This window comes from Manis pentadactyla, chromosome 1, assembly GCF_030020395.1.
Source record: "Manis pentadactyla isolate mManPen7 chromosome 1, mManPen7.hap1, whole genome shotgun sequence".
NCBI lineage: Eukaryota > Metazoa > Chordata > Mammalia > Pholidota > Manidae > Manis > Manis pentadactyla.
Window position 1 is genome coordinate 9,307,619 of NC_080019.1, and position 144,179 is coordinate 9,451,797.

The 144,179-nt window shown below is 39.5% G+C and overlaps 1 protein-coding gene and 1 long non-coding RNA gene across 11 annotated transcripts; one reads left to right on the top strand and one right to left on the bottom strand.

Moving 5' to 3' along the window:
* Positions 1–443: 443 nt before the first annotated feature.
* On the bottom strand, positions 444–85,831 carry PPP2R2A (protein phosphatase 2 regulatory subunit Balpha). Of its 10 annotated transcripts, none has more exons than XM_036888810.2 (11): positions 85,556–85,831; positions 83,608–83,682; positions 75,016–75,066; positions 32,251–32,348; positions 15,328–15,493; positions 9,504–9,616; positions 8,821–8,998; positions 7,616–7,780; positions 6,530–6,699; positions 4,207–4,298; positions 444–1,436 (listed from the first exon to the last, which is right to left on the bottom strand). In XM_036888810.2, exons 1-11 carry the CDS (start codon positions 85,560–85,562, stop codon positions 1,157–1,159), a joined length of 1,395 nt encoding a protein of 464 aa, XP_036744705.1. In that variant the 5' UTR covers positions 85,563–85,831; the 3' UTR covers positions 444–1,156. The 10 variants fall into 10 exon arrangements, with proteins under 10 accessions (XP_036744705.1, XP_057364351.1, XP_057364384.1 ...); XM_057508368.1 differs by lacking the exons at positions 75,016–75,066; positions 85,556–85,831 and adding exons at positions 50,310–50,448; positions 85,052–85,233; XM_057508401.1 differs by lacking the exons at positions 75,016–75,066; positions 85,556–85,831 and adding exons at positions 31,265–31,335; positions 85,052–85,229.
* LOC130678924 (uncharacterized) lies at positions 84,276–84,684 on the top strand. Its single transcript, XR_008991882.1, has 2 exons — positions 84,276–84,439; positions 84,572–84,684. It is a non-coding gene; the product is annotated as an uncharacterized LOC130678924 (long non-coding RNA).
* Positions 85,832–144,179: the final 58,348 nt, after the last annotated feature.

Here is a 144,179-nt window from a genome sequence, read left to right on the forward strand (position 1 = left end):
TTTGTGTTTTATGATCGAATGACAAAAAGATTTTAACTTGTTAAAAAAGTTTAAGTCTTTGACTTAGTATTTATACTTAGTTAAGGCAAATATCAAATTAAGCACTGTAAAAAGTCTAAAAATGAAGTTCTACAAATCTGGTTCTCATTTACAACAATTTCATTTAACAGATAATGAGTTGTGTAGATACAATGTATCCAATACCCTTGTAACTACAGTAAAAAAAAAACCTCTAGTAGCATTTGTAGATTGTGAAATCCTTAGTAATACCAATATATATTCAAAACATGTTCATACAGAACCAATACCTCTCCCTCCATGTAAAAAATAATTAACAAAAATACCAACAAAACAATGGAAACTCATTTCATTTCACTGCATCCAAAGGTATGACACAAAATATTGGCTTAAAGAGGTAGATGAAAAAGAAAAAGAAAACCAGATTCTCCATTCTTTGTCACTTTTATTCAGTAGTAGTTTTTTCCCCCTTATTTTCAGTGCCAGACACGGCAAGGAGTGATTACAGCCAACTGTTATGAAAACATTTGTTCACGACACACCCCCTTTACCACTGACCCCAGACCCACTCACTTTGTGTGCTTTCATTTTTTCTTGTTTAATATACCACCACCAGGACCGGGTGGAGGGGTGAGGGCGAGAGAGATGAGGGGGCAGTCCAGGAGGCCAGGAGAGGAGGAATGCTACAAGCCACAGTAAGAATGAGCTGTATTTAATTTAAAAAGGGGAAGGGGTGTACCCCACAAATGATACAGTAATGAGGATACACAATTAAATCCCATAAGCATGACTGAAGGCTTTCACTGTGTTTGACGTCATCACAATGGAAGGCATAAAGAGTGGAGTAAATCAATGTTGACACAGTCCAATCTAGTCCATTAGGCAAGATGGTGCAAGAAGTCATTTAAATTAAAAGTGCCCTACCCTTACCTACATGGCTAGCAGACATGGAGACCACCACAGTGATGAATCCACAGAGATCCCTCCATGTAGCTATAAAAAATGTGTTGTCAAATGGCACATTGTCAAACACTGGAAAGGGGCGCCACAATGGACCGCTCTCTTTTTTAGGTACGAATGCTAGATTCAACTATCTCAACTAAGCAAGAAGTGGGCTCTTCTGCTAGGAATGCCAACCCTAATTCACTCTGTCTTGAAATATATACAGATTGTTTGTAGTAGCTACAGCAATGATGTTCTCCTTGGGGTGCCAGGCTGTATGAAGTATTTTCTTGTTGAAGTCTAGGCTGTCAACACTTATTTCATCCTTCTTTCTCTTGCCACTTGCACAGACTTTGCGGGGCTTCAGAACTGTGCGAGGTTTATTGTTTTCCCTTGATGCTTCTAGGGTTATGTCTCGCTTTGTGTTCCTGTCAAACATTCTGAAGAAATTATTGTAGGATCCGGTCATGACAACACTGTGAATGCAGACAGAGCTCAGTCAAATAAGTGAACAAGAGTTTGTTTTCAGTACAATGATGCAGTCATGAAACCTAGGTCTAGTACTCTGCAGGGAACGGCTCCCTCAAGCAGACTGAGATTAAGGGAAGGGGCTGCTGACACCAGCCCAGGGACCAATCATCGGAATAAACTAGAAACACGGTATGAGTTAACTTGGTTTTCTATCGACTCGTCCTCATGACTACCAGAACTATCACCAAGTTGAAAGCAATCTCAAGTAAAGCTTCTTGGTAAGTAGTATTTATCTTTATTAAATATTTTTGCAACCACAGGCTATGCCATCAATTAGACCATCCAGCTTCTTGAAGTACTAACCAACTGTGGGGACTCAGAGGTTCTACAACAAAATTAAAATGCATGGTATACAGCTATTCAAAAGAAACCAAAGTCATTTAATTTGTTCCCAGGATGTTGTTTTATGAATCACATCTTATGAATACTTGTAAGAAATCTGCTTCTGAGATTATTAAGAAAATAGCATACACAATTTTTATTAACAGATGTCATTTTATCTATAACATTTAAGCACAATTTTTTGACAAACATTTTCAATACTATCTGTTTAAAAGGGGTGCCCAATTTTGACCCCTGCGCAAGACACTTTGCCAGTCCTACTGCCACCCATCGCTGCTCAATGTTTACTATGTAGCCCATTACGCAACACTGCACAGGCCGGGAACTGTTAACATCTGGGAAGTGGCTGGTGCTGTGACTGACCACAGGCTTTCTACTGGGTTTACATTATTACTGCAAATGAGACTATAATACCAAGGAACTGCGGAAAGTAATGCTTGAAAACACTCTGAGCATTTACAAATACTACACATCGTACAGGTCACAAATTTGATACAAATGATTACCACCTATTCAGTAATATCAGTTCCCCCACAGGGAACTTGACAACATTTTAATTAAACTCAAGTTGGTGCACTACTTGAAGGTAGTGCAATTGTATTTCTTTTAAAATGCTTTATGTAATTTAGACTGGCATCCCATATTTCCAGATTTGTGAGGTTTTGACAGAACATCTAGCCTATGGATCTTTGTAACAAAAGGTGGTTTTAGGCCAGCATTTCTGTGGTATTCCTGCCCAAAATTACAACCTGATAATCTAATCACAAGGAGACATTAGACATCCATCAAATTAAGGAACATTATGCAAAATAACTGGCCTGTGTTTTTCAAAAATGCCAAGGTCATGAAGGCAAGGAAAGAATGAAGAACTGTTTCAGCTTGAAGGGGAAGAAGACCTGGTAACTAACTATAACATGTATCTCCTGACTGGAGGCTGGGCTGGTTTTTTTTTCTGCCAGAAAGGTTGATTGAAAGAATGGATCTGTGGGTCAGATGGCAGCACTGCACCAATGGGCATTTTTCTGCTTTAAATGTCTGCACTGCCATTAGGTAGGAGAGCGTCTTTTAGGAAACTTGAAGAATTTAGGGGCAATGGACATCACATTTGGAGTTTATTCCCAACTGGTTCTCAGAGAATAGTATGTGTTTCTCTCTCTGCATGTTTATACAGACAGCTATAAACACAGAAAGCAACTGACACAGCAAACACCAATGGGGAACCTGTTGTGTTATTCTTGAACACCTTGTTTGAAATTATTTTAAAAATTGTTTTAAATGTTAAGGAAAATCACTTCTTTCTGCTACTGAAACATAACTTAAGCTGCTAACAATGTTTAAACAGTGAGAGGGGAGCTGCCTGCAGCAGTGAGCGCGCCGCGCTCGCTATCCTGCATGTTCTTCCCCTTCAACCTGCAGACGCCTCCCCCCTTCCTCTTCCTCCCTTCCTCCTTTCCTTCTTGGTTACGGAGGTTTAGCAGTGGCTTTCAAAGGCAAAGCTTGCTTATTCCCAGTCTAGATTTGCGCTGGCCAGCAAATTACTGGGCCTCAGGTTATAATCAGATAAAAATAATTTAAAAAGTAAGACAAGATAAACGATCTAATTTCTGTTACCTTTTGTAACATACAACACTGTGAAACCCAAATCGTATCAAGCTTCAGTGATGAAACTACTGTTTGCTGAAAAGCACCTCTAATTACACCTTGAAGGCAACTCAAAATAATTCCCCAATTACTTTTTCTTTTACTATTTTCTGTTCTACTGGAACATAATAAATTGTGTAACTAATGACAACTAAAAATTGACGGATTATGATTTATTTATCCTCAGAAATTATGATACACTTTTGATGACCCAGTAAAAAGGAACCACACATGGCAAAGTTGCAGATTATAAAAAAGCCCAATCACTCATGGCACCATGGTTAAGATGACACAATCATTCCCACGCTACAAGTTACGGTCATTATCAAGGAAAATGGGTGCTCAACATTCCAAATGAAGTACATGCTGCCTCAATACTTCTAAAAACAGTTTCACAGTAGAGAAACTATCAAATGGAAATTTCAGCATTTTTAACTGCTTGCACGTCCATAATGTGATCCAACTGGTTCACAAGAAGGAAAAATATAAAGATATTTAAATCATAATGTATGATATCTAGAATTGTTGTGTATTTTCACATTTACTAGTGAAACACAACGTTTTAATTTTTATCTGCCAGTGGTGATGTAAAATTACTAAATTTATTTCAAAGAAATCCTGGGGGAAATGAAGTTACTCTAAAACAAATGAACCCTAAGAAGACTGAAATAGTAAATTTTTTCCCTCTAAAGAAATTCATTTGAATGAGACATTTAAATTAAAATCAATTACCTGTCAGATCCATTCCAACAACACTCGAATTTGTCAAATATGCAATCATTTTCATACAGTGAACAAAGTTTACTTCTGAGGTATTCGTGCACCTGGGGAGAGACATAAACATACATATAGTTTACACCTCAAGATCTACCAACTGAAGTTAGGAAAACAATTTAACAGTCCTTATATTAAAAGAAAAAAAAGCATAGCCATATACGTATAACTTTTAAGCTTATTAAAACCTAATTCTCTTAATAATAACAATAGCAGCATGTTATCCTTTTACAGACATGAGCCCCCCTCTGTGAACACACATTTGCCTATTGTACAAAGAGAAAAATACCCTTCTGAGCACAGCACATGGACTCTTTATAAGCTTGACTGAAATATTTAAACCAGAAAACATTTGAAAATGGCAGAGACTAATTGATGAAAATTATAACAATATTTGAATATGCTAACAACAATTGGCTTTCAGTCCATTAATTGCTTATAAAAAACACTATACTGTGCTTTACTACTTCCTTTTAAGTACAATTTTCTGGGCATAAATAACTGAAGCCTATTTCTTATTATGTGCACATGCTATGTACAGCATGACCATGCCCTGGTTTGGAGATAAACTGTACAGTTACTCTAGGCATGCATCACTGAAAAATTCGTTATCACTTACACAACATCAAAACTAATGAAAATGTACCTCTTTTTGAAATATGATTCTAAATTTATGTACTAGTATTTCACAAAAGGGTAAACCAGAAAGTAAATAAATCTGGTATTTAGAAAGTGTTCTGAGAAATGGTACTTTTAAATATTAATATTTTAAATGACAAAGGAAAGTTTCAAAAGTTTTATTTATTGTGATTTAAAAAGTCTCTCTCACTGGTCTTTTTTACTTAAAAGAGAACCTGAAAAAAACGGAAAAGTAGGTACCTTCTAAATGCTTAGAATTTTATACTTATGAAACAACCTATAATCCACTTTAAGTGTCCATCTCAACTTTAAGTATGGTAGAATGACTCAGGTCATGTCTAAGTGACTTTGAGTGACCATTTGTTAACAGAGAGGAATTGCAATTCATGTGGGGTTAGACTCTAAAGTGAGCATGTAAGGCAAAACATTAGTAAGACCGAAATACCCTTTAACCACACACAGCTTAGGAGAATGCTTGTACAAATTCAACAGTAGTTGAGTCTGCATATGTACATTTGAGTATGATGTGCCTAGTCTCAATCACTAATTTCATTTAGCACAGGCAGAAAAACTGCCACCAGGTTTAGGTGAACTCTGATCAGCCAAGTTTCAGAATGCATGTACACGGCCTTTCGCCGAAGAATTTAGCAGCACAAAATTAAGGTTCAAGTTAAGTATTATTTTCTAAGGGAATGGGGTGGTGGCAGCAGTGGTAAGGCTCACTAGGAGAAAGATCAGAATCTTGGCAGTTACATAAATGAAATCTGAAAAACAAGTCAGTAGTACTGTATCCCTTTGCTTTTGTTTCAGCATTGCATCTACTTTGAAATTTTAAATACCATTAAAGAGAATCTTAAGTGGTTTATGTTTGTCAAAGAGGATAAAAACATTCTCATTTTATTGAGAACATGCAATATAACGCAGGTACCATCTGTAAATTCTGTATGCCTAGAGCAAGCAGGGTTAGGTGTTCTCTACACTGTAGCCTAGGGCCTGACTTAAGTTTTTGCTTGCCCCCAACCCTGCTCCCAGCTGTGCGCATCTTCACTCTCTTCTTCCCAAGAAAGGGATAGGAGACGAATGGTAGCAGCTGGCTGACAAGAAGAGAACCCAGAACTAACATCCTACGATGGACACTCAAATCTTAAAACCTGTCCTCTGAGCTTTTAAGTCCTTCTCCTTAAGCTCAAAACAACAGTTATCAGCCAAAAGACAGAACGCCAGTCCATGTGTCTGGGCACACCAAAGTTAGGCTCCAGTTAAACTGCCAGACGTCCGACCGCGACACCTCTCCCAGGACCGGCCATTCCCCCAGATCCTCTCGCTGCCCTCCCTGAGACCTAGCATGCTCTTCCCTCCTCACTTTCAATGTAGACAGCCGCAGGAAAAAAAGCTGTCCAAATTGAACCAAACTGGTAAGAAAATCACACTTCAACTGCAAAACTGCAAAGACAGTATAACCTATAAAAGTATATTTAAACTTATCATAAGGAAAAGCAACAGACTCATAGATCTCTGAAGAAAAAAGCCTAATGGTGAACAAATACTGTATCAGGATTAATACAAAGCACAAAATCCTTCTCTGTAAACACTTAAAAGTAAATAGAGTAATACGCTCATTGAAAGAAAAAACTATAAATACCTGGTATGTTTCCACAGGCCTGTTTTCCATATTTAAGTCCCAAATTTTGACTGATAAATAGTCTCTAGTCATCATATACCGACCACTATGGCTGAATTTTACATCAGAAATAGAGGAGATGATTTCAGAAAAGAAAGACCTGTTACTGGGATCTTCAGGTTCTTCAAACACTAAAAACAAGCAAAAATTAAAAGGGCAATTTGTATAATATTCTGGCTTGGACAAAGCCATTTGTTGAAATAACCATTCACAAACTTCCTCAGAGTAAGCTAAAAATTGACAGGCTAGTCGAGACCTGAAAAACACCTCTCTGGCTCTAACAACACAGTCTCCCTGCAAGTTAAGAGAATGTAATACTGAGGTTGAAGATGCAAAAGCAGACAGTACCCTCCCAGAAGCACGTGGCTGATTCAGCAGTCCCAGACTTCCCCAGGACTTCTGACTTCAGCACAGCACGTTTGTAATTCTGTATACACCCCACTGCCTGCCTGTACCAGACCCCAGGAGAAACACTCTCCTCACCACCCAAACGCATGCCAGCAGGGTGTATTTTAGTGGCCACATAAATTTATTTTGATAACAGGCATGTACTAATTCTCATGAGTTTGAAAATATTCAGCAACATGAATAATAATGCAACCCCTTAATTTTTTAAACCAGTGCTTTTCATACTTTGTTTAACCCAAGGAAAACTCTTCTCAAAAGAAATCTTTCTAGTAAGCCCGAAACGGAAAGGGAGGCAGGGCAGTGGGTGGGGGGAAGGAAGGAAGTGAAGGAAGGAAGTGAAGAAAGGAACTGTCTTGCTTGAATACAGGGTTGCAGAGCCAACCCCATGTTCCCAGAGGACAGCACTGATGTAAAACATGTCCAGGGGGAGGCGAACAGGCCTGCCCCTAGAGAGCTTTCCATGTCCTTCAGCAGAGTACTCTACAATGGGGGGCAGGCAGCTGACCAGAAAGACACAGGAGGTCCTGGGCACTCAGGTTTAACTTGTCAACCTATGTAAATGTAGTTAACACATCTCACATTAGTTTCAGAAAACAAGAAACATTTATGTCACTTGAAAAAAAGACGCAATCAACTTACATTTCGAATGCCTATCGCAGAGGGCAGATGTCCTCATGTCACATAACCGAATAGTTCCTTTACTGCTGCTATACACAAACGTGTTACAGCTGTTTGGGTGGAACTCTGCTGCCGTGATCACCTCTGTCAACTCTTCCATATTGGCAGGCTTGATATCCACAATATCTGGATAGCATTTTATTAAGGAATTTCCACTTAAAAAAAGGGCAAGTATAAATTTCCATTTCTCAAATCTGAAATTCATTCAGATTTACAAGTATTAATTCTGAATTGCATTCTATTCATCAGGAGTATAAATCCCAGAAGGATCCAAACTTTTAATGGTTGAAAAAAAAAATTTTAGGAGAAAGAAGGGATGAATTTGAAATCATTTGAGAATAAAGCAATCTTTTTTCTAAGCATGATACAAATCACAGAAGCTAAAGGAAGATACTGATAAGTTAATCTTCCTAGATATTTCCTAGGTATTAAGTTATTATTCATTCTAAACAAAACAAAATAAAAGGAAAAACCCTCCAGGGGGGCATAAAAAGGGGAAACTATCTGCACCACAAACAGTGTTCAAGTCTATTCAGGATGAAAGAAATGCAAATCAAAACAACCAAAGAGGATCTCTAACAGTCTAGAAGAGTTAAGGCACAGGAGACAGGCTCTTTCATATACTGCCGGTAGAGTATGAGTTACAGTTAAGTGCTAATTTTTAAATGGTATCTATTTGGAAATAAATACATTAACAGTAGTAGCAACTGCAAACATTTATCAAGAACTTTAAAAAATACAAATATATTTACGTACATTTCTCTGTATACTCTGTAAGTGCCAGCTATACACACATCACACTTGTATACGCACAGAAATATTTCAGGAGTATAATATTAACAATGAAAATGGGGTTAGGTAAGTATTTCTATTGACTTTATGTCATCATGTATCATGACCTGTACCTTTCTGAAACCTTAATGAGAATGCTTTTATGATACTACACAATGTCTTTAAGAAAACTCATTTAAAAAATTAAATTTTTCATAGAATTCTTTAAGAGTCCAAGAATCCAATCTTTAAATCAAAAACATTATATATAGCCTTTATCAAATAACATTCCCAAGGGTTTTATCACTTACACACAAAAAGTGGTACAAAATAAGGTGACATTATAAAGAGAAGAAATCAAAATACACTAAGGAGAAATGAAAATAAGTGGATACTAAAACTCCTGTCTGTAATTTCCAGATGCCAAAGATTAATCCGCAAATCATCTGCTGATAAGTATGTTTCATAATCACTATTAATAGAAATTGAGTTGATATGGTATGTATGAGCATTGGCAAATATTCTTCGTGGACTGGCCTCAACCATTAGATCCATGGGCCTAAAGACTGGCACCTGTCAATAAGATACATGAAAAGCAGTCATTACAAAATGGTCATTGTTTATACTGTCATTATTAAGGCTCAGAACACTTCACTACTACACTTTTCGAGGGGGCATCAACCAGTATGTTTAGATTTAGTTTTTACTATGTTTTAGTACATTCAGATTTAGTTTTGACCAAGCAACTGATGTTGAACCTTTCAAGTACTGAAGTGTGGAGACATGAACAACCTGGACAATTAATTTACTTTCTTGCACAGAGAGCAATGCTATTAGAATGTGCAGCTCTTCCTAGTTCCCATCGTTTATGGAGACATTTGCTAAGCAAATAATGTTCATGGTTTAAATTAAAGCGGCTAAAAGGAAATAAGCCCAAACATCCAATTCTTGGAATTAAAATTTTTAGCTGTATCTAAGGATAATTACTCCTGTTCAAGTTCTGCTCAGTTCTAGAACATGTAGTATAAATACAGAATACTACTCATCAGAATTAGGTTCATTTTTCTTAAGGACTTACTCGTAGTGTAGTGACTGTAGTAGGATCTCTATACCTTCCATCTTCTTCTTTCAAGTTATACCCTTCTGGCCTTTTGTCCCTTTCACTGATTTTCCATAACTTTATTGTTTTATCTGGGGAGAAAATGAAGAAAGTCCTCAAAAAAAAGAGTAATGCTGAAGAAAGATATTTTAAGATATAGTTAAACATGCCATTTCATATTTCATCTAAAAGGATCCTAAGAATAAAATCCCTTATTTTACTAGTGAGACCAATGAAGCCCAGTTTTTCTGATGTCAACATCTTATGCAATGACGGTACACTGTTAAAACTGAGAAGTTAACATTGTATATTACTAATGAAGTCTCACTAGTGAGAAACAAGTTTCCTTCAGGTGAATAAACACATATACACACAGAAGTACAGTACAGAAATAGCAAATGTATTCACTAATAAATGGTACTTACATAATTGTACTTGATATTAAAACCAAGTCACAGGGAGGTCCTTATCCTTTAAAAATAAAGCTAGAGGGGGGAAAACTGTGTGTACACACACACACACACACACACACACACACACACACATGCTTAATATTCAACTTTTAGAAGAAAACAAGCAACTGTGTTAAGATAGCCTGAATATTATTTAGAATAAAAATGATGAGATATGTCTATCTCCATTGGTCCTGTATTTCCTAGAACAGCCTATCAAAGACTCCACGAATTCCTTCACAGGTTTGGATGCCTCTATTTAAATCTATTCTTTTCCCTGTTGTATTACGGATTCAATTCAAGTAGGTAGCGACAGGGCCTTAAAAAAAAAAAATCCAACCAATTAAAAGCGTATGTCTCCAAGTTCTTCAAGACCAAAGTCTCTGGTATCAAGAATATATAAAATAGTATTTTTTGAAATTTGCTTTTATTCTGGAGTAAGTTCAGAGTTAAGAGAAGTTGCGAAGACAGCACAGAGCATTTCCATACACTCTTCGCCCAGTTTTTCTGATGTCAATGTCTTACGCAGCAATGATGGTACACTGTTAAAACTGAGACGTTAACTTTGTATACTACTATTAACCAAACGCCAGACTACTCAGATTTCCCCAGGTTTTCTATTAATACCCCCTTTCTGTTCCAGGATCTAAATAAGAATGCATCTAGCTGTCAAGTCTCCTTAGTCTGTCTGACTTTGCAGGTTTCCAGACTTTCCTTCTTTCGCCATCCGTGCAGTTCTGAGAAGCAGTGGTGAGGTACTGTATAGAGCCTATGCCAACTGGATATGTCTGCTGTTTCCTCCTGGCCAGTCAGGGGTCACATACATCTGTAGGAGGGGTAGGAGGGGTCGCAGAGGTGAAGTGAGGGCGTATGTGGCACCAACATGTCCTTTCCACTGGTGATGCAAGCTTGGATCACAGTTAAGTAACTGCCAGGTTCTCCACTGCCTAGTACTGTTTCCCCCCTTGCCATACTTTGGAACTGAGTCACTTAAGTCTAGTCCCCACATAAAGGGAGACTGAAGTCCCTGTAGTGAGGAGTAGCCATCCACGTATTAACGGGAATTCTCCTGTAAGCAGCGTCTCTTCTCCCCAAGTAATTTATCAATCATTTATTTATATCACTATGGACTCATGCATGTTCATTTAATATTTTGTGTTATAATCTTAAAATTGCATTTCTATGAAAGTATCACATTCTCAATGGTCCTTTCACAAGAAAACGGGTATAGTATATAAAGTTACACAGTTAACTTGTCACCTAGAGAGGCAGATGGGACTCCTCTGGCCTGACCACGTCTTAGCCCAGTGGAGACAGGACATGAGAGCTGTCCCTGTGGATGCCCTTTGCAAAGGTGTAACTCCAGGGGAAAGTCCTGGGGCAAAATACCTTTGAAACCGAAATCAGTCAAAGGGAGGAATAAAGTAGGAGAAACCTGTTTATTGCTTACAAACAGTCGCCTATTTCTGCTCACCCGTGTCTCTCCTCACCTGGCTGCAGAAGAATAAAAGGGCCCCACTCAACCTCTCTGGTCCAGATATGCTCTCGCATCCCCCTGGTAATTACCTATTAATATGGAGATGGTTCTCTCCACCCCTTGGAAACGCCTACTGAAATGGCGATTATGGAAATGTTGCAATTTTACACACGAAAGGTAAGTGTAAACAGAGAAAAACAACTGATTTTGCTAATTTGTAATCCCGTATTTATCCAAGCCCTATGTAATCTTACTTTATAGCTACCTTGCAGTTCAGTTACATGTTTTCTATGTGTTATTTAGTTTTATACATTCATATAATTTAGGCAAAGAATTATGTATTTTAGAGTATTTTACGGGTTCCAAAATCTGTAAGACGAAGGAGTCTAGCCCAAATGTGGGAGAAATTATCACCTAAAAATAAGGATGGAAAGCCCTCTGCCACCGCAACTGTTTTACGGCCAGTCAAATTCATCATTCTCAGTAAAGATCCAGATAAAGAAATCACAATATACTTAGTTAACTTTTCAAATGAGATGTAATTAGTTTGTGCTTCCTACAAGTGTTATAGGAAAAAAATTAGAGAAGAAAAAGAAACATTGGGTAGATTGGTTTTTAAAACAAACTAAACTTTAAAACAATAATTTTAAAGTGATAAAATTGTGACTTACAAGGTCAAAAAAATTTTTTTCATGGCATAACAAGATACAGTAGTACTACATAATTCCTTGAGAACAAATGTTCCCACAGAAAATGTGAGTGCTTGGGAAAAGGCAGGCCGAAAGTATTTTTGTAAGTATGACAAATTATTTTAAAAACTCAAAACTCTTAGGCTCTATATTGGTTACTTTTTTATCTGGAGCCCATGGATGGAGGTGCCTGAGAAAAAAACTGCATGCAAAGTTATGTAAATATACATACTTTTCTGGGAAGGCGATTGATATTCCTCAAAGAGCTGTCAGTTCCAAAAGGTTAAGAACCACACTCCATGGTGTTTCCGTACATTAACACTAATAACTACAGAAGTGCTCCAGAAGTCCAAAAATCCTAGAGCTCCTGTAATCACAGCAGAGGACTGGGACACGGAAAAACCACACTACCAAGTGTCCTGTGTGGGAATGCAGCTTTATGGAAGACCCAAGCAGCTTCATTATTAACAAGCTGTTAAAACACAACCTATTTACCAGTGAACTTTGTATTAGGTATGTATTTAAGACCCACGTTCAACAGGAATGGAGTTGGACTTTTTGTAAGGTAGAATAACTCAGAGAAAGACAACAGATTATAAAAAGAAAGAATAAAATCACTTGAAGAAACATCAAATGAACTAAAGTTCTAAGAAGGTGACTATTATAAAGTTATTTAAGTAAAAATGATTTCAGAAGCACTGAAGACATTGATGATGATCACAGACAGCCAATGCAAAGAGGGAAGATTAATCTTGGCTGACCAAAACCAAACCATTTGGTCCTATTTTCCACCATTCTCCCACAGTGGTTTCCAAGCTTTTTTATGAGCATAAAGTCCCATTACACTGGGGGTGGGGAGAAGTATTTTTAGATAAAACTATATCAAATAATATAGAGATAGTAGTCATATTTTAATATGTTGACATTTTCCCATAATTGCTTTCTCTCCCAGTCTTCCCAGGCCTTTTCTTACCACACCACACCCAGACCTGGCAGTTTGTAAAATTCCTTCATCTGTTCTATCCTTCCACATTGGACTCTATTTTAGCACAAAAGAATAATGAAGCCCTCACGTAACTCTATTTTATTTAATATTCATTAATAACAAAAAGACAAAAACCTACAATGTACTGTGTATTGCCCTATAAAATAATTTGTTTTATTAATCATTGATTTTTCAAATCTACACAGTAAACCTATTTGGGAGGCACTGTTGAGTCTGACTATAGTAAAAGACTACGCAGACTAGCACCCTTCTGACCAACCACCGGAATTCCCAGTTGTATCTCCCGCCACTGAGCCTTTGTAGTTTATTGTCTAGAAAGGCTCCTCTGGTTACAGGCGGTCTTGCTTATTTCAAATCACAGAGGAACACATGGACACTCGCATGGAAGATACATGTACATATAAACTGAGAACTGAAAGATATTTAAGATTTCATCTATAAATGAATCAAAATGGGATTTGCTTCTGAATAATACTGAGAAAGAAAGGCACAAGTACCTGGGGAAACAGAACTGGCCATGACCTGTAGCTGTTAAAGCTGGGTGACAGCTATGTAGGGATTCCTATCTACTCTACTCCAGCCTGTATTTTTAAAACTCCCCCTTATATAAAGTAAATGATTTAGCTTACAAGAAGTGAAATGTCAAAGTTATTAAGAACAGATATTCCAACACATGAAATGTATAACAATACACTTCCTTATGGTATTTTCTTCCAAAAGTAGGAACTATTTAAATGGTATAATTATGTATTATGTGATGTCACAGAGCAGTATCTTAAGTGCCAATTTTGAAATAACTTAGTTTACTGTATAAACTAAAACTGAACCTTTCTGGATTAGAAGCCAAAAAGGGAAATAAACACACACAGTTCTTCCATCTACGATACTGTTAAGTTATAAGCTTTATTATTTCTATTTTTCTTTTAATAAGGAAAAGAGAGGGGAATGTACTTTATGTGAAGAAAGATGACAGGTACAAATGTCAATGGGCTGATTGGTGAGAGCTTTGATGATCAGAGAAATGGGTATCTAAGAGGAAGCAAGCACGTGTGGTTGTCAGCTAGCAGTATCACTTTGTGCAATACATTTTCAAGAACTCAATACAGTGGATGAGGAGGCCTAAAGGGCACTCAGTATTTTCCATCGTGTCACCCCAGAAGTCACTTTAGTTTACACTCTGCAAATGGTAAAGAATGGTAAGGTCTAGGTGCTAAAATTGCTTTTATTAATAGTGCCTTATGCCAGTCTCAAAAAAGTTTTTCTCTAAATCGTTGCAGACCATGGCCACCCAAAGCCTGAAGAAGCCTCTCTATCACTCTAATGACTCTCTTCAAACCCAAGCCCCTAAGAATAGACTGAGTCACGACAGCTCATAAAAAAATTTTTAGAATGACCAAAAAAGAAATGAACCAATTCTTAAAACTTGTCAATAAGAACTTTAACTTCTGGCAGAATCATTACACAACTCTAATCCTACTTAGTAACTTTTCCTGAGCCCAAAAAACAGTATAAGGAGAATCTCCTTCCAGCCCTGAGTCTGTGCTGGGAAGAGGCACAGTATGTCAATTGTTTTGTGTCCTTATGGGGTGAGGATCAAGTAAGAAGAGTGCTCCCCTAGAGTTTCCTGGATTAGAGACCACCAGTTGACGGAGTAATTTGTATGTATAGTTTCAAATACTCTTTGGAGAGTTTAGGCTTGCTTGAAAAGAAGAAAGGAAATTAACATTTATTGACATTCACTATGTACACTAGGAGTTATCACATTTACCACTCACAGTAACACTATATAGTCCTACTTCCAGTTTTGCCTCTTGCAGATGAGAAAAATTCAACTCAGTTTTAGTAACCTGCCCAGGGCTACAAAGCCAAGAAGTGGCAGAAATAGGATCTGCCTAAACCCAACAGTTCTAGAAAGCCCTTTCTTCCTTTCCACTAGAAACTGTGTGTGTATGAAAAGAAAACTGACACCTGAGGATGTTCTTTGAAGAATACGAAAACTTTTAAAAAAGAATAAAACAGGGGAGACAAAAAAGAAAGTTGACATTCTGTATGGGAAAGAAATATTTCCAAATGTCTGTCTGTGGAGAGCTCTTAACAACTATTGCTCTTTGAGAAGGGGAAAGTCTCCTACGGGATATGTATACACAGTGGCAGATGAAAAGAAAAGATCTACACTTACCATTGGTAGACAATAAAAACTGAGCAGCATTTTTCTGGGGTAACCACCTAATTTTGTTGATCTTTTCTTCTATTTCTAAACTTTTCAAGTAGTCAAACTCTGGTTCATGGCTCTGAAAGGTGCTGTAAACATTATATTCTCCTCTGCTATGAGACTGGATTTTGTTCTAAAATGGAAACAAAAATATTTAGACCACTGTTGAGAAATATTTCAAAATAATCAAACGTAATCTTTCCAACATACATCACAAATTCTGGTTAATAAATTACTTACATCTTATATACAATTGTATTCTGTTTTATATTTAAATGCTTTCAATGAATTAAAAAGAAAAGTTAAATAAAGCCTAATAGTTAAGCCCGATTCAATAGGAAAAGTTACATTAAAATATGGAACATTCTGATTACTAATTTACCATTATATATGAAACAGTAAGATAGCAGACTACTGGTAATACTGAGCATCCATAATAAGGGTTCTCATCTAAGAAGTAAAAGATTAAATAAGAAAAGTTTGTCAGAAACAGCTGGCTAAGGTACACACTTTTTCTCTGCCCACTTTGGGATGTTATTTAGCATGTACTGTCCTCATCCTTCCCCCTTCTCATGCCTGCCTTTTGGTCATTTCACTAATGAAAAACTCTTTAAGATGAGCCTTCATAAATGTAATGGCACCATCTGACCTAGACCCCCAGCCCCAGCCCCCGCCAACCACAGCTGGAAGCTCTGTTACGCATGAACCCCGTTTATTTCAGCGTTACCCAGCAGACCTCCCCACGGCCCCTCACAGCTGCTTCCCCTTCTTAAATTAGCCTCCTCAGAGTAAGAGCCTAGCACACGTCGATGGTTTGTTTCATTTTGGTATCAGTGGAAGTGAATACAGCTCATGCTACTGGCTAAAGAGACTACCCGTGAACTTCTTCAGTTAACACTACTGCCTTAGCAAAGCTGAGAGCCATAACCATGGTCAGAATTTCATCTCTTATTATCACATGATAAAAAATCTTTCCATCAAAAACATTAGTTGTTTAGTTTACAGAAGAACCTTTGGAAAAACAGTTCAAAGTAAATATATTATTGATAGTTATTTTCAGTAAAAGTGAATTACCAAATGAAATGTTTAGCATTACTTGATAGTAAGAATAGCCCATTAGTTATTACTATTCTCCATATAAAAAGAAAACCTTACTGACTCATCAGCTTGAAAGCTTACGTTTTGGGTGGTTTTTTCCAGTAGCCTAAGTATCTGATTGATCGTGGTTAGGTAAATCTGACCCTCTGGTAACAGTATCAATTATTATTGAGTGGGTTTGCCAATATTAAGAACAGAACATATCCACACTGGGGGCATGGAAGGGGTAAAAATCAAATTCTCACTTGTTTTATTACCAAACTCTTACACTCTTACACCAAATGAGATAACCCAACCATTAAACATGTACACACTAATACCTCTTTAGAAGAAATTCCACAACTCTTCCACCTAAGATTACTCACTCAGTCCCAAGAGTTGTCATGTTACTCTCCAAGGACACTACAATGAACAGCAACAAACGACACTGTTACGTGCATCAGGTCCTAGAGGTAGAGAGACTTAATAAACAGAATCTTTACCTTCAAGTAACTTGTGTATGTGAACCTTTAATCCAAAGTATAAATTAAGGTTCATATAACTAAGATAAACAATATAAAGAGTAAAGGGCAAGCACACACCATTCTATATGGGTAGCCATGCTTTATATAAGAAAAGCACAAACATGAAAAATGAAAATATTTTTTACAAGAGAAAAGATCATCCTAAATAATCAAGAATAACTACATGGATCTAAATGATCTACTACTGAATCAAAAAACAGTCATAAAAGTGTCTGTAACAAGAAAAAAAGGTATGTTTTAAAAAACAGAGATGCCAGGCTGGGTTCAGGTCTTAGTGCACTCTCTCCTGAAACCCCATCAAAATTACAGTGAAAGAATTTTTAAAGACAAATCAACGAGAACAAAGAATAACAGCAGAGATGACAGCAGCAGTAACAAATGGAAGAGGCCATTAAACAGATGCAAGGGGGTAACTGACAGAGTGGACTGCAGAGAGCTGGACCACGAGCCCACAGTGGCATCTTCCTGAAAACTTGGGAGGGATGTTTACATAATCATCAAAAGCACAGCTCTCCACAGTAACTAAGTACACTGAGCAAAGATAAAGGAAAGGGAACAGAATCCATGTCCTCAACACTGTGCCACTCAAAAAGAATGCATGAAGTTAAAGAAGGCTTTTTTTGTTTCAAAAACTCTTATAGAGAATTGTGATACATTACAGAATGCCTCGTATTTGGGTTTTTCTTGCACAGCTTTTCACACCTACTTCTGTTTTTCTTAGCTTGCTATGCTCATTAGGAGAGAATCTATTTCTTAACCACACAGTATTATTTATGTGAAATTTTCTAAAATAAATTTAGAAGTACTTTATCTGAATACCTGTAATAGGGCCTGGCATATTAACAGACACTCAACAAAGATTTTGTAATTGAACAAAAATAGCAGCAAAAAGAATGAGCAAGAGGTATGATAAAGGGCAGCTAGACTTAACCCAGCAAACGGAAGAGCATGGTGCAGAAACTGGAAAGAACAGGCTGGATGCACAAATAGCAAAACAGAAGGACACTGAAAGCAGCTCTCAGGAAAAAAAGCAGGACAAGAATGAAATGTGATATAGTATTCTTCACATACATTAAAAACAAAGTCACAAAAACAAAGTTACACATTTCAACACAGACACAGCATAATCCATAAACATATAAAGAGGATACTGTATCATGACCAAGTTTTAAAGCAAAGTATGAAGACAGTGTGGTACTCACACCAGGACTGACAAATATACCAATGGACTAGAATAGATGTCCCAGAACACAGGCCTGATTTAAGACAAAGGTGGCATTGCTGAGCCAGGATGGTCTTTTCACTAAATGGTTTTTGGCCAACTGACTATTCATATATAATCAAATGAACCTTGACACCACTTGATCTCAAACCACTCATGGAGTTGATTCCAGTATTATCAGACATAAAAAGTGGATGTTCAATTAGGCTTGAGGACAACACTGTCCACGAGACCTTTCTGCAATGATGGATATACTCTGTATCTGCGCTGTCCAGTATGACCACCACTAGCCACATGTGGTTCCTGAGTGCCGGAAATGTTGCTGTGTGACCAAAGAAGTGAAATTTAAATTTTATTTAATTTTAATTAAAATTTAAATAGCTATAGAGAAATAGTGACTACAGTAGTATACAACACAGATATAGAAGATAATGGTAATACATATCCTTCCTGAACCTTGAGGTAGAAAAGCATTTCTTAAGCAGGACAGAAAAGGCAGTTAGCTTAAGGAAAATACTGATAAACTGGACTGTACTAACATTAATAACCTCTATTTGTCAAAATACACCATTGGAAAAAATAGTAAGTCACAGAATGGAACTTACTTCCAATAACTATAACTGACAAAGGGTTCAAACAATGTAAAAAAGCCTACAAATAAGAAAAATGACCAGGACAACCCAGTAGGAAACATGTACAAGACCCTCTAGTGTCACTTGCAGCAGATGATACCCAAATAGTCAATGAACACATAAAAAGAGGCTCAATTTCAGTGTTAAGAAAGACAAATTAAAAACAATACGATACAGTCATAACCTCCAAAATGTTTGAAATTTTACAAGACTGAAAATACAAAGCAATGGCAAAAATATAGAACAGCTAGAACTTTCACATATTATTCATGAGAATAAAATTGGCAAAATCACTTTTTACTGTACAGGCTACTAAAACTAAATGTCTAACCCATGACATAACAATATCATGCATGACTACATGCACAAGAAAACATGATCAAGAATGTTCATGGCAGCTTAACAGCCACCGATTGAAATAACCAACACGCATGTATCTACAACATAAATGATAAATTGTGGTACAGTAGTAATACAGAACATATATACCAATGAAAGTGAGCAAATTTTATCTATATAAACATAACATTGAGCATAGAGGCCATGATTCCCTTTATAAAAGGTTCTGAACTATAGGCTATACCAAGTATTAGAAAACAACCTTATGCGAGGCTTTTAAGGGGAGAAATCAGTGAGTGGGAAGTTCTGTCTTGACCAAGATGTTTGCTGTGTGATAATCTACTAATGTTCTGTGAACTTCTCTGTGTATTTCAATAAAATTAAAAAAAAAAAACAGCACATAAGTGGTGCAGCCACTTTTTGAAAAGAGTACGGAGTTCCTTAAAAAAAAATTAAAACTAGAACTACTATGATTTAGCAATCCCACTTCCAGGTATAGTTCTGAAAGGTATTATTCATAATAGACAAGTGGTAGAAGCAACCTGAACGTCCACTGACAGATAAATAAAATGTAGTGTGTGTAACATAAAACAACATTAGTGAGCCTTAAAAAGAAAGAACTCCTATCACATGCTACAACATGGATACATCTTGATGACATCACGGTAAGTGAAATAAGCCAGTGGTCAAAGGGCAAATTCTGCATGATTCCACTTATATGGAATATCTCTCAAGTAATCAACCTCACAGAAACGAAAAACAGAATGGGGGCTTACCAGGGACTGGGGGGTGGGGGGAGGGAGGAGGTAGGAAGTTGTTCAGTGGGTATAGTTTCAGTCACGCAGGACTTGGGGGTTCTGGGATCTGTTGTACAGAAATGTGTATGTGATTAGCAATGTTGAACTGTCCACTTGGAAATTGTTGGGAGGTTAATTATATGAGATATTTTGCCACAATTAAATAAAAAGACAGGATTCAAAAACAAAATATGTATTACAAGAACACTTTCAAATGGTTATCCATGTAGGGAGAGGTGGCTGGGAGCACTGTATCTGAATGAAAGGTATTAGCTGAGGGAGAGGTCCTTGCCCTTACCTGTAATGGTGACGTCATGAACTTAAGTAAGCCCCTGAGGTTCAAACAAATCAAAACAAAACATAAAACAAGAGTAATATCCAATGATGTTGGAACTAACCAACCAGCGATTTGGAAAGAGAACTGGAACTTCATTTTCTTACACACAAGTGAATTTCAGAGGGAATAATTAGATGTTTAAAAATATAAGCTGCAAAACAAGTACAACCACGAATGGCTCTGTAATTCTGAAAAAGAGCTTCTAGTATAAAAATGAAAGCAAAGAGCAGAGAACAGATGACATCTGAACATGTAAGAAAGAAAATATTTAAAGGTTCAAAGAAATATACTGGAAAGAAAACTGCATCTTAAGACGGCAGATTACAATCTTTGCTATATGAAAGGTCCTTAAAAATCACTAGGAAAAAAAGTAACACCTTTCTTTCAAAGATAATAGAGGTCAAAAGTTGGTAATTTACATTAAAAAATGGTCATACATATTAGCATTAGTAATTTAAGGAATGACTGCTTTGCCTTAAAATGATGAACAAAAAAACATGATAATGACCACTGTCCTAAAGATGAGAATATGGACAAATTCATATACTTCTGGAAGAAGTATTTATACAGCTGATCCCTAAACAACAAGGGTTAGTGAACTCTGCAGATCCACTTATATTTGGTTATTTTTCAATAAACATACTGGAAAAATTTTTAGAAATTTGTGACAATTTAAAGAAACATTTTTTTCTCTCTATTGTGAATGCAGCACATGATACATGTAACATACAAAGAAATACATGTTAGTTGACTGTTTATGTTACTGGTAAGGTAAGGCTTCCAGTCAACAGTAGGCTATTAGTAGTTAAATTTTGGGGGAGTCATAAGTTATATGCAGATTTTTGACTGCATGGGGGTGGTCAGTGCCTCTAACTCCCATGTTGTTCAAAGATCAACTGTATAGCTTTTCTGGAGAATATGTTGTCAATAGTTATTGAAAGCCTTAAAAAATGTACACAAAGATGTATGAACAAATTAATGCATAAACAACCTAAATGTCTACCAAATCCAGTAAATTATGAAATGCTATGCAGCCAATTAAATTCATATGGCTGATCAATGTTTTTCAGCCTAAATTCAATGCTTCCTACTACTATTACCTCCTGCAGCTCTCACAAGCTACCTATATTTATTAAACTTTGTCACTTAAGTTATAAAACAGACTGGATATGTTCTTCCCAAACTATACACGCACTCCTTTCCACTTAGTGGTTCCAACAGTCTCTTCACTTCCCAGATTAAGACAGATTAACATGAGAAAACATCAACAGAGAGAGAACTAATACAGAGTGATATGTGCAACACGGTTCTAATTTTGCAAAACAAAACAAAAACACCTAAAATACACAGACACACACAAATCAGTCTTTATTTTTAATGATGGGATGATTTTCATTTTTAGCTTACTTTCTGTGGAAAAGATACACACTTTTCATAATTTCCATGATAAACTATTAACAAGTTTAAAATGACTTCTGAATATCATCACTTGACAGTCTAGAAAAGTTAATGCTGAATATAAACTGCACTGTGCCTTTGCCAATTTCCTCCTCCTTTAAATGAAAACTGTGTGAAAATGTAGGAAATAATTTTCCTCTTTGAGCAATATAAAATTTAGAAGACATTAAATGAATTTGGCTTGATTATTCATATAATTAGAATAAACGGGTTTATTTTTTAAGCCTCCAAATAGTACACTACTAAAACTTAGTTATTGCTCATTAATGCTCCTTTAATCTTTTGTTACAGCAGTCATTTTTTAATATTTTAAAGTAGTTTAAGGAGCATCAGAGTCTTATGAAATGACCATTCATAACAGTGACAGAGATGACACAAAACAAAATTAGTCCATATCTGATAAAGTGCATTCAAGGAAACACAGGGCACTTTCTAGAATACAGTAAAATACAACACAATCAATGATATAAGCAGGAAAAAAGATCTTTTAAATGTGTCAGTGATGATAGCAGAATACTTCAAGATTCTGCAGATCTTACTAAGTTATTCAATAACAAGCTAATACTCATTTAGTGCCTACTGTGTACTATACTGAGGAATACACAATTCAGAAGACTTATCAGTCATAATTTTCTATCCGTAAAACTACTAGACAGTGGGAGAGAGAGAAAGGATAACTGGTGGAAACAACTAGAAAAATCAAGTCAAGCATTATTATATTTTGCCTCTAATATTCAAATAAAACTTACAGGAAATTTTAATTTACAACTAATAAAATGCTTTAAAATGTTATAAAATCTGTAATTTGTTAGTGTGCTATTATTTAGAACACATAACTACCCAGAATATTTTAGTTCTAAACCATGCTATGGAACATGGGATAGTCACAGGGGAAGAATGCTTACGTACTCTAGGTTTTGCATGCTGATGAACTACAACAAACCACAGAGACACACACAGTGTTTGCCTTCTTCAGACCAAAGCTTTCTCCCAGGTATAGATCACTAAGAGAAGGAGGCTCTCTACCCATGTTTATGTCACACAGGAATTTCCTCTTAGACCCTTAAGGAGTTGGTTTCTCTCTGATACAAAATTCACCAGATGGACTCTACCTGGTACTGTAACATTAAAAAAAAAGAAGAAATTATTTTTACTAATTTTGTCTGTTTTTACCTTGTAGGTTCGTAACAATAATCCTCTGGACCCCGATTTCCTCATGTTCTAGAATTTTTCCTCTCTACCTTTGGAGTGACAGGGCAGTTTTGAGAATTAAATGAGAAAGTTGGAAATGTTCAATTATTAGTTCCTCTTCTAGATAGGGCCCAAGTCCAGTCAATCCACATCATGCCCCTTAGAGACAACATGACGCAGCCTGATACACAAGGGGCTGGAATTCAAGGAGCCTGGTTACAGTTTCTCGAATTAGGAAACCTGCAACCTCTATCCTGATCATGTATTTACTTTGAAAGCACATAAAGAGATATTTGAGAAATAACCCAATTTCAGTAAATTCCAAGACCTAGTGTACACAAAAAAAAGTCTACACAACTCTAACACAATATGAAAAAAGAAAACCAGAAAAGGCTAGTAGTTCAATATCCTTAAGGCACTGAAAAAGTAAACTACAGTAAAGACTAGATAACAATCCTATTTCTGTCTGATAAAGATGCATTTTAAAAATCGTTGTGAATCTGAAGGGCAGTGACTGCAATGGGGTATGGGGGGACACGATAACAGGGGTGAAGGTAGTAACCACATTGTTTTTTCATGTGAAACCTTCATAAGAGTGCATATCAATAATACCTTAATAAATAAATAAATAAATAAATAAAAATAAAATGCATACAGGACTTCAAGGTGTGGTACCAAAAAATTTACATTGACTACATGTTGACATGGTAACCCTAAGTTAAATAAAACATTAAGATGAAAAAAAAATCAGTGTGAAAAGATTTTCAAAAAATCGAATCATAATAACCTGCCTGACAATTTGGGAGGTAGGCGAAGGACATGTGAGTAGGGGAGGAGCAGATCTCCATACCATGTAAATTTGGGTAATAAATTCCAATTAGATAATGAATTGAAAATGAGAACAAATATATGGTAAATGTTTAAATAATCTGGAGACAGGAAACTGACAAAGAAAAAAGTAAGCAAAACTTACAGGCAGCCAATCTACAAAACTGAAAAACATACTGCCTCGTGAGAGAAAGAACTGACACCCTGGCACAATACACAGCCTCTACAAATCGATTTCATGAATACAGTGACTACGAGAAAAACCGGGTATAGAGCAGTTTTCATTAATTGGTATACTAAGAAGTAAAGTAAAACTGAAACCCAGTAAAATACTATCTTTTAACCACCAATTTGTCACTTTGTTTTTTCTATATTTACAGAAAACACAACTGAAGAGGAAGGGAGCAATTTCAAAATTTTAAGCTTTAAGTATAAATTGGTAAAGCTTTCTGGAAGGGATTTGGCCAAAGTAAGACTTAAAAATGTTCATACCCTTTGACCCCAGCTACTACTCATTTAGTAGTAGCTTTCTTAGGAAAGTCCTAAGAAACCTTTAGTAGACCTTTCTTAGGAAGGTCCTAAGAAAATAATAGGTGCTTCTCAGTTAGGATGGTCACCATCCAAAAGACAAACAACAAATGTTGGCGAGGTTGTGGAGAAAGGGGAACCCTCCTACACTGCTGGTGGGAATGTAAATTAGTTCAACCATTGTGGAAAGCAGTATGGAGGTTCCTCAAAAAACCCAAAATAGAAATACCATTTGACACAGGAATTCCACTCCTAGGAATTTACCCTAAGAATGCAGAAGCCCAGTTTGAAAAAGAGAGATGCACCCCTATGTTTATTGCAGCACTACTTCCAATAGCCAAGAAATGGAAGCAACCTAAATGTCCACAGTAGATGAATGGATAAAGAAGAGGTGGTACATATACACAACGGAATATTATTCAGCCATAAGAAAACAAATCCTACCATTTGCAACAACATGGATGGAGCTAGAGGGTATTATGCTCAGTGAAATAAGCCAGGCAGAGAAAGAAAAGTACCAAATATTTTCACTCATCTGTGAAGTGTAAGAACAAAGAAAAAACTGAAGGAACAAAACAGCAGCAGACTCAGAACCCAAGAATGGACTAAGTTACCAAAGGAAAAGGGACTGGGGAGGATGGGTGGGAAGGGAGGGAGAAGGGGGAAAAGGGGGCATTATGATTAGCACATGAATGTAGGTGGGGGGGGGCACGAGGAGGGCTGTACAACACAGAGAAAAGAAGTAGTGATTCCATAGCATCTTACTATGCTGATGGACAGTGACTGTAATGGGATATGTGGGGGGGACTTGATAATGGGAGGAGTCTAGTAACCATAATGTTGCTCATGTAATTGCACATTAACGATACCCCCCCAAAAAATAATAGGCGCTTCTAAGATTCAACTATAAGAATGTTTACACAGTGTTATTTATGATAGTTTAAAAAAGGGGCCGAAAACAAGGAACAATCTGGGTATCTAACAACAGACACTACATTAAATAAACTTCAGTACATCTGTGTAATGGAATATCAATGTAAGCATTAAGTATGATTTAGAATCTTTATTGACATAAAAGGTCTTCACATATAGTATGTGAGGAAAAAACAAGACAACCTTAAATATACCCTCATTTTAGAAAGATAGGCTTTTGATATACACCAAATGTGTTTGTTTTGTTTGATGGAGTGATAGGTATTTTCTTTGCTCCTGTCCCCATTTCCTAAATTGTCTACAACATATGAGTATTTACTTGAGGGAAAAATACATCATAAAAGGAATACACAATAAAGTGTTTTATGTGTGAGGTTGGGGAGAAGATGGCACAGAAAAAAGTAAACAAATTCTAAGAATTCATGGCTTATTACTAGTTTTATACACTTGAACCTGTCTTTTGTTGTTAGAAATTTTGGGAGACAATATAAGAAATACGGTTAATTCAAATTTCTGAGCAACAGAACAGTGAGTGGCAATTTGTAAAGTGAGAAAATACTTTTACTTCAGTATGTCAAAGGCATCCTTTAATAAAGATCTAATTTCTGGCTTTAGGAAAAATTATGTTTAAAATAATCCTATTTTATCTAACACTGTTAAGGAGGATTCATACTGATGCGTTCAGCAATCAGCAAAAGTACTTTTATTCCCCCCCAGCAAAGGTACTTTAAATGATATTCTAGTTCTGGAAAATATACTAATGAACTGGAAACTTAAAAGACCAGGAGGTAGCTTATAAAAATATGGATAGCTGTTTGGATATAAACCTGGACAAGAGATGGCTGAACAAGCTGAGAATCATGCATTTTCCTCTTTAGTATAAAGCAATGAAACTGATTCTCCCATGTGATTTATATCACTTAGGCTCATTACTTAAGAGAAGTATAAGATGCTTTTCATTTGTTAAACAATATCCAGCATTGTGGAGAGTCATCTCAACTTATAAAGAAGTAGCTTTTACCCACTTGACTAGCTATGTGATCTCGGAATGATTTTTCTCTAAATCTTATTTTAAACTTGTAGTACTGTCATGACAGACAGTAAGTGTCCATACATCTTTGTTCTTTAGCTGGTTAAGATTAAATAAGATGGAGGGGTCCTGGTAGATGGTCTGGCACATAAACGGTTGTTGTTATACTACATTCAGATCAGAAAGGGACAAGCTATATAGGTAGGGTATCAGGATTATGTGGGTTCTAAAGGGTTCACTTCTTTATTGGCTGCTTGACTTTCAATAAGTAAACCCGTTGTCTGGGAGGTCAGTTTCTTTTATTGGTAAAAGGAGACTACATTATTAGAGGATGGAAATTTGGGGCCCACAGATTATGTGACTCCCAAGGTCCCCAGACAGAACTCAGGGATTCTATGAACTTGGATGTGGTGGAAATTTACATATTTTCACTGATCTCTAGCTGAAATTCAGCATTTCTTTCAATTCACTGAATTGGCAGTATTTGTGTCTTTGTCACTACAGAAATTTTTTCAAATCCCACAGTTTTTTCTGTTACCCACAAAAAATCACTTTATTCAACATTGTTTTAATACTCTGAAAAAGATATTTCAGTAGTTTCCTTCATAATCCTGTGTATTTTATACAATTAAAACATTCTGAGAAGCCCACAGAATTTGCTGGCTGTTGAAGGAATCCATGGAAACAAAAAAGATTAAGAACCCTTGCAAAAATCCAATACATTTTAGTTTTTGATTTCTATCAATGTACCATATACATATAAAATTCAAAACAGGCAGAACAAATTTCACAGCTTTGAGGAAGAGGGTGGTAGTGACAGAAAGGACAGAAAGGCTTCTGGACTGCCAGTAATAACTCACTTCTTGACGTAGGGGATACTTACACAAATGTATTTGTTTCATAAAAATTCACAGAACTGTATGCTTATGATTCTAATGCATTTTTCTAATATGCATGATCTGTCTTGGAAAAACTGTTTAAATGCATGTTTAGATAATATAAAACTGAAACTGTACTTTGGATTTTTATCATTATCCTGGTATTGGAATGAAGATAGTTTTATAATTTTACATCAGTTGAAGTCCCCAGAGGACTTTAAAAAAGCAACTGACAGAATCTCAGACCACCAGAAATTTTGATTCAGTGGTTTTGAGGTGCAACCTAGGAACCTGCATTTTAAATACATGACCCAGGTGATTCTAACATTTTTACTCTGAAAGCACAACCTTAGATCAAAGAATGAAAGGAAATGACAAAAGCTATGGCCTGGTAGCTTAGAAAAGAAATCTCATTTTATAGATACTTTAAGATTTGGAAGAAACCATAGTGGTATTTTCTTGAACTTCTTGTGTATTCTTTCTGTAATTTTACTGACAAATGGGCATCTAGCTCTTGTGTATCTATTTCCACATACAAAATTAAGTAATCTTATCTTCTACATGAATCCCCAAGTACTGAGGGAGGCCTTTGTAGTCTCTTTTTCTCCTGGCTATCTAAGCCTGGATCCCTTCAACCATTCCTCACGGACAATTCTCAGTGTGCTATTCTCATTGGCACACAGTAAGTACCATGGTAAGTGAATGCTGCCACATTACCTGGGACAGAAGGTTCTGTTCCTTCACTTAAATAAACATCAAACTTTATCAAGCCCTTGTATAAATGACACTGATTTATTAAACCACATCTTATTGATTTTGAGCCTTATTCTAGTCTTTCCAAATAATTTAGAATGACAATAAAATCATATTAACAATACTATCCATCTTTTGTGATAAGCAGGCTTTCTAAGGTTTCTTCTAAATCCTGTAAAGAGTTTGGGGAATACCACAATAAGAACAAAAAGAGAAAGAAATACTAGAAAGTTACCAGCAGTCCTGGAAAACAGAAAACAAAGGCTGCTCAACAATCTAGAAAGAAATGAAAAGAGAAACAATCTCCCTTCTCCTTAACTGTCTCTTAAAATCTCACACCCCACTTTAAGCTTATTGTGTACATCAGAGAGCCTCAGAGAAAACTCAAGAAAGTCCAAGTAATCCAAAGTCAATGGAAAACCAGCTACTTCAACAACTGAACCCCATATTTTAGCACCCATGGAAACAAAGATCCCCTAAAAACTGTACAGAAGATCACAATCAATTTTAACAGCTGCTTGGAGTCCCCCGAGAAAAAGTGTATTAATATTTTCATCATCAACAAGAACATATCCTACCACCTACTTTGTTGTCAAAGCAATTACACATAAGCAGTCAAAGTAAGTCAGTAAGATCAGTCACCTATTTCAGAACACGCTATAACGAACACTAGATTAGACAGCAAACTTTTGGACCCTTACTGACCACATGATAGGCACGATGCCTCACAAAAATCACTTTATTCCTGTGCCTCAATTTCCCTACATGCCCTGCTATCACAGAGATTCTGTGAAACCAAGAACTATTCAAACATATCAGCTATTAAAATAGTATTAAGTGAAAGCAAAAAAAGTTACAGATCACCCAGCTGAAATATATTCAAACTGAATGAAGACTACCCAGTTTCTGACTGGGGAACAGAAAGACAGGCAGTTAAGAGGTAACCAATAGGATTACAGGAGGGGCCCTGCCATGACTTAAGGGTAAAAGCGATACAGAAAGGTGGTTTAAAGGTGTCAAAGTTTGATGTGACATGGTTAACTGCTGCTGTACGACTCTTTCTTAATTAAGGACAATGCAAAGAGTGAGTGGAAATATTTTGGTCTCCAACCAAGCGAAGTTTTAGCAATGACCTCTGCCAATAGGTGAGAGGATAAAGTCACAATAGTGCAAATGCCACTGTGTTCTGCAAACAGAGCTAACTAGCATCATTATCAGAGACTAAGAAATGCTCACCAGACAGGTATCAGATTACACATACATACTCTGGAATGTATGTGTAATCTCAGTGGTTGTTAAAGAAGCTGGACTGAAATTTACAGAGATTCAAGCTCTAATCCCAGAGCTCTGCTATCAAACTAAGTAATATAACCTTGTTATATAAATTTCTCCTAGGATTTACCTAAAACTTAGGAAAATACCACCTTTAAGTTCTTTCAATTTTCAAGCTGTAACAGTTTTACAGATGTATAGATGTGAATTCATAAAATCTAATATAAACATGTTAGGTACCGAAATAAAGGTGCCTCTAGGTGTCAGGCACATATATTTATAATCAGTGATGGACACAATAACTGTTCTGAAGACAATACTATGTTAGAAGCTCCAGCATAAGATGTGGCTTAAAATGTGGAAAACAAATTAGGTAAAATGCACCCAAATAATACTAATAAGATCAAGTTCTGAGGAAGGGGGAAAGTCAATTATTAAAACATCACTGTTATTTAACCTATCAATTAAAAAACACATTGATATTTACACTAAGCAATTCTCAAAAGACACACTAATCTAAGGTTCTAGATAATGAACCTCTGTCTTGAATTCTTAAATGCAGTAAAGAATGAAAGATACAAGAAAAGGAAGCCCTTTTTCCCTACCAGTAGCCCATCTCAAGTCAGCCATTTGCTAATTACTTCTATAAGGGTATGTATTTTAAGTATTAGGTCTTTAGAATCTTCAATAGAATTTCTGAAAAGACAGTAAATGATTACTCTTTAAATTCTGTGGCTTTATTTTCTGATACAAGTAAAATGTTTGAACAGTTTCAGTAACTCCATGTTAGGCCTTTAATTCCAATTATATTACTGACAGCCTTTAGGAAAATACTAAACTACAGCTCTGGCTACATTTATCAAACCCCTGTCAAGGCCAAGATCTCCTTCCATTAAACTGGAGTCATTTTTTCTCACATTTGGTTTTGACTTAAATAACAAACCATCACCTACAGAAGGTGAAAATGCCCTCACTCTCATGCAAAGTACTTCTAAATTAGCTTTTAATCAAAACTTACTGTTAGGCTGGAGGAAGGAAAAACAAGGACATGCAAACAGAACAGAGAGATGCCATAGGGGGAGAACAGACCAGACCCCAAGGTCCATGCCTTATGTGGAAAGGGGACAGCTCTTCCTGAATTCCCTCCTGATGTGCCAACTAAGACCTGGATGTCAGCCTCCTCCCTCTTGGAAGGAAAAAAAGTTTCTAGTTTTCTATTATGTCACTTTTAGCCAATCATACTTCTCCATGCCCCCTAGGCTAGCTTGCCCACTCCTCCCCCTTCTAATCCCTTATAAGCCCCCACCTCCCTGACCAGGTGTGACTTCCCGGGCCTGTAGTACCCAGACCTGTAGTACCCAGACCGCGGAACATCACCCGGGAGTGGCATTCAAATAAACTACCTGGCCCTTTGTTGCCTCTCTTCGCCTGCTTATTTCAGCTAAAATTTATCTTACACTTAGATATTTCAAAACAACATAAAGCCCTCATTAAAAAGGTGGATTCTCTCAGAAGCTCTATGTAATAGGCTCATGTATTAGCTAAGATGGAATTGTTTAGTAAACAAAATTAATCATTAAATGATTTTCTCCGAACACCCTTCTTTAAAACAAAAGCAAAGTGTAGAAAGCCACTTTCAGTAAAAATACACATTCAAGAGCAGATAATGCTTATGGAAAAGCCAGCTCTAAATTCTGGATAACAAAATTAACATTCACATTTTGAATATCACACATGATAGACATCAAGAACACTGAAAGGGCAAACCTGTCAGAAGTTTGGGGCTATAGCTGTTAGTGCTACCACTAAAGGAGTCAAGGGACCTCTTCACATCTTGACCTTCTCATTTGTAAATAAAGGGAAACTGTGAAGATCTGTATTTTTAGTGCTTGAAAACAGTAACAGAAAACTTATTTTACACCCTCCCCCACAAAAATATTCTTTGTCAAAAATAGCTTGATTCTTACTTTCATGTATTTTCTTCCAACCACAAAAATAGTAAATAAAAGGAGACACATATTTAGTGTTTGTGCATCTTCTAATCAGACACTATTAATCATTTCTTTTAAAATTAAATTACCTACCTCACTGGGGTGTTGTGAGGATTAATTCATTAGTGTTTGTAAAGCACTTTGAGATCCTCAGGTCAAAGGCGCTATAGAAGTGCAAAGTAGTAGTATTATTACTAGATTCTTTGCTTATTTAAGGCACTTCACAATACTTTAAAACCTAACTCTGTGTTATGATTTAGACATCTACTTGTAAAACCCTGCAATTTATTCACATTACTTTTAACTCTTTTTGGATATACTATAGATGGGCAGGATGTTTCAAAACAAATGATTTTATCTACAAATGGAGGGAGAGAATAAGGGAAAATCTAGTGTGACAAATTTTGTTTACCACAAAATTTTAGTGAGAAATCTTGTTTATCAGTTTTTTAAGTGTGCCTAAGTTGTACCCAAAGCAAAGCAAAGCCCACTTCATCACAGATAGAAGAAATTCTTTTCTTCAAACAGAAAAGGGAACAATTTGGAAATCAACTCCACTTTAAAAGGGTACTGAGCGTGTAAATTAATTACATGCATATACATGCAACTGTCATTTAAAACTTTTGTATTTAAATCACAGTACCAGGATTAGTATGAAGTTACGTCAAAATAATTGAGCAGCTTTTTTTTCTTGAAACTAGCCTCCCACCCCAGTTATACAAAACAAACTAAGCATTGAGAAGAAGTCAAAGCAATTTTGCTTTATGGAGTTTTAAGAGAAAAAAATGAGGGTCCAGGCTCCAAAAACAGTTAAAATCTTGAATCATTCCACCACTTCCCACCCCTTTTCTAATGAAATCTTTTTACAATTAAAGTGTTTTAAAATCAGCACACACACACACACACACACACAGAGAGCTAACGGAACCAAAGCTACCTATACACAGAATAGTCTGCTTGATAAGAAGACACTTATTAAAATGAAAATGCCAACCGCCTCTGATCAGATTCTCCAGTGCAACAAAGCTCCGGTCCCAAGAGCTAACTGAAACTTTGATAGTAATACTTTAAACACTTACCTCCTGCTCCTGTTGAAAGATGACGACTCTACCACCTTTATCTCCTGTTGCTAGCAATTCTCCAGAATGATTAAATTCTACTGTAGAAATTATGTCTGCTGTATAATTGAAACAAAAACAAACCGAAGACTTTAGTTTTTCTTTTCCAACTCACTATGATTCAGTATGTTTTTCCTAATACATTCCAAATCTATGTATCAATCTACCATCATAAATAAAGCAAATTTCAAGTTTTTTCATGGATATTTTAGCTTACCAAAAAAAATTCTCTCAAGAATAAGCCAAACTGACACTATTTTAACCAATAAGAACACAACAAATAATAATTACTAGTGGTTTATTAATATTTCACCAAATTATCAAGAAATAATAATTTGTTCAACATCCTAGTTCATCACTAAACATTAACAATTACTTTGTTAGTTTCCTTTCGTACATACTTTTAATAAGCCTCTTTATGCAAGCCCAAAGATGGCCTATAAAATTAAGGCAGATATAACTAAAATCGGGGGTGGGGGGAGGGGGACTTTACATGTAAAAACAATTTCAGATAGAACTTTATCAGTCCTAAGTCAAATTATGGTCTCTCAAACAAACAGAACAACACTCGTACCACAAATGCTTTGGGTTATGCACCTTTGAAATGCACAGCTCTCTTTGTGGCTCCCAAATACTACAGGGGGCTAGCTACTAGAATCAGTCATGTTACCCTCAAAGTCAGTGCTAACTTCACAGTCAAGCTCAAATATAATTACAGGGATTTTCCTCTTAACTTTTTGACACCAGAGGCACTATTTTCCTAAGGAAAACTCTTAAGTAACAGAGCGGGCAGTAAGATAAAGCAATTATACCACAATAGTTCTTCATTATGAAACATTATGTGAAATTAGGGAAAGTGCATTTTAAATAAGTGATTATTTCTGTAAAAGAATTTTTTTGGATATTAACTCACTGTAAGAATGTGATTTTATGTAATAAAGAACGCTATATCTTAAATTTAGGAATTCACTGACCAATTTATCTTATCCAGCACTGCATCTTATTATTTTTTTTTAGTGATTTTTCCAAGTGCATCTTGATCTTGAAAAGCTTTCTTTGCTTCCTTCACTGTCTAGATCAAAGGCAACTTCCCTTTTTGGAACATTATGAGAACTTACTCAAAATTACGCACACTATGCCAAGACACTGCAACATACGTAGCTGCACACAAAATTACATATAATTTCAGAGTGTTTGGACAGCACACCACCTCCAGGTTAAAAACCTGAGCCCCAAACAGCCCACTATGGTTGGCAGTATCATGAGGAAAGAACACATTTAGTTTATACAGGTAACATAAAGGTGTAAAACTGAATCTACTAGACTACCCTGTACAGCCAAACATCAGTAAGTACTTAAAACCATTCTGTACTTGCTTCTGTTGTGAATATATTAAAATATTAAAAACATACACAGTCCCTGCACTTAAAACACATTAGAATAAGCTGGAGAGAAAATTAGGAGCTAACACTATCAGACAGAATATTCGGAGTCACATCTTATTGGAAGTTTGGAATCTAAAATCAGGGAATAAAGGCAGAAATCATATACAGTAAAAATTATCTTTAAATTCAAATCCCTCAGACAGGAATCATTTGGGGAGATAATCTTTGTTTAAGTCCAACTCAACTGATCCTCCGTACAGCACTGACAGTTTGTGGTTTCTTTGGCTTACCCACCAAACGAACTAGTTAGTTTGCATATAAAGTCATGCTGGACCAAAAATAACCTATCTTTGAACTCTGGAATATGCTTTTGGCTTGGTGAATGCTCACACCTGACACCAGCAACAGATCAACTCTCCTGTTCTCCCAATGGGATAATAAAGCAGAGCTGGTTCAGTATTTAAGTTTTTCCCCAGGTCCAAACTGTTACATTCCTCTAAATTAAAGAAATTACAACTCCACATTGGGCAGATGAGCTGTCAGACTGGAAACTAAGTAAAGGACAGGTCGGTGCTTGTGGTGTGACTAACCTCTCTGCTGGGCAGCAGTGAAAAGCAGAGGGGATGGGTTTGCTGCAAGACGGGCTCAATTTCTAATGGGGGAGAAACCTGCATCAACCTTAAGTAAACTGGACAGGAAAAAATCTGGAGGTAACTCAGCCAATTATGAGATCATTATTTTTAAAAAGTACTGAAGAGACCTGGGATGGGGTGGGGGTGGGCATGGGGGGAATTCTACACCTATATTATTCTTAGAAGACAGAACAAGAATAAAGTGATAAAGCAGTAGGCTTTAGTACCCCAGAGAGAGTACTGACTCACACAGTGAGTTAAAATGCAGTCACTGCACATGTGACAGGGCGGGAAAGAAAGGGTAAGTGTATGTATATGTGCCTGTGTACACCTGACATGGGGAGAGGGAAGGAAAAGACGACGACCAATAATGTATTGCAAGATGCAAAAAGAATAGTTAAGACATCTGCTCTTAAAATGCTCACTTCTTATCCCAGGAATTGGTTATTTTACAACAAGAGTTCCAGAAGTAAGGTGACGTTTTAAGTGTTTAGTACTGAACCAGCTTCGTAGCAAGCGCACAAAACTTTAAGAGGCACGCCTGAGACGGACTGAGGAATCCCAGGAACTGGCCTAAATATCAAAAGAAGCTAAATGTTAGGAAAGGACAAGAACCAAAGATTTATACCATGCAAGTTAACTTAGTTTAAATCCTTGAGGAAGGGAAATATTGGGTGAAAGGCAACAATTTTCTCCATTTATAGATATTCTTAAGACACTGGTGTTTGTTATTATATAGATCTTGCCAAAAGCCAATGAACATGAGAAAATTTTAGAAATAGCCAACTAAGCTCCAGCTTAAACAGTACAGAGGAATTTTACTTGTGAAAGGGGTGGGCAGATTTGTGGTCTCTTTGCTGTCATTTTTATACTGCATATATTTAATACTGCTATATTTCAGGCAGGTAAATTTTCCTGGTTTGTACTGTGGAATTTAAATAGGCACTGTCATGGTGTGCCTTCATTCCTTCCCACCACCAAAAAAGAGAAGGGGAAAAAAACCCTGTCTGAATGCTCTGCACAAGTGTGAGGGCTGCCATATACATAACTACCTTTTCAATCTCCAAGTTTATTGATGATACTTTTAAAGTTTTTCTGAGTTGTGAAACACCAAGAACTCAGAGGGGAACTCATTGAGAATAATATGACATGCAAGGATGAATAGAAAGGAGAATAAAATCAAATTCTGCTTACAGACTAAAAAAAACATCCAGGAATCAATTGTGGACAACACCATAAAACTGAGATTCCAACGGCTTGTACCACTGCACACTGGTGTGCCAAGAATGGGTTACAGGCTTGACTGGACAGTGCAGAGTAGCCAATCTGTAACCTCCAGCTGTGAGCAACCAGTTATCTCAGTGTGCCATGATATGCAAAGGCGAGGAAGCGTGGATCTAAAAACAGTGCTCCCATATGTTTTACCCATACAAGGCCTGCCAAATATTGGTACCTATGTTTCTGGAAAATAATAAGACTATTCACAGAAAACGTTCTTCTAATGTTCCGATTCCTGTACCATTAAAAAGAATTACCAGGTAGATGACTGCAGTCTTCAATAGCACTGTTTAACAGAACTTTCCATTATCATGGAAGTGTCCTCTATCTGCACTGTTCAGTACAGTCATCGCTAGCCACATGTGGCTCCTGTATTTTAGCTTTAGGCATTTGTGGCTAATGGCTACCATACCATATAGCCCAGACCTAAAACATTACTAAGTGGACATTTTTATTGCAAGGCCAACAAAGCTGGAACTAAGAAGATTTTGAACATTTAAACAAAGCATTCTGGGTAAAATAAGACAACTATCTTATACACATGCACACACAATTGCCCCAAGGAACTGGCTGAAAATATAAATGTACTTCACAAAAATTTAGATTCCTGGATACTAGTTTTAAAACAAACTATTAAACGGAATCTTGAGAACACTTTACTCTTGAGATTAAATTGTTTTTAAAAAGTAAAGACATTAACTTCACTGTTAGAGCTGTAATACTACTGAACGTGAGTCACGGCCCAATAAAATGCATCAACTGGGCCATGTTCTCACAAACCAACAATGAACAAAAACATCCTCTTTGAAGGAGAAAAGTAAGATTCTTTCCTATGACCAACAAAAATGTTATTTCACAATGGAAAAAAAATGTGTTAATCTTTTAAAAGAACACTCTGATATAGGTAATAAAAAGGACTTCCTTTTTTTATACACTACTTATAAAAAGCAAGGATTTATACAATATGTCACATAAAATGCAGTTGTTTCTTCCTACCCTTTCTTTCTAAACCATCAGCACCTAGGTTTCATCCTAAAAAGGTCAAAAAAACTTCTCTCTTCTGAGGGTGGAATGCTCATTAGTGGTGATGGTGAAAATGACAAGGACAGCATTACGGGTCCACTTTCACTGTATGAGGCACACTGCTTCCTACATTCTCTATCTCTTATGTGCTTATAATAAACAGAATAGGACAAAAACAGACAGTCAAAGGTTGATAAACATAACACTCACAGAATAAAATTCAGACAAGGGAAACTTAATAGACAGTATACATAAATGTCAGTAATTAACAACGATTACCATATGTTAAGTGACCAAATTGTTATTAGCTCTGACATTCTCTAAATACTTCAGTTCTTGCATTGTGAGGCACTTAATGGGTTTTGGTTACCCACTGCTTTTATAATTCCATTTGAAGACTATGGCCCAAATAATCTGAAAGGAACCAATTAAAATTAGTACATAATTAGGGCTGTATTATCTATACAAAGAAAAAGCTGAACATATTTCAGACATCCAATAATTAGGAAATATAAAAATATCCTCCAGTACACAGGTTGGAAAACGATGGCCCACAAGCTATTTTTGTAAATAATGTGTTACTGGAATCCAGCCAGGCCATTTGTTTATGTATTGTCTTTGGCCACTTTCACTTGACAACAGCAGAGTCGTGAATAGTTGTAACACACTGAAAATATTTACTATCTGGCCCTTCACAAAAAAATGCTGTCAACCCCTGCTCTAGTATATTAACATAATCAGATATTAACATTAAAATAATACAGCTTACATGGATACAAAGACATGACTAATGTCAAAGTTCACACAGTACAGAGGTATAACCATAATGGGCCAAGCACTGTGCTAAGTTGGCAATTACATATATATAGTCCAATTTACTCCTTATAGTACCACTAAGATATAACGATTTTTAATACAGAGAATAATAAAAGGTAGCACAGATCGAGTTGCTTGCCTTTCACACCACTGTAAAGTGTCAGGGCCAGGATTCAAATTTAGCAGATGTGAGCAATCATAAAGATAAGGTGGTAGCACAGAATTCTGTAAACCCGTGGAAGATGACTAAAGGAATAATGTAGAAGCATTCAGTTTACTTCCTCTTTTTCATTGCCAGACGCCTGTGTTCAATGAAGCATTCAGTCAATGTACGTGAACTTTATACTATTTACCAGTCACCATATTATAATTACTGCCTGATTCATACAGTAAAACCCTCAGGTATTTTTTCAGCACCTGCTACATTAAGGCACTGGGTGATCCACATTCTAAATTCAACTCCCCAAAGAGGCTTATAAGACAGGTGAATGTAATCACAACGGATGAACAGTTAGCCAAGAAAGGATTCAGTAAATGTTTAAGAGAATCAAAGAAGGAATACTGTTAATGCAAAATGAACTATCACAAAACGAATTATAAGACATAAAAACCGAGTAAATATGTAAAGATACACTCTCCTTTTAAAAATAACAACAAAGGAGGAGGGATCAACTGGGAGGAATTGCTTGTCTACTTTCAACAATCTGGATTGTAGATTCCCAAGAGTTCCACTTGAAACAGTTAACATAGCAGCTACTGGATGCTGACAACCCTGGTTGTTATTTTTCTCAATATGATGAGATTTTTAAAGCTAAGAAACAAAGAAAGTTTTAAAGGTTGAAACTCATGTAAAATACCATAAACATGGTTGCTGCAAATAAACCCCTCTAAAAGCTCCAGACAGAGGACTCTCGGCAGCAATGCCCCGGAGAACGAGGGGCCGCTGCTTCCCCGGGACCCTACCCCGAGGCCCAGAAGAAATAAGGTAGTAGGAATTACATTCCAGTTTTAAATGAGTGGAAAAGATACACAGTATAGCTCGTTATTGTTCATATTTGTAAAGTGCCTAAGAGCACTGAGAAAACAATAGTGCCTTAAAAGACAGTGAAAGGCAATGGAATATTATTCAGCCACAAGAAGAAAACAAATCCTACCATTTGCAACAACATGGATGGAGCTAGAGGGTATTATGCTCAGTGAAATAAGCCAGGTGGAGAAAGACAAGTACCAAATGATTTCACTCATCTGTGGAGCATAACAACAAAGCAAAAACCGAAGGAACAAAATAACAGCAGATTCACAGACTCCAAGAAGGGACTGACAGTTATGAAAGGGAAAGGACTGGGGAGAGTGGGGGAGCAAAGGGAAGGATAAGGGGGTTAAGGGGCATTATGATTAGCACACAAAATGTAGTGGGGAGCATGGGGAAGGCAGTATAGCACAGAGAAGACAAGTAGTGACTCTACAGTATCTTACTATGCTGATGGACAGTGACTGTAATGGGGTATGTGGTGGGGACTTGATAACCACAATGTTGCTCATGTGATTGTATATTAATACCTAATAAAAAAAAACAAAAATAAAAAAATAAAAACCTAGAGAAAAAAAAGAAAACAGTGAAAGGTAGATTTTAACTTAAATTTGTTTGTGATTTGTTCTCTCATTAAGGAAGGTAAAGGTTGGTTTGAGGATGTAACTATTATGAGCCAGTAGTAACCGTGGTTAACCCTGGTTTTAGGTACTATATTGCTAATATTTAATTGAAAACTCACTGAGTAACTTAAGCTAACAGAGTAACCTAAGCTAACAGATGTTATACAAAATTGAAAGCCTTCACAGACTGAATCCCCCAACATTTTTCTTACGGCTGTTAGAAAATAATGGAGATAAAATTAATATAATTATATTTTCCTTTATACTTCAAAAAAGTGTCCTAATACTGTTTGTACCTTGAAGGAATTTCCACCAGGCTTTTTTCTTGAGCCAAGAAGGAAATTTTTGTTTTAGAATCTTTTACTCACTCTTTAAATCAGAAAATCATTTTAAGTTTTGAGACAGCAGATGTGACCAGTGTAAATTCAGAAAAATCTAAGGATTTTTGGTTGATCAGATTATTACAGATTTTTAGTGATGATTGCCCTGGTTAGAGATTGTACTTTCTCTCTTTCTTTCTCCTTCTCTACTAACCTTTCTTAGTTTTAACCCTGTAGTATATAATAAGCATGCATCACAGTTTTTTCCTTTAGTTTTCTTATGAAGTCCTAGGTTTTTTTATTTTAGAGGGGATTTCTCCCCTGCCTTTGACACACTGGATTAGTTCAGAGGCTAAACTAGTTCAAAATGAGCTTTTGCTTTTTGTCTAGGTCATGAAGGTATTTTGTTTTAGTTTCTTTAGCCTACAGAGGCTAAAGTTTAGCACTTGGTTTCAATATTTTTTAGTGGGAAATGAAAAGTTGCTTTGGTCCATTTCATAAGCCCAAATTCCCAGCATTTAGATAATTATATTAAAGGTTCTTAAAGTGAATATTTACTGTTTCTTTGTACTTGCTGGCACAGCTAAAGTTTGTTTTACTTGCACAGTTCTACATACACCTAATGTTTTAAAAGTGTCGTAACTGCTTAAAAATCTCTGGCTTCAGAGTTTTTTGGGAAAAGATAGGCTTACCTCATATTTTTGTGTTTTCATTAGTAATATTACAGAACACTCACAAAAAAAATTTATTATGGTGCCATGGCTATTAGTTTTTAGTGAGTGCTATAAGACAAAAGATTTATTTGAAAATATATAGAATTTCCATTCCTTCCAAAGTGACAAAAACAGCTATAATGGTGTAACTGTCACTTATCTAGATATGAATACATTGCTGCACATTAATGTCAACAAATACACAGCATTTCTGTGAAAATGTAGCTGATGAAGCCTCTCATCTGTAATTCTGAATACTGCTTTAACAACAAAATTATGACATGAAATTAGATTTTGCAAGAATAGCTCTTATAGCAGAAATCGTGGCCTTTTCTGCCTTTCTTTTAGCAATTTAGTATCTTGAGCCAGTAATAACTCTGGGGTTTTAAAAAACCCAGATGGTATACAGAAACCTTTTCAGATTTTTCATCTGATTTGTTCATGCAGATGTAGCTCTAACAAAACACATTATTTTACCTTACAGATATTGCTGCACAAGCAGACACTGCCAGATTTAGAAATTTGTATTTCAGTTCATGAAAAACTGTAAAACCAATCTTTATCATGTTTATTGGAAAAATAAAAATGTCAAGGTATACCTACCTTACACAACACAAGACAGCATAAATCGTAAGATAATCACTAAAGACTCCACTCCAAAACTACTAGAACTAATATCGGAAATTCAGCAAAGTTGCAGAATACAAAATTAACACACAGAAATCTGTGGCTTTCCTATACACTAACAATGAACTAATAGAAAGAGAAATAAGGAAAACAATTCCATTCACAGTAACATCAAAAAGAATAAAATACCTAGGAATAAACCAAACCAAGGAAGTGAAAGACCTATACCCTGAAAACTATAAGACACTCTACACTCTTAAGAGAAATTAAAGAGGACACTAACAAATGGAAACTCATCCCATGCTCCTGGCTATGAAGAATTAATATTGTCAAAATGGTCATCCTGTCCAAAACAATATACAGATTCGATGCAATCCCTATCAAATTATGAACAGCATTCTTCAATGAACTGGAACAAATAGTTCAAAAATTCATATGGAAACACCAAAAGCCCCGAATAGCTAAAGCAATCCTGAGAAGGAAGAATAAAGTGGGAGGGATCTCACCCCCCAACTTCAAGCTCTACTACAAAGCCACAGTAATCAAGACAATTTGGTACTGGCACAAGAACAGAGCCACAGACCAATGGAACAGAATAGAGACTCCAAACATTAACCCAAACATATATAGTCAATTAATATTTGATAAAGGAGCCATGGACATACAATGGGGAAATGACAGTCTCATCAACAGATGGTGCTGACAAAACTGGACAGCTACATGTAAGAGAATGAAATTGGATCACTGTCTAACCCCATACACAAAAGTAAATTCGAAATGGATCAAAGACTTGAACGTAAGTCATGAAACCATGAAACTCTTAGAAAAAAACATAGGCGAAAATCTCTTGGATATAAACATGAGTGACTTCTTCATGAACGTATCTCCCAGGGCAAGGGAAACAAAAGCAAAAATGAACAAGTGGGACTATATCAAGCTGAAAAGCTTCTGTATAGCAAAGAACACCATAAATAGAACAAAAAAGTATCCTATAGTATATGGGAGAATATATTCATAAATGACAGATTCGATAAAGGGTTGACATCCAAAATATATAAAGAGCTCACACACCTTAACAAACAAAAAGCAAATAATCCAATTAAAAAATGGGCAGAGGAGCTGAATAGACGGTTCTCTAAAGAAGAAATTCAGATGGCCGACAGACACATGAAAAGATGCTCCACATCGCTTGTCATCAGAGAAATGCAAATTAAAACCACAATGAGATATCCCTCACACCAGTAAGGATGGCTGCCATCCAAAAGACAAACAACAACAAATGTTAGCAAGGTTGTGGAGAAAGGAGAACCTTCCTACACTGCTGGTGGGAATGTAAATTAGTTCAGCCATTGTGGAAAGCAGTATGGAGGTTCCTCAAAATGCTCAAAATAGAAATACCATTTGACCCAGGAATTCCACTTCTAGGAATTTACCCTAAGAATGCAGCAGCCCAGTTTGAAAAAGACAGATGCACCCCTATGTTTATCACAGCACTATTTACAATAGCCAAGATATGGAAGCAACCTAAATGTTCATCAGTAGATGAATGGATAAAGAAGATGTGGTACATATACACAATGGAATATTATTCAGCCATAAGAAGAAAACAAATCCTACCATTTGCAACAACATGAATGGAGCTAGAGGGTATTATGCTCAGTGAAATAAGTCAGGCAGAGAAAGACAAGTACCAAATGAATTCACTCATATGTAGAGTATAAGAACAAAGAAAAACTGAAGGAACAAAACAGCAGCAGAATCACAGAACCCAAGATGGACTAACAGTTACCAAAGGGAAAGGGACTGGGGATGATGGGTGGGAAGGGAGGAATAAGGGTGGGGAAAAAGAAAGGGGGCATTACGATTAGCATGAATAGTGTTGTGGAGAGGTACGGGGAGGGCTGTACAAAACAGAGAAGACAAGTAGTGATTCTACAGCATCTTGCTACGCTGATGGACAGTGACTGTAGTGGGGTGGGGGTGGGGACTTGGTGAGGGGGGAGACTGGTAAACATAGTGTTCTTCATGTAATTGTAGATTAACAGTAGCAAAAAAAAAAAAAAAAGAAAATCTTAAGATATTCATGAGGTTCCCCAAAATTCTATGAGTAGCCATTGTTTCTTAAAATTTTTCATTCTGAATATTATCTCAGAAAGGACTGTTCTGGGGAAAAGAACGAGTGTTTACAAAGACTTGCTACAAAAGCAGTTGCCAGTGTGGTGTGCTAGATATGAAATGAAACTTTCAGACCTGAAGAAGTGACCTCATCAAGTTGGCTATACAATCTCATCTTTTTACAAATAATATCTGATTGCCCACAAAACTACCAGGTCATCAGTCTCCTCTCCTTTTTGTTGCATTTCAGTAAAACCAAAGATCAACAAAGTATACTACAACAAACTGCATATACAAGTTATCCAAAAATATATCCAGTAAAAATGTTCAGTAACTTAGCACTTTTAACAGGCTAAAGAGAAGAAGAAAAGTCAAAATTTTAAATCTGTAATTGGTCTTATGCTTCTGGCCATGAGGGAGTAAGACGAACTGATTCATCCTCTTGCTGTGAACGAGTAAAAAATTGGAACAAAATACATTGTTTTCAGACAATGGACACTGAATGCAGGACTGTGAACCCTTACAAAAGAAAAGAAAGTGAGCCATTTATTTCTCCCAGCTTACCGCCTGGACAGCACCAGTCAGAAAGAATCCATACACATACCAGCAATCTCATTGAGTTTTTGAGACAGGGAAAGCTGAAGCAGCTAGAATTTGTGGGCAGAAAGAGAGAAAGCTCAAGGCATCTACAGAAGTATCACTTAGAATCTTTAGTTGGCTACTGTTAGAGCGTTTGTGCTGTGATACTCCACAAGGCCTAAAACAACCACCAAAAAAGCTTACAAGGGCTCCGAATAGTTAGGGCTCTCACCAGCCAGAGTAGAGAAACCTCCTAATTAATGAGGCACCAAAGAGAGTCCTGAGAAGAGTATCACCTTAGTAGTGGGTGAATCAGTACTAAAGACTCAATTTGCCCTAACAAAGCTTAAAAGTAAACTTTAAATGATCAAACTGATCTCAAGTAACTCAAGTAAATGAGCTAAACAGAATCCAACACTCAACAATCAATGTAAATTCTCAATGTCTGATATCCAACCCAAAATCATTAGGAACATGAAGCAGGAAAATATGACCTATAACCAAAACAATACAATCAACAAGCAGAATCAGAAATGACAAAAATAGTGATGAAAGGTCCTAGCAGACAAGAATCTGAAAACAGCTGTTGTAAATAACCTCCATATGCTCAAGAACATATACAAAACCTCAACATGATGAGAAATGGAAGAGACAAAGACAATCTAAAAATGAAAAATACACTATGTGAAAGTAAAGATATATGGATGGGGTTAACAGTTTAGATCCTGCAGTAGGAAAGATTAAGAATTTGAAGGCCTCCCAACAAAATTTTTTTAAAAAGGAGGGAAAAAAGGAAAAAAGGCCTGACTTGTAGAACAATATCAAGTGTTCTACCATATGCATCACTGTAATCCCAGGGGAAAAGGTGGGTAACATCAGTAAATTGACCAGTACTTAAATGCTCAAACATGATGACCCTATGTGTATTGTCTATATTATATCACTGAGTTAAAAATAAAAAGTTACAAAGCATGGTTGATCCTATTTGTGCAATGTAAGTAAAACAATCACAGCATTATGGAATTAGGTGCCAGAGTTTGGACAGGGATACAAGGTAACAAATACATGACAGCCATTAGCCTAACAGTAACATGCAAACTGACAAGAGATGAATCTCTACAAACAAGGTAAAGAAAGTAAAGAGAGACCACTAGAGACCACCCAAATGACTAAAAAAACAAAGCAAAACAACCCAGTGCTGCTGCTGAGCAATAGAAACACTCACATATAGCTGGTGGGAATGCACCACGGCATACCCACTTTGGGGAAAAAAGTTTGGGTAGTTTCTTACAAACTTAAAACAAATACCATGTGACCCAAGAATCTTATTATTAGATATCTACCCAAGTGAAATGAAAATTTACACTCACACAGAAATCCGGATGCAAATGTTCATGGCATCATGGCAGCTTTATTTGTAATTGCCAAAAATCAGACCCAACCTCAAATGATCATTAATTGGGGAATGAACAAAAGGTGGTATATCCATACAATGAAATACCATTGAGCAATAAAAAGAGACAAACTACTGATACAAGCAATAACTCAGACAAAACTCAAACCGCATTGTTAAGCAAGCTAAGCAAGCCAGATTTAAAGAGTACATACTTTATGATTCCACTTATCTGACATTCTGGAAACTAGAGTGACAGAAAACAGATCAGTGTTTGCTAGGGGATAGGGGTGGGGTAGAGGCTGACTAACAAAAAGACATGGAACTTTTGGAATAATGGAGCTGCTTTTTATCTTGACTGTTTTTTTTACCAAAGCTTGAACACTGTTTGCTAAAAAGGGTGTTACTTCACTGTACGTAAATTGTACCATAAGAAAACAACATGATCCAGATACTGAAATCTGATCCTAGACATTCCCAAATCCCCATCTGCATATTTTACTTACTGGTTAAAAAATACTTTCCCCCTCTAAAACCTTCAAGTGTCTTCTAAAGATTACTGCAGGATTTCTGAAGTTTGGCCTGGTGTTCAATTTCCTCCATAATAGGAATACATCCCTTAAGTACACCATCTTACTTTATAGTACCATAGCATTCACCCAATTCTCAAGTAAGGCTAGTGTTTTACACCTCCCACATATATACTTATACCCATATATACATTATACCCATCCCCATACCGCCTCCTTTAGCAAGGGTGTATTGTTTGCCTTGCCTGAAATACCTCTTTTCTTCTCCCCATTCCTTGAGCCCTTCTGTAGGTGGCCCATCAGAAAAAAATAAATCCACATTAGATCTTTGGAGAGGAAGAAATACACAAGAAGGATAATATTTATAGATGTAGTAAAAGAAAAATGTGATTTTTTACACAAAAAATTAAAACAAGATGACTAGGAAAAATACTGTATTTCTATAAACAATTCATACAACACAGGAAAACAGTTCACAAAAGAGGTAAAACATAAGGAAATATCCGGTAGAATCAAATTAAGTAGACTTTTAAATTAGATACCATTTTCTGTCTCTTCAATGAGAGGAAAAATATAAACTGTTCAGAAGACTGGTATTTGCCTACACTGTAGATAGAAGTATATATTATTACTTAGGAAAACTATTTCACAATTTATATCAAAAGCTACAAAACATTCACTCTCTTGAAACCTAATGTCAGTTCCAGAAGTCACCCTACTGAAATAATTTTAAAAAAAAATTAAAATGTATAAAGAGGCTAATATCTTTATTATTAAAGTGTTAGAGAATACAGAGAAAGATCAAATTTCTTATTCTGCCAATATTCTTTTACATTTGCTCTAATTTTTCTTGAAATCCTTCCCACCCCCCTTTCCCTACAAGCCTTGGCTCTTCATTAACCATCAGGCAAGAGCAACAGGACATGTCAGGGCGCAGTCTCAGCTCTGCTATTAATAATTTGACCATGAGTAAATCAATCTTTATGAACTTCAAATTTCCCATCTGAAAAGAAACATGGGAGGATAATCTCTCTCTTCAGAGGATTTATCTTTCACATATACAGCATGTATTCAGATACTTAAGTTCAACACATCTGGAGAGGAAGAGAGCAGAATGGCTGGAGAAAAAGAACATACTTTTATTTAACTTTTAATATGGAAAATTAAAGACCCCAAATGACAATACATTGGCAAAGGCTGCTAACTCTGCCCATGACCGTGATCTCTGCTAGAGATCTCATTCTTACAAAAAAGGACCCCAGATTTATCTCTTCTTAACCTGGAATTCATCAACAAAACTGATTTAACCAAAGTTACTTTCAGTAAGATATAAGCCAATTTATGGTGAAAACAGAATGGAACCGAGACAATCATCATGGTACCTTCTGCTCTGCTCTGCTCACCTCACCCCACAGCTCCCTTCAGCGGTGAGCCACGACACTACAGTCCCTGTCATCTCTCATTACTCAGGCCCTCACCCAGTTTCTCCCATTGCTTAAACCTTCTATTACTATGGCTTATTTGTCACAACAAATAAGGAACCAATACTTGAATATTAACTGAACTCCAAACTTTATTCAGATTTCACTAGTTTTTCTCTAGTTTCCTTCTTCACTTCCAGAATACATCAGGGATACCACATTACACTGGGCCTTTTTATGGTCTGTGACTGTTCTTTAGACTTTTCTTATTTTTGATGACCCCAGTTTTGAAGACTACTAGTAGTTAGGTACTTTATAGTACATCCCTCAACATGGGATTGTCAGGTATTTTTCTCATGACCACACAGCCACTATGGATTCTTGGCAGATCACAACGGTGAAATGTCATTCTTATCGTATCACAGTAAGGTTATAGCCTATCCATATTGATGATAACCTAGATTACGTAGCCAGGGTACTGTCTGCCAAGTTTCTCCACTCTCACATCACCTGATCCCACTTCCCTTACTCTGGAAGGAAGTCACCAAGTGCAGCCCACATTCAAGGGGTGGGTGTGTACAGCTCTATGCCTCTGAGGAATATCTATGTAAATTATCTCCTGCAGGGGAATTCTACAAAATTCTTTTGCAGGGGAAATTTGTTTTTTCTCCCCTATGTACTATTTAGTCAATCATTTATCAGTATAAATGCATAGATATTTATTTCATACATTGGATTATAATGTAATACTATATAATTTATTACGCTGCACAAATTGTTCCAGATTTGGCAGTTGAGAGCTCTTTCAGCTAGCCTTCTGGGTCCTTCTGACATGCTCATGTGCTCCTGCTTTTTGAGCACTTCTAGAACTTTAAAGAATTGTGTAGCTTTCATATATTCCTAACATTACCACAAATTAAACATGACTTCTAACTTTTTCATTCTACAGTAACATGTTAAGTTTTAAGAACTGAACTTTCTCAGTGAGTTCTGAAGAGTATAAACGTATTAAGAACAGAAACATAACCAGAATAAAGGTCAGCACCAAAACTAACTCTCCTCCGTGCAGTATCCGACCATGACTAAGATTACTGTCCTGATGCAGTCGTCTCATTTGGTCAGCTGAGGTTCTAATCGTTAAAGAAGTATGTGTTAGGCTGATGGTCAGTGACTGTAATGGGGTATGTGGTGGGGACTTGATAATGGGGGAAATCTAGTAACCACAATGTTGTTGCTTATGCAACTGCATATTAATGATACCAAAAAAAAAGAAGTATGTGTTAGATTTCTTAGAAGTTTTAACATATGCCTGCAACTTGGATTCCATAATATTGATCAGCTACTCACTGCTCTTTTCCTTTCAGATGCTGGGGAGGTGGGGGTGAGCACACAGCAGTGGGGTGAGCACACAGCAGGTGTACTGTTCACCTGTATCTCTGTTGAAGTCAAAGGCCTGCTGGGAAAACATTCTGGCACATAACAACACAAAAATTAATTCTCATTTTGAAATGGTTAGTTTCAACACTTAGAGCTCCAATTAAGAAGCATGTCATTCTGGGCACAATCCATTTTCATGATCTTTTCTCCTTTATGAATTCAACATACCCTATACAGCAAACACTGAACTTTAGGACTGGTCCCACATAGCTTGAGTAAGAATATGATTAACCCAAATTTCTTCTCAAAGGTAACTAGTTACTCCCCATGTAAGAAAATATTTTACTGAATAAACGCATCTGTAAAAAAAAAAAATGCTAGTTTCCAGCTTAAGGGGTAAGGCCAGCTTTAATTACAATTATTCCCCCACTGACTATGATGCTCTTTTATCACTGTTGACCTTTAGAGGGAGCTCAAAGTTCTTGTTACTTTTTCCCAAAGGTCGGGACACTCCTTGGACAATTGAGGTATTGTGCAGGGTTTAGGAACATTTTATTATGGCCTGAAGAGCAAGTTAAATGTCTAACATCTCTTTAGGAATTTCTTGCTCCTCATGTGTGAATAAGGCTTGACTAGCCTGCTCACTTGTTTCTAGAAAAAAAGCAGGCACCAACCATTTCTTCCTCTCTCCCTTCCAGGCTCCTGGGACTTTCTAATATTCTCTTTCCCACTTGGCATTGACTAGGGCAATATGCAGCCTGATAGGCTGAAGGAAGAAGGTAGTTCTAAGAACTGGGGGCAAATGCTCCCTCTCTGACTTGTAACTTTGAGTATCTCTACCTGCTTCATGTTGGGGTACACACAGAATGTAGTTGTACGGCACACTAGGATAAAGGGAAGATGAGGCTGCACTTGTCTTTCCAGAAACTCTAGTCAGCTAAGCCCTCAGACACCCCCTAAAGGACTGAGGGATCATTACCTTAGCACGCTTGTAATACATTCTAAGGGCCACACCTATAGGGAACTTGTGCAGGAAATGACCAGAAGTCAGACTGGTCATTTCACCATTGTCAAATCCCTACTTAACCTATATATGACCCTGAAAAAGTAACTCAGCCTCTTACAGACTCAGTTTCCTCAACTGTAAATACCTACCTCATAGAACTGATTTGAGGGCTCAATAAGCAATAAAAATGCCAAGAAATAAGGCACGTGGTACGCACACTGATAGGCAGAAAATGGGGGATGGGCTTTGAGCTTTGCCTCACAAACAGTAAGAGGCGTTTAACTTTGTTTCTAGGCTACTCAGGCCAATCTAGCCTAGGAAAAGAAGTTTCCAAATGGTCCAGCGTACTCCCCGGAGTCTGAGGCTAAAAGCCAAACTAGTAACAAAGTTATAGCTGCCTTGCTTTGGCTTCTTTGCAGATACAAATGTTCTTCACTTAACAATGGTGAAAACATCGGAAGTCAAAACTTCATTTAATACACATAACCTATGACACATCAGAGCTCAGAGCCTAGCCTACCTTAAACCTTACATTAGTTATACATAATGTGCTCAGAACATTTATACTGGCCTACAGTTGGGTAAAATCATCTAACACAAAGCCTATCTTATAAAAAAGTGTTGAATATTTTACGTAACTGACTGAATACTGTACTGAAAGTGAAAAACAGAATGCTTCCTGGATGCAGAATGATGGTGAGTAGATTGGCTGTTAACCCTCATGATCCCGTGGCTGCCTGGAAGCGACACTCGCTGTGGCCGCCCCCCGCCGCCCCAGCATCGTGAGAGGATTGTACTGCACATCACTAGCTGGGGGAAAAGCAAAATTCAAAATTCGCAGAATGGTTTCTACTGAATGTGTACTCCTTTTCACCACTGTGAAGTCAAAAAATACTAAGTTAAACCATTGTTAAGTCAGGAACTGTTTGTACACTCAAGAGGCCTCAGGATGAAGCATGAGTGGTCAAGAGCAAGATTCTGAACTATACCTCTTGGCCAAAGAATCCCTTTGATTATACCATGATTCCCAACAACAAAGTGCTAACGGCCTTCATAATAACCTTTTCTCAACCTATGACTCAGTGAACAGGAACATGTTATGTGATAAGCTCAACAAAGACCACTGGCTATCGATGCTCATACAGAACCTACATTGTAATGTTGCCATGAGAATCAGAGTCCATAGGGTAATTTCCAGAGATGTGTTCTGGAACCAGTCTCCCTTCTTTTTAACTTGTTCCTGGATAATCTGCTATCATGTTTGGATAAAATGGAATGGAACCATACCCTCCTGCAACAAAGAACAGAAAAAGAGTTGCTAATATAGTCTACAGATGTGATCTTAACAAACAAGCCTTGGTATATTAATGTTGTATGTAATGTTAGAGAGGAGAGATCTAAACTGACCATTCTAAACATAAAGTTACCATCTTTGTTAGATGTTTACCGACTTTTGACTGGCTCATAATTAATTCCACAAAGCAAATCACTTCATTAAGGTGCCTATCAACATATAATGCAAATTTCTCATAGAGATGATACAAATAAATCCACATCAATCCATGCATCATTAAGATACTTTTATAACCAGATGGGTACCTGGTTAATAATATGTCAAAAATCTTTACAAACTATGATTATTATGGCCATGCTTAAAGACCCAGAGAGCACTCCGCAGTCCATTTTTCCTGGTAGAGGCACACCCACCTCTAATCTGCTTTCTGAGAGGATTCCCCCAGCTCACCTATGAAGTGGGTACAAAGGAGCAGAATATTAGAGAAAAAGACTAGAGAACTTTAAGGTATGCTGAAGAAAACGTTACAGACTTTGTCTCAGTGGCAAAAGGGAGCCCACTGGGCAGTTTTAAATACAAGTAATCCAATTACATGTGTGCTTAAGGCTACTCAGGCTGAAGTGAAGAGAACTGAGAATTGGGAGAAGCTAAGTAGAGGAAGTCTGGAGGCCAATTTGGAGTTACTCCACAACTTCTGGTAAACAATGAGAGTGACCTTAGTCAGAATAGTACAGTAACAATATTATCACGAGTAGCTAACATTTAAAATGCACTTACAGTATGACAGGTATTTAATCCTCTCAACAAATCTATAAAGTTGGTCGTATTAAAATATATCCATTAAAGGTGAAGAAACTAAAGCACAGAGGCAAAAGAGGGGACAGATGTGTACACATTTTAAAATATATTGATGAAGTCTATAAAGCAAGACCTGATAACTGATATGGTCTGGAGAGCTACAGATGAGTCAGGATAATGTCCAGGTTCTCATACCAGCTGAACTGTACTTATAATACCCTTCGTAGATAGGTATTTCCCTACATTAAGTATTATTTAACAGCATCGAAGTAGCAGGTACAACTTCAGATTAAAGACTTAACCTCCATTGGCTAAATAATACAAAAGATTGTGTCATGAATGAGTTTGCCAAAAATCTCAACCAAAAAGAGTACTTTTTGTAATCATACACTATTATACAAAAAAAGAATTTCAGTTCAGAATATACTTTTTGTTCACCTTTTCAACTTGGCTCTGGTAAGTAGATCACTTTGCTCAAGGTGATAATTCCATGACCACTTTTTCAATTGTATTTACACTGCGATTCATAGTCTCCACTACACATTTAAGCAATTTTAATCATTCATTTCAAATAACTTGAAATTATTTTCACATGATTCCATTTCCAAAGATGCAATTTCTCTCATTAATCTCACTGAAAAAGAGAATTATACATTAAAGATTTTCTTTAACTAAAACTTTATTCCTCTAATTATGAAAACTGGTCTTATTTTTTTATAAATCTTGTGCATTTTTGTTTTGTTTTGCTCATTAAGAGAGTCATTCCTTCAATAAATATTTTATTGGGCATTAACTACATGCTAGACACTCCAGGTCATGCTAATATTTCTAGGTGCTAGGGTTACAAGAGTACATAAGACAGACAGAAAAAAATCCCTGCCCTCATGGATCACACTCTAGGGACAGTGGCATATCATAAACAAATAAATAATAAATATACCAGGTAGTGCTAAGTACCATAAAAATACAAAGGCCAATAAGAGATCAGAAGGTCACAGTGGGTGGGGGACTATTTCAGGTAGTATGGCCAGAAAAGCTTCTCTGAGGAGGTGCCTCAGGTAGAAACCAAAAGGAACAGGGAAATAGTCACCCACACTTGTAAAAGAAAAGTATTTCAAGCAGAAAGCCTAAGTAGAAATCAGTTTGCTAAGCTTGGTAAGACTGGACTGAGGACATGAGTGATTAAGAAGCCATCGGAGAGTTTCTAATTTATATTTTAAAGTGATGATCTGTTGTGTGAACACAATGCAAAACTGCAAGAAAGAAGATTAGTTCAAGTTAGTGCAGTAGTATAAGCAAGAGATGATGATGATGACTGAACGCAGGTGGCAGCCACAGAGAACTGGGTGAATTGTGAATATGTTCTGGAGAAAGCTTTGCCAGCACTTGCTGATGAAGAGAGTGTCAAAGATGATACCAAGGTTTTGGAACCAAGCCCAACAGAAGAAAGGCAGTGCTGTTTACTGGGGAGATGCATAGCAGAAAAGAGCAGGTTTGGGGCAGCAAAGGAGACAAAAATTCCATTTTCACATCTTTGGTGCTAATTTCAACTAGACATGAAAGTGGAAAAGTCATGCAGGCAGCTAGATGGATTCGACAGCTATTTGAGGAAGGGAGATGAGATAAAAATTAGCCTATCATCCATTAATAGAAAGCATTTAAAGACTAAATGGGATTTCCTAGTAAGTACAGCTAAAGAAAACAAGAGGTCTGGTCTGAGGACTGAGCCTGGGGGCTCTCCCGCCCTTTTAGAGGAGAGGTTAGCTAGGGAAGGACATTGTGCAGGAACTGCTGGTAAGGTAGGAAGAGCTTTTCTGGAAGCCAGGCAAAGACAGTGTTTCTAAAAGGAGTCAGTGATGATCTGTGTCAGAAAATACACAGAAATCAAGCCCAGTGAAGGCTGAGAATTAAGCTGGATTTGGTGATACGGAGATTTTCAGGGGTGATTTTAACAAGAGTAGTTTCAGCACATCAGTGTCCTTAAAACAAGAGCTGTTTTCTGTGGCTTTATTTTATAGTTTGTCAGAAAGAGCAGCAAGCAGCTCTGGAAATGGGGTGTCTAGATTGAAGTCACTGGTCTGACAGAAAGGGTATCCTCTTTGTATTTGTCAAGATTTTCCCTTTTATATATACTTGGGTTATTCTGAGAAACAGAGGGACTCTGAAGTTGACTCATCATAAGTTCTGAGTTACTGACCTCTCAGTGTCTAAGGGTACTGAGAGTAGTGTTTTGCAAAAGTACTTGAGTGATATATTTTAAGTCATTACAAGCCTGAAAATGCCATTTGGCTGCCCTGCCTGTGTGAGGGATGTTTATCAATTTAAGATTAAGTATAATATTTTTCCTGGAAGTTTTCTAAGACGCTAGTCTACTTTTTAGCATAGCATTGTCTAACAAAACCTTCTGTGATAATAGCAGTGTTCTATTTTGCACTGTCCAACATGGTAACCACGAGCCATAGGTAGCCATTTATTGAGCATGTTTTTAAACTGCTAAGAGTGAAACCAAGGAAATGAACAATTTTATTTTAATTAAATTTAATAGCCACATGTGGCTAGTGACAGCACAGTCCTAGCTATAGTAAACAGTATAATGCCTACCTGATACGCCGTCCTCTGTACTAACCTGTTTCTCATCTGGATACTTGGCTTGTTAATTTTGGTAACTTAAGATTTAAAAATCTACCATTTTAGGTTGTTCCTAAGTGTGGATCTCACTTACTTTGGTATGCACTTCAGCTATCTATAAAAGAATAGTATTAACAGAGTTTAACTTGCCGAATACTTGGCACATACCTAATATTCAATAAATGTTAGTTAGCTACAGTCCCTAAGCTCTTTTGATCTGTCCTCTCCAGCTCAGGGAAATTTTTACTGTTTCTGACTTTATCTCTAATCTGTTTTTGAGTTCTCATTCTGAACTTTCATTATACACTGGATCTATTGTTTGTGTTCCTGATATTTTTGTTTATAATTTTCAGCTCATTTTTTCCTAACTGTGGGAATATTTCTGAAGCCCGGCTGTAGAGTCAATAGTTAAGAATCACAGATTTCACTTCAAGAACTCGGTCCTATGCTCTGATTCTTTTTCTTCAAATGTTCATGCATCTCCTAGAGAAGAAAAATTAGTTCTTTAAATTTCAATATTTTCTCATGTCTTGCATTGAATCTGACCTCACATGGGTCACCTTCTTCTAGTCCCTAGACTACTGACTCGGTGCATGCCTATCTTTTTACGTATATGTTTATGTACTACAGGGAACTGTGTTGCATCCAATCAGAAAACACTTAGAAACAAGTTCAAATCTCTTTTGGAGGGGCAAGATGCTTGCATTCACTTCTTGTATTAGTTCTCACTTGCTGCCTGCAAGTTACCCCAAATTTAGCTGCTTAAAACAACAAACATGCACTCTCACAGTTTCTGTGGGTCAGGAATCTGAGTGTGGCTTAGCTGCAGGCATCTAGCTCAGGGTCTCTCATAAGGCTGCAGTTAATGTGTCAGCCAAGGCCTCTGTCATCACAAAACTTGATGGTGGAAGGATCCACCTGCAATCCAAGCTTACGCACGTGGCACGTGGCTGTCAGTCGGTGTTGGTCTTCACTGGCTGTTATCCAGAAACACCCCTCCTTGCCAGAGCTCCACAGGGAAGCTTACAAAATCAGAGATGGCTTCCCTCACAGAAAGAGAGAGGGCAGACCAACTTGGAAGACAAAACCTTTTTGGCATAACATCACTTTTGCCATACTTGGAAAAGCAAATCATTAGGTCCAGCCACACTCAAGGGGAGCAGATTAGATACAAAGTCATGAATAATGAATACCAGGAGGCAGGGATCACTGGTGGCTATCTTAGAGGCTGCCTGACACAGTTCCTTGTTCAGCTTATAGATTCAGTATAGTGGTGAGGCTGCAGGGTTGCAGGCCAAAGAAGGCAGCTGCAGAGCAGGGAGTTTCAAGTTTGTGCTTCACAGTTAGTTTAACTCTCCTGCAACTGTGGGCACCCTGCCCCTCTCCACTGTTCTTATTCCCCTTGAGGAGAACCTTTCTGAGTCATTTAGTTTTTGACTCCTGCTCTGCTTCAAAGTACAAAACATCATAGCAACCAGCTGCCCAGGGACCAACCACCTTTACATTCTAGCACTGGTTGCTCAAAGTCAGTCTCTTTCCTTACACCCCAGGAGGGGTTCTTAACCACATAAATGAACACCAAGTCAGCCAGTAAGGACTACACTTATGTTTCTCATTTGTACTGTTTCTTGCCAAAAATCTTTTTACTTTAGTTATGGCACCCTTTCAGATTCCAAGGAGACTGAACTCTCCCCATTATGCTTGTTGGTCATTTCAATGTATGTTTCTTTGTTTTAACACATGGGCTTAGATCATCTTCCTACACCGGAAGTCAACACAGCTTTTTGTTTAAGTAGCGCACTTACACGTTCTTTAAGACTCTTTTTTTGATAAATACGGCAGGAAATGCTTGTTGGTTTTCCTAGCCATTTAATTCAATTCTATTGTTGGATAAAACAAAGACGTTTTAATCTACATCAATTCCCAGGATATATTCTACGTGGGTAATTTAAGTAACTAAATATTGCCGATTTCTAAATACTACAGTGTCACTAAACTTAGCACAGAAACAATTTAACTACACACCTACAATCTTAAAAGGAATAATCCACAGCTGCACAGAAGGATTAGCTAATCACACAAGGTTGTAAAGACACCCCTACCACTTTAAGCCCAACAGTAAGTACTTAGTATTGAGGAATGGACATAATATTTCATCAAACACAAATCTTAATTCAGAATACTTAGAGGAATATTCTACCTCACAAACCAAAATATCTATTTCTGGTGTAACAATAAAAATAATTTTCTATACCATACTACTCCTCAATCCCTACTCTCATTTCCCTGAAGATAAATTTACTCACCCGATTTTTCTGGAATATTAATAAAGACGGTAAGAGGAGAATAAACTAAAATCAGATGCCAATGAACTTCCTGACCTGATAGTACTCTGGCATGGAATATATAGTCTCCTGTATATTCAGAATTCAGGTTCTTTGTCCTCTGTTGAAGGTATGTGGGAAACAGAATTAAGAAGGGACTTAACATAAATACATTAAGTGACACAAGGCCACCACCTACTGCTGCACAGGATCTAGCCTACACCAGCAGCCCTCCTGTACCGGCATAGTACGGCATAGTGCCTGAGGGCTAAACCCTGTTATCAGATCTCATCAAATTTCTAGGTGATATGCTTAGTTAAAGAAAAGGAATTTTCAAACATTTCAGCACTTCACTTACAGGATAAGATTACTTGTTATCTTAGCAAAGTTGCAGGATACAAAATTAACACACAAAAATCAGTTGCATTTCTATACACAACTAGAAAAATACATAGAAGAAATTATGTAAACAATTCCTTATACAATAGAATCAAAAAAAATTTTAGGAATAAATTTATCAACAAGGTGAAAGACTTTTACACTGAAAACTACAAAACATTGTTAAAAGGAATTAAAAGCATAAATAAATGGAAAGACACTCCTTTTTCATGGACTGGAAGATTTAATGTTGTTAAGACAGGTAGTACTATGCAAAATGATCTATAGAGATTCAATGCCTATCAATATATCCTTATGGCAGTTCTTGAAGAAATAGAAAAATCCACCTAAAATTCATATGGAATCTCAAGGGATCTTGAATGAAAAAGAACTAAGTTGGAGGTCTCATACTTCTTTATTTCAAAGCTTACTACAAAGTTATAGGAATTAAAATAGGGTGTGGTACTGACCTAAAGACAGACATACAGACCAATGGAATAAGGAGTCCAGAAATAAACTCTATTCTGTTTCATATATGAACTTTTACCATATGGTCAAATGTCTTTAACAAGGTCTTTTCAACGTATGGTGTTGGGAAAACTGGATATTCACACACCAAAGAATGAAGATGGACCTTTACCATGCATCATTTACAAAACTCAACTTAAAATATCAAACTTAAACATTAAGAAATAAAACCCTTAGAATAAAATGGAGAAAACTTCATGACATTGGATTTGGCAATGACTTCTTGGATGACACTGAAAAAACAGGCAACAAAAGATAAAACAGAAAAACCAAACATCATCAAAATCAAAAACACTTGTGCATCAAAGGACACAATCCTGTGTGAAAAATGAAAAGGCAACCCATGCAATCAGAGAAAACATGTGCAATTCATACATCTGTTCAGAGATTAATATCAAGAATATATAAGAACTACAATTCAACAACAAAAACCCAATTTTAAAATAGGCAAAGGACTTGAAAATACATTTCTCTAAGTATCTGAAGACGGCCAAGAAACACATGAAAATATGTGCAACATAAATAATCATCAGGGAAATATAAATCAAAACTACAATGAAATGTAACTTCACATCCATTAGAAAAGCTATTATCAAAGAAAGAGAAGACAACAAGTGCTGGTGAAGATGTGGAGAAATTGGAATTCATGTACATTGTTAGTGACAATGTAAAATGGTGCAGCCAACCACTGGCATAGTATGGTAGTTTCTCAAAATGTTAAATGTAGAATTATGTTATGATCCAGGAACCACACTTCTGGGTATATACTTAAGTGAATTTAAAGCAAGGACATGAACAGATAGTTGAACACCAATGTTCACAGCAGCATTATTTGCAGTAGCCAAAAAGTGGAAGCAACCCATTCATTAACAAATGAATGGATAAACAAAATGGTATACACGTACAATGGATTTTCCAGCTTTATTAAGGAAGGAAATTCTGACACATGCTACAAAAATGATAAGCTCTGAGAACTGTTATGGACCAAGAATGTTTGTGTACGCCCAGAATTCATGTTGAAATCCTTACCCTCAGGGTGATGGTATTAGGAGGTGGAGCCTGTGGGAGGTCATGAGGGTGGAGCCTTATGATGGAATTAGTGACTTTATAAAAAAGACCCTAAAGAGCTCTCACCTCCTCTGCCTTGGGAGGACACAGGGAGAAGACATATCTGTGAATCAAAATGTAGGCCCTCACTAGACAGAATCTGCCAGTGCCTTGATTTTGGACTTTCCAGAACTGTAATAAATAAATTGTTGTTTAACCCACACAGTCTGTGGTAGTTTGTTATGGCAGCCTGAATGAATTTAGACAAGAGCATTGTATTAAGTGAAATAAACCAGTCACAAAAGAGCAAATACTGTATAATTCTAATTTTATGAGGTACCTAGAATAGTCAAATTCATAGAGATAGAAAGTAGAATGGGAGTTGTAAGGGGCTAAGAATGGGGAGTTACTGTTCAGTGGATATGGGTTCATTTGGAAAAATGAAAAAAGTTCTGGAGAGCAATGTGCCTGTGAACTACACATTGAAAAATAGTAAAAACAGTAAATCTTATGTTATGTGTATTTTATCAAATTAAAAAATTCTTTGTCTCCCATAATTAGTCCCAAAAAAGAGCAATTAAATCTAGGATCAGTTCATTCACTGGCTTCTTTCATCAAAGCTCCAGGTTCTTTTCATCTTTCTATAGCTACAGGGTTGGGAACTAGGGTTCTTACTGTAGGAGAGAAAAGATACAAATACAGAATGGGGGAGGTAAGGAAGAAATCTGTTTTATTCTATCTAAATTGGTTGATCAGTATAAATGCACTGTATTACAGATTATTTCAATCAAATACAACAGTGGGTAGAAGAGCAGTACCTAGCTTCAGAAATTACAAACTCATGACCTATCTTGTTTCATCTGTAAAGCCATCCCATGTTATTTGATGCACAGCCCAGATATAAAATTACTTCACCTTTGAAAATTATTTCAAAGGGATAAGACCACCATTTTTAGTATAACCAAATACCATTACAGTAACTGGAAAAAAAATCAATAGTATTTCCTTAATAATATCCAGTCAATGTTCAAATTCCCAATTGTCTTATGTAAAAAAAGAAAGAACTTTTAACTGATTCTGATCCAATATATCTGTCTTTTTTTTTAATCTATAGGTTCCCCCTCTATTTTTCTGCTTGCAATTTATCTTTTGAAACAACAAGGTACTGTAGGTTGTCCTAAATAAACTCGTGATTTAAAAAAAAACAACCCAAATCCTTATAATTTCCCAGTTCTGCCAAAAAAAATAAATAACAAGGCCTAGAAATATGATATTCCAGTAGTAGAGAACACATTTAGCACATAAAATGGTTTCTAAATAACATTCCCTACTGAAAGAATTGAAGGCTTAGGAAAATAATGATTCTGGGGCAGAAAAAGTACAATCTGCAACATCTTGTGTGAGAAAAATAGGGAGTGATCAAAGACTAACTGAAAACAGAACATGTAAACAGACCCAGGAGGGACTTGATGGGCCTCTCACTGGCCAAACTGAGGACAATATGAGCATCAAAAGGAACAGTGGTGCTAACAGAATAAAAAAAGAACCTAGGTATTAAAAAGGAGAGGAAGGGTTGGGAGATAAGAAATCAGTTTGGCATCCAGCAATGTAGTAACAGCCTCAGACGAGGGCCATCAGTGAACTCTTACTAATTACAAAAGGAAAAAAGTTCTTTTGAGAGACATGGCTGACATTACTTGACCAAGTGATCAAACTAAGAGTTATCAATAATGGGATAAACTTTTGTGATCTGATGCACCAAAAAGTACACATTATGTACACTTACATAATTTGTCTTGCCAAAATTGTTTACGCTGGATTTACTTATAAGGAAACAGTTGGTGATTGTGGGGAAAATGGAAATTCCATGGCCATATTCTCACCTGATCTTAATCTTGCCTATTGAATATGTTCAATGAGGTAATGCTCAGCCTACTGCACAGGTGCACACTTGCATGCATACCTGTTGGCAATAAGCTATTTACAGCTGGTATTGCTTTAAGAAGAGTTCCGCCCAGTGCTAGGGGCAGAGGGAAAGCAGGAAAGCGAAGCCCAGAGAAGACAGCAGAGGCTGGAAGAGAGGCAGCGCCTGGACAGAGACTGGAACCACGGCCAGAGACAGAGTGACCATCATGACTATAAAGCTTGGTACGACCCTCTTTTTATCCCCAAAGTTCCACTGTCATTATTCAGTCTCAGCAAATTCCTAGTGAACTTGCCCAGAGCCAGGAATTCCCTCCACCCAGAGCTACATTTTGGTACAGCCAGAAGGAATTGCTGAGATCTAAAAAAAAAATGGAAATAGGCCTCATGGGAGGGGTACTTCAGTGGGCTGCCCCTATGGATAAGGGGACACCTGGGTATCTCCCCTAATGTGCATATGGTCCCAGGTGGCTTGCCTCCTAGAGGAGTGGGCCCCTCCCCAGGAAAGGGGGCAGATGAGGCCCTCTGCAAAGTAGGGAATTCCTTAAAGGAACAGTGCCCATGAGGTGGTGGGAATCGTGGGTGGCCATTTCTCATGGTATTAAAAAAAGGCCACAGATGAGAGGGATGTGCTCCTGCAAGAGGCAAGGGAGTCGCAGCATGAGAGCTTGAGCTGCAAGGTGCTGTGGGGGAGAAGGAAACAGAGTTGTCGAACTGAGAGCATTGCTGAGAGCCACTGTAGAAGAGGTAAAGAATGTAGCAGAGGCAGCAGTTAGTGGAGACAAGAAAGCTGCCAACAGCCCCAGAAATAGAGAGGAAGCCAGAGACGGACGAAGGGGTGGGGGTGGTGCAGGTGCCAGAGGCACCAACCCCTCTTGTCCAACAAAATCCCAGCTAGCTGTAGTTAAAATAAAGACCAGCAACCGTGGGTTCCTCAGGGGGAGGTGCAGCTCCCTCCTCAGGTCGTAGGGCATTACATTGCTCTGCCCCTATACTCAGCCAGAGCTGGTGGATTTGGGCTCCCAGTTTCAGCAGAAACCTACAGTCTATGTCAGCCTGGCTCCTATGTCTTTGGGGTGTAGGGGTGGATAGGATTACTCTGTCCAGATTAGAAATGGAAAAACTGGCTTTCCTGACAACTTGTGCTGCCCTGCGGTAGAGACTATAAAGTGCACATCAATACCCCAGGGAACCACTCCCTTCTCTATTGGCTAATGGCCACGCTGGTACTGTTTGGCTCAATAAGGGTGATTTACCACTTTTTTCCACTAGATGGCAGGTGTATGTCAAGCTCCAACAAGTGTTTTGGGAGTTGGGCATGAAAAATGCCATTTGTAACTCAGAACATCATGGCCCGGATTAGTTGTTTACAATGGGGACGAGCAGTATGGTGCTTTCAAACAGCTCTCCCATATCCCTCTTTGTGTCCGTAGTGGCCATTCTTACCCCCATATACGGTGATCCGTAAATGAGGTTACCCGTATTGTAACAGATTTAGGAAAAGCAGAGTTCGTGAAGCAGGGGAGGGAGTGCAATCTGCTACTGAGAGGAAGAGTTTAAAGGGCCCCGTGAAGGTCATGAGAACCCACATGTCCGTTGATTTGATAAAGGCAGGAACAGATAAAGAGAAATTGGATGGTAAGTCAAATAAAATCTTACTGGAGTTGTGGCTACAAGTAAAGCTGGAGCAGTGGTTTTGGCTGTTGGCTAAGGCGAGGACCAAGAAATGGAAGCCAGAGCCAAAGCCACAAGTCCGGCCCTTGTGCCTGCAGGACTTCCTGTTGGAGCGTAAGCTGACACCACCTGGACCCTCACAGGAAGACAGATGGGCAATAAGGTCTAATTGAGGGGAAAGTCAAGGAACCTGCCTTGGGGGACCAGGGTCCACATGTTGAAATATCAGTTATTGATCCCCAGTGAATGTGCAACATGTCCTGGCTCTGGCAGATACAGGAGCTGAATGTGCACTGATTTACGGAAACCCTGAGCGGTTTCCCAGGAACCCTGCTGTTAGAGATGGACATGGGGGTAAGGCTGTCAGAGTAAAACAAGTCCAAATACCACAGAGAATAGGGCATCTAATACTGTGTATGATGTGCTTACTTCTGATTCTCTTACAGTAAAATGTGGCATTATTCCAAGAGTTTGAGGTACATAAGGCTACTTACTGTACAGTGTTTATCCCGCACTTGGCACAAATTCTGAGGCCCTTATACTGTTTAGTACAAAAGGGTGTCAGGTGGGGCTGGGATGAAATGTGTGCATTTGCCTTTGCAGCTGCAAAGCAGACAGTCAAGGCCGTGCGTTGCAGGCCTTGAGTGAGAGACCCGTCAAGGTCCTGTGAGCCGGGTGTTCATGTAACCAAAAAACGGTTATGGCCGGGGCCTCTGGCAGTGGCTTGAACAACTTACTAACCTATTGGATTCTGGTCACAACTCTGGGAAAGCACACAGGCCATTTGCCACTGGGATTCCCAAGAAATGATGAAGCAGATCAATTAGCCCAGAGCAGAAGAAAATGTGGGCTGTAGCCTGTCAGTGGGACCTGCCTTAGACCTTTGAAGAGGTCAGCAGAGCCCAGAAGGAATGCACTGTGTGACCAAATCCCACAGCAACCTGAAGACTGCTCAGTGCACAGTAGTGTACCCTAAATGACCAGAAGGTAAGAGCATCTTACTGGGGAGTTTTACCTTTACGGCCAGTGCATGCACCTTCAGTATCACTATACATAGACCCCTCAGTAACTCCCACAGAGAGAGTGGTGTAGGTCCGGTATACTAGACCTGGACAGGACCCCATTCCTGCCTCGGTCCTATCACAGGACTACTCTATCACAGGACCCCTCTCTTGCATGCAACCTACCTGATGGACAAGAATTAGCTATGTTGGTGTCATTAAAACATATGTCTTATCGCCCTTCAGGTTAATCTCCTCTAAAGTCTTTGTGGATTAGGCACATGTGCTACCAAATACTGCTGCTTGCTGAGTGTGCATGGAGCTCCCTACCAGTTCTGCTATTGGCCTCCAGTGCCAAGTATGAATCATGGACTCATCTGAGTAGGACTGGTTTGAATATGGCTAGAATGACCACTTGGTGGCAACTGATCTCCTCAGGCTTGAGGATTATCATAATTTCTGTTGTTATATGTATGCTATTATAGCCTCTGGTGCTATTATGGGATCTAGTTACAATGCTCCAGCTTTCCTGCACAGAGACCATCATGGAAAACTAGGGTGCACAGATTGTGAGGTCAGAATCTTGGAGGGGTGGAAGATATACAGGAAGTGAAATGTTTTGTACAGTAACAAGCCTTGACTTAGAGTGCTTTGAACAGATCCTGGATTAAAAAAATATATATATAAGGACAGTTTTTGAGCCAGTTGGGGAAATTTAAATATAGACTGTATAAGAGAGGACATTTCTGAATTAATGCTAAATTCCTTGGGTGTGATGATGGTACTAAAATTGTGTAAGAGAATATTCTTGTTTATAGAAGGTTAAGTGCCGAGTTATTTAGGGGTAAAGCAGCAGGCTGTTTCCAACTTACTTTCAAAAGATTTAAGGGCAGAAGTGAAGGTGTATGTATAAAGAGGAGAGAAAGAAAGCAAATGTGGCAAAATGTATATAATTGGTGAATATAAATTAAGTTATAATGTTCTTTTTTTTCCCAACTCCTTTGTGGGCTTAAATTTTTCAAATAAAAAGTTGGAGAAGGAAGGAATAGAGGGAATGTTGCAGCTCCAGGTATATTCTCATATACTATAACAAAAAAAAAGAGGCTCCCTCTTCCCCCAGTTTTTTTTTAAGAGCTGCAGAGCCTTTCATGGAACTACCCCCAGCTCCTGCCCCCAGCAGACAGCCCATCGTATCTCATTGTAGAGATCTAATATTGTCTGTTTGACCTCATTTCATATTTAGCTTGGTCCTAAAACCATGAATCCATCCATAATAAAAAAAATGCTGGACTAGCCTTTTCCTATTTATCCAGTATAAAAACCAAGATCTAAGATGGCATGTTTCTCTCAAACCATCAATGAGACCACATATCTACCTATTCTAACTAGGCTATACAGGGCACTCATAATGGGGGGGAGGGGGAGTCACGCCTTCAAAAAGTAGAGATAGGCCTATTCCATCCCCAATCAAACAAGACACAACCAAACCAAAGCTGAAGATTTTAACTGTTACTATTCTGTTACTACTCTAGAACTTACCCCACTCTGCATTAACCAACATTTAATCTGGCAGTGAAAGTTATAGTGCCATCCTTATTTGTTAGTTTCCTAAAGAAAATATATGTTAGGTAGAGTACAAAGAAGGAAGGAAAGAGCAATTAACTACTAAGGAGTCAACAGGCCTGAGTAGAAGTTAATCATTAGCTAAAGGAGACTAATTGTCCCTACAATTGGCCATTTCCCCCTCTCTCCTTCTAGAACAGCCTGGTACCCTCTTTCCCTCAGCAAAACCACACACAGGGCGTAAAAGGAAATTAGAGGTTACATTCCTTGGGCTTACCTAAGGCAATGCAAGCAAGTGCTGAACAATGGAATATGAGTATGTAATTTCCATATTACATCCTTCAAAACTAGATATTAGCTCTCCTCTCTCTCCCCTTCCTGTGGGCTGAAGACAGATGTGAACCAGATCAAACTATGCAGAAGAGCACACTAAATACCAAGGCAGAAGAAAGATGAGATGCTGGATAATCTCAGGCAAAATCAGCTTATCCACTTTAGATTACCACTGAGGGGTTGCATGACAGAGAAACCAGCTTCTAATTTTAGGAACCACTGTGCATGTCTTTTGTAGCAGCTTGGACTATAAAAGGTCACGTGCCTCTGGGTACTTCTCTGGGCCCCATTTAACTGGTTTACAAAACTGGAAAGAATGATCTAAGTATTATTAACTTAGTCTTTAACTTACTGTATTCTTTACTTAAAAAAAAAAAGTATGTATATTTAGTAGAATAAAAAATTGAAGTTTCCAATACTTTAACATGTGAAAACCCTTTGCACAATTTACCCACCAATTCAACAATTACAAAATGCCCACTAAGTACCAGGTAACTGTTAAGGTGCCTGAAACTACTTGAGATGCTAAGAATAAAGTGGTAAAACAAAAGGAAGATTCATTTCCCCGTGAATGAAACTTAAAACTTGAGAGGAAGCCTACAATAAGCAAGCTAACAATAAACAAATAAGATTATTTCAAATTAATAAAAGAGGGTATTTTAAAAAGAGAAACTGCAGATACATTGAGTATACCTTGGGGTTGGGAAGGGAATCCGTTGATTTACACAGGGTAGTCAAAGTCATATAAAAACCTGGGTGAAGGGTATTCCAGGTTAAAATGAGCAAGTCCAAAGCGTAGACAGAGGAGAACAAGATGGCATATGGTCATGAGCTACCAAGCAAGCTCCTGTGGCTGGGGCTGCCAGTGAGGGAGGGTGACAATGACAGAAAGCATCTCAGACGTAGGCAGAGGAAGCCTGGTATTAAGTGCATAGTTGCTGTATTACTATCAGGACAAGTGTTCCTGATGAAAAACAACAAAAAACTGCTACTCCCTTAATTCTATGTTAGGTTCCAGGAACAAATGATATTCCCCGTAGAAAATTATGATCTTAGCTGCCCTGCAGTAAGTGACTGCAATTTCACATTCTCTTTATAAATGTCTTTACTCTGAAACAGACATTTTAACTTTTTAAAGGTGACTTCAGAAGCAGGGAAAAAAAACTTAAACCTATTTGGTATCTAATAGAGCTAAAGCTTTCTCTGATATTTTTACATAAGTGAACAAATTTCACATATGCATTCAGTTAACAAATGTTTCATGAGCAACTACTATGTGTGCCAGACACTGCTGAAGGTACTGAGAATATAACCATAAACAAAGACCCAGGCCTTGTGGAGTTTAATAAATCAGAATACATTTCAAAGTTTAAAAATGGTAATAAAATTTTTTAAACCTGCTTTTGGCTGACTCCTTAATGCCTAAATTTTAGGTTTGAAAATGCAAATTAACATCCTCTCTTTTCTTCTCATTTTCTGCTGTAATTGAGGAAAAGAATTCCAGTTTTCTAAGGCTTAGTATATATTGAAAGCAGTACATCAGAATTTAAATTAAATCTAAAAACAGTTAAATCTACCTTTATATTTTAAGAAACTAGAAATACGAAGTCTGTTGAGTGCTCCAGTTCTGTGGCACAGAAAGTGTTATCAAGAGTCCTAAGACATGAAAGGGAACTATAAACATTTTATTGATACACTTGTTAAACACAGAGAATCAAGGTATATCCATTATCTCTCCCCTCTAGATCCCACTAAAATGACAATAAATGAGTAACAACAGTTTAAGAGAGTAAGAACAAAGGAGCATTCAGGGAAACAGCAGAAAGACGACAATAAAAAATGTACTGGAAAATGGAAAGCAGCTAACAGCAGAATAAAAGAAATTGAAACCTAAGAGCCCGTGGAAGGGGTTGCCAAGGAGAGGCAAACAGATTTAGCCCCTGCACCGGGTCAGGAAAGGACAGTGAGACAGTGGGGCTCAAAACAGGGCTGCTGGTTCAAACACCTACTTAGGATGCAGAGAAGCCCCACTCTAAAGAACCAGTTTTCTTTCGGTGGAAACCGAACCAGACAAGGTACCAGTCAGAGCTGAAGCTGATGGTGAAGTACGAAACTGAAAACAAGGTTAAGTGAAAGGATTCATACTGAACAATGAGCTGCACAGCTATTATCTCTCTGGCTCCCACTTCCCTCTGAGACAGGCCACTGACAGTCCCTTCCCAAAATGAGACATCGTATGTCTTCTGGCTCACCACCTTGTAACTAAAGCCCTCCAGCTGATTAGCTCTGCCAGTGGACACAGCATTTCCAATTTACTTTTTAACACCTCATTCTTAGATGGTAACAGATAACAAAAGATAACTAGATACTGCAGTCTCCTAACATAAATAAGAAAAAAGAACTCAGAGGAAACGGGAGTGCCAAAATTAGATTTTTAAGAAAGTAATCTTCTCAAGGATACTCAATTTACAAAATAGAGGCTATGGAAAATGTAACACTCCAAAGCAAGAGTTCTTAAATATATTACAGAAATGTAAAAATCCGTGAAAGAGTTGGAAACAAAAGTTAAAGAACTCTCCCAAAAATGGAAAGAGGGTGAAAAATAGAGGAAGAACAAAAAAAACAAAAAAAATCCCACTAGAGGATCAGTGTAGAAAACTCCAAGGTCCATTATGACAGGAATTCCGGAAAGAACAAATAAATCAGAGAACAACTGAAGGAAATGAACCTACAAGTTGAAAGGGCCCAATGAGTACCTGCCCAAGAAGGAAAAAGATCCACACCAAGCCATCATTCAGAGAAAAAGGAAGAGGAAGGAACTGGCATCAGGCTTCTCAAAGGCAACACTGGATGCTAACAGGGAGAAGAAATGCGTTCCAACCTCTGAGGAAAAAGGATTTCCAACAACGAGCCAAACCTAGAAGGGTGAAGTAGAATAAAGACATCTGTTCCAGGAAGTCAAGTTCTCACAAACTACCATTCATGAAATCTTTCTCATGAAACACTACATAAATGAGAATGAAAGATGCTGGGTACCACTAAAATGAGGGAGTAAAACAAGAAAAAATGGGATCCAGGATCAAGGAGATCCCAAACAGGAGAGGCGAAAGGAATTCTGACAATGGTGATGTGACAACGGTGATGTGACAACGGTAAGAACAAAGGAAAATCCAAGGACAACAGGTATGCAATCCACCTAGAACACCCAGCCCAGACTGAAGCCGCATTGGAGGGACAGGAGTCAAGGCAAAGTAAAACTGAGGGAACATCAGATGGGCTTCGATATACTAACAGGAGATTTTTTAGTCTTTGTCAGAGGACCTGAGGATGATTTAGTGACAGATTCACAGAAAATGAGGCAAATTACTCGACTGAAACACCAGCATGGAGAACAGGGGTGGGTGGAGGTGTGTTTCAATTACCTGATTCTTTTGACCATGGAGAAAATCACAGTGAAAGTTTCAGTACAGTAAGACAAAAGTGACAGGATTATTTAAAAAAAAAGAAAAAAGGAAAAACAAGGTAAAATTATTAACTCTGAGAGAAAATTATAGCAGAAAGGATATAATCATAATCCATTACCTGGCAGCAGTAAACAGCATTTATATGGAAATAATAATATCCACTCTTATATTTCCCATAGCTGCTAACAAAGTATAATTTGGTGGCTTAACACAAAACACATCTCCTAACAGTTCTGGGCACCAGAAGACCAAAATCAGAATCAATGGACTCAAGTTAGAGTCAGCTAGGCAGCTCCTTCTAGGGGGACCAGGCAAGAATCCGATTTTTTGTCTTTCTGAGCTTCTGGAGACCATGTACATTCCTTGGCTCATGAGCCTTTCCTGGCATTACTCAATTTCTTGCTTCTGGTGTCACATCTACCTCCTTAGATCTTATCTCTCTTTTCCTTTTAAGAACCCTTGTCTGTTTAGGACCTAGGAGGATAATCCAAAATAATCTTCCCATCTCAAAATCCTTAACTTAATCATTCCTTAAATTCCTTGGCGGTATAAAGTAATATTCATACATTCCAGGGATTAGGATGCAGGCATCATGGGGTCTGGGGCAGGGCAGCATCATTCGGTCTGCTACAACTATGAACACTGGTTTAAACAATAATAACGTTTTAAACAAAACTGAGAATACAGGGGAGGAACACTAGGGGCAGAACAAAACTCAATTCTTAGCTAACATTTACATCTAAGGATGTCTAAAACTGGTAAAGAAACAGCTATATGAGTGTACTGTTTAGAAATAGGAAAATAAATAAAAGAAACCAGCTAAAAGGTTTTGGGAGAAGGGGACTCAAGGTGAGGACAGTGAGCGGGGCAGAAAATGTTAATTTTCCCCCATAGGCATTTTGAAACCATTGACTTCTTAAATAGCTTAACCTAAAGCAAAACTAATATTAGGTGGCTGAGGAGGGAGAGAAATCTTGACTAGAGATTGGAAAGGTACCTCCAAGGCTAAGAGAGCAAACAAAACCCACAAAGAAAAGAAGTGCAAGGTTACTCATTCATCCTTATTAAAAACCTGTATTAGAGGTTATGAAACAACCAATTAAGGAATTAAGATTTCCTAAATTCATCCTTTTCACAGCATCAGGGGGCAATCTACTTAAAAAGGCAAATTAGTAGCAAACACAAACCTTTAAGTACACTAATATCTTGGCTTGAGCTAAACTTGAAATACAAACACAAACTTAATCTAAGAATTATGGATGGCTAACAGCTAGTACAGAGTTCACCAAATGTTAACGGATGTGAGAACAGCACAGTTATTCAGTCTGACAGAAATGCTGAGTGAAAGAATAAGACACTACACCTTACCTGTCTTCTCTTCTTCCAAGAAAAACTATAAACTACCTCGTCGATCGAAGTGCAGACTGTACACCAACAGCAGCAACACAGCCACGGCTGGAGCTGGTTAGAGATGCTCTATCACAGGCCCCCCCACCCCACACCTAACAGGCGGAATCATAACATAATCTGCATTTTAACAAGATTCCCGGGAAATTCACGAGCACAAAAAGCTTGAGAAATACTGGTAATGTGCTAGTACAATTCGTATGAGAAAACAAAACATAGCACACTTCTGAATAAGGAATCAATTAGAGAAGTAAGGGTGGTCATTGGTACATAAAGTCAGCTTTCTCTTCAGGCTTCCAGAGATTTTTAAACTCTACACAGATTAATCAGTTTACACAGAACATCAGCACAGAATGGGGAGGAGCAGGGCTTTTTTAGAGCCTCAACAGTTAAGGGTCAATGCTTTTAACAGGCTTTTCCTGAGATCACACTTTCAGAGGCTCTCCCAGCCCCACTAGTACTGGCTAAGGGAAAATGAAAACTAATAGTAAAGGATGCTTTGGGCTTAAGTGTATGTTCAAAATCTCCAATTACATTATTCTTTATAGAGAAGATGTAGAGTATAAAATCAGAGGAAAGAACAAAACACAGAAGGAACTTGAGAACATGAGAACAGGAAAATGAAACAAAAATAAGGAACAAGCTTGAACTTTTGTTGCCACACATTAATTTTAAATTAGTCAAATTAATAGTCAAAGTGCCAGACCCCAGCCTAACCCCAATTCTGATTCAACTAATCTTCCTAGTTCTCTCTTTGGATTTCCCAAACTCCTAACCTAACCAAGGTAAGCTGTATGCATGTATACAACATACACTTATTTAAAGCACTCATAACCTGCTCCAACAACTAGTTTACCCTGACCTGTGGACTCAATAGCTTTCAGTTTCCTGTTAATTGTTATTGTTATTTCTGTTAATCATGCATTAAAAAAACTAAACTGCACCAACTAAATTTTCTGAGTCCTTAGTATGTGCCAAAACTAATAAGCACTCATGTACATTTAATCCTGAATTACAAGCAAATACTATTATCTCCACTTACAGATAAGAAAACTAACTCACAGCAGTTCTCGAATATTCGTTTCCTTATCCTCTGCCTTCCTTTGCCTGCCAGAAACAAAAAATCGCTTCATTTAGAAAGCTTTTTCCATCTACTTTAGGCCCAAATTATTTGTTTGAGCTTCCATACAACTTTCCTCACCTATTATATGATTCAAGCTGGGAAAAAGGGCTATGCTACTACAAATAAGAATAGGAAAAACCAAGGACACGAAAAGCATCTATAAACTTACATACACTCAAACAAGTAAGTGGAAAAGACTTTTCTGAATGGTAATATTGACTTAGATATTGTCACAGGTGAGGAAATGTGCACACCCACTCACTGCTGGAAGAAGTAAAACCAACACCAACTCTCAAAGGCAATACATACCATAAGCCATAAAAAGAGATCACACCTTTTCACCAGCAATTCCACTTCCAGAAATAAACTCTAAAATAGTAAGATTTTTACAAGGATGTTCATCATGAATTTATAATAGCAAAAATTGTAAACAACCAGTGTCCAAATTAAACACACTAGACACCCAATTAAAATATACCACACAGATATTTATTCTTAGATGTTAACTGAAAAAAAAAGCATAATACAAAATTATGGATAATGCTAGTTTCGAAAATATATATTCACAGCATAAAGGACTCTCCAATGGAAAGATCTATGCCAAAATGTTAACAGACATATCTAAAAATGTGAGATTATATGTGATTTTATTTCATTTTTGTTTACTTATGGTGGTTCCAAAGTCATAAGAACAAAGGTTCAACCCGTGGCTCCCCCACTTATAAACTGTGTGACCTTAGTCAAGTTACTTCATGTAAATCTTGATTTATTCATCTTTAAATGAAAACAATACCTATCCTCAGAGGTTGGTTGGGAAAATTATGAGATAATGCACATAAAGCACTTACAATGGGAGAGACAGCTAGTTTCTTGAACACTTATTTTTTTAAATATATGACATTTTATATTTATATTCAGAAAGTTACTTTTCCTTAAAGATTAAAAATTCTTAATACTAATAAATTACCACACAGCAGGAATTTAATTAAGCATTTTCTCATCAACTAGAGCAGTATACAAATCATAACATTTTGGCATTTTAAACAATGTTAACAAAATTCCCAAGAAATTCAGTTGAGAATGAGAGATGGTGGACATGTGAACCGAAGGACCTATGTCTTACTGAACAGTCAAAAAAAAAATACATTAGAAGGAAAAAAGAATAATGCCTCGTATAGTCCTAATTTACTAACCACCAAAATAAGACCTGGTCACTTCAGACATCACCAGAACAGTAACATCAAGTGCAGAAAGCTCATGGCCTAATTTAGCAAGGGGAAGACACACAGACGGGGCATGAATGAATCCCAACTGTTCTTTTTAAAGACTTGGATAGTTTATTAAGTTATCAATTATAAATTTGACTTAGCTTTAATATTTAGAGTCCACTAAAATTGCATATCCAAATGCACATCCCAAACACGTAAAATCACCTCAGCAACTCTTCAGACTGAAGGTAGAGAAATTATAGGCCAGTTAAAAGAAAACAGTAGCTACTGGGGCAAGTCATCAGATAGTCTCTAAGATGGGGCTTACAGACGTGGTCTATCATGGATTTTGGGGAAGTATTTTCCCTCTTTCAAATCTAAAATGAACATGCTTTCTTAAGTTAAAAATATGCAAACTTTGGGAACAATATATAAGAAATTTGTGACAGCATCTCTGGGGACACAGAACCTGGGAGAATGGGGTAAGAGGGAGACATATTTTCAACATATACCTCTTGGACCGTTTAGAGTCTCATTTAAGAAAGATCCTACTCTGTTTCTCCTATTAATTCCCGAATATTTTCATCATCCCTTAGAGAAATGCTGTAACCCACTGGGAGTCACTCCCCTTATTACCACCCCCCCCCTCCACCAGCCCTAGCAACTGCTAAATCTACTTCCTTACTCACTAAATTTGCCTATTCCAGATATTCATTATGAATGGAATCATAATATGTGATCCTCTGTGACTGGCTTCTTCACTTAACATGTCTTCAAAGGTCACTCATGTTGCAGTACATATCAGTACCTCACTCCTTCCTATAGCTACATATTTCATCATATGGATTGGATATACCACATTTTCTTTACGCATCATCAGTTGTCAGACGTTTTGTTTGTTTCCATTTTTTGGCTATTACAAACAATAAATAAAGTTGCTATAAATATTCCCTTACAAGTTGTTGTGGACATGTTTTCAATTCTCTTAGGTACACACCTAGGAATACAATTGCTGTTATATGGTAAATCTATGTTTAACTTTTTAAGAACTGCCAAAACTGCTAAAATGAAGATTTTGAAACATGGGATACAGAGGAAAGAAAAAGACTTGTAAGCTACAACAAACATTTACCTGGAGAAATCTCCAGTAATATTCGTCAGTAAATGCAACTCACAACCATTTTAAACCACTGAGAGAACCTGGAAGACATTATTTATGTCTTTGAAGCCCTGAGATACATGTAATTTTCATTTAACTCCAAGGAACAGCTAAGTGTACTATAGCACCATCTCAACATCAAACAGCATCAACAATAACTTGAAAAAGGGAAAATAATGTACTATTCACATTCCCATTATTACCTGTAAAATATTTACATGGGATTATTAGTCATGAAAAGACAAAGGATCTCCTAGTACCATAACAAGTTAATACCAAAAGCCACAGTGTTATGGAAAATACTTATTTTAATAAAATTGACTCTAATACACCTTAAGTAAAAGAACCATCTCTTTTCTTCACATTCTCCACAACACTGGGCATTCATCACACACTCGTTGACTTGTGGATGTGTAACAGGTCTCACCTTGGCTCTACCCACTCCATATGAGAATCAGAGGTTTTGATTTGATCAACAATATTTTTTTTAAATGGAAACAAAGCTGAAACCTAAAAAGCAGACAGAACAGCTAACTCATAATCTTAAGTTAACATTGCTCAACTTCCTTGAGCTTCAGTGTCCTTGTATATAAAATGACAATAATGTCTACTCAGAAGCTATTGTAAAAAATGCAACCTTGATCATTCCTTATCTGCAATTTCATTACAAAGAAAATGCAATGCAGTTATTAAATTTTCCTATAATGCTGAAGACTTTGCTTAATTAGAACATACATCAACTAATGTATTGGCTGTCTATGTTGTTAACATAAGTTTTACAAAAAAATGAAACATAAATAAAATCCATGGGATTTTCTTTTTTAAACTAGAAAGTATAAAACAAATGAGGCGAAACCTTGGTCAAAAATTTGGGTTTTGCCTAGTCCCACCCTGAAATAGCCAACAAAATCAAGTAATCCAGTTCTAGTTTTCAAACTGTTAATCTGGGATAAACATGTCTCACAGCAGTACTGATCTGTATTTTTAAATGTATTTCCTACTTTCATGTTCTGCTGAGGGCTCTTTCTGTCCACCTCCAACTTACACTGTTCCTTCCCACAGAACCCCAGCTACATATAAAGACTAGGAGCGCACAATAGCTAGCTAACAGGGGAAGCAACCTGAACGTCCATCAGTGGCTTATCTTGTGAATGGATAAACAAAATGTGGTCTATACATACAACAATGTAATGTTATTCAACCTTAAAAAGAAGGAAATCCTGTCAGATGTTACAACATGGATGAACCTTGAGGACAAGGAGTGAGTCATGAAAAGACAAATACTGTATGATTCCACTTACATGATGTATCTAAAGTAGACAAATTCATAGAAACAGAAAACAGAATGGTGGATACCAGGGGCTGAAGGGAGGGGAGAATGGGAAGTTGTTTAATGGGTCCAGTTTCAGTTTTGTAAGATGAAAAAGTTCTGGGGACCTGTTACACCACAATGTGAATATAGTTAACACTACTGAACTATACACCTAAAAATGGTTAAAATAGTAAACTGTGTATTTTTTATTACTAAAAATGCATTGAAGTGTTAAAAAATAATTTCACTTGAAGAACTGGCTCTGCCGGCAGAAAAAAAAAGTACTTTTTTTAATGTCAAGGGCAAAAAAAAAAAAAGAAAAAGACTAGGAGCAATCCCTTCTCTACTACCAATTCCTGTAATGACCATTTTTGCATGATGATTCCTAGAAAAGGGATTTGACAAGAATTATTTATTCCTACAACAGGCTGTTTCACTTGATACAGAGTCTTCTCAGCAACAGAATGTATTAAAGCTTCCTCTGAGGCTATCTCAGAAACATCTACTCCAAGCTGATAGGGACTCTTATCCTGTGATAAGCTGGAAAAAAACAGAGATCCAGGGAAACACCAAAAAGATTCTAGTTCCACTTCCACACAAAGACCTGAAACTCTACAATGGCAGGTTCAGAAGGTAACAATTTTGTAGATCTTTATAAAATTTTTAAAAATTTCCCACCAATCCTCCTTCTTACCTATTTTGGTTTCCTCTCTTAATACAGGCCACTGAAGAGTTGAGATTCCTTCTAAATGAAATATAAAACAAGCAAATGGTTCAAAATCCAATATATCCCTCTAATATTTTTACCCATGCGTAAAGAGACAGAAGCCTTTAATTAAAAAAAAATTAAGATGGGAATATACTAAAGCTGTCGAGTCCAATATCTAAGACAAGATTCATCTCTCTAATATATCAGGAGCAGTAAGTACTAAGAGGATTCCTGAGAAAGAACACCACCCTCTTAATAGCCTAAAAACTATTATTACCTTATAAATACATCCTTTACTCTTACACATTTCAGTAGGCCCATAACTATGGAAAAACTTCAGTTTAAACAGGGTTATTGGTCCCTGAACCCTCTTGAACTGCATAAAAGACATCATTCAAAGATTTCAGAAGATAAAATCCCGGGTGCTACTGGAACATTCAGAGGGAGTCAACCAAAAGAAACTAAAATTATAAGATATAACTGCTGGTATAGTGGCATATACAAGCATTCAACAACAATTTGCCAAGGATTTCACATATGCCACAGGCAAAAATGTAGATGACATTTTAATCAACTACTGCTAATATTAACTAAAAATATTTGTATTAATAAAAAATATCAGCTGTTTCTTTTCTAATAAGCCCATTGTTTAAACATGGATGGGAAATCGACACAGCTAATTTGAAGTCCCACCTACTCTGACACAATTTTTAAATGGATAGAAAAAAAATGGTCACAAAAATACAGAAAACAGTAAATAGCCGATAGTACATTCTTAGAATGGAAAATTCAGCAACTATCTTAAAATAGTATTATGCTGGACGTTAAAGTAGAATTTAAAGAGAAACACTATTCCTTCCCTCTCTTCTCCCTTTCATAGTAAGAGTTGGAAAGTTACCATGCCAATTTTATGCCTTTCTTCCAAGAAAGACACATCAAACTCAAAACAGAACACAATGTCAAGGGCATCAACTCACTTCTAATGACCAGGCAGCCAACCCAGAAATGGCACTATACTAAGACTCTGACGGGTTCAGTAATCCTAGTATTAATGACAGTTGGACCTGGAGAGTGGGAAAAGCCCTAAAAAAACTTTTAGAGCTAAAGTATTTTGGCAAATACATACTGGTATTTAATTTCTGTAAGAAAAAGACAAGCTTAAAAATAGGTACTTTAAAACTCCTAAAGGTACCCCCCTCCTTCAACAAGATCACCAGATGTAAGAGTATAAGGCAGATCTAAATTGGTATCTAAACAACAGTGAGGGAGTAGGCTGTAAAAACCTCAAGTCATAGTAAAGTTTTATAGGAAACCTTTAGATATTCATGCACAAAAGATGCACACTATTCTGGTAACTTATCTTGTGGTTCATGAGACTCTTTTAAAGCATCAGTACAATGAAATCTATTAACACACTAATTCAACAGTTGTCAGATATTTCTGGAAGGCAGGATTTCCTTACATTACAAAAGCTCAAGGACCCCAAAGACCTTTTAAAGTTTAAAGTATTTATTCATTTAAAAATAGTAATAAACCTTACACATTAACAAAAATTTTATGACAAATTGATGTTATTTTCCCCAAAAATAGTGAGAAGAACTCCATTACTTTACATTACTGCAAATCTCTTTGATGTCTGGTTTAACAGAAGGTGCCCAGACTCTCCTAACTGGCTCCTGCATTCACTATCTACATAGTGTTCTGTCAATTAAATATATGAAGAAAATCCAGCCTCTCTCAGGTATATAGTTGGAAAGGGAGGAGTTTTTAATAGGCGTCTCAGGTAATTGTAGATGTTCCTTTGATACTATACCAAAACTCAACAACTGGTAGCTCCTTAGAGGTGTGTGGAATCTGAAACTTTATCAGCTGTCTGTTACATTAAAATCCAATGCCCTATCCTGCACTTTTTCATGCATGATTTTTTAACATCACAGGCACTGGTCTTTGTAAAATACTAATTCAAACTTATACAGATCTTCCAAAAGTTGACACATTACACAAATCAAAAATCACATTTATTAGTATTACTACTGATCGCATCTGAAAAATCTGTAAGTACTGGGAAGTTACAAATTAAGGATAGCAGACACATATTTTCCAAAATTCTCATTTTTGCTTCAAAGTACAAATTTTATCATGGCAACAAATACTGTCCACTGAGGCAACAAATTCACTGACCACCAGAGAAAATGTCTGCCAAACACCCACTTCTGAATAAGCACAGCTTCTCAGTAGTTCTTTATAGTAAAAGTAATGTTCAGGCTCAAAACTCAAATAACTGCCAATGTGTTTCCTCTAGACAACCACTGCACTTGGTCTGCAGAAGTGCTTTATGTGTACTTTTCATTTTGTCACACAGAACATTTAACATGTGTTCAAGAGTCAAGATTTAGCAAAATTAATTATTTTTACTGCTTCATCAGGACAATCTAAGCAAAATGGTCATTTTTAAAACTGGCTGGTACATAGCAATGAAGAGTGCCATGACTGCTACTTCCTTTTGGTGCCGGGACCTGGATTCATGCTAAGGTGCTAGCAAGATTTACCCACACTGCTTTTGCACCAATGGTACAAATGACAACACAGTGAAAACAGCAAATATTTTCTCAGTATTATTAACACAGTTTCAACTTCACAGACCTTTCAAAGAATTCAGGGACTGCCAGAACACACTGTGAAATGGAATAAATGACAGCTGTTTCAGCAACAGTTATAGACCCTCTCACTGGAAAAATGCACATATGTACAAGTACACACAATACAATTTTACATACAATTTCAGAGGGTTCACAAAGCCCTTTGTCACATTTACAGCACATCACAGCTTTAAAATTCCATTAGCAGAAAATTCAGTAAATCTCCAAAATGGATCTAATGACTTCAAAACAATAATCTACCATGCATTACAAATAAACTCCTTTATAAACAAGTCACATTTCAACAACCTCAAACACCTTTACCTGAAGTGAAAGAAACAGCTCAAGTTTTGAAATATAGAAAATTACATTAGGGAAATTAAAAGGTTTGAGGTAAGAATCCCAGCTCTACCACCTGCTCAAGGATAGTTATTAAATTAACTTTCCTAGCCTAGTTTTCTCATGTGTAATATGGAAAAACTGCAGAACTCATTTATTTCAAAATTTTTGTGAAGATTAATGAATTAATATATATAAAGCACCTAAACAGTACCTGGCACATAGTTAAGCACTCAGTAAATGCTGACTGCTCCAGACAGACATGCCATCTCTTCCTTACACTGATTATATAGTGATAGTAATCATATTCAGTTACTCATGAGAAATCTTAACATATTACAAGCCCTTTACTTCTACGAAGGAAACAACCTGCAGACCACTGATTACTCAATTATAATTTCCATTATCACCTAAGAGAAAAGAGAGTATAGTTGAGGATAACAGCTAAAAATATCTATCTCCAACCTTTCAATTTCCCTATTTAACAGCATAAGAAGCCTAAAATATAGTTTACCTTTCTTCCTACAACTGAACTAGGCAAACACAGATGTGCAAATACATAATATATGGGAGAAAAACTGTACTGATATTAAAATAACAGAAATGATTATTTAATATTTAACAATAACAAATAATCTTCAATAAAAAACATTTACAATTAAAATAATTAAAGTAACCATCTTGGTTAATAATTGTTCTGTATTTCTTACCCAAAGTTACACACTTCAGATTATCCACATGTACTTGAATTTTTAATAATTTATTGCAACAAGTAAAATTTGAACAATTATCAGTTGTTATTGGAAAAAAAAAAACTAGGAAAAAATTCCTATTTTCACTTCAAAACAATCAACTTGGTCTTCTAGTTTGTTGAATCCAGACTTTAACAACAAAATCAATAATATTTCTCTTATTGAATAACAAAGAGCTGGGAAGGGGTCAAGTAATGCCAAGTATAAAAAGGGCAGCACTGGGCACAGGCTAAGGTGCCCAGTGCTGGGTATGAAGGTTCATCACATTACACCACATACTTTCTGTAATGTTTGTAATCTCTATAATAAGGTGTTTTAAAAAAACACAAATAAACTAGGCAAATTAAAAAACAGGCAATTATTAGCTTCAGGAAAAATAAAGGGATGCACAAGAGATGAGCAACACTGAAGAGTAGCACTGGTTCAGTAGCAAACATCTGCACGGTCCTAATGTGTAAGCACTGACTTCTAATTTAACCGTAACGTGATGGGGAATTGGGGCATGGGGATGATACTGTGAAGAGTTTAATCTTCTACTGGGAAGAAGTCAACTAAAGTCTAAAATTGATGAGAAACAGAAGTATCCTTTTATTTTTCAAAAAAGGCATTTAAGCACCAGGGGATACAACTAGAACAGTTCAGTGTAGCTGTGCTAAGCAGGACTAGGGAAGATTCGGGAGTGGGTGAAGTAGGGACTGCCCCCTTTCCATTCTACACCCTTTAGTACAGTACTGGATTTTCCAAGAACCCTTTAACTGAAATTTCACAAATACAGAAAATCAAAACAAAAGTGTCCAGGTTAATCAGTTACTACAAACATTTGCACAACCCTCATCCAGGTCAGACACCAACCCCAAGAGCATTCCCAAGCCCCTTCCCTCATCACAACTCCCTCCCACCACTTACCTGAAAGTAACCATTATATTGGCTTATATTTATAGCAATTACTTTGTAGCTATTCTTTAGCGTATGAATAGGTGTCTCTAAACCTATGGCTTCGTTTTGAATGTTTTTTGAACTCTTAGTGGAATAGAGGAATATGTATAAAAACACACCCTGGCCAAGGAGAAATTTTTAGTAGCTTTTGAAGACAATTCCCCACATTTTCCTCCTCCTCTGATTTCTTCCTTACTTGCCATAAAAGTTCAAGTAGTAACAAGAACTAAACCCTTACAAGGCACTTACTATGTGCCTGCTTTTTGTTTTATGTATATTAACTCATTTCATCATCTAAACAACATTATATGAACAGATTTTTATTGTTATCCTCATTTTATAGGGGAGGAAACAAAAAAAGGTGAGTGAACTTGCCCAAATCACACAGCTGGTAGGTGACAAAGAGTAGGATTCAAACAACGCAGGTTAGCACCACTGTCTCTGCTACCTACTGTCTCCTGAGAAAGGAGTCAATAAAGGAAAAATTCAAAGTATGGAATATGATGAAATGCTACTACTGCTATACCACAAAAACGAAAATGAAAACCACATGACATGAGAGTATCAAGTACTCCCAGACAAGCAGTTATACTGAAGGTAACCAAAGTGCCTAAAGAGTCCAGTGCATAGCATAAATATCCCAATAAAAGCTGCGAGTGTCCTGAAGGGGCCTACATGGGCCAAAAAAACAGTGAGAATATTTGGTCAAATGTCAAAACTCTTAGTTCTGCAATAATGAAAAACTCTGGCCTTGAGTAACTAAGTTCTGTAGACTTATTCTTAAGGCCCCGAACACCCAACATCTCAAAGTTGAGATTTCATACAATTAAAGTAAGGATCAACAGAAATAGCCTATTCCAGTCCTGTCACTTTAAAGCTAAGAATACTGGAAACCAGAAGAAAGCTTACTCAAAGTGACACCTACAAGCCTGTCACTAGGATAAAACCCAAGGTCTCCTGACTTCTTTCTATTAGACAACTGTGTATCATCAGTGCAATTATAAAGCTGCCAAATAAATAAATCCACAGATGCCACAAGTATATCTCAATTACCCTTTTACCAATTCTCTTCCCCCTTCAAAACCTTGTAATAGTAACATTTATATTCCTTCATTCAACAAATACTAACACCTTCTGTGAGCCAGGCACCTGGGCATAGCAGTTTATTTAGGATGCCCTGCATACAGCATAAAGATGCGTTAGTCCTACATAGCTTACAGTATAACAGCAGAGTTACCAAATATTACAGGTACAAAGTGCTATGAAGATTTAAAAAATACTTCCAAAAAAGGGTGGAAGTAAAAGGGTTAGAGACATGACTTGAAGGATGAATAGGGTAAGAAAAAAATTGTGGGATGAGGGTCCGGCATTCCAAGGCAAAACAGCAAAAAATAAAAATAAATAAAAATATCCCAACCTAAGAGTGTACAGGACTTTTTGTTTGAAGTGTTTGAAGAACCGTATTCATTTAGACGGATCACACACCATATCAGCAAATGAACTTAAGAGAAGTAAGGGCTATCCTGATGAATGCACTCACATTCTAGGCTGAAATATTTGACCTTAAGTCATAAGCCTGTGGATATAGTGACCACTGAAGATTTCAGAAGAAAATAAAACTGGGACTGCATTTAAGATTAACTTAGAAGCAAAAAGCAAAACACAGGATAAGAAGCAGGGATCATTTAAGAAGTTACTGCAATCTTAATGCATGACACTGAGAACCTGAAGTAGGCGCAAGTGGGTATGGAAAGAAGATGAAAGCACTGGTATGCCGTGGCAGCTACCTACACGAAGGAGCACTAATGGGAAAGAACTGCCACTGGAGCGTTAGCACACATGGGCGAGCTAAACTAAAGGTGGAGCTAGATGTAACCTGTCTAGAGATTACAGTCTAAACCAAGAAGGAAATGTATTAATCTTATTTCAGAAAGGCAAATATTCTATTAGTAAAATAAACATAACAGACTATGACATGCAAACTCTAGCATGCAAAAATACCCAAATTAAAGCAGAGTCTTCAAATTTGAAAATTGGGTGCTTTTCATACTTTGTTTGTATAGATACAGGTACTACAACAAGTCATGTTTTTATTAAAATATACATACCAAGTCTCAGCATGTTAAGATTCTAAGAATATAGTAGTATATATTGAAGCAGTATTTAACAACCTCAAATGAAAAGCATTTAATGAACGGAATCAGTAGCAAAAGGCAGCATCAAAGTATTAGCAGATGAGAACTATAACTGATCCATCATACACATCACAAACTATCATTGGTTCGGTTAGGGAAGTTTAGAATCACCAATTTCTTCTGATTAAGTAAAACCCTTGTGGTCTTTCTGCCTACTATTAACTAGTAAACTATGAGCTCCTTCAGAGCAGGGTTTATGGTCTAGATACACTGTAGCCCCACTGGCCAGTAGTGTTTAGAAGGTCCCTAACAGATCTTTGATGGTAAAAATAGAAATCAACCAAGGAATGTTTTTCAGGTATACAGCACTTTCATAACTTGGTATTACACAACAGCACAGAACTAATAATCCAATATGAGTGCCTACTACTCAACAGGTAATGGAGTGACAAAGTGAGTAACACATGACTCCTCCCTTGAATGTAGGATTTACTTCTATAATCAAGTGAACCACCACAGGTCACCAGAAAACCTTGGTTTGCACTATTTGTGTGACCATCAATGAGTCTCCTAACTACTTTAAGCTTCTGGTTTCCTAACTGAAAAAGAGACGAGGATTTACTGGAAAAGAACATGATGGTGCTCAGTTAAGTTTCACAATATATGCCAGTTGGCTCCCCACTGGACTCACCGAACTCTTATCAGACACTTCATAGTGACACAGACACAAGGAAATCCAAGCATTCAGCTGGCTCAACACAAAACACATCCTACCATCACCTGAAAAAAATCCTTAAAACAAAACTGTATTCGTAGACAGCAGGGGTCAGAAATACGATCTTAATACGAAGACAATACAATCTAGGAGATGATTTATAAATTTTCATTATAGACTAAAAAGCATGTTTTAGTTAAGCTGAGTTTTGTTAGAAAATTTCTACTGTTAATTCAAGACAAAGAATACTATAAACATTCTAAGTTTAAATATTTCTGAATGATGAAGTAATGCAACTTCTTTATGGGAAACAATGCCTTCTCCACCTAAGACCATCTCAAATCAAGTAAGCGCAAAACCCTAAAGTCTCAAAATTTAAGATTTTTGAAATACACTAATAAACTTTTGGGAAAAATTAAGACTTAAGTACTTCAACCTATTAATCCAGCTTCTAACTGCACAATAAGCTCCCCAGAAGACATGCCATATACCCACAGCATTATTTTCTTATCCACCTAAAGTAATCCTTACAAGACAAAAAAAGTGTGTCATTTGAGCCAGTATTTCTTCATAGAAAATGCCAATCAACACCACACTCTCAAAGTAGTACGTTGAAAAAAATCTAAAAATCTCCCCTCAAAAATAATAGATGCTGTCAAGAATGTTTCTAAGCTGAATGCTAATGGCACCTGTTTAAACACAATTACCTAAAAGCAATGCAGAAACATGAAAAAGCACCTTTTATTTGTATGTGGAATTTATATGGCAAGGAAACCTTAAACATATGAACCACAAATTTTCTTGTGATGGTTTTATCTACATATTATCTACTGCCCCTTTCATATAACTCAAGGAAAAATATTAATAAAACAAGTCATAAATAAAAGATTTAAGACAATTTTCCAGAAAGGTAACTTTTAAAACTATTCTTCCATTGCTTAGACAATAAACAGAAATGTTCTTAAACTATGTAACAGATTCAGCTGCAAGGAAAAACTTCAATAATGAAGATTTTGAAAAGATTCTGTATTCAAATTTTGCATTATTAAACGTCTTCTTACCTTCTGCTACATCATCATCTACTGCTCCTTTCACCTGAGAAAAACACCACTGAATATCATTCCCTCCTCCAGCTCCTGGAAAAAAGAAAAAATATAACAATTAAAACTGAGCTCTGTTCATGTTTACTCACGTAAACATAGAGATGGTATCCATGGCTAGCACGTATAATAGTCTAGTACTGCCCACATACAACCACCACCCTAGAGCACTAATTTGGAAAAAGGTTAGTCGCCAAGAGTCGGTACTGCATTAAAAAAGAGATATTCCAGGTATTAAATATTTAAAGGCCATGTACTATCGTTAACATAATACATGGTTCAAAGTTTCCCTTCCATTTTCCCTTCCCCTCAAATATAGTAAAAGCCTTACATTCAAGCAAGACCTACCAGAAAAAAGTAAATACCGAAAGTTAGAGAGTTTTCCTTTAAGTGTACAAAAAGCCTGCAGAAAAGTTAATAAGATTAAACTACCATAAAACATGGAACGGAGAGAAAACTTCAGGAACATTACCGCCTGGGTGAGGAGTAATGATTCACATGAACGCTATCACCAAAGCGCGCATACAGCAAACAACACTCACCACCCATTTCTTTGCATTTCATTACCAGCAAATCATTAAGTCCAGCCAGAGAGGAAAAGAAACCGAAATGAATGCTGGTGAGATACTGTCAAAGGAAGCCTGTTTTCCCTCCCTTCATCGTATTCCTCACAATCCAAAGGACCGTGCAAAGAATTAATTTTGCTAGTTTCTCACCATCTTGTGCAAAACAATTTTAATTTCACTAAATCATTCAACGAAGACAACCAACAGCAACTTGTTTACGGCAAACTGTAAGTCAATCCAATATGGTAACTTTTAAAAATGTTTTATTATCTAAATATTTTTTAAAAGCACAGAAAATTGGTTTAGTCCCAGAATGTGTCTATTTCTCTTCATGTCTATTTATCTGCCACTCACTGAAGTATCTTGGATCTACGGAGAAGGGAATTGAATCTAGATCTAAATTGATTCCACTACGAATAAAAATTGATTCTACTCGGAAGAGGTTCAGCAACATTAAAACGTACAAAACTGATCCTGAATGCAATTACCTTTCTCTTCCTTCACCTCCATTCCTTGCTGAATAGTCAAACCTGGTTCTCTCTCTTGAGTCCTCCAGTCTCCCCACCACCCCAATCCTGCCCCGGCAAGCTTTTACCTAAATCTCTCCCCTTTGCTATTTATATCACTGAACTCCACAACTATTTTAACTAACTCTGCGAAACCCTTTTGGGAAAAGGACCTCTGCACGAAAGCTAACATGCAAAGTGGAAAGTTTAAATTACATCTTTCATGCAACTTGCTGTATTAAAGGCCTTGCACTCTTTGCACGTAAAGAGTAGGAAACGAAAGGGAGATGATTCAAGGAAAAAAAAAAAATACAATCTCAAAAACATACGTACCCACAGAAGGGAAAAAAATAAGACACACGTCCCCATTGTATCTTAACTTGTAAAGCAGTCTTCCTTCTAAGCACAAAATCTTTTAGTATAAACGCCCAAGAAGGCTTGCATTAGGGGAAAAACAGGAATTAAAGGAAGATCCGCAAAGCAGCCCGGAGCGCGGGGCTGGCGGCGGCGGTGACACCGAGAGCCAGAGCTGGAGGGACAAATCTGCACTCGCCCCCACCCCGCCCCACCCACGCCTTACACTGTGTCCGCCCGCACACCCCACCCCCACCCATGCCAAGGTTCCAGCCCTCATTTTAAAAGCCATTTCGCTATCACAGCGGCCCCCTCGGCTCCTCAGGACCGTACCCACCCCGCCCCACCCTACTTGACCAATTCCCTGGAATCCAAGGGGCGCCCCGTGGCTCCACCGGAGGCGCCGGCGGTCGCTAGGGGGTGATGGAGGGAGGAGGAAGGAAGCGGTGCCTTGTCAGTGGACGAGGGTAATTTCTCCTTTACCTGCCATGTTGCGCTGCAAATGGTGACCCTGCTGGGTTCCTCGGGGTCTCCGCTTCCTGAACTCACCCCCCTCACCTGGGGATGGGGGGGCAGAGAGGGCGGATGGCGGCGGATGGCACCTGTGGGGGGAGGGGGCGGGGGTCAGGGGAGAAGGAAGGAGGGCGGGCAGACCAGCCGGCAGGATGGTGGATTTCACTCTGGGGCTTCCCCGCTCGTGCTTTTTCTCCAGCAGCGGCGGCGGCAGCTACGACAGCGACGGCGGCGGCGGCGGCGGCAGGGGCAGGCGACTCCACTTTCAAAATGGCGCCGGCTGGCCTGGTCAGTGACGTCACCATGGGCGGGGCCGCAAGGCGGGGCGGGCGGGCGGGGGAGCGGCCAGCGGGCTCCCGGCCCCGCCCCTGCCCCCGCCGCCCCGCCCCTTCTCGGCCGCGTGCCGGCTGGCCTGACCCGCGCCGCTCGCTGCCTCTGCGAGGCTGGTCTGGCCTCCCTGGGTCGCCGGTGTGCCCGCTCTCGCCGTCCCAGCCCGCGGGTCCTGCTGCGTACCACAGCCCCGACCTTCGGGCCGCTGATGGACCCTGGGACGGGCTCGGCCGTCCGGTCCCCGCGCCCGCGCGCAGGGCTTCGTGGGGTCTTGTGTTTTTTTAGAGAATACCCGTATTGCTACCTAACAGACCGACACTAGGTTAGCCCTGAGGACAGAGAAATAAAGGGACGGTGGTGGTGCCGACTCGCTGCTCAGACAAGGTGAAAGTTCACGGATCTGAGGAGGAGGTAGCTGGGCTGGTTCCATCTGGGTGAATTATATTACCTTCTGGTCCTCGGGAATGGAAGCCAGAGACCCTGGCGACCGAAAGCGATTAAAAGTGGCCTCTAAACAGAAAACTGGGTTTGCTGGTAGCAAGACATGGCCGGAAAAGTAGCCCAGCTGTGTCCAGCGCAAAGTGTGGAGACAGTGGTAAGAGCTGACCTCCGTAGCCAGGCTGCCCAATGCCGATGCTAAGGATAAGATGAGAGTAATCATCCTACCTTAAAGGATTGCTTGGAAGATTAAATGCAATTTGAGCACATGGTAAATGTCAGCTGTACTTATTATTAGATTTGTATTGAAAGCATCTTCAATAGCTAGGTATAAGGTAAAAAACAGGAAACACCCGTTATCAGCCAGAAGGAGATGTGTACTTCATTGAAAGATGTACTAATGGTGCAGTTACTATAAACTACTCTTTGGCTATCTCACTTAATCTCCACAATACTGCTATGAGATAGATATCTGCATTTCCCACATGAAAAACACCTGTAAAAATATCCAAAACTTGACCTTAAGTCTGAAGGGTGTGATAAGGCATTCAGAAACCAAGAGGAAGTTTGTGATCACACCTCCTCTCCACGATCTCCACTTTCTACGTTATTCTTAATCTCTAGAACAGTTCGGTTGTAAAACAAGTTTCAAAATCCATCTACAGGGAACAGCACACCATTGTGTTATTATTCCTCCATTTCTACATTAATATCTCTCAATTAGCCAGTGAACAAACCAAAATTAAAAACCCATGCTGTGTATCTGTCATCCTTCAGGTACTTGTACAAACAGGCACAAAACCTGAATGCACGGAATGCTGTATTTACTTCTATTTTGGTTGATGTTATAAATATATTTCTCTGGATATGCCTTTACTGTTGTTTTCTTTTTCACTTTCACTGCCCTGGTTTAATAGTTTAATCCTGGACTCTAGTGAATCTTAACCGGACCTGAGAGAGAGAACAGACCATTAAACTAGAGGACTGGCCCCCTATACACAAGTCGATTTTCCTTTTTATGCTGCAGTTTTTGCCAAGTGTAAGATTTGTATCTTTGTGCTTCCTGAATCATGTTTTGGCCTGCATAAATGATTTTTATTAGAAACCAAATAAAGCTTGCTTAGAAACTGGGATAATTATAACAAAAATTCATATAGTACTGACTATGTGCTGGATGCTATTCTAAGAACACTATATAGTCTTGAGGGTCCTACATACCCATGGGACAAGCTGAGGTGGGTCTAATGATCCATCCATCCTGGAGCCCTCATATACGTGACCTGGCACTTTTTCACCCTGACCAGTCATTTCAGCGGACCACAAGCTGCTTCCTTTCTTCCCCATGGTCCTTAGGAAATGAGGTCGGCATACCCATCAGCCCAAAGACAATGGTTGCTCTTGCTCATCTCCCCTTCCTCATTTTACATTCTAGATTCCATCCTCTGCACCAGGGCTCTGTCCCTGCCACTTCGTGGAAACAGTTTCTGTCAAGGTCATTAATGATCTCCATGTTACCAAATCCAAAGGTCACCTACTTAGTTTTCTCTTTCCCTACTTCCCAATAGCATTTGAAACCATTAATCTACCACCCTTTCTTTAGCTGACATATTATTGGCTTCCCTCCAACATTTCTAGCCACTCTGTTTCCTGTGCTGTCTCCTCCTCCCAGACCACCCAGTAAATATTAGGGCAATCTGTCTGCTGTGAGTCCTCTTGGCTACTTGCACAGGCAACCTCATTTAGCATTTACAGATATGTTATGCTATGTTACAGATATGTTACACCAGTGACAGCCAAATCTAGATCTCCAGCTCTGTCCTCACCTGGACCTGTAGACACACACCCCTCTTACCTACCTACCTGACATTTCCACACATGTCCAAAAGCATTTTGAACAAACACTGGTAGAATCCAAGTCTTGATTCCCTGTTACCTCCAGACCTTGGCTGACGTGGTCTCTTTCCCTGGAATGTCGCTTTCTACAGACTCCACCCCTGCCCCATCATTCCAACATGCCCATCCTTCCTTCCTTCCTCAGCCAGTAAAACTCTTTATGGTTCTTGAAAAACAACTCAGATATAACTGCTTCTATGAAGTCTTTTCTGATATTCTTCCCCATTCCCTAGCCACCCGAAGCTGGGAAATATTCTCATAAGCTGGGAAATATTCTCATAAATTCGAATTCTTTTTTACTAGCTCATGTTAGAATTATCTAAATATGTGTCTGTTACTACACTGAGTTCTTTGAGGGTAGGAAGTACGTCTTATTCATCTTCATATCACTAGCCACATAATTCATTGGATTAATGGATAAATAAATAAACCTCTCTGGCTTAGGAAGAAAACCACTGAAATGTTGGCTCTTTAAAGCTTACCATATCATAAATGTTTTCCCTCACCCTTCTTAACCCTGCAAAAAAAAAGCATTTTACATGCTATCTTGGTCATTCAGATCTGCATTTGTTAGGCAATAGTTGGTTAAATATGTGAATTGTTTATAGATAGATTCATCCCAACTACTTCCAACCCATCCTTCGTCTCTGAATATGTATCATCTACAAGAATCCCATAGGACACCATTCCCTCATCCACATGATCTACATGCTATCATGCAAGCATTATTTGCTGTTGAGCCCTTAGCCAGAACTTCAACACCTGATCACATGTAAGATGCACGGTAATAGTTCTTACAGAAGTGAGTTCAGCCTAGGCACACCAAAGGAAAACTCCCTCTGGGTTTTCCTGGTGAAGTCCTGGAGAGTCTATGAATCGTGGGAGTATCTTGCTTCCAATCTGAGCTGAGAGGCACTAAGGACTAGCAGAAAGGAGCTCACCAGCGGAATGGAGCTAACAGGACTCACTCGTGGATTTTTGCAAGATAGCTTTTTAAGGAATATTATGCAATGAGAGGAAAATCACCTGAAAGTTGTCCCTTTTCTTGGAGTTAAGATGCACACAGATCTTCACACTAAATGGGAAGTGGCATGGTTTTGATGCTTCTCTCCTCTATGCTGTTAGGACTAGGGGTGTTTAAAAAACTCCACGGACTCAAGGGTTAAAGCAGAAGTCCCTGATTAGAAAATTTTTGGCAAACCCATGACAGCCATGCTTTCTAATGTGGAATAAGTTCAAGGGCCTTAAGGGAAAATTATAAGCAGAGATCAGCTTTTTACATACTGTCTTAATATCTACAAATTTATCCTAGAAGAGTTTCCCAAAACTCTGCAGAGTCTAGACTATAAAAACAATTCATAACACAATTTCAAGGTAAAGAACTCACTACCAAATCACTAAAATATTCTATACTAGCAGGTGTTTAAGAAAATGATAGTGAAGCCACCTGGAGGATTATTGTGTAGTCAAACGTTTGTAAAAAAGCAGGAAATTGCTTGTCCTTTAGGAACAGGACACAAAATGTAGATACAATATGATCACAAATATGCACAACATACACAGAATATGTAGAGCTGAAAAAGACAGGAATGAAATGCACCAAGGTGTTCACAGAAATGTCTCTGTGCAATGGCACAATAGATACTTTTTCTCCTTTGACATTTGCATTTCTCCAGATATTCTATAATCAACATATAGGAAGGGAAAGAATAAAATTAATTTTAAAAGTCCATTCTAATGCAAATATTAAAGCATGATGATAAAAAGCTTCCTTCTGTGTTATAGATTTTCCACATTAAAGTAAAAGTTGCAATCTATTATAACTATACACAAATGTAATTTAATCTGTGGTTTAACCATAAAACAGAGAAACATGTTGTTTGGGCCTTTTAACAGAGTGCATATTTAAAGTTGAAGGAAAGATTGGTAAATTCATGCAATTACTTTCTGTCTGTAAATTGCAACCAAAAATCTTGTTTTATGCTTTCATAGGAGGTACAGCCTATAAATAATATATACCTGAATATCTCTTTGGTATAAAATGCAAACTTTATGAAATTAAATATTATCTCTAAAATCTATTTTCTGTGTTGCTTATTAAATGATCATAAATGCTCTGTAATGCAGATAAACTATTATCCAAATAGCGTACTTGTTTGAAGTATGAGTCTACTTCCATGCTGTAGGTTTTTAGATGGCATTTGAATTTAACTATGACGCCAATACGTGTTTGATGTCTAAATAACAGAAATGTATAGGCTCGGGGTTAGAAGGAACTTTTGACACTAACTAGCCCAATTCTTATGATGGGTACTTGAATTCCCTATTCGACATGCCCTCCAATGTTCATTCAACCTTTGCTCAAAAACTTGCCCAAGTTTCCAAGAACTAAGATCCGCTCTGTTTTTAGGTAACTGTAATCATGAAGTAATTTTTCCCTATTGGTACAAAAAAATGCATTTCATTGCACCTTGATTCTGCAGACCCTGGCTCTCCCATCTGGGACCTCTTCAGCATGATCATGAAGGTCATTTAGATGTTGGAATATAACCATGTCTCTCAAATATTTTCTCCTTCACAATAATCAGCTCAGCTTCTTCAGAGCTTCCTTTCTTGATCCAACTTAATCTGTGTATCAATGCATTATCTCAGTCAGTATCCTCTGCTTATAGTCTAGTTGTTCCAAATGCTTTGTAGTGATGCCCAGACCTACATATAATGATTCAGGCTGGACAGTTACACATCTGAGTAAAACTGTTACCTGCCCTTTTCTGCAGACCAAATTTCCATTTATAACTCCAAGAGTCCATTGGATTTGACAACCACATATTGTGATCTGGGCCCTTTTCCATGCATAGCTGTTAATATACAGCTCCCTAATCTTTTTCCCAATGGCTAATTTTTTTATTGAAACAAATTCTGGGACCTGTAGAAATTTGATAAATATTTGAATAAACAAATACAGGGTTTTATCTTAATGGCTATTGCTTCCTTTGTAACTGAGATTTTATTGTTTATAATTTGATGATCAGTTCACAGAAATTATGAAGAATTTGTATAGGAAATCCAAAAAGACATGTAATGGCAGTTCTTTCCAGAGAATTATTCCAGTGACTTTCCAGCTTAAGATTTGGCAGCAAAATGTTCATTAAGAGTATTTCAAATGTATTATCTCAAGGCATTGTTAAGTTCTTAAAATGAAAGTCCCCTAAATTCATGATTTGTTATCAGTCACACTACATGCTCAAAGATGTTACAGGGAGCTCACAGGTTTGATAGGGGAGATGTGAGGCTCTAACTCCAAAGATTCTGGTTTATAGGTGCCTTAACAACTTTCCAACCATATGATCCAGCAATCTCCTTTCTGGGTATATATGCAAAGGAAATGAAATTAATATTTTGAGCAGATTCTCTGTAATAGAGAAGATATGGAAACAATGTGTCTGCTGATGGATTAATGGATAAAGAAAATGTGATATGTAAATATATATGTATGTACACACATGTATATATAAATAAATATAATAAATATATAATGTATAATAAACATAAATATGTTTGTACATATGTATATGTAAAATGGAATATTATTCAGCTTTGTAAAGAAGGCTGCCATTTGCAGCAACATGAATGAACCTGGAAAACGTTATGCAAAGTGCAATAAGTCCAACACAGAAAAAAAAAAACTGCATGATTTCACTGATATGTAAGTCTAAAAAAGTTGAACTCATAGAAGCAGAGAGTAGAATGATGGTAGCCATGGCCTAAGGGGAGGGGAAAATGGGGAGATGTTGGTCAAAGGGTATGAAGTTGCAGTACCTAGATGAATAGGGTCTAGAGCACAATGACTATAGTTAATGAGACTGCCGTTCATATATATATACCATCTATTTGCTAAGACAGATTCCCAGCGCTCTCACCACACATACACATGCACATACACAAAACAGTAACTATGTGAGGACATGACCATGTTAATTAGCTTGACTATAGCAATCATCTCACTATATGTATATGTATATCAAAACATCATATTGTACACATTAAATACATATATATAATTTTTATTAAAGAAGGAAGCAAGCAAGCTTCCAGGTGAATCTCGTGTGCAAATCTGAGAATCACTGTTTTACATATCTACACATGTGACCAACATGCTCTAAAGTGTCTGATTGAAATTATTAATAACAAATGTTGAGGCACTAGATGCTGCATACCCATAGAGCAGAATTCTCAATCGATTTTCCACAATATATTAAGTATCCTGTGAAAAATAAAAAAAGATTTTACAGTCAAAAAAATGCTGGGGAATGCTAGGTATAAAAGGGTTCCTAACTATAGGACATTTTAATATATACTGTGAGCATGCAGCAGATGAAGATCTAACATAAAGCATTCCCCAAACTTATGGAACAAACAACTTTGATCCATTAACCAGCGTTATTTGAGTATAATCATTCTATATTAAGTATTAAATGAAGAAGGATCTAAACCCACATTTCCTTATATTTATTTCATAAATAAAAACTTTTTCGCTGTCATTCCTTTCTCCTTTTATCTTTCCCTAAAGATGCGCTGATGTTTTTTCAATTGGAAGCCTCATTTAACTGGCTCTCAAGAGCTGGTTGTTAAAAAACAGACATTATTCAAAAGTCAATTATATAAGCTTACAATTAAATTATTTTATTACATTGATTATTTTCTATGCTCTTAGGGTATTTACGTCTATTGTATCTGTATAGTAGACACTGGTCATGATGGGAATATTTATACTTCAGGAGCCAGCAAATGCTAGAAATCAGAGCCTCCACCACCAGAAAGCTGGTTGTTAAACGTTTACCAGCGCATTACTGCTCATGCACTCAATGACTTCCACTTCTCTGCCGTACAATTATACTCCGCTGACCTTCCTAATCAGTATGTTCTACCTAAAGATTTTACCCTAAAGTATTTCCTCCTATGGACATAGTCCAGGATGGTGACCCTCATCTCCATATGATGAGTCAGAACTTTTTATTTTAAAATTTCAGTTTTAAGATGTTTATTGCAATGTGCCTGTACATTGGACAGGAGCCTTTTTTCTATTCTATTTTCAAAATAGTGATGTTAGAATATGTGTAGTCACGAAAGAAGATGGGCCAACCAACACCAAAAGAAACCTATGCTTACATATAAAGGTTGTTTTTGAGTTGCAAGAAAGATAGATTCAGACACGCTAAAAGCTGTTACTTATTCATTTCTAACCATAGTGCCCCTTAGTATTACTCCCCTACTTCCTCCGGAAAGTTGGTCCGCAACTGCACCCCAATGTTTGATAATGCACTTTAGGAATGACTTACTCCATTGTTTCTGTGCTGTACCTCATTTTGGACACAGTTATATCAGGCTTAGTGGATCTTGCCATTATCCACTTCCTACTCATATCTAGCTCAAGGCATTCTGTAGCAAGTCGTGAGAATTTTAGTACTAATAGTTCTTCCAAGCCTCCTGGAGATTCTGCACTGCCCTTCATTATCCACTGGACTCATTGAGGGCACTGATGAAGGAGTACTTCCTGAGGCCTTATTTACACACATTTCCTCCCTTACATCCATTCCAAGCCATGGGACTTTCAACCCTAAATACTAGGTCTCTGATGCTCCTCCACCAGGTTTCCATTCATCAGTTTTGCACTAGCTATTTAGAAAAGCTATTGGGTCTGAGTACATTCAGGAACCCAAGGGCCCTCTAATGTTGTTTACAGGAGCCCATTCTACCATATCCAAGTCCATGTACATGTTGCTTCCAGGCCCCTCAGAGCAACAAACAATTCAATTGTTACTAAACCATCCAGAAAACAACCTTTGATATTGACACACACTTCACAATGTCCTACCTCAACAATAGCACTTCTGAATTCAAAGCCTGTTTCAACATTGAGTCTGTCTTGAAACTCTGAAAGCCCCTGACATGTATGGGGAAAGGGATGCCAAAGAGTCTCTTACAGTGTTCACCCTCCAGGTTTCTGAGTGAGCCAAAGCCTAGCTCTCTTCGGTTTTTACAACAATTCAGGTTTTAAATCTCATATTGCTCTTCATGACAACAAAATCAACAATAATATCCTGCATTTGGACAGGACACTAGCTTATTGTCATGTATATGATATCAAAGACTTTCATAAGATAAATGGGGTCACCTGGGTTCTAAGAGATTTGGGCACTTGTTATTAAATGCTGGTAGCTTGCCTGGGGTCACCCAGCTAGTTAGTGGATAGACTGGGAGCTAGGAGCCAATTCTGGCTCTCAAACTGTTCAGTCTAAAGCCCCGTCCATTATCCCACCGAGCTGCTTATTTCTCTACTGTTTATCTTGGTACTGTATGTTGGTCCAGAGCACTTACAGAAGATACATCCTCAAACACACATATTTTAAAAACTATCAAACTATAACTGGCTGGGTAAAAATTCATTGGGGGTAAAACACAAACTCATCTATGAGGCCCCAAAATAGAGCCCAGTATGACTGTACCCCTCATCTTTAGAACGGACTTGCCCGCCTCCAAAAAAAGGTTATGAATGCTTCCATAAACACTTGAAGATGACTTTAGAGAAAATTGAAAGCTTAATGAATCAGATCGGGCACATGCTTAATAGACCTGCAAAAACCTCTCTGACATGGTATGTTGGTAGCTTTGCAATAAAAATTCAAATTTAATAACTTCTTAATTTGGAAGGCAATAAAGCTACAACAAAAGTTAAACTTCAAGGTTCCTTTCAGCAAGGGAAATTAGGTAAGACACCACCCTGCACATGCTATTTGAAGTACCACCTCCACAATTTAACCTCCTCCACCAGAGGGAAGTTTGCAATCCCTCCCAACGTGCAGAAGGAAAAATGTATCTTTTTAAGATCAACGAGGATGCTATTGAGTGTTCCCTGCCAGAGTCCTTACAACCCAGCACAGGTACCCACCTCTATAATTTAACCTCTTTTATGACCGTGGCTTCATGACCCTAAACCAGTCATCCAAGGGAAAATACAGCTTTGTGTCTGAAGAAGGAGGCTAATAAAAAGTATAACATGTTGAGGTAGTAACAGTTCTTACAAAGTTGGGGGATGGTGCCAGAGCTAAAGTCCTGACACACCCAGGAATAAAAGGGCCTAGGCTGTTTCCCTAGAGCAAAAGTCTACTTTTTTGTTACTTTTGCAAAAGTAACAGCAAACTAAGGAGTACCAATGGCAGTTAAGCCACTAAGAATTAAGATAATTGAATGAACCAGCTGTGGTCTTAGGGAATCTAAAGATGAGGCAGCAATAGCTGGGTGGACATAGGAGTATTGATAGCTGAAATCTATATATTTTATAGGGATTGTGTTATTTTGACTGAGTCCTGCTTCTGATTGGTCCCAATCCTGATTAGAAACCGAGTCCTGAAAGCCACTCTCAAGGGTTTTATAACAGGAATTCACCCACATCAGTACAGAGAGATCATAAAGGGGCTTTCCAAGCATCTCAGAGTCTGGTAACTACCTTGGGCCCATCAGGAAAAGACCCAGGTGGTTGCAGGAGAGATACATACTTAGCCTATTTGGAAACAGCTTTACTCTCACGTAAGCAAACACACTCTGCTCTTGGAAGATTCCAAGAGAGAACATTTTTCACAGGATTCACAGAAGAGCAGCACCTGCAGAAAACTGACTAGGGGCTCCAGTAGTTACTGACCAGTAAATGGCAGGTCCCTAAGCAAATCTGAAATCCCCCTATAAGCGGAGCCTAATCTGGAAAGAGGGCTGGTCTGTCTTTTAAGAAGCAAAAAGTCACAGAAATCAAAGCATTGCCTTCTCAAAAGGAAACCTAGAGGGGGCAGTGAAAACAGTGTGCTCACAGGGAAGTACCACTGAGTCTCCGGGAGTGAAAGAAGTCAGCCTAGTGAGTCTCCCCACACCGTGCAGGTTTCAACACAGAAACTCCGCAAGGGAAGAGGTGGAGAGCCAGGTGTCGGACACACATCTGAGACCTTCCTACTGACAGGGACCATAGATGTAGTCAGAGTAGGGTGAGGGCCTCTGGAGGGGGCAGGACGGGATATTTGCAGTCAGAGCAATGTAACTACATGCAAGGAAACCCCCCACCCCCACCCACTGCTAAAACTCTATGTTTAACATTGAGCTCTAGAATCATTCTTCAGTGAAATCAGTTAATGTTCCCCAGATAAAGAAGAGTAGCACATGTTTTATTATGCTAACCATTTATAATCATGCGTAAGGTTCTCTTTAGCATACTGAAAGGCCCAGGCCTATGTGCTGTCTTTCTCCTTCAGATCTGATGAAGTGATTTTGCAAACTGGGCAACTAATTTAGCAAGTAAGCCCAGGCATAAACAACACAGTAAAAGGCAGGAAGGATTCCACCTTAAAGATAAGATTGCATTTTAATACCCAAGAAGTTAAGACGTTAGAAATTCTTAACTTTTTAGCAAACAATACCTCGGCCCACCTTGGGGGGCTGAGCAGGTGGCCTTGTTTCATATGCTCCCAGACCAAGATGCTAGTATCTCAGGGAGAAATCATCAGAGGAAGTTACTTGTGTTAAGTTAATTCTAAATATTCAGAGACCACTTAACAAGTCCACACCCCTAAGTTTTTTCATGTTGTCGAAAAATCCTCAGCTGCCTATAAAACCCCCTAGACAACGCATCACTACGGACTCTCTTGTCCCCTCCTGGCGTGAGCGGGGAGCTCTGTCCTTTCACTTTCTCTCTAAATAAAAGCCTGTACCTCGCTCTCCTACCTTGACTGTTTGTGAAGCTCATTCTTCGGCTCCGCAAACAAGAACGCCAGCATCACTACTACCGCAGGTGTGTCTGTGACCTGTTCTCTCAAGAGTCCGTGTGTTACCCGGTGTCATCAGTTCCCCACTCGGCCTTCGTCTTACTCTTCACCGCCTACAAAGAAAGGAACGTCACGCCTTAGATGCTTCTGCCTTGGCTCGGCCCTTCTCCACTGGGCAGACTTCTCTGAGTCACCTACCTCTTCAAATCCGTGTAAACAGTTTCCCTGGCCACCGACCTCCTCTTTGTCTCCTGCTCTTTTGGTAACGCGTACCCATGAGATTGGATGGAGTTTAATAATCCCTCTGCTTCTTTTTCTTCCCATCATAACCTCTGTTTCTCAAGTGGAAGTTGAAAATACATTTCTTAGTGACATCCTAAATAACATGAAGGGGAAGCCAATTATTAGCTTAAAGAGAAAATGGTTATACCCCACACAGAAAAGAAGCAAAGTATCTCAGAAAGACACAGAAGACATGGGGATGTGTAAGGGGCTGGAATTCCCAGGTTAACTTAATTATTCTCTTAATTACGGACTTTTAATATCCAAATCATCTGGGAGCTTTAAATACTATTGATGTCTTGCTCCCGCCCTCCAAAAATTCTGATTTAATTGATCTGGAGTGCGGCTTTGGGCACACATTGGGATTTTTTAAATCTCCACATGTGATTCTATCATATGGCCAAAGCAGAGAACCATTAGAAGGAGTTAAAAATAATGGCAAAAAATAATTGGATCCCAAGATTCATCTCATAAAGGTATAGCCTTGGAACTTGACATTTGAAACAGTCAACAAAGAAATGGGCCTCAAAGAATTTTGGAAAAGAAGAGCCATTCCAGAACTTTCTTCTTGGAATTCTCCCGAATCTATGGTAGAAGAATCCTCACCTGAAGTCAGTAAATCCCATGATATTCATGCAAAATATTCTATGCATATGTGAATGTATAATGTTTTAAGGAGAGGGTCCACAGTCAGACTTTCAAAGGGGCCCAAGACTCAAAATATTAAGAACCACTGATTGACTGGAAAGAAAAAGATCATATGAGATTATTTATTTGGGATAGTGTATATCCTAATGTTGGTAGAGTACTGGCCTCTTAAGATTATTCCCTGCACATTAGTGCTTCTGGTTAAAAAAGTAACACTGTCAAAGTGTATTTTTATTAGACCCTACATCCTGATGAAATGAGGCTAATACTACCAGTTCTGTTCCACAACTAGTAACAAATGTTTTGAAAAAATACCACTGCTGCAAGGCAAGTGCTGCTTTTCACCTTTATTACCATTACTACTGGGCTAGAAATTTAGGGCATCAATAATACAATTGGATGTATTAGAACGCCAAAACTCTGGTTGAAGGGGCTGGAAGAGGATGCAATGAAATGTATTCTATTTCAGTTTATTTACAAAGCATTTCCACTCCCTTAAAAGTTGCAGCTGAGAACAGGAGACACATTTTTGAGGAAAGGCAGGACAGTTATCTTCCAAACCATAAAAATGACAAGCAGGCTTTTATGTGGAACCTCCTCATCCCCCACCTTTTGCTTTTATGTGGAAGACTCATCCCCAGCCTTCTCTGTCACTGGACTGAACCCATCTGCAGAAAGTCAGAGAGCACAGTCATGAAATATGTGCCATCTTATATCACCCCATCAGGTCAGTGGACGCTCCATAAATGATTCCGTGCTAAATACAAGTCCTACTGGTTACCAGAGGGGCCACTACCTCCCGCTCATGCTTGGAGATGTGCTTTTGTGGCTTTCCAGCTCAAAGGAGGAAGAATTGGATGTCCTGCAGGGTGGACGACTGGTCCTTCCAGAGAAATCAACTCTGTGGCCAAATCCAAAATGTCTGTATCCTCCATTATGGTGCTCCAGCTCCTAGACATTGAAATGGAAAGCACTCTGGCGTGTATGCAAGTCTCTCATTTTCCTCAGTCAGGCAAAGCTTTGCAATTTGGAATGTCCCTGTCAAGTCCTGCACTTTCTTATGCAACTTGATGGCATGTACTTGCATTGCCAGGGATTCACCAGGCGGCCTCTCTCCAGCACCACTGTGGGCAAGGGTGTTGAAGGATATGCTTGCTCTCTTCTGTCACCAAACAGAACATCCTGGGGATAGTGCAGCCATAATACTGATCTTGTGTGCCTGCGTTGGCACCAGAAGTCACAACAGAAAGGCAGACATGTGACACCCTCACCATCCCAGAGGGGTTGAACGTGCTTCCGTATCAGAAACATGATAGAGCTGTCAAAAGGTGACTGAATGGCTTGTTATGAAATGCCACAGGTGTTCTGTTGTTCAGTGATGATGTAGAAACTGCAACATTTTTCATTAAAATAGAAACGAAAAATGAAGAGTAACTATAAGTACAGTGGTATAATTCAACCGACGATCACAGCACCTTCACTGTCTCATCTCCACTGGACTGCTAAGAGACGCTGGGTCTCTGGAAGGTCTCCCTTGGGCTCTTCCCCACTTAGCAGATGCCCTGACTACCAAACAGACCTGCTTCCCTCCTACACTCCCAACCTCCTCATCCCCCACCTGCATGCTTATATAACACATGAAGTCCAAAACTGACCTGGAAGAGAGAGAAAAATATATGTAGGGGCAGAAAAATTACCTTTTGTCATCTGATCGGTGCATCTGAAATGCTGATGGGCCTGCTGGCCAGCTGACTACCCAAGACATCGATCTAAAAGGTGTGATCAGTCATTACTGGGGTAAAGTTGAACAATGCCAGTCAGTTAACACAGGTTTCCTACCTAACTGGGGAAATACGAATCAGTCCTGCAACCACCAAAACAGAGAGTACCCCTGAAGAATCACAAAACCCTTCCTGATTTTTGTACTCCTGGAGCCTTTAGCATGTTGTGGCACATGTGTGCAACATCCAGGTGAAACTTTGTTCAGGTCCTGCCCTGAGCTTGAAGGCAACCAGCTGATGATTGCCTCAATCATGGATGACATCATCTTGTTTACCCAGAACAACGTGTTTTTATTTAAATTTAGAACTATGTTATCTGCCTCCTAAGAAGTTGTCTGGTTCAGAAATTCAGAAAAAAAAAATGTCATACATCTCTTATTTTGAACATAAAGAGGCTTGCCATATATATTTATTTTTTAAAAAATGCATTCCTCTCTAACCCCTTTAAATACATGATTAAAAAAAAATGCATCAGTTTAAAGGGTACATGACTCTTAGTCTGCCTGAGCACTGTTTGTTTAAATCCAGCTTTATAAATTCTCATTATATCAGCCTAGTAAACCAGTCTGATGATCTGCAGTCTTTTGAAAACTGTCAAAATGATATCGCAAATCATATTACTTAAACACTGTTGGATATATCTGGTTATAGTGAGACCTGCATTTTTTTTTTTTAAATAATTATTTTTTATTGAAGGGTAGTTGACACACAGTATTACATTACATGAGTTTCAAGTGTACAACACAGTGGTAGAACATTTATATACATAATTCTAGGTTCCAGCTATCACCCTACCAGGCTGTTACAATATCTTGACTATATTCCTTATGCTATACATTACATCCCGGTTACTAATTTATTTTACCATTGGAAGTCTGTCCTTTTTTTTTTTTTTTTTTTTTTTTGTGAGGGCATCTCTCATATTTATTGATCAAATGGTTGTTACCGACAATAAAATTCTGTATAGGGGAGTCAATGCTCAATGCACAATCATTAATCCACCCCAAGCCTAATTTTTGTCAGTCTCCAATCTTCTGAGGCATAACAAACAAGTTTTTACATGTAGAACAAATTCTTACATAATGAATAAGTTACATGGTGAACAGTACAAGGGCAGTCATCACAGAAACTTTCGGTTTTGCTCATGCATTATGAACTCTAAACAGTCAGTTCAAATATGAATACTCATTTGGTTTTTATACTTGATTTATATGTGGATACCACATTTCTCTCTTTATTATTATTATTTTTAATAAAATGCTGAAGTGGTAGGTAGATACAAGATAAAGGTAGAAAACATAGTTTAGTGTTGTAAGAGAGCAAATGTAGATGATCAGGTGTGTGCCTGTAGACTATGTGTTAATCCAAGCTAGACCAGGGCAATAAAACATCCACGTATGCAGAACATTTCTCTCAGAACGGGGGGGTGAGGTTCTAAGCCTCACCTCTGTTGATCCCCAATTTCTCACCTGATGGCCCCCCTGCGACTGTGCCTGTCTTAGGTTGTTCCTCCCTTGAGGAATCTTACCCGTCTCTGGCTAACCAGTCATCTTCCGGGGCCATACAGGGAAATGTGAAGTTGGTAAGTGAGAGAGAAGCCTTATTGTTTGAAAAAGTTAGCTTTTTACTTCTTTGCATATTTATGCCCTGTGGCTTCTATGCCCAGCATTTGTCTTGAGGTATCTTTACCACTTGGAAGAATTATGATACTCGGTAAATTTGATATGAGGCACGAATTCTATTTAAGGGTTGTAATTAGGAAGGAAGAAGAAAAGCTATAGAAGTAGCAGGCGGAAGAAAACATGGGAAGATTGATTATTTCTTTGATATATCTTCTTATAGAGTAACTTCAGCATGTACAGGTTTTAAGCTACTACTTAAATTGCACACACACATTAACATAATAGGAGTATAGTTACATAACCAAAGCATATCTGTAATTACCAGCCATCTGCAGTGAAACCAAGAAAACCAGTTAGGCACCTTAGGCATTTGTGAATGATTTGTGAAATCTATGATATGGTGGATATTGTCCAACTGAACTTGAACAGTCTGAGAGAAATCAGACAAATTAAAACAACCCATTCCTGGGGACTGTTCACATGCCATATGTTCTTTTAACAGTAAATAGTTTGTAGTTGTAAGACTTTGGAGCGCTACAATTTGCACTTCTCCAAATTCTTGGTTGAGTTCCAACAGTATAGATCCAGTCCAATTTTGTTGTTTTACTGTATGCACAGGCCAGCTTAGATATCTCCTTCCTCATTCCCATGGCAAGTCCAGGAACTGGTGGGATGAGTGCATCTACAGCTGTAGCAGTGTGTGGATCTTTGTTGGGGTTTTTTGATGATCATCTTCTGGCATGAGTCTTCCAGAGAGTGCAGATGTTGGAAGTTCTGTTTCATATCGTATCTTAGTTCATTTTCGGGGTAGCCCAATTAGGCTTTGATCCTCTGTATAAACACAAACAGACCCTTTGCCTACACTTTTATATGCCCTTTATACCCTTGTGTAGAACTCGTTGGAGGTTACCACACAGAAAATGCCCTTTTTTTTTTTTTTCTATCACTAATCTACACTTACATGACGAATATTATGTTTACTAGGCTCTCCCCTATAAACCCCTTTACAGTCACTGTCCATCAGCATAGCAAAATGTTGTAGAATCACTACTTGCCTTCTCTGTGTTGTACAGCCCTCCCCTTTCTCCCACCCCCCCATGCATGCTGATCTTAATACCCCCCTTCTTCTCCCCCCCTTATCCCTCCCTACCCACCCATCCTCCCCAGTCCCTTTCCCTTTGGTACCTGTTAGTCCATTCTTGAGTTCTGTGATTCTGCTGCTGTTTTGTTCCTTCAGTTTTTCCTTTGTTCTTATATTCCACAGATAAGTGAAATCATTTGGTATTTCTCTTTCTCCGCTTGGCTTGTTTCACTGAGCATAATACCCTCCAGCTCCATCCATGTTGCTGCAAATGATTGGATTTGCCCTTTTCTTATGGCTGAGTAGTATTCCATTGTGTATATGTACCACATCTTCTTTATCCATTCATCTATTGATGGACATTTAGGTTGCTTCCAATTCTTGGCTATTGTAAATAGTGCTGCAATAAACATAGGGGTGCATCTGTCTTTCTCAAACTTGATTGCTGCGTTCTTAGGGTAAATTCCTAGGAGTGGAATTCCTGGGTCAAATGGTAAGTCTGTTTTGAGCATTTTGATGTACCTCCATACTGCTTTCCACAATGGTTGAACTAACTTACATTCCCACCAGCAGTGTAGGAGGGTTCCCCTTTCTCCACAGCCTCGCCAACATTTGTTGTTGTTTGTCTTTTGGATGGCAGCCATCCTTACTGGTGTGAGGTGATACCTCATTGTAGTTTTAATTTGCATTTCTCTGATAATTAGCGATGTGGAGCATCTTTTCATGTGTCTGTTGGCCATCTGTATTTCTTTTTTGGAGAACTGTCTCTTCAGTTCCTCTGCCCATTTTTTAATTGGGTTATTTGTTTTTTGTTTGTTGAGGCGTGAGAGCTCCTTATATATTCTGGACGTCAAGCCTTTATCGGATGTGTCATTTTCAAATATATTCTCCCATACTGTAGGGATCCTTCTTGTTCTATTGATGGTGTCTTTTGCTGTACAGAAGCTTTTCAGCTTAATATAGTCCCACTTACTCATTTTTGCTGTTGTTTTCCTTGCCCGGGGAGATATGTTCAAGAAGAGGTCACTCATGTTTATGTCTAAGAGGTTTGTGCCTATGTTTTCTTCCAAGAGTTTAATGGTTTCATGGCTTACATTCAGGTCTTTGATCCATTTTGAGTTTACTTTTGTATATGGGGTTAGACAATGGTCCAGTTTCATTCTCCTACATGTAGCTGTCCAGTTTTGCCAGCACCACCTGTTGAAGAGACTGTCATTTTGCCATTGTATGTCCATGACTCCTTTATCAAATATTAATTGACCATATATGTCTGGGTTAATGTCTGGATTCTCTAGTCTGTTCCATTGGTCTGTGGCTCTGCTCTTGTGCCAGTACCAAATTGTCTTGATTACTATGGCTTTATAGTAGAGCTTGAAGTTGGGGAGTGAGATCCCCCCTACTTTATTCTTCTTTCTCAGGATTGCTTTGGCTATTCGGGGTCTTTGGTGTTTCCATATGAATTTTTGAATTATTTGTTCCAGTTCATTGAAGAATGTTGCTGGTAGTTTCATAGGGATTGCATCAAATCTGTATATTGCTTTGGGCAGGATGGCCATTTTAACGATATTAATTCTTCCTAGCCACGAGCATGGGATGAGTTTCCATCTGTTAGTGTCCCCTTTAATTTCTCTTAAGAGTGACTTGTAGTTTTCAGAGTATAAGTCTTTCACTTCTTTGGTTAGGTTTATTCCTAGGTATTTTATTTTTTTTGATGCAATTGTGAATGGAGTTGTTTTCCTGATTTCTCTTTCTGTTGGTTCATTGTTAGTATATAGGAAAGCCACAGATTTCTGTGTGTTGATTTTGTATCCTGCAACTTTGCTGTATTCCGATATCAGTTCTAGTAGTTTTGGGGTGGAGTCTTTAGGGTTTTTTATGTACAGTATCATGTCATCTGCAAATAGTGACAGTTTAACTTCTTCTTTACCAATCTGGATTCCTTGTATTTCTTTATTTTGTCTGATTGCCGTGGCTAGGACCTCCAGTACTATGTTAAATAACAGTGGAGAGAGTGGGCATCCCTGTCTAGTTCCCGATCTCAGCGGAAATGCTTTCAGCTTCTCGCTGTTCAATATAATGTTGGCTGTGGGTTTATCATAGATGGCCTTTATTATGTTGAGGTACTTGCCCTCTATTCCCATTTTGCTGAGAGTTTTTAACATGAATGGATGTTGAACTTTGTCAAATGCTTTTTCAGCATCTATGGAGATGATCATGTGGTTTTTGTCTTTCTTTTTGTTGATGTGGTGGATGATGTTGATGGACTTTCGAATGTTGTACCATCCTTGCATCCCTGGGATGAATCCCACTTGGTCATGGTGTATGATCCTTTTGATGTATTTTTGAATTCGGTTTGCTAATATTTTGTTGAGTATTTTTGCATCTACGTTCATCAGGGATATTGGTCTGTAGTTTTCTTTTTTGGTGGGGTCTTTGCCTGGTTTTGGTATTAGGGTGATGTTAGCTTCATAGAATGAGTTTGGGAGTATCCCCTCCTCCTCTATTTTTTGGAAAACTTTAAGGAGAATGGGTATTATGTCTTCCCTGTATGTCTGATAAAATTCCGAGGTAAATCCATCTGGCCCGGGGGTTTTGTTCTTTGGTAGTTTTTTGATTACCTCTTCAATTTCGTTGCTGGTAATTGGTCTGTTTAGATTTTCTGTTTCTTCCTGGGTCAATCTTGGAAGGTTATATTTTTCTAGGAAGTTGTCCATTTCTCCTAGGTTTCCCAGCTTGTTAGCATATAGGTTTTCATAGTATTCTCCAATAATTCTTTGCATTTCCGTGGGGTCCGTCGTGATTTTTCCTTTCTCGTTTCTGATACTGTTGATTTGTGTTGACTCTCTTTTCTTCTTAATAAGTCTGGCTAGAGGCTTATCTATTTTGTTTATTTTCTCGAAGAACCAGCTCTTGGTTTCATTGATTTTTGCTATTGTTTTATTCTTCTCAATTTTATTTATTTCTTCTCTGATCTTTATTATGTCCCTCCTTCTGCTGACCTTAGGCCTCATCTGTTCTTCTTTTTCCAATTTTGATAATTGTGACATTAGACCATTCATTTGGGATTGCTCTTCCTTTTTTAAATATGCTTGGATTGCTATATACTTTCCTCTTAAGACTGCTTTTGCTGTGTCCCACAGAAGTTGGGGCTTAGTGTTGTTGTTGTCATTTGTTTCCATATATTGCTGGATCTCCATTTTGATTTGGTCATTGATCCATTGATTATTTAGGAGCGTGTTGTTAAGCCTCCATGTGTTTGTGAGCCTCTTTGCTTTCTTTGTACAGTTTATTTCTAGTTTTATGCCTTTGTGGTCTGAAAAGTTGGTTGGTAGGATTTCAATCTTTTGGAATTTTCTGAGGCTCTTTTTGTGGCCTAGTATGTGGTCTATTCTGGAGAATGTTCCATGTGCACTTGAGAAGAATGTATATCCCGCTGCTTTTGGATGTAGAGTTCTATAGATGTCTATTAGGTCCATCTGCTCTACTGTGTTGTTCAGTGCTTCCGTGTCCTTACTTATTTTCTGCCCAGTGGATCTATCCTTTGGGGTGAGTGGTGTGTTGAAGTCTCCTAGAATGAATGCATTGCAGTCTATATCCCCCTTTAGTTCTGTTAGTATTTGTTTCACATATGCTGGTGCTCCTGTGTTGGGTGCATATATATTTAGAATGGTTATATCCTCTTGTTTGACTGAGCCCTTTATCATTATGTAGTGTCCTTCTTTATCTCTTGTTACTTTCTTTGTTTTGAAGTCTATTTTGTCTGATATTAGTACTGCAACCCCTGCTTTCTTCTCACTGTTGTTTGCTTGAAATATGTTTTTCCATCCCTTGACTTTTAGTCTGTACATGTCTTTGGGTTTGAGGTGAGTTTCTTGTAAGCAGCATATAGATGGGTCTTGCTTTTTTATCCATTCTGTTACTCTGTGTCTTTTGATTGGTGCATTCAACCCATTAACATTTAGGGTGACTATTGAAAGATATGTACTTATTGCCATTGCAGGCTTTAAATTCGTGGTTACCAAAGGTTCAAGGTTAGCCTCTTTAGTATCTTACTGCCTAACTTAGCTCGCTTATTGAGCTGTTATATACACTGTCTGGAGATTCTTTTCTTCTCTCCCTTCTTGTTCCTCCTCCTCGATTCTTCATATGTTGGGTGTTTTGTGCTGTGCTCCTTCTAGGAGTGCTCCCATCTAGAGCAGTCCCTGTAAGATGTTCTGTAGAGGTGGTTTGTGGAAAGCAAATTCCCTCAGCTTTTGTTTGTCTGGGAATTGTTTAATCCCACCGTCATATTTGAATGATAGTCGTGCTGGATACAGTATCCTTGGTTCAAGGCCCTTCTGTTTCATTGTATTAAATATATCATGCCATTCTCTTCTGGCCTGTAGGGTTTCTGTTGAGAAATCTGATGTTAGCCTGATGGGTTTCCCTTTATAGGTGACCTTTTTCTCTCTAGCTGCCTTTAACACTCTTTCCTTGTCCTTGATCTTTGCCATTTTAATTATTATGTGTCTTGGTGTTGCCCTTCTTGGATCCTTTCTGTTGGGGGTTCTGTGTATTTCCGTGGTCTGTTCGATTACTTCCTCCCCCAGTGTGGGGAAGTTTTCAGCAATTATTTCTTCTAAGATACTTTCCGTCTCTTTTCCTCTCTCTTCTTCTTCTGGGACCCCTATAATACGGATATTGTTCCTTTTGGATTGGTCACACAGTTCTCTTAATATTGTTTCATTCCTGGAGATCCTTTTGTCTCTCTCTATGTCAGCTTCTATGCGTTCCTGTTCTCTGATTTCAATTCCATCAATGGCCTCTTGCATTCTATCCATTCTGCTTATAAACCCTTCCAGAGTTTGTTTCATTTCTGCGATCTCCTTTCTGGCATCTGTGATCTCTTTCCGGACTTCATCCCATTTTTCTTGTGTATTTTTTCTCTGCATCTCTGTCAGCATGTTTATGATTCTTATTTTGAATTCTTTGTCAGGAAGACTGGTTAGGTCTGTCTCCTTCTCTGGTGTTGTCTCTGTGATCTTTGTCTGCCTGTAGCTTTGCCTTTTCATGGAGATAGGAATAGTCTGCAGAACTGGGATGAGTGACGGCTGGAAGGACTTCCTTTCTTGTTGGTTTGTGGCCCTCCTCTCCTGGGAGAACAGCGGCCTCTAGTGGCTTGTGCTGCGCAGCTGCGCGCAGACAGGGTTTCTGCTTCCTGCCCGGCTGCTATGGAGTTAATCTCCGCTGTTGCTGTGGGCGTGGCCTGGCTCGGGCAGCTACTCCAAAATGGTGGAGTCGCGTTGGAGCAGGAGCTGCTGGGAGGCTATTTATCTCCGTAAGGGGCCTCCCTGCTCCCTGCAGCCCAGGGGTTAGAGTGCCCAGAGATCCCGGATTCCCTACCTCTGGATTAAGTGACCCGCCCTGCCCCTTTAAGACTTCCAAAAAGCACCCGCCAAAACAAAACAACGACCACAAAAAAAAAACAAGAAAAAAATTTTTTTAATTAAAAAAAAAAAAAAATTTTTAATTAAAAAAAAAGGTGGTCGTTCGTTTTTCTTTATTCTCCGGTGCCAGCCTCAGGCCTCTGCTCACCGGTCTTTCTGCCCTGTTTCCCTAGTATTGGGGTCCCTGTCCCTTTAAGACTTCCAAAAAGCACTCGCCAAAACAAAGCAGCAAAAAAGCAAAAAAGAAAAAAAAAATGGTCGCGCGCTTTTCTTATGTCCTCTGTCGCCCAGCCTCCAGTGCCTGCTCACTGTTCTTGCTGCCCTGTTTTCCCAGTATCGAGGGCCCTGCACTCTGGCCCGAATGGCTGGGGCTGGGTGTTCGGCAGCCCTGGGCTCCGTCTGCCTCCCGCTCTGCCTGCTCTTCTCCCGCCGGGAGCTGGGGGGAGGGGCGCTCGGCTCCCGCGGGGCCGGGGCTTGTATCTTACCCCCTTCGCGAGGCGCTGGGTTCTCTCAGGTGTGGATGTGGTCTGGATATTGTCCTGTGTCCTCTGATCTTTATTCTAGGAAGGGTTGTCTTTGTTATATTTTCATAGATATATGTTGTTTTGGGAGGAGATTTCTGCTGCTCTACTCACGCCGCCATCTTCCACCCCTCCGACCGAGACCTGCATTTTGTCCAGTGCCAGACTCATCTTTGGAAAACTCTTCTCTTTTTTTAAGTACAAATTGATAGGTCCTAGCTCAGACCTACTGCATCATTCAGGAATCTGTATCCTTTCAAATCCCAGAGCAATTCTTCTGTGGCCCACTGGAGAACCAGGGCTGGAGAACCAATAGGGCACCAGTCTCATACAGATGGATGAATGTGTGGCCCAAGAAGGTCCCAAGGCATTCATTCAATACCTGTCTATTGAGTGCCTACTATGCATCAACCCTATTGCACATGTGGTGGATACATCGATGAACAGAATAGGCCCAAATTTACCAGTTGGTTTGTTTTTTCTGAGTAACTCATTACACAATTATTATGTACTTACAATGTATTTTGTTAAGCTAAGCTCTGGAAATACAAAGACAAAAGAGGTGTGGTCCCTGCCTTCACTAGAGCTTATGGTCAGAGAGAGACAAATATGGAAACAGATAATTGCAACGTAATAAGAAAAATACTATATATGGTGTAAATAGGTAGATAGCCAGAGGTGAGCAAGAAGAGGACTGGGGAGTTTAGTCAGTGTTTTCATTTGTTTAGATGCTTGTTTATAACATTCTCATGGGATGTGGTGGTGAGGAGGGTATATAGATAACAGACCTGCCAAAACTGGCCGGTTCAAACATGGAGGAGAAGTGGACCATGACTTCACCTCAAAATACATTATATGTTCAACAGCATGCTAAAACCATACTGGGGGTGCGACAGTCCTGAGGCAGACCATCTAAGGAGAAAAAGAGGGTATCATCATATTTCCCAGAAATCCCTTCTCTATTTGGGAAAAAACTCTACCTATCCCACCCCCTGCTTAAACTCCAGCTCTAAGCCACCCAACCAGACCCCCAATGGACTGCTCGTCTCTGGAGCAGCAGACACTCCCTCCCTGCATGTGTACTTTTGCTTTACTGAACTACTCTTTGCTGGTACCTGTTTGACCTGCCTGTGAGTTCTTTCCCGACCAGAGTCAAGAACCCTCTCGCAGGCTGAGGTCTCACCTAGTGCATGAGCAGACGCCCTGGATTGGATTCCCGACAACGTATAGTAGCAATACAAGCACAGTAGTGGGAACAGGGAGGACTGCGGCCACTTTTGCCCTTGGTTCCTTTAACTTCACTCTCCATTTTTGTGTAGTTTTATTCTGTTAGTACAACATTTAGTCTTTAAAAGCTGCTAACGATGTTAGACTGGAATGTTGATTTATGTTTTCTGTGTCACTGAGGGAATGAGGCCTATATGATCAAACTATAATACAACTTCATACAATTAAGTGCAAAGCTGGTAGGGTACTAATAAAAAGTGCCATTAAAGGGTAGGCCGATAGTCATGTCGGTTGGACTGGTGGTGAAGGGGGAGGCCCAAGATAGGAGGGGCAGGGAATGGCCTTCCTCCCATATCTGTATGTGGGATAAATGACAGAATTTCCATAATCTCCCACCTAGTCTTAGTTTGTTTATATACCAGTAGGTGTCTACCATTGCAGAGCCTCCCCTCCGTCTGGGTCAAGGAAGGGGTGGAGAGAAAAATGGCCATTCTCTCCTCCCCTCTTTTCCTGGCACATAATTGGTCTGGCATCTGTCAGTCACCAAAGACCCGCCAATGAAGTTCCTCCCAGAAAGGGAGGGCGGGAAGTGGAGAGCCCGCCAAACCTGCAGGGTGGTAGCCCCAGACGGAGGAGACAGTTGGTACCGAGCCTGGCCAGCAAGTTCGAGCAAGCTTTGAGTAATAAAAAAGTTTCTCCCAACCTACGCTGTCACTTGACTTCTTTCGGTTTCACCAGTTTCATAGGGGATTTTCCCGGGACCGGGAACATATTTCTCCCCTCCCCCCAAGACCTACATTACCTCCATTACCTCCTAATTTGAACCTTCCAGGTAGTTATTCCCAATCCCCTCTCCTTTTATAGCAGAAGATACAGAGCTTCAGAGAAGCTGGGTAACTTGCCCAAGGTCACACAGCTAGCAAATGGGAGAGCTGGCATGCAGAGTCAGATCTCAAGAATTACCAACCTTGGGATTCTTTGGCTCTACCCTCCAAGGCTATTGCACTTCAGGAGGTGCAAGGGCAGGACTCAGACCCCTTCCTTGGTCTAGCAAAGCTCTAGATGCTACTCTCTGGCCTTGATTATTGACTGGCAGTTGCACTAGAAAGGCCTTTTAACCATGCACGGGTGCCCTGACCCTCTAAGCAGGGAGCATTCCTCGGCATTCATCACCCAGGGTTCAGCCAGAGGAAAGCATTGTTTGAGGAATCAGGGCCTGCAAATGGCTGGAGTGCGATAAGAGTGCTGAGGAAAGCGGAGAGCTGCTGCGGGGGCCTGCTCCGTTCAAGCAGGAAAATGTGTCATTTCCTCCCTGCTCCTAGATCATTTCTCTGTGGGGGAGGAGGGGGAAGGATCCGAGCCTTGCAAGAATTTAGAATGGGTCTGGGTGGGGTGAGGGGAAGGCCAGTTGGAGTGGAAGAGTAGGATTTAACTAGCCGGCGACACCCTATTTAAAAGCCCCAGCATATTTTTACTTCTTGGCTCAGTCTCAGCTGACCCTTCCAACCGTGTCCTCATTCTTTTTTTAATTCAGTGCTGGAATCTCAGCACTTTTACTCTTACCCCACCTTCTCATATGCAACATCTCGTTTTCCTCAGTCTTTGCAGCATCTATTTTTCTGCAAAGCTAAAACATTTAGAGCTGGCTGAATTCCTTTCTTTCTGTGCTCAGCCCCACCCAAAAGAAATGTGTACACACACACACACACACACACACACACACACACACACACACACACACACACGCAGCGCACACAGAGAGCTCCCAGTGCCTGATTCCCACAGAATGGTTATTTGCTCACTGTCCCATTGGGAAAGTAAATGCAAGGAAAGGAAAACGTGGGGTGAGCGCCCCCCCAATTTGAATTGTAATGGAGCTACATGCAGACAGCCCCGTTTACAACGGTTTGACATAGGACAGTGCAAAAGCAATACCGGTTCAGCAGAGACCATACTTCAGATTTTGAATTTGGATCTTTCCCTGGGCTGGTGATAAGCAGTGCGATGGTCTCTCATGGTGCTGGGTGTGAGGTACTAGGTCTTCTGAATGCATTCGACTTCCAGTACTTTCAGCTTACAATGGGTTTATCAGCACATAACCCCATAATAAGTCAAAAAGATCTGTATTTAGAAATTGAAGAGCTGTAACGGCTAACTTAACCCCTGTTGAAGAGAACACTGGGGCCCACAGAGATTCCCTGACTTGCTCCAAGTCCCACAGCTGGCTGGGAGCAGAGCCCAGGCTGCAGCTGGACCTGCAGTAGACTTTACTGCTGTGGTGAGAGACTAGGCCAGACATGGCTTCGTCTCAGAGACATTTCCAATCCCACAGCTCTTCTTTGTTCTGTAACTCATTACGTGGGCATAATTGCATCCCTAGGGCTTTTGCGGCATTTAAAGGCCTTCCTTGAGCCCCGCCTTGAATCACTTCTCCACAAACATCCCTGAGAGCTGGGCTTGGTGCTCAGGTGCGTCTTGAGTTTCACCAGTTAGGCAGTAACTCCTCTAACCTGTCCCAATCTGAAGCCACCTAGACTCTGGCAACAACCAGTTTCCTTATTTGCCCCGTTCCTAATTTGGAAGCAGCTGAGCTTTCCCCAAAACATGTTGGGACAATTCTAATTGGCAAGGTGTGTGTCAACACTTTTAAAGTCACCGGCCAACTTGCATTGCTCACCTTTCAAAGTGGTTCCAGGGGAGAAGCCGATTCCCTTCCCAGCCCTCGCTCGATACCACACACACCCAACCCATGGGATCAGAAGGGCTGTGTTAGGAGAATTTCCTGTTCTGCTGACTCATCTCCTGCAATGACATGGAAGGCAAGTTTGTATTTTCCTTTCCAACTTTTAAAGGGAAATGGGAGTCTTACGAACTCAGATCTCTTTGAGATAAGATCAAGTACAGATAACATCTGACTCATAGGACTAAATAAATGGGCGTTGAGTGTATTTATGATGGCCCAAACTGCCGACTCAGGGTGCTAAGCCCTCAGATCGGGGGTGCAAGGCTGGCCGGGGTGGAACATGGCTAAGGGACTCTGAGCTGCCATTTTGGAAGGAGGCTCTCGTCTATTGGCTAAGTGGATAGTTTGAGGGGGCCACGCCTGGATTTCACTTGCGAGTGGGGAGCAGTGCAGAACCAGACTGGATCTCCTATATGCTTTCTGCCTGAGAACAAAGGCATTCCTCTTCCAGCTAACCTAAATGGAGGGAAGGATGATTCAGCTCAGGGTAGAAACAGCAGGAAATCCGCCAATAGCATTTACATTTGGGAGGCAATTGTGCCAAGTTTTTGCCAAGACTGGAATTGAGGGGAAAAAAAAGGATCCAGATAAGATTTGTGCATTTCAATGTATGTAGATTTTACCTGAAAAAAAATATATATATATATACACACACACATAAAAATGACGTACAGAGGACTGATAGGTACAGGAGGGTCCATTATAATATTCTATTTTGTAAGTGTTAGACATTTTTCATGATAAAAGTATTTTAAACACTTGGATGTATTTTTAGCTCTGTCTAATTTTCAGTGGTTCCTTATGACCTTTGTACTTCAAAATCTTTACCTATGATATAAGCATATCTAGGGGTATCACTTCTTGATTCAAGGATGTTTGGAGTATTTGCGATACCATGTACAGGAAAGTGCTTTGTGAATTACAATGTTCTTTTCAAATGTGGCAGTTAGAAAAGACTCATGATTACCTTACCATGATAAAGATGATATGGGCACATACTTTTTAAAATGCAAGCGTACAAAGGACAAGAAAGATTCCTTCTCCTGGTACTCTCCTTTAGAAGCAATCGCTGTTAGCATGGAAATTCCTTGGGCATGAGATTTCATGTCTTCATATGAAATTTGTAAAGTAACTTGACACTTCTAGGCCCAAGGGTCTCAGATTTTAGGAAAGATTCATTAATGCAGAACCCAGAACTCTGCACTTCTAACCAGCTCCCATCTGCTTCTGGTCCAGGACCACACTTTGAGTGGCATGGCTTTAAGGATGTCTAACTGCCTGGAAGACTCCGTAGGCTTATTCCAAATACTCGCAGTAAAGGAATAAAGCACATAGAATTCCAAGTATCAAAGCAATACTGAAAAATGCCCTTAAGTAGACAAACATTCTAAAAGAAACTCAAACCTGCATCTTTCGGATCCTGAGAATGGATGAACGTCCTCTCAAGGAGGGCATGTTCCTATAATTTCATCTGCTGGGGTCTAGAATCTACAGCAAAAATAAAATCCTCTGTGCCACCCAGTGGGTGCCTCCCAGGTGCAAAATCACATTCTTGTACCGACATACAGCCCCCAATTTTTTCAATTTTTTCATGTCATGGCCCCCCTCTAATGACAACTGATTCTCAGCTTTTTGTGGGCTAAAATTGAACTAACAGGTAAGGGTCTCACAAATTTGTCTGTAAACGTGTATATACAGACATTATATATATATATCTATATATTATATTTACCTGTCTATATTATGTCTATAATTTATATATAGGTACAATTTGGGCCCCTTGCAAGGAAAAGGTTCTTTTGACATACATATTGATGAAAGTCTTGGGAAACAGTACAAACATCACCTCTTTTAATATTTGGAAGAACACTTATGAAGTAATCCAGATTATACTGCTGTGACATAAAAATTACCTTGAGCTGAAGACATTTGAGAATCAACAGATGCAGGAAGAGGTTTTGTCTGACTCCACCCCCCGCTCCCCACACACACAGACTCCTGAGTGAGGTCGTGTAATTCCGCTCTTCCCCTCTTGGCAGTACTCCCAGTGAAGATACCCAGAATGAATGAATCCCCTCTCCCGTGGATTTTCATGCCCCAAAAAAGATGAAGACCACTCACACCTACATAAACATTATCACAAATTATCTTATCTCCCATTTTTTTTCTGCTAAAAGCCCATTTGTTTTTGCTAAATAAACTCATTCTTCCCATAGGAGCCTTCTCCCCCCTTCCCCTTATTAAGTATATAAACCCTTAACTTCAGTTATTAAGCTGAGCCACTTCTGAGTGAGCTTCCCAGTAACTGCGTGAATAAACACTGTCTTTTCTCCTGCTGATCTGGTTTTTGTCAATTCAATTCACAGGGCTCCAAGGACAAACCTAAGAGAGCAGAGGAAAATTTGTTCCTCCTGGACACACATTTACCATAGTTCATAGATGATAGAACATTCTTGGTGTGTTACTTCTTTTCTATGTAGTTTTTCCTAAATTGTAGTAAAATATACAAAATACAAAATTTGACATCACAATCATTTTTAAGAGTATAGGTCAGTATTGTCAAGTATATTCACATCTCTGTGCAACCAACGTCTAGAACTTTCTCATTTTGCAAAACTGAAACTCTACCCATTAAACAACTCCCCATCCTCCCATCCCCCCAGCTCCTGGCAACCCCCATTCTACTTCCTGTCTCTATGAATTTGACTGCTCCAGAGACCTCTTTGAAGTGGAATCATACAGTATTTGCCTTTTGAGACTGGCTTATTCAATCAGGCTATGTCCTCAAGGTTTTGAATTTTTAGAACAAAATGAATATTCATTCATAAAGCTATTCCAGAGTCAATGGCTCCTTGAGTTTCTGACTGTCAGCTTGTGTTTCATAGGGATCTTTTAGCTTCTGTGTGTGTGTGTGTGTGTGTGTGTACATGTGTGCTTCTCATGTGTGTCTATATAGTTTGTTTTATTTTTCCAGCCAAGGCTGGTACTTCACCATCTTAAAGGCTTTAAGGGATTCATGTCATTTTACCTCACACTATTCCTGTTAAGTCATGAAGCTAAAATAAGTAGACATTTCAGAAACAAGTAGGTTGCTGGTCAAAAGTCAGATTCCAGGGCTGTTCTGTTTATGGCTCAGTTGGGTCCAGCACTGTTATGGTGGATAAAGCCTGGAGGTAATGTCTGAGTGGGTCAGCTTTCTGGTGTGTGTTCTATGGCCACAGTGTCCATTTCTAGCCTCTTGACTCACAAGTGGGTGCCTATAAAATCACTCAAGGCCTGTGTTCTGCGGGCTCTGGGACAGTGGCATCATCTCAATGAATAAGGACATATTCATGTTCCTGGCTTCCTCCCAAATAGCCTCCAGTTCCTGCCAGAAGGGACTGAGAAAATGAGGCTCCTTCTTCCTGGAAATTCTCTTATTTTTATCACTCTGAATGTTGAGCCTTTGAGGAGGCAGCCAGAGGTCCCCCAGAGGGGACTGTGATGGATGGTGGTGGGCAAGGACAGAACTTGGATTCTAGCCCAGGCACTGCCACTAACATCCCTGATGGGAACCCATTTGCTGCCGTACCTCAGTGCTTGGGATATGCTAGACATACAGTGAACACCCACCCAGTAACTATTTATTAAGAAACACGAATTTTCCCACTTGGACAGACCAGTTAACCTCCCTAGGTCTTCAATTTCCTTCTCTGTAAAATGAAATAAGGGGCTAGAATGAGTTCTGCTTTTCCACTCCGCTTGAGTATTCTTTGATTTGAGGAGGAACTTTCTAAATTTAACTGGCATCACTTCTATGTCAGCATGTTCTGGGTAGGGATAAATTCCAAGAGAACAGTTTGAGGAATTTATCTTCCCAGAGAAATAAAATTTTTTTTCTCCTTAGGGTAACGCTTCAGAGTTGGGGGTTGGGTGATCAAGAGAAACAGAATTTTGGAGATTAGTCATCAGCCTAGAATAAGCATCTATAGATGATAGTTCATCACTGCCTCGGATCCTTTTTGGAACATCAGGAATATCTTGGTAAGGAAGAAAGAAAGATGCTGTATTAAAAAAATAAATCTCATTACAAAGGGCAGGAATCAATAATCAAGCTATCCAAATTATCCAACAAGGAGAATGTATGCTTATATGCATTTGAAAGATCATCATGCCTTTTGCGGTTTACTAAATATATCTGCTCTACAGAATTTTGATCAATTGGTGCTAAAAGCAATTTGCTTTTAAAGCAAAAGAAAAGGAAATCTGTGATAGGCAAAGTTTTCCTTCTCTGATAAGTCGATTGTTCTGTGAAGTGCTGGGTAAGGTACCATCACCGCTGCCTCCTAACAGGACAAGGAAACACACAGCCTGTTGTGGTTCTGTTTTATAGCTGGGACATTTCCGGTGTAGGCAGCTTTGGAATAAAATGAAAGTATAATCGTAGTGTTGTTCAAAATGATGTTATTTTCACTCCCAGAGAAGGGTGTGGACTTGCTAACAAACCCTTACAAAGACACAATGGAACTAGGAGTAAAGACACGCGAGATCCCTCATTTGAGCATTATCCTCTTCCGCTTAATTACCAAGTGGCTTCATTATATAAAAGCTGTAGCTTGAGACGCAGAATTGTGTTGGATGGATGCTCAGGACGCTTGGCACAGAGCCTGCGTCTGGAGAAGGGGGATGGTGGTTGGGAGACTGGAGTCAGGGTTGAGAAATAGAAACTTAGTTTTTATAACATTCTTTTTATATTTGAAGTTTTCAAAATCATGGCATGTAATACATTTTCAACTTTTAAGAAGAGCCAGAAATCAGTATCCAGCTGGCCAGACAAAGTTTGATCTAAAAACATAGACCACATTGCCAACAGGCCAAAATATATAATAAAGCATAATAAAGCCGTATGGAATAAAAGTTGAAAAAGACATTAAGGCGTGGTGAAAAGAGCAGTCAAGAGGGACTCGGCTTCTGTCTAGTCTGGTCATCTTGGCAGGTTATTTCTCATTTTCAGTCTTCAGCTGTCCCGTGAAGTAACAGGGGGCTGGTCAGGTCAGGGGTTCTCAATCTTGACTCTATAGTAGAAAAATGGCAAACAAAACAAAACAGAAAAACCCAGTGTTGCTTGGATCCTGCTCCTCCTAGATTCTGATTTAATTGGTCTGAAGATCCTGGTCTATTAGTGATTCTCAACTTTTTTTTTTTACATTGTTTCTCCCCTAACGAGCCTTTTGAAAGATGTATTTTTCCTAATTGCCCTCTTCCATAAAATTGTAATACCATTAGATATACTGTATATCTCTTTATGTACTGTATATATTTCTGTGCTTTATGCTTTAAGAAAAGTAAGATTTTTTTTTGTCTATGTTGAGACTTCATGATCTAGATGAACTTTGAGGTCCCTTATAAGATGAACAATTATGTAACTCTTTAAATCATCTGAAATAATTGAAGAAAGAAATGAAAAAGAGGTTATACTACAGTGCAAATCCAATAGAATCTCCCCGGGGTTTGGATTTTCAGGCGTAGAGCCCCCACGTGGGTACCCTGCACCCTGCTGGGATGGACCTGCCTTGGTAGTTGAACACATTACACTCAAATGAAGGAAGCAAAAGGTGGGGCGGGGAGCAGGGGAGATTCTCAGACAAGTATGGAGAAGATTCATCTCCATGGGAAGTTTCTGGAGCACCTCAGCTTCATAGCAGTGCGTGGGCCTGCCTGCCTCACACAGGAGTGACCTGCCAGCACAGGGAGTTGTCAAACAGAGGCCACGTATAAAAGGGAATCCTAGAATTTGTGGGAGTTAAATAACCTCTCAGGGCCCTTTTAAACACAACTCTGCTTAAAGCAAGAACGAATAATCTGAATAAAAGATAGTGCAATCTCCTCTCCTGGGACTTCCGTGGCCGAAGGATGTGCGTTGGGAGGTACTAACCACCTGTGCTTGTACTGGGCTTATTTATACGTGTGTCTATGGTCCTCCGACTAGTAAAGGGGGTGTGAGGGAAGTTCCACTGCTGCCCAGTTTGTGGACAAGACAAATTAATATCTATCCTCTAAGAGTGTGGAAAGACTTCCAGTCAAATGTCTTAAATTAAGCCCTTTTATTTTGAGGGAACCTTTTATGGGACCCCTCACAACAGCCTTCATTTGCTTTAACAATGATAACACAAGCTGAGCAAAGCCCCAAAGTTCTAGATGTGCCTTTGTAGGTACACAGAGTCCTAATTTAAAAAATCAGATTTGATCTGAGGTACGTCTGTTGCTTTCATTTGTGGACACTGGTCCCGAGTGCTGGGGCTTCCTTTCCTTCTTCCTGAACAATAGCTCCAAGTTCCTCACCTCATTTTCACCTGTGGAAATTTTTTGGTCTCGGGTTGAAGATTCAAGGTCAAAGGTGAGAGGGTGTGGTGGAAGGGAGATGTCAGCCTATAAAATAAAAAATAGCAAATGATGAGAATAATCCATCTGGAGACTCAGGTTGGCCTGTGTGCCCTCAAGGATCTCAAAATACAGTTGGCAAATCTGACCATTTTTATGCACAGCTAAGTAATAATGTGAGGTATCATTAAATAGGAGGTACAGATAACAAGGAATTTACAGGTGGGAGCACTCGCTGAGATGCCGTGTCACAGGCATCCAGGAATGCCGGGGGTGGAGATGCCTGCATATATATAAGGCAGGAATAAAAGCCAGCTGGAGACTGAAAAGGTCAAAGTCAACTGGGTTAAACTCTCCAAGAGAAGTTTAGAATGAAGTTTCTTTACCTAATTCTGGTCCTTCAGGCTGCTGCCTCTGAAGCTGTTCCTCTGCCTAATCCTTCAAGTCCAGGGGAAAACGATGTGTTTGCACAAAGGTACCTGCGTACCTTTTGTGGCCTCCAGAAGGAAAGTACTCTGGTGCTCAAAATAAGTCCTTAGCAGCTTGATGGTGGGCAAGACGCAAGACATGCAGCTGTGCTTGGGCTAAATGTGACTGGGCAGTGGGATGCATCTCTTCTGGCAACAATGTGAGTGCCACAGTGGGGAGTGCCTGGCATTCGCCAGTCCAGCACAATGACTGGGAAGCCATTGTGGACAAAATACCATGTCACGTACAGACTCAAGAATTGTACTTCTGACCTGGTGTGGAAGGATGTTGACTATGCCATCTGGAAGGCTTTTCAAGTGTGGAGTGATGTGATCCCCTGGAGTTCACGTAGGTGAACCCTGGGGAGGCTGAGAGTCTTGACATGTTTCACACAAGGAGCTCACAGGGACTCTGATCTTTCTGGCGGCAGGGGTGGAACCACTGCTTATCCTAATGGGTCTGGTGCTGGTATTGGAGGAGGCTCGCATTTTGATAAGACTGAAATCTGGATTAAACACACCAAAGGCATAAACTTGTTCTCTCTTTGCTGTTCACGAGCTTGGCTGACCCAAAAATCCAAAGGCTATTATGTTCCCCCTCTACGGTTATGTTGACCCCAACAGATACCACCTTTCTTCTGATGACGTGCGTGACATTCAGTCCTCTCTATGGAGAGCCATAAAAGCACTAACCTATTTCATATCCTTACATCACAGAGCTAGACACCTGTGGCCTCAATTTGAGGCAACATGATCTCATGACAACTGGAGGAAAATCTTTTATTTTCAAGATGGATTCTTTTGGTGGATGTTCCCTGAGCTATCCAGCCACTTACAATATTGGAGCCAGGAGTCGAGTTTTTCTTTTTGAAGATGGCAAGTGCTGACTGATCAGTGATTTAAAACCACAGCTGGACTGTCCCAAGAGCACACATCGACTGGCCTTTCACTCTGTGAAAAGATTGCTGCTTCTGTTTTTAATCCACTCATTTACAAGACATTCTTCTTTGTGGATGAACAATATTGAGTTAAGATATTGAGGTAAGAGAGAGGACAATTCATGGACCTGGTTATTCCATAGTGATTCCTGAGATATTTCTAGGAATTGGGCCTAAAATTGATGCAGTCTTCAACTCCAAAGAATACAGCTATTTCCTCCAAGGATGTAAGCAACTCGCATGTAACAAGTTCTCTAATTGTGTCACCAAAGGCTGGAAAGCAATGGTGGGTTTGGTTATTGGGAATGGTGTGACTAAGGCATGTTTGATGGGCTTCACCTCGTTGTGTATTTGTTGCATGTGGGCTTTGTGCCAAGCATGCCTTTAAATAGTCATATCTTAAAATAAGAAGGTAAAATTTATAAATAGACCATAGATTAATAACTATGAAAAACACAAACTGAATTTTTAATAACATTTCGCAGTTTTGAAAAGCCCCCAGGATATAGTCTCTTCATTTTCAATTTTTACTGTTTAAAAATAGAAACCCTCAAAGGCCAGGAGGATACCTTTTGGAGAATGCTCGTTAATTGGTTCCTAAAATCCTTGGACTGAGAAATTATAATTATCCTTCTCTGGCTTGCCTAAAATGAAGAAATGATGTTTCGCTGACCACTTACATTTTCAATAAGGGCATCATTTTAATAAAGAATAAAAACAGGATACACCTTAGAACTTCAAGAAAACAGACAGTTATGTAAGTGAACTATTTAAATGGTGATAATTTTATTCTCTTTCATCATCAGCTTTCTTGATATTACATACAAAGTATATATAAATTAAAACTTTGAAAGAAAAAAAGCCACTGGATCAGTGTTCTGTTGGGTTCCTCTCATTTTGTGCCAAAGGCTTTGGCCTGTTTTGGATTCCCAGGCTCCACTTCTGTGCTCACCACTGAGCCTGTTGTGGCCTCAGTGTCCCAGTGACCCGCGTGCACTGTCAACTCACTCGCTGGGAGGCACCCCCAGGACACACACCCCAGGACAATCTCACCTGTGGGTCAGTGGCAGGAAGCAGGCCTCGGCCTATGGGCAGCCTAGGACTTGGGCAGGTGTGGAGATCAGAGGAGGGCATTTCATGCAGGGGAAGTCATCTGAAGAAAGATGCAGAATGGAAAATGTGAAAGGTGTTCGGGGGACCAAGCATTGGTCAGTTTGCCAGGAACACATTGTTTGTAGCAGGGAGCGTTGAAGTGAGGGGAAAGTGAGCTCAGAAAAGTTGCTCAGAGATGGAAGTTTCTGGATGCGAAGCCAACAACTGAACACAAGGCTTTTAAGACCCAAAGATACAACAGAACTGACCCTCAGCCTCTAGGTACTATAAGGAAATGAAATGCTGGGGGAAGAAAGGTGACATGAACTGCTGACATCCAGTCCCTCACCAGTGGCTAGATCTGCTTGCATAATCTTTTTTTTTTATTAAGATATGATTGATATACACTCTTATGAAGGTTTCACATGAAAAAACAATGTGGTTACTACACTTACCCGTATCATCAAGTCCCCACGCATACCCCAATGCAGTCACTGTCCGTCAATCTGCTTGCATAATCTTGTACAAATTTTTCAGGCTGGTATGTAAACTCAGTACTCCGCACATAGGGGGCAAATCTGCATTTCGCCACGCTCACGTAATTGTAGACTCTCAGGGTGAGAAGGGGCCTTGACGTCTTTGTGCTCCGTGTCCTCATCCATGGTTTAAAAGCCTGCCACATCCATCAATGGCCACCTGACCCAGGCTTGCCCCCTTCCAGCATCTGTGACACCCCACCTCTCAGAGCAAACCGTAATGATCGTCCAGTTTAGCTTGCTCACCCTCCCTGGGGTTACAGGAGCCCCTCTACTTGCCTTCCCACAGACCGCCTGATCCCCGGTTTTTCTCTCATTCCCCTCGCCTTCCCAGGTTGGAGAGCCCCACATTCCTGAAACATTGCTGATGTGACATGATTTTGAATCTCCTCCCATTCTTTTTTCTGTCCTTGTAATCTTTTTTTTATAAAGAATAATGTTTTATGGGTAAGGACTGGAGAAAGCCTTTACACAGGTTTAAAAATTTTTTATGACATATAATATTCATATCATAAAATTCACCATTGTGAGCTTCAAACCCTTCCATCCCCCAGAAGTTTCCCTTGTGTCAATGTGCAGTCAATCCCATCCCCACCCCCAGCTCTAGGCAACCACTGATCTGCTCTCTTTATAGTTTTGGTTTTTTTAAGGGTTGCTATATATATATATATATATATATATATATATATATTTTTTTTTTCTATCAGCCATCTGACAGGCCATGGAAACGGCTTTGTATTATAGCTTTGCTTATATTATAGAACATTTCTTTAAGATGGTCTTTTGGGGGGATTTTTGCCTGTGGAAGCAGACAGGGTTAATACAAATGCATGAATGATTGTTCCATAATGGGTTATTATATAATTTATCTTCCTAATTGCTAAAGAATCATCCAAATAGTACCACCAGAGGCTTTCCAATAACATCACCTGGAGCTACTGTCAAAATATAGAGTACTGAATGGACTATTGATCCAACCCGGAGTGGCACTTCCTGTGATTCTGATGCCTTGCCTTGGGGGTGAAATGGAGGTGCGATGGTGCACACAGAGCCCTCTGCTCTGCTCTCATCCTTCACCTCCTTGGCCCTCCAAGTGCAGTCCTGCCACCGTTAACATCTGACTTCCTGGAAGGAATGCCCTTCCTCCTATCTTCTAACCTGAATCCAGCCCATTCTTTGAGATCAGTCCAGGTTTGTGATGCCTTTGTTGACCAGACACTGGAAAAGCTCTCTATGTTCAAACATCACGTATTTCAGTCCTACATGACACTGTTGATGACCAGAAATGGCCTGACAGTGGGGACCTTGTCACTAAACCTCCCTCAGAGCTCCCACAGTCCTAGATGAATGGGCTGTCCTGACCCCTGACCTTGACCCCTGATTTCTCCCTCTATGTCTTTGAACTTCTTTTAGTATTTTCTGCCTCATTTCGTAGTCCTGCAAGTGCTTCATTATGTCGTGAGTGTCCTATTGGTAGTGGCTTCCTCATTTTTAAGTCCTCCTTCACGGCCTGACATTCTGCCTTGTGCATGCTCATAGTGACACCAAGAACATTTGCATGTCACTTTGCAGTTCCCGTATTCTGCAGTTGGACCCCATGGCAATCCTGTGATGAAGAGATTCTGAATATTCTGTTTCTAAAATATTCTGATGCAAAGTGCCACCACTCTGCTACAGCATCTTACAGCTCAATAAATCTTTGCTGAATTGATTTAATGCTCCTTGGTTGGTCGCGTTGATATGGATGAAGGCACAAGAAGGAAGGAGCAGGATGGTGTTGCTCTTGTAGCTGTTGTTGCTGTTTGTGTATTCATTATATATTAATCCATTCATTCATTCAACAGACAAGCCTGAGCTACAGTCCAGGTCCAGGCACTGGTTAGGCACTGTGAATGTGCAAAAAAAGTGCAGGCACTGCCCTCAGGTTGTTGGCCACAACGTGAGGCCATACACAAGTAAACCAATGGTTGAAATAAAAAATATACAGTGTTAGGGCTGCAGGAGGCCAGAGGGGGCCTTGAAGTCAGTCTCGGGATGTCAGTGAGGATCTCTACACAGAGGAATCTCCTGAGCCGAGTCTTGAAGGTCAGGCAGGAGTTGTCCCGCATTCTCCAGAGAGAGAAAAGGATGCCACGGCTTGAAGAATGGTAGCCCTGCTTATGGTGGGAAGGTGGGGGTCAGATTTGCTCCAGGTCAAATAAAAGTCTTAGCAGGATGGAGGCAGTGTAGTCTGGTGGCTAAAGGCTTCATTGTCAGATACCCCTGAACTGGAAGCCCAGCTGTGTCGTTAGTGAGCTGTGTGATTGGGAACATGTAAGTTCTTACCTAGATTCTTAGTTTCCTTCTCTGTGAAATGGACAAAAGCCTCTCTCACAGACTGTTGAGAGGAATGTAAGCAGATGCCTACAATGGTATCTGGCACACTGGAAGAACTCAATAAATGAGAGAAGACAAGATTGCTTAGAAAATTGTTATCATCCTTCTGGTGTCATTAACGGATGAAATTAGAAAGAGATGCTGGATGTACGAGCCACTACTTTCCTCCTCTGCTGCTTCTGAGGAATACAGCTCCCCCACCTCCCAGGGCAGAAGCAAAACCCTCGCCTGTTGCCTGGAAATGCCCACAGAAGCAAAGAGAAGAGGTGGAAAATGGGAGAAGTGATTAAAGCACAGAGACCCAGGCTGGAGCACAAAGCCAAAATCAAAAACACAGACTGAGATTAAGGGCGAAAGAGATGGAAGAGTTGGGGAGAAACAAATCTGTAAAATTTGAATGCAAAGTATTCTTTATCCTCTGAGGTTTGGGAAAGTTTCATTAAGTCTCTCCTTAGACATGAAAATCGACACTGTGGTTCTGGTGTTTAGGACTTCAGCCCCCCTTGTACATATTCTTATGGATGGTCTATGAGTCCCAGTTTGCAAAACAGTTTAGTATCTCATTTAATCCCACGAGAAGCCATTTATTTTATGCCAGCGTGACAACGAGGATGTTTCATTTCACAGGTGAAGAAACACTTAGCCAAGTGCTCTGATTCAAAGTGGACAAATCTCATCCTGTTCCAGAGCTTCCAGTGGCAATATCCCTCAGCTAGGTACACCCAGCAGCACACAGGCGAGACTCCTACCCCGAATAAACTCTCTGAATCAGAACAAGGAAAGCCAACATGTTCCCAACTACTGTTGCTGAGCTTATGGCTATTCACACACATCTGCTACCAAAACGCAGTTGAGTAAACACAGCACGTCCAGGAAGCGCCAGGAGGTCCCCAAGACCAGCACTGGACCTCAAGTGTGAGGGCTTAAAAAGTCTGTCTTGATCAGAAAGATCGAAAGATGGAGCCACTCTGCCTGGTTTTCAATTTGCTTTCTTGGCTTTAATTATTTCTGTTAAAATATTTTTATCCAACTTTATTGAAATAAATATGTAACATTGTATAAGTTTAAGGCATATAATGTGATGGGTGATACCATATGTATTGTAAAGTGTTTACCACAATAAGGTTAGTTATCACAGCCTTTACCTCACATAATTGCTACTTTGTTGTGATGGTGAGATTAAAGCTCTACTTTCACAGCAACTTCCACATATACAAGACACAATATTTTAAAAATAATAATCTAGGGCCTAAACAGCGTAGGCAATCCCCCATGATACCATCCTGTAGATACTTTGTGGAACAATCTACCTACTAGAAGCAGGTCAAAGAGGGGCTTTGTCGGTAGACACAGTGTCTTGATTTTTGTGGCCCACAGTACATGTATTATTCAGTGCCTTCTAAAGCACCTGACATATTTGTCTCCTGTAATCCTCACGGCAAATCCATGAGGCGAGAATTTTTATCTCCACTTATGGGAGGGAAACTGAAGTCCAGACAGACTGGGCATGTGGAGTTTGAAACCAAGTCTGTTTTTCAAAGCCAGGGCTTTCCTCTGCACTCATTCACTCCCCAGGAATTTAGCTCCTGATTAGCAGCTTTGGGTTTCTCTCCTATTGTTCTTTGATTTTCTGCCTAACTTCCATCTCTTCTGCCAGAGGGCGTAATGACTCATTTTTAAATATAAAACTTGTACCAAGAAGGTGGTATTCAGCCATTGCTGTGCTGCATACTTTTTATACGGTAATTTATGAGATTGCTGTTATTTTGATCCTTTGTTTGCCTATATCATTGTAAACATTTCCCAAGGAAACAGAAGTACCAGTACAAATAAAAGCTGACAGTTCTGCTCTTGTCCCTCAAAGTGTCTATTTTTAATGAATTTCTGGGTATTCTCCCTGATGTCTATCTTAGGACTGAAAAATATGTGTTGTAGACACATACAAATACAGTTGACCCTTGAAAATTTGGGGGTGAGGGGTGCCAACCCCTGTGTAGTAAAAGATCTGCCTATAATTTTGACTCCTCCAAACCTGAACAGCTATTGCCTACTGTTGGCCTCTGGTCAACATAAACAATCAATTAATGCACGGTTTATATATTATATATGTTACATATTGTCTTCTTAAAATAAATAAAGCTAGAGAAAAGAAAATGTTTTCTCTTTAATTGTCACAAATCTCCAAATTGTCCAATACATTTATTGAAAAAAATCTGTGTATAAGAGGACCCACATACTTTCAAACATGTGTTGTTCAGGGGTCAACTGTATATCACATTATTCCCATTTTAAAGACAAGGAAATTGAGGTTCAAAGAGGTTGAGAGATCGCCCAAGATCAAACTGCTGGTTTGAGGGATGGAGCCAGGATCAGAATTCAGGTCTCAACAAGCCTGGCTCACATTCGCACCTCTCTAATCAGCACCTGAGAGGCAAATAGAACATTCTCTTAAGTTAACTGTCAGAGTGACTCTAACACATGTTACTTGCTATCGGATAAACTGCTTAGGATACCCTGAGGGCTTTCGTTTGTCTATTTAAGAAAAGAATGTAAACATGCCTTCACCCTGCTTCAACCACAGTGGTGCTGAGAATGAATTCAATCATGTCTCTGGTGCACGCTGAACTCCTAGGAAAGGGGCACTAGGTGGACGCAGAGGGATTGGGTGGAACGCACTGTCCCCTTGTGCAAACTTGCCAACGCAGCCTGCTTTGCAAAGGTGCAGCCTTGTTCTAAGGTTTCTTTCCAGCTGACTCATCCAGTGACCTTGAGAAAGCTCCCAGTCTCCTGGCCCCTTTGTTTCACGCTCTGCTGTAACAGATCTAATAATACCTTCTGCCTTGTTCATGAAAGAGAGGAAATTAACAGGCACGTCCTTACAGTATATTCCTATTAGGTGAGACCCGAATTCTAGCACCTGCCCCAGTCAGATGAGGTGGCGGAAGCACCATTACAGCACTTTGGATAGAGACTGGAAAAAGCAATTGTGGGGGAGAAGAACACACCGTAGCAGAAATGGGTTTCTCTGAGGAAGCTAAGTGTTTCTTAGAGTCTCACTTTTGCTAAAATTTTCACCTTGTGCCTTTGTTAAAAGTGTTTTGCTTCCCCTGATATGTCCTTCCCACCTCTTCTTGTGCAATTGTACCTGTCATTCAAGGCCCTGCTGAAATGCCACATTTCCATGAAGTTTGCCTCTATTCTTTCAACTCATCACCATTTCTCTCTCCTCTGGACTCTTCTGAACACCTGTTATCTTTTCTGAGTCTCATTAGGATTAAGGAATTACAGTGATTTTTTAAAACACAAATCTCATTCTCCTAGTAGATTAGAAGACTATTGAAGATAAGAAAATATCTTATTTCTATAGCTCCATAAGCTATTAACACAGTTTCCTGCAGATAGCAGTGGCCTAATAATTAATTCCTCAGTGAGTAAATGAATGGATGGAATATTTGTAGAGGAAAAATTTGAAGTTGTAGTGAAGGTCTGGTGAAGTCTGACACCACAGAGTATACCAAAACATTTTTGCTGAGTAGTGTTGACCTGTTAGAGTCCCACCCACTGATCGATCCATCGGTCCATCCATCCATCAGTCTATTGATCCGTGGTCCTTTGAACAAATGCCACAGTGCAGGACACTGTGCAAGATGCTTCAGCGAAGAACTTCGCAGCTCCTGAGCACTTGAAGTAAGCCCTCGCTGTACTCCTCCTGGCTCGAGTTTCTGGGCAAAGTTAAGGGTCCTTGTTTGTGTCATGACAACTGGGTTCTGGTCTTGGTTCTGATCCTTACTAGCTATGTAACCTTGAGCAAGTCACCTCAAAAATCTCAGTTTCAGCTTGTGTATAAAGTAAAATTGATAAAGAGGGGACAATACCATATTTCTTATTTTGTCTGATTGCCAAAAGTTCAGGACACGAGGTGCAATAAGAAAGTGAAAACATTTTGCCTTCTTAACAGCACAAAGACAGACATACATATATGTGTGTGTGTATATATATATATATACACAACCAATACATACATATACATTTTTAAATTAAGGGATGCAATGCATCATATGTCCAACAATTATAAACAGTGCCCTTGGGTGCCTTAGAAAAAGCTCAGTAGTTCCAACCTATGGGACACGATTTGGAAACAATGCATAGCAATTATTATTGCAGACTTTTACAGCAGAAGGTCAAAAAACTATAAAAAACTAAATTCTAAATTTCACTATAAAGTGTCCACTATTAATATGGTTCTATGACAGGACATTTTTTGATTATTGTCAGTGTGCCTACACAATGTTGCACACTTGTAATCAATGTGCATATTCTAGTTGGCATTTTGATTTACTTTAAGGATATTTTCAAACAGATCTTGCTATACTTACAATTTTCATGGCAGTACTATTCATCTATGTATACCTTATTCAACTATTTCCCAATAGTTGGTCATTGGAGTAATTTTCAATTATTACACATGACCTATTTTTAATTGCGTACAGATTCCTACCCGTCACCGAACACATTCTCGCCTTGGCTCCCGCCACTGTCAGTTGATATATACCCAAGAAATGCCAACTCATTTTATTATTAGCCTGAGCAAACAGAATTAGGAAGGAACTACAAATGTTTTATTTTTAAAATCAGATTGTGTATTTCCAAGATGGTTCGTGCATGATTCCCTTTGAGAGAAGGGAGTTCTGGACCAATGCACCATAGCTTTAATCTCATAGGGCACTAGGGTGTTGACCTATTATGTGCAGGGGCTTTATACATTTATCAAATAATTACACGGAACCTCCAAGACACCAGGAACTGTTCTGAGCTGAAGGAAAAAAATATATGATTCTTACATTCAGGGACCCTACAGTTTGGTAAAGGATGGAGACCAGCAATCTGGCAATGATAATGCTGTATGCCAAGTGCTGCTATAAAAGTTAATTCAGGACATGTACAGAGGGCAAAGAGCCACACTAGTCTTGCTGGGGGCCTGGGAAGAGAAATATCATGGAAACTGAGGCCTCAGGACCAGCAGGCATTTGTCTGGAGGACAGTAGTCCAAGCAAAGGAAAAAGCATTTAGAGAAGCCCAGAGAAGGATGATTTTTTTTTTAAGGTCTGTTAAATTGGACATAACTGAAGTCTACAGTTTAAATTGGGGTCTACAATAGATTGAGATGAAGGTGGAAAGGTTAACCTGCCTCAAGATTAGAAGGGGCTTTGTAAACCGAGTTAAACAACTTGGACAGAAAATACCTGGGGGTGGTGCACGTACTTTAGAAATCAGCTTGGCAGTTTCTCAAGTTAAACATAAACTTAGCACATGATCCAGCAATTTCCACTCATGTCCAGCCAAGAGAAACAAGATTGTATATCCATACAAAGACTTGTATGTGAATGTTCATAGCAGTATTATTCATAATAGCACCGAAGTGAAAACAACCCAAATGCCCATCAGCTGATAAAAGAACAAAATGTTGTGTATCCATACAATGGAATGTGATTCAGCCATAAAAAAGGAGTGAAATACTGATACATGCTACAACATGGATGATCCTTGAAAACATAAGGCTAAGTGAAAGAAATCAGTCATACAAGAGCACATACTGTGTGACTCCATTTACATAAAAGGTCAAAGGGGCAAAATCATAGAGACAGAACATAGGTTAACTGAAACCATGAAACTGTATGCTTTAAAGGGGCAAATTGTATGATACATAATTATATCTCAATGATATTGTTAAAAGATATCGGGGGCCAACAGGGAGGTGATCAGGTTTTAAGTAGAAAAGTGCCTTCATCAGATTTGCTCTTCTAAACACTTTTTCTGGAGTCAGTGTGGAGGATAGTGGGGAAAGGTTGGAAAGAACGAGGCCAGTGAGGGGAGATGTGTGTATCAGCAGTAGTGGGAGAGACGTATGCACCCTGAGCTAAGGCGCCATTCGTGCAGATAGAGTGGACCCCTCTGAGACCTTAAGGAACAAAACTGCCATGACTTGGTGATGACAGGAGGTGGGGATGGGAGTTAGGGATCTTGCCCCAGTTCCTGCCTGTAGCCCTTGGGAGGCTGGAGGTCTCCACGCAGATGCTAGTTTGCAGGGATGCGGGGAAATGCTGGGTTCAGTTCTGGACCTGATGGATTGGAGGTGCCTGTGGGGCATCGAGATGGTCTTTGTTCTCTGATTCTGGAGCCCAGAGGAGAAGAGAGCTAATCCAGAGATGGTACACGTTACATCATTTTATTCTTTTACCACCTTAGGAGGTTGCTTTTAATCCACGAAACAGGAATACAGCTGTAGATAGTGTAGCATACAGTACACGCAAGACTGGCTCTCAGCCCTCTTCCATCACACTCAAACATGAAATACAGCTTTATTTCTTGACTCAGAGGCACAGGCCAATTTCACCTATTGGCTTAGCATAGCCAGTATTAGAATAGCTTCAAGGACCATATTTTTTAAAGCTTAAAAAATTCTGTGAAGGACTGAATAAGGTGCAATGAAATGCCGTAGCTGAATCCAAGACCAGCTTAAAATGTAGACTGTTTAGCCATGACAGGGTATCCCTCTTGAGAGTACATATTCGGAAGCAGCCTGGTCAGGTGGACAGACAGACAGACAGGGCGGTGCTTACCGCTTACTTGCAGTGTGCTTTTAGCAAGTTCTCGTCTTCTCAGGCTTCTGTTCTGAAAAAGGACAATATACTTACTATGTGGAAGATTACAGATGAAAATTTGGTAAAGTGCCTGGCCCAGCACAGGGCAGGACGTTAGTAAATAGTGGTTACACTGGTCTTGCTTAAGCTTTTAAAAAGAGGTTTGCTGCAATGCCATAAAGTAAGTGCTCTGAGTCTGTCTTTTGTACTTTCTTCTAGTTCCTAGATCTGTTGGAGCTCCATAAATCAATTCTGCCTCTTGGTAAATGTTATTCTTGACTAAGTATATTTTAAGTTTGTTCCCTTAATGAACTGCATGATTTTAAACACTGACAGCTCTTTGATCTAATTTGCAGGCAGATTATGCAAGAAATAAATATTTTATTGAAATGCAAAGCTAGTCAGTTTCCATACCCCTGTACCCCTTTCCCTCCCTACATATCCCCCCCACCTTGCTCAGTCTTTTTCTCTCTCAGAGGAATGAGGGGTGGGGAGTGGCAGCAGGCATGGAAGTGGGTAAGGAAGGTGGCTTTTGTTTCTGACTCACACCTGGGTGGCGTGGATCTTCAAGACCTCTGTGCACCCATCCATCTTGGCCCCTTGTTCTCACCACTTGTTTTTGCACCATCAGCAATTTCTTTTCTCTGTAGTCAGTCTTGACCTTCTCTATCCTTTTCTCTTCTGGGGTGTCCACCCCATCTGGGCTTTCCAAATGGCCCAAGAGGGTAAACGGGGACTCATCTGGACAACTGGGAGGCAGGGAGGCAGGTGGGTGATATGGTGCCTAGTGCTCTGCTGAGGGCCTAGGGCTAGGGGCTGGGAGCAGGGGGCTGGGGACTGGCTGGCTTGACAGCATTGCTCTTTTCCATTCTCCAAAAGATGCTCCTGGAGCCAACCAGAAAGCTTCCTGTGTTCATTCTGTATCCTGGGAACAAACACACAGCTTTGGCAAGGGAACACCAGACCTAGAATAATACGGTTCTCTGACATTAAGGTGCAAAAACCATTTTCCATGACAGCTTAAAATTAATCACCATCACTTGCTGTTATAGATCTCTCTCCTTTATGCAGCGCCAGCTTGGGGACAACTGTTAAGGCAGCCACATGGCTTCGAGGGAAAGAGCGTGAAGTCTGCAGAGAAAATTCAAAAACCTGTTTTTTTTTCCATTCTCTCCTTTGTCCTGGTGAGGATGCGCTTTCTGCTAAGAGTATAAGACAGGGCTGGTAATTGATCATGGAGAACAAGCCACAGTCGACTCTTACGGGAAGGATTATAAATGCATCTGGAGCTCTTAGTGACATTGATAAACCACCAGAGATCCCTGCTGTGCAACCGAATATTCCGGAAATTGTTCCTCGGGTCTTTGAACTCACAGCAAGGGAAAAGAAAGGAGCTTCCCCTTTTCACTTTCTTTATCTCACTTATGGAAACTAATAATCGAATTTCTATCCAAACAAGCTCAAAGTGGAATTGTTCCACAGATATTTGTTTACTTTATTACTAAAAAAGCATTTACAATGGGTTCCTGCATGTGGTAAAAAGTTCAAATTGTATTGGAGGATAAATAGAGACCATGAAAATTCTTCCTCTTTCTCCTGATTATTTAGTTCTACTCTGCAGAGGTTACCACTATAAACAGTTTCCTGTATATCCTTTGAGAAATTGTTCTTGTAATACAAGCCTGTGTGTGTGTGTGTGTGTGATAGATGTGCACTATGCAGCTGGCTTTTTTCATTTAACAATATATATTGGACACTGTTTCACACTAGTTCTTACAGATCTGCTTCATGATTCTTCATGTTACACAGTGTTCCTTGGTGTGTATGTATTTATTTATTTAACTGGGCCTCTACTTCTGGCTGTTTGATGTGTTTGCTTCCTTGGTTTGCTATTGTGAACAATACCACAGACTGCATTTTTTTGAATTAATCTGTTTGCACACTTGTGCAAGCTTATGTGTGAAATGAATTCCCAGACGTAGGATATTTAGGTTGAAGGGTATGTGCTACTTAATTTGTGAAATTGCTCTCCGAATAGATGATAAAATATACTGAATGCTTTTTTCATTGTCAAGCACTGTGCTGGGTGTGGGATAAAAGGTCACAGTCCTTTGCCTTGAGAAGCTCATAGGTCACATGCAGCCAATAAATTATTATAGTGCAATGTGGTAAGTACTGTAATAAGAGTTTTATAGCATTTATCACTTCACTGTGTTAGCTACTAGTTTTATTCTCTCGCTTTGAATTTTTAAATATTTCTGATGTTTTTTTTTCATTCCAAAGTAATTTGTTGGATTGTGATATGTTTCCCAGGTTAAAAACAAAAACAAAAAATTGAGGTGGGCGTGGTGAGACAGCATGATGAGGTCTAATCAATGTCTGAGAGCTTCCCAGGTCCAAATGCTCTCCTGCCTGTTATATCGCTTAATATTTGTAAAGTTATGATTATTCCAATTTTATGGATAAGGAAATTCATCACAGCTTTCATGGTGACCCTGAACGAATGATGTCGTTTGGTTTAGAATCTGGGTCTCTTTAGTGGCAGACCCACAACCCTTTCTACCAAGCAGTCCAGCCACACCGCGGTGAGTCACACTGTCCCCGAGGATTCTAAACCACAGCCTCCACGACAACCATGAGTTGCCGAGTGCAGGCACGGTGCCAAACATGGAGAAAAACAAGTAAGAGGAGGGCCCATTGCTTGCTCTTGGGAATCTCAGCGCTTAATGGGGAAAAGAGGTCTCCATCTTAACAAACGTGAACCAGATGACAGTCATCTGAAATGACACCATTCCAGACCGACGCTGTGGCCCTGAGGAGGTTCTCTTGACTTAAGAAAATCTGTGGAACAATTCCACAGGTTCTCTTGACTTAAGAAAATTGGTTGCTTTCAAGATGAGAAAGTGGTTCGGGAAGAGAGGGGGGACACGGAGCTGATGGACCATCATGGGCAAGACCTGGGGAGGGCCACTGTGGTTAGGCGGCTGGACCTGGCCATGCAGGGGCATTTCTGGGGGGGGTAATAAGGTGGGGAAGTTAAACTGGGGGATTGTAGAGATGTTCAAGGCCACATCCAGGATCTCAACTTTCTTTGTTAAGGATGAAAGATTTTTTGAATACGTAAGTGACATGAACTCATCTGTGTGGCCAAAAAAATGGAAATTAACCAAATGCAGGAAAAATTAGACTGAGGAACACTTGGAGACAGGACAATCAGTTAGGAGACCATTGTGAAAAGTCTGCTTGAAAGGAGCGGAAGTCCTTGATAGGGAGGAAGGGAGGATGGCCATGGAAACTGAATGGGCTGGGATGGGTTTGAGAGATGTGGTGAAGCTGGACACAACACGCTTGGATATAAGGTTTGTTGAAGGAAGGAGGGAGAAAACTAGAGATTTCTAGCACAAGATGCATGGTTAGGCTGTTAAAGGAGATAGAGGGCACAGGAAGAGCTTTCGGTGGGTGAAGATTCGGAATTCAGCTGCGGTCTGTGCAGTTTGAAACCAGGCGGGCCATGCCTGTGGAGGGTCTACAAAGCAGTTGGAAAATCCAGTCTGGAGATTAGGAGAAATAACCAGAGCCACAGATGTGGAGTTAAGAGTCATCGCCAGAGACTTTAAGAGAGGTTGTTTGGAAGAAGAGGAGTAAGAAGCAGATTGATGTGGAAGGCCTCAATTTAAGCAATAATAGGGAAAAAAACTGGGGGAGAAAAGTGAGACACAAAGAGTAGGTGAGGACGCAGGGACTATGGAAACCAAAGAATAGAGTGGTCAAATAAGAAGGGGTGGTCAATAGTTTGTATATTGCAGAAAATTTGAGAAGACAGAGTTGAATGTCCTTCATTAATATGTTAAGTGCCGTGATCAGGAAACCCTCGAGATAATGGGTCACTGGAGTGGAATAGGCAGTAGTCAGAAAGGGAGGGAGAGGTGACTTACGTCAGCTGCCCTCTCCTTCCAAACACTGGGTGGGAGTGGAGTAGAGCTAAGGTGATTTAACGCATTTCTGCCTCGTCACTTGGGACTGGCTCAGAAATTGGGCCACAACGGAAGTTTGGGACTCAGAGGACCTGGCTGTGAGGACCTGAGTCCAAGGTAGAGAGCCCAAGGGGTACGGATGTGCCCCGCTCTGAGCCAAACAGTTGTTCAAAGCATTTCTAACAGGAGGCAACTGAGTCATAGCCTAGCAAGCTAAATTCAGCTGAGGGGAGAATTTGCACAGCTGGTCTTCAGAGCAGGCTACAAGGGTCTACAGGCCTTTCCTTGAGAAAGTGGACCTGAGGTCACGCTGGGATTAATGCCAAGAATCCAGACACAAGAATAAAGAACTGTCAAGAGTAAGACAGAGGGCAGGGTGAAGCAGGAGCCCCCTTTGCAGGAACTGGGCCATGGTTGGGAAAGATGAGGTAAGTGCAGAAATCAACTGTGGGTCCCATTGGCAGCCAAAGAGTCTCTAAGTGCATGAGATCTACAAGAACACCTTGACCTGGGGAAATGGTAGGGTTGATGATACATAATGGAAGAGGAAGGCTTACAGTTAAGCTTATGGAGCTAAAGCCTCAGGGCCTCCCACTTGCGCCATCCCTTTCCCTGTGGGGGCCCTAGCTAGGTGTTCACATGGTCATACTCTTCAGTGAAATTTCCAAAATTAAGATATTTTATATAGAGCTGATTGGGACTGCTATCCATTCCTTTGGTCTCGCTCTCTGGTGGTGTTGAAGTGGCCATAGGCATATTCTGGACCCAGGTGAGGGAAAGTTGGTTTGCAGAAGCATTTAATCTGGGTTAATGGGATATACTGATGTGGTTCACAGTCACTTTCATGTCTACTTAGTTATCGCTGGCCATCCAGGTGTGTGACATGAAGGTGTGGGGCAGAGGAGATGACAACATGCATTCATTTGTCAAACTTACATCGAATGCCTCCTGAAGCTAGTATGGCCTGGGTTAGCAGTTTGGGTGCACAGATATGATCACAGCTCTCCTATTTTTCCAATTAGTCACTCAAGATCCCATATGCCCAACTTAGCAGGAAATACATCTTCTCTCTCTTGAGGCATCTCTGATGTGTCTCAGAGCAACAGACACCTGCTCATTCCAAAAGGCTAGGCTAGCCCTGGCCCCCCAGGCAGAGAGAGCAGCAGTTGAGTCAAGGTGCTGCTGGTATTGCTTCTTTCACAGCCTCACGATTGCCGTGAAAATGGGTCCTGCTGAGGCCTACAGACGTTCATCCATCGTTGATGATGCAGCTCTTGTCCAGACCCCCAGTAGTGGTAGTGGTGCCTCAGCTTTGGTCTCCAAATTCCAAGCTCTTTTAATTCACACTTACATAGTCAGGCATTATTCCAAAGTGTGTCCCAGATGACCAGGAGGTTGGATCTGGAGGTGTTTCACAGCATTAGCTATCCTTCTAGAAACCAGCTCTCCCCCAAGAACTCTGGGCTAGCCCACCAGCTCATATTCTTCTCCATATGGCAGTGCACCTCTGAGGATTTCCTGCCAGCATAAACTTCATCAGGGAGTTTCTAATAATGTCCAAGTTCCAAAAGAAAAGAATCGGGGTCCCAAAAAGAAATGAAGTGGGGTTATTTGCTTCCTCCCAAAAAGGTCTTTGAATGCTTTGCAGATTTATTCATCTAATTTACCCTCCTCTGAACAAGAACAACAACCCAACTGGCCTGCAGATGGGAGGCTTTCAGTGGGGCTGAGCCCATTTAGCCCACTGGTCGGCAGCCCATCATGCATATAAAAAACATGTGGTTCTGAATCCGCAAGCACCCTGTTACATCTACTACAGCTCAGGTTCTAGAATTAAAGATAAAAGACACAATCTGGCCTTTAAGGAACACCCAGCCTATAAATAGACAGTTTTATTGAAGTGTAATTATGAATATGCAACTTACAAAGTGTATGTAGGGTGGTTAGGGGTCCCTAAACCACAAAGGAGGCAGGCAAAGCAAACTCTCAGTGATGGACCTTGAGCTGAGCTCACAACAGCCCCTCCCCTCCAAGGTTAGCCAGGCGTCTGCCAGCAGGTGCACCTCCACTCATTTCCTGGGGGTTCCTTACCAGACCCTCAGGATAGTGGTGGAGGGGTCCCCCCAGGGCTGGGAATGGGCTGAGACAAATTTTAAGGGGGCATCGAAAGCTTCAGTACTTGAGATTAATATTTTTTTCAGATTGCACATTATGGCCCATAGGCCATAGTGTTTATAAAGATTTACAGGAACTAACGTGAGGATTAGCATAAGGTGAGTGAGGCGAGGCCATGCAAGCACAAGTTTGGATCTTGTCTCCCTTTAAAATTGTGATAGTTTGTTCATTAGGGGTTTGTGCATTAATTTGGATTTTGTAACATGTACTAAAACATTATTTATCTTGATTTCTGAGTGTTTGCCACCCCTGTAAATTCTGGGCCCGAGGTGATTGCCTCACTGGCCTCCCCCGAGGCCTGGCCCTGGGTCCACTCCCACCAGCCTTTCTGATGAATTTAGTCACGTCTGCAGCATTAACTAAACACAGCCGAGCTGGCTACTATATGTACAGAGTTATAAGATCCGGTAGATTCCATAAACAAAAAGGACAGGTCATGAGGAGAGAAAATAATAATAGGTAACTACTTGAGTTCTGATAGTTTGGGAAGATTTCTCTAAGGAAGTTGCTTTGGAAATAATCTCAAACTTCTAATGTGGATATTCCCAGAATTCTTTCATGTTCAAAACTACCTATAAATTTTATAGTTGAAAGATGATTTGGCTGTATATAAAATCCTTGGGTAACATTTTCCCGCTCTGAAGATCTTTTAAGTACTGCACCACAGTCTTCTGACATTGACGGTTGCTGTAGAGAACTCTGAGGCCACACCAATTTCTCTCTCCCATGACAGTCATTTTGCTCCACAAATTCAACACATTTTCGCATTTTGCCACGTCTGTTTTTCTCTCTTTTGGAGGTGAAGGGACTTTTCTTTGCCCGAAGAGTGAAAAGAAATGGATAAATGGTCAGGTGGGTGTGGGGATTTAGTGGTGGAAAAGCGAGGAGAGTTTTGACTGGCAACTTCTACATTACAGATTGGAAGTAAGGCGAGGCTAGTGCTGTGGACCGAAGGTTCAAGTCCCTCCCACCCCCACCCCAGTCATAAGCTGAGGTTTAACCCCCACAGTGATGGTATGCGGAGGTGGGGCCTTTGGGAGGTGATTAGGTCATGAGCTGCAGCCTCATGATGGGATTAGTGTCCTCACAAGAAGAAAAAGGACAGCTTGCTTCGTCTCTCTAGTATGTGAGGACACAGCCAGAAGGGCCATCTATGAACGGGGGAGCAGGCTTTCACCGGAGACAGAATGTACCAGCACCGTGATCTTGGACTCAGCCTCCAGAACTGTGAGAAATCAGTGTTTATTGTTTAAGTCATCCAGTCGCTGGTATTTTTGTTATAGCAGACCAAACTGACTTAAGACAGTTATTAGCCGAGGGTGAAGGGAGATGCGGAGACGATGCGAAATAGCTTTTGTGGTGAGGAGGATAAAAATAACATCAGAAAAGCCTAGTAACCTTGTTGGTTGGGTCTTGAATGTCCATTTGATGTTTGTGATCAAGAATTTAAAGGGCCGCTGATCAGTCATGGAGTGCGATTTTTCTCTCACCACCCCCTCTGTACCACTGTAGGTTGAAACAAAGCAAATTGCTAGACCCGTGCAGGGCTGACTCAGCTCCCTGGCCCTGTTCAGAGGAACAGCCTGATGCTCTGAACCAGCGACTGGGGGCCAGATTAATCACAACCTAGTGTGGGAATTCCTTCTGCAAATTTATTGTCTGGAGGAGTACTTGGAGAGAAAAAGGCTTCCCTGACTCAAGGAACGTTTAATGGGGATTTTTCTCCCTTTTGAGCTTTTCAAGGATGTTTATATTCATATTTGAAATAAGAGTAATATGATTCCATTTCTCATAAGCATATAATTGTTCATGCCTTTCTTAAAAGAGCTTGGAATAGTTCCCAAAGATGATATTATTCATCTTTATCTGCCAATGGGTGAAGCATGTGAATTAAGAATTTTAAAGTGGGGAAATTCAGCATGGAGATAACTGCCTAATATTACCAAGCAAAGCAGTGACAGAGATGGAAAAGAACCCAGACACTCAACTTTCCAGTTTCTATTTACCAGCTCATGTTTCCATGGAGAAAAATTCAGAGAACTCCAATCTAACAGATGCTGAGCCCACATTCTATTCCTAAAGATACATGTAGACCGTGTTCATCAAAGTTTACAAAGCTTTCAGAGAGCTAGGTCTGATTTTGGTGGGGGCGTGAAAGACAAGATAATTTTAGTTCAGTTTTAGAAGGCATCCCATCCCACCTTGTGAGAAGCTGGATTCAGTGTCAGTTTGGTGTTTGCTTGGTGGAGGTTTTCTATTAACAGCACGTCAGCAAAATCTCCATGCTGTGGCCATGCAGTCAACATCTTGCTTGACCAGCTCGGTCTTCTCTTTCCTCTCCATTATGCAAATGTGACCTAACTCCTCCTTCAAGAGACTTCCCTTCCCAAAAGCTTTGCCCTGAAGCTTTACCACAGCGATCCCTCTATAAGTGTTATGCTTATTGGTGTGGCTGGAAGCAGGGCCCACTCAGTGATGTGCTAAGAAATATTTAACAAACCACTCTTATCTGGGAAAAAAAAAAGCCTTTATTTGAAGGCTTGCCAACTTCCATGGTGTAAATATTCTCGTGATGACCAATTGCAAGCTACCAACGAGACCAACTGAACAGCAGTTAGGAAGGAATGTGAACAGTTGCCTCTAGTGGCTCCAGCATAGCAAGGGTGATTAGAGAATGATTAAGTGCCTCTTCAGGTTTTCTTGGCCTCCCTTATCTCTTGGACCCACAATCGGTCTTTCTACATCAGCTGCCACCACCACAGTCTCAGTGTGGGCTGTGTGATTTTATTAACTGGGCTTGACAAGATGTCTACCCTGAGTAAGACAAAAAACAATAAATCTAATAAAAGGGTAAATTATATAAGAATTTGAAAGTTTTAAGTGCTATGGAAAAAACTGGAATGGCATATGGCGATTAGGAGTGTAGAATGGAATGAGGATCAGTTTTAAATAGGCATTTAATATATTACGTAATTTATACATTACATTTTTTGTTTTTTGTCTGTGTCCCCCAAGTGGAATGTCCCCAGAAGGGCAGGGATTTTTTTTTTCCCTAAATGTTTTGTTTAATGAGGTGTCCCAAATCCTTTGAACAGTGCTTTGAATAGAGGTGGTACTCAAATATTTGCTGAATGAATGAATGAGAGACAATGATTCTCCTCTCTCACTCCTCACCAAGCATCTAGGAAGGTGCACATAACTTGGGACTAAATAAGTCTCTGTAGGTTGACTGACTTCTGAGAAGTTGAAGAGCGAGTTTTGGACAACTAGAGTGGAAACAGCTTCCAACAGACCCTGAAAGTGCTCTCAGGGAACAAGTGCACGATTCTTCAGCGAGGGAAATCTAATGCCTTCTCAGTATCAGAGAGCTTGGCAAACGGTTCTTGTTCACAGCGTGATTAAAGCATTATCTGAAACCCCCCAGGAACGGGAGAAAGAATTCATTAAGGTCTCATCAATTTAAATTTGTGTTCAGGAAGCAAAAATCAATCCGTCATCCTTAAAACTCACTTGGGCTTGCACGGTGAATGGTTCCACCCTGCAGAATCTATCTACTGCTGAACTGATTAGATCTAGTAATTGGGCATGCTGACTGTGGTTCACACACAGCCTCAGCAGAATATTTGAGGACATGTCTGGCTTGAATGCAGGAGGGCTATTTCCTTTACATGAGAGGCATAGAAAATGAAAGATACCCTCAGAATGGATGGCTGATTTTTGTTTTCAGCTTTTTGCATGTATCCTGATGCAACATTTATTGATCTCCCATTTGCTCAGTGGCTTGACATGTCTCTGGGAAAAAAATTATGATTCCAGCTTTACAGATGAGGAAACCAAGACTCAAACATCTCTAAAGTACTTGTATCTACATAACAACCACATTGAAAGCTAGATGTTTCAAACAATCACCATTTATTTACTTCCTGATTTGCCTATTAGCAATTTCTGCTGGACCCAATGAGTGGCTCTCTCACCTGGACTCTTCTGCATCCTTGGTTGGCTGCAGGACATTCTGGCCACTGGCCAGGTAGACGCGGGCAGCTGGCTATGTGTTTTTCATCACCCAACAGGCTGGCACAGGCCTTTCCACATTGTGAGAGGTTCCGAGAGCAGGTTTCTGGCAGCCCAGGCTCAGAACTGGTGCAGTCACTCCCACTTCACTCATTTGGTCAAAGCAGGTCATGAGACGAGTCCAGACTCAACGGGTGGGGAAGCACCCTCCATCTCTTGCTGGGTGTTCCTGCCAAAGTGTAAGGTGGTTCACTCCAGAGAGGAGCAATGTATCAAAAAATCTGCTGTCATGCTTGGTCAGATGAAGGCTTCTGTGGCTGCCCTGTCTTCTACGGAACTCCCCTTTTCTGTATTTCTTCTACAGTCGCCGTCTTTGACACCCATTTGGTCAGCTGCATTGTGAATTATGCAGCAGTGGAGGAATGGGTTTCTGAACTACCATCTCACCTTTGGGCCACACTGAAAAACCCTTCCTCTTCTTCCTTTTCCCTCTCTACCCCAGTGTGGATAAAATGAAAGTTCCTGTGGCCAGGATTCTCACCTGGCCCTGGTTGGCTGGCTCACTGCACACCTGTGGGCAATATGCTGCTATTGACTCTATATAAAGAGCTCCACCCAGTGCTCTGGGCAACACTGTGGCACAGCTGTAAGGCTGCAGGGGAGCAGAGCAGAGGCTGGAGTGGTGGCAGCACTGAGGGCAGAGACCCAGAGGATGGCTGTGTGGGCCGACTGTGCGGGCAGAGGGGCCCAGAGGCAGAGACCAGCTTGCTGCATGCAGACTTGCTCTGAGTGGATGGGATTCTAGTGACTGACCTGCCACTGTGGGAATAAAGTTGGGTATAAACCCTTTCACCCCAAGAACATTACACTGTCATTTTTTGGTCACACTGAATCCATAGCGAACTTGTCTGGGGCTGAAACCCATTGGCAAGACAATTGGCGACAGTCGGCAGGGATCATTGGTGACCAAGGATAACGAACAGGCTGCCCCTATGGAAGGAGCGTTTCAGCAGCTGCACCTGTGGACGTGTACTGGAAGGGGTGGAGGACCGGGGTCCACCCCAAGAGAAAGCTGACTGAACTGGCGTCACGACGAAGCGCTGTGGCCCGAGAGGAAGCAGCACGAGTAGGAGCAGCGGCCCGAGAAGGAGCAGCCCAAGGAGCAGCAGTGTGGGCGTGCAGGCTGCCAGGTGCCGCGGGGCAGGGGAAGGATGCAGTGGAGCCGCCGGCCGGCCCCAGGAGCAGAGGAGCGGACGTCTGACGAACAGGTGGGGTGGAGGCCCTGTTGGTGCCGGAGGCAGCGGCCCCTCCGCAGTGGAGACCCCACCTGGTTGGAAGCTGGTGGAGAGCCCGAAGGACTCGGCAACCGCGGGTTCCTCCAGGAGAGGTGCAGCCCCCTCCCCAGGTTGTGGAGCGCTCCACGCTCTGCTTCTATCCTCAGGCTCAAGCATAAAAGGAATACGTCTGCTTCTCAAAGGAAGAATTTAAAGGGCCCCGTGAAGGTCACGAGGACCCAGATGTGGGTTGGTCTGAAAAGGCAGGAGCAGACAGACAGAAACTGGATGCCTGGAGTTGTGGCAGCAACTGGGACCAGAGTGGTGGTTCTGGCTGCTGAGGACGAAGCAGATGGCAGAGATACAGGCCTGTGTGTCTGCAAGGCTTTCTGCAGGAGAGGCTGGAGAAGGTGGGTATTGTAAGGCCCACCCAGGGTTCTTTTGGTTAACTCCTTTGAGCAGAACTGGTTTGAATGCAGCCAGGATGCAATGGATCTCCTCAGGTTTAAGGGTTATTCTAATTTGTTGTAATTTTTGTTATTTGTAGATTGTTGTAGCCTCTGTTGTTTTTATGGAATTTGGTCACAATGTTCCAGCTTTCTTGCACAGGGACCATTGCAGAGGATTGAGGGCACATAGATTGAGGGGAGAGAATCCTGGAGGGGTGGAGTGTGGATAAAGTGAAAGTTCTGTAGCCAGGATTCTCCCCTGGCCCTGGTTGGCTAGCTCACTACACATGTGTGGGCAATACATTGCTACTGATTATATAAAGAGCTCTGTCCAGTGCTCTGGGTGACATGGTGGCATGGCTGCAAGGCTGCAGGAGAGCAGAGAGGAGGCTGGAGTGGTGGCAGTGCTGAGGACAGAGGTGCAGAGGGCAGCTGTGCGGGCAGAGAGGCCCAGAGGCAGAGACCAGCTTGCTGAGTGCAGACTGACTTTGAGTGAACGAGATTTTAGTGATTGACCTGCCACCGTGGAAATAAAGTTGAGTATAACCCTTTCACATGAAGAACATTCTATGGTTATTTCTTTGGTCACACTGAATCCATAGTGAACTTGCCCGGGGCTGAAACCCAGTTGGCAAGACACCCATCTACAAAAAGAGGAATATAATATGCACCCCTGCAGCTCTTGTGAAGAGTAAATGCTATAATACTATGTGACACACTTGATACATCTAAATGTTTGAAAGCACTTGTTTCTTGTGTCTCTCAAGTTGTTGTGTTTGCCTTAAATCCCTAATTTTTTCATCTTAAGTGCTCCATTAGAGGCTGGAGACCTTAAGTCAGAGAAGGGAAAAACCCTGTAGAGGTCTCGGAATGATACAGCAATTTAGTTATAAATGGGAAGCAATATGCCACACTAGGATGCAACTACATCCACCTACATGCAACTCTGCCAGCATCTAAAGGGTGGGGAAACTGAGGAAGCCAGCGAAGAAGTGAAGAGGCAAATCTGTTTAAGGAGTTATTGTCAGCTCCAACTATGCATGCTGGCCAACCAGTTCCACACTCTTCCATCCTTGCCCTCAAAAGTTGGTAACTCCCTGACCCTTGGTGCCCTGAGAACCTCTGTCAGCCAAGTCTTGGGTGCCCCTAACACAAATGAGGAGAGGAGGAGGGAAAAGAGAGAGAAAAAGCCTGAGGCAGGAAAGAGGGCAAACCCACAACCTACAAGAGGAAAGAGTTGGAACTGGTACCACGTGGCAATTTGGAGGTCATATGGCTCCTTCATATATATTATCCGAGCCTCCCAGCAATCCGGGAGGAAGGTATTATTGTCCCCATTTTTTAGATAAGGAAACTGATACTCAAAATGCTTAAGTGGCTCTGCCAAGATCGCATAGCTGGCCAACGGAAGGCAGGACTACACTCGGCATTCCCAGTTTCCCACCTGTCCCCTCCAGCGTCCAGCATGCATGTTGTAAGGGAGAGGTTGGGAAAGGGCCACC

Excerpts from the sequence above, each read along its gene's own strand:
- PPP2R2A (XM_036888804.2), bottom strand. The coding sequence starts at position 84,115 with ATGTTCCTGAAGTTTTCTCTCCGTTCCATGTTTTATGGTAGTTTAATC. Across the intron at positions 9,617-15,327 it reads GTTTTTATTGTCTACCAATG|ATAAAACAATAAAGTTATGG; the intron begins GTAAGTGTAGAT and ends TTTTCTCCCCAG. Across the intron at positions 6,700-7,615 it reads CTGCGATAGGCATTCGAAAT|TGTTTGAAGAACCTGAAGAT; the intron begins GTAAGTTGATTG and ends GCTTGTTTTTAG.